Raw genomic sequence first — 139,509 nt, forward strand, 5'->3', positions numbered from 1 at the left:
AGGATCACTTGAGCCCAAGATGGGGCTATGATGACACCACAGCACTCTACGCAGGGCAACAGAGTGAGACTCTGTCTCAAAAACAAACAAACAAACAAACAAACAAACAAACAAACAAAAAAATACTGTCAGCCTAGAAGCATAATGAAGCATTGAAGGGTTGAAAAACACAGAATTTACTTTCAAATACCCTTAAAAGAAAAAAAGTGCATGTGGTAAAATGGGTAACATCGGGAATTGTTGATCATGGTTAAAGATGAAGGATGAGTCTAAGGGAGCTCACTATCTCTACTTTTTAATTTTCTCTAATGTTTTTGAGAGTGAGACTCTATTACCCTGGTTAGAGTGCAGTGGTGTTGTCATAGCTCACAGCAACCTCAAACTCCTGGGCTCAAGCTATCCTCCAGCATCAGCCCCCTGAGTAGCAGGACCACCACACCCAGCTAATTTTTCTATTTTTAGTAGAGACAGGGTCTTGTTCTTGCTCAGCCTGGTCTTGAACTCCTGAGCTCCAGCAATCCTCCCACCTTGGCCTCCTAGACTACTAGAACGAGGTGATCTATGGTGTAGCTTCAATATGGAAAAGTAATACAGGCTCGGCTCCCGTAGCACAGTGGTTATGGTGCCAGCCACATACACCGAACCCAGTTGGGGCCTGCTGGACAGCAAACTGCAACAAAAAATAGCCAGGTGTTGTGGTGGACGCCTGTAGTCCCAGCTGCTTGGGAGGCTGAAGCAAGAGAATCGCTTAAGTCCAAGAGTTTGAGATTGCTGTGAGCTGTGATGCCATTGTACTCTACTGAGGGTGACATGAGACTCTGTCTCAAAAAAAAAAAAAAAAAAGAAAAGAAAAGTAATACAGTAAGTGAAAAGAAAAAATCAGACCTCTGAGCCATGCGTAGTATAAACCTGACTGTATGTTTGGGTGAGTTTGTACATCTCAAGGGTCTCCAGAAGGACAGACCATGTGGCTGTCCTTTGGGGTAGTGGTTCTCAACCTTCCTAATGCTGCGACCCTTTAATACAGTTCCTGGGGGTTGCGACCCACAGGTTGAGAACCGCTGCTCTAGGGCCTAGGCAGAGGGCTGAGGGGAGGACGGGAAATGGAAGGATTTGCCTCCGTTCCTTGGCTTGCATATTTTATTTGTTCCTTTATTTTATTTCTTCATTTTGTTTTGTTATACAAAAGGCATGTGTTCCCTGTAGCATACAAATTTCTGGAACCCACACCTGTTTGCTGGTGGCTGTGATTTAGATCAGGTAAAATGAAGCCTGGCAGGCCAGAGGGGCAGACATCCTGTGTGCTCAGGGGCACATTCCTACAGGGCCAGGTGGGGAGAGGGAGGCTGGGGTGGGGACCAGCCAGTGGTAAGATCTAGCTCTGAGTTCCTCTTTAGTTCCTCACCCCTCCCCTTATGAACCACAATCATGGATGCCCTGCAGGCCCTCAGTCATTTCCGGGGGAAGGATCTGTTTCAGAATTAGTTATCTTGCTATGCAGAGGTGCCCCAGGCTCCAGGGGTAAATAGAAGAGATTCACTTGCTTCAGTCTCTTTCTGCTTTTTCTTTCCCAGTGGGGAGCCAAGGACTAGCCAGGGCACATTTCCAAAAATTCCTTTGATTATTTAGAAAAAGCCTTATATAATTTAACCAGAGGGACCCCAGGGATCAAATGTACAGTGGCCACAGGCTGTGCTAAACAGAAAGTTCAAATTTAGGGACTAAGGTTATTTTGATTAATTAACTGCCTCAATCTCCCAGTGAGGGGTCTCCACAGCTTTTATGTGAACTGAGTGTCTTGGGTGAGTCTGTGCTCTGGGACGTGGGCAGTGCCAACCCAGGGAACACAAGTGGACAGGTGACTAGGTCAGGGGTGGCTTCCAGGAACCATGGCCCACTAGCTGGCCAACTTGGGGACTTTCTGCTGCAGTCTCTGAGATTGGGCTGATTGAAGTGGCCCAAAGGCCCAGGGTGACCAAAGTTTCTTGCCATTCTCAATGAGTACTTTAAAAATACATTTTATTACTTGGGAACTCCTTAGAAATTATCCCAGTGTTATTGATTGCCGTGTGTGTGTGTGTGTGTGTGTGTGTGTGTGTGTGTGTGTACACGTGTTTTCTAAAAAAGGTAATAACTTACTCCCTAGTTTGTTTTCTTAGCAAGCTTGTACCCTGTAGCTTCTCAAGACCAAAGGGCCAGGAATGCAGAGTGCCTTCCTGTCTTGGGCAAACACATGGGGTGAGACTGGTTTCCAGGTAAGAAGCATCCCTTCTGGTTTCCTCACCTTCCTGCTACCAGCTGTCCTGGGTTTCCTGGTGTCCTGGTTTCCCTGGACACACACTGCAGAGGTTTCCCAGGGGGGTCTCTCAGGAAAGACACCAGGTGGTGAGGAGGACAGGACTGACCTCAATGTGGCTACAGCTCAGGTCAATCCTGCTGCAGGTCCAAAGTGAGACGAGCGGGCTGGGTCTTTGTACCCTATTTCTTTGTACTTTTTGAAAAAACGAGGATGGGCTTGGCGCCCATTGCTCAGTGGTTAGGGCGCTGGCCACATACACCAAGGAGCAGGTGGGTTCGAATCCGGCCTGGGCCTGCTAAACAACAATGGTAACTGCAACAAAAAAATAGTGGGGCATTGTGGCAGCCACCTGTAGTCCCAGTTACTTGGGAGGCTGAGGCAAGAGAATCGCTTAAGCCCCCAAATTTGAGGTTGCTGTGAGCTGTGCCACCACGGCACTCTACTGCAGGGGACTTAGTGAGACTCTGTCTCAAAAGAAAATAAATAAATAATAATAAAAAAAACAAGGATGCTTGCAAATTAAAATGACATACAGGGCTCAGTAGATTCCTGTACCCTGCTCATCCAAGGGCAGGAACATTCACCAGGGTGTCCAACCTTATCTCTTCTCTGCTGCAAGTTGGAAGAGTGAGTTGCCCTCAGCCACGCATTAAATACGCAGATGCTAAGAAAAGCTGATGAGCAAACAAAATGGTCCTGTGTGCTTTTTTTGTGATATCTGACACCACAGATAAGCAAAACAGTCCTCAAATAACCAGCATGCAGCCCACAGACAGCAGGTTGGACACCCCTGCATTCGTGCTGGTTCATCAGTCTTGGACACTCTTATTTCATCAATGAAAAATCATTCTTAGCTCCTTGTGGTAATTAACGAACCATCTGGTGGTGACTGGCGATAAAGAGAACTGAAGTGGGCTTTTGTCATGCCTCTCATCACCTCCAGAGTTTTGCATTCCTGATTTAGCAGAGATAACTACCTCTGGGAAGGAGATTAAAAGGAAGTCACACACGCATAGATCAGATCGTGCTAAAGGATTTTGAAGTAAATTACAGGAACTGTGATACCCTTTTCAAGCCCTTACTTAGTCCTTGAGAAGATCAGTGTGTTGTAGCTCACTGTAGCTTGGTCTGACAATAAAGTTCATTATTACATGCAGTGTCTTCTGTTTCAGTCGGAAACGGAATTCCAGTTTTAGAAAGCTTTTTGTCCAAAATGGTTAACCTATTTATAATGGGGGCTTAAACGGATCAGCTAATGTTTTCTAGAATATTCATTTGTGCCAAGCAGCCCTTTCTCTGCTGATGTCAAATCAAGGATATTTTACTGAGGGCACCAAATATACCTCCTCATTACCTTTTCCTTGTAAACACACACACACACACACACACACACACACACACACACACACACACACACACACACACACACACACAGAGGACAAATTAGTGACCTGGAAGATTGGAATGAAAACACATCAGGGAAATCATTGTTTTGAGAGTTCTTTTCAGCTTAATTAATTCACATTGGTTGTCCAAATTCATTTTAGGTCTGGAGGCAGTTTTCAAATAAAATGTTATGACAGAGATCATAACAAAGATTTGGGGCAAAGAGCTCTGTTTGCTGAGCTGTCACTCAAGTTAAACAAATGTCAACAGGGAATCCTTAGGCAAATTAACTTTCCACTGAATGGGTTCTTTTATCTCGTCCATCTGCATGCATTCCCATGGGTACTTTCAGACTAGGCTCACAAGTCAGATACCCAGAAAGAAGGAAACGGCTCAAAAAACAAAACAAAACAAAAAACCCCACTGTTCATTTGGGAAAATTTGGTCCTGGTCTAAATAAAATCCCTTTTTTTTTTTTTTTTTTAACCAATTTCAAGGAGTCTAAAAATATATCACCAGTTCCTCAAAAAGTTACATTCCTAGCCATATACCCCAAATAATTGAAAACAGATACTCAAACATGCACTTGTACACAGATGTTCATAGCAGCATTATTCTCTCTCTCTTTTTTTTTGTAGAGACAGAGTCTCACTTTATCACCCTCGGTAGAGTGCCGTAGCATCACAGCTCACAGCAACCTCTAACTCCTGGGCTTAAGCGATTCTCCTGCCTCAGCCTCCCGAGTAGCTGGGACTACAGGCACCTGCCAGAATGCCCAGCTATTTTTTTGTTGCAGTTTGGCCGGGGCTGGGTTCAAACCCACCACCCTCCACATATGGGGCCGGCGCCCTACCCACTGAGCCACAGGCGCCACCCTAGCAGCATTACTCTCAATAGACAAAAAGTGGAAATTATCCTAAAGTCCATCAACAGATGAATGGATAAACAAAATGTATAATGTACACATAATAGAATATTACCTCATCATAAAAACAGTTTACTGATATGTGATACAGCGTAGATGAGGCAACATTATGCTGAGTGAAGGAAGACAAAGGCCAGCGACGGTATGATTTCATTTATAGAAGATATCTGGAATAGGTAAACCACAGACAGCAGATTAGTGCTTACCTGGGGCTAGAGGAAGTGGGGGATCATGGGCCAGGGGTTTCCTTCTGGGGTGATGAAAATGTTTTGGAACTGGATAAAGATGGTGGCACAGTGTTTGAATGCCACTGACTTTTACTCTTTAAAAAGGTTAATGTTGGGCGGTGCCTGTGGCTCAGTCGGTAAGGCACCAGCCCCATATACCGAGGGTGGCGGGTTCAAACCCGGCCCCGGCCAAACTGCAACCAAAAAATAGCCGGCGTTGTGGCGGGCGCCTGTAGTCCCAGCTACTCTGGAGGCTGAGGCAAGAGAATTGCTTAAGCCCAGGAGTTGGAGGTTGCTGTGAGCTGAGTGAGGCCACGGCACTCTACCGAGGGCCATAAAGTGAGACTCTGTCTCTACAAAAAAAAAAAAAGGTTAATGTTATGTTAATTTCATCCCAATGAAATAAAAAATATGTCCTCCATAAATACTTATTTGATGGTCTGGGAACAGGATTCTGGGCATCTTCCCAGCCATCTGGTAGGTTTCCTGCAGCAGGAGACACCAAGCTCGTACCTCTTTCCTTGTGTCACCTTTATCTTTCCATCCCTCAGCCCTCTATAGATCAGCTGTTTCCAATCACATCCTGGATGCTGCACGGAACTGGAGGAAAAAAGAAAAACTGCTACGATGCTTGTTCTGGCCACTAGATGTCACGAGTGCACAATGATACTTCAGCTGGCTTCCGGGCCGTGGCAGTGGTTCTTGCTACTGCAGGGACCCAGGGGCAAGTAACAAGTTGATTTGTTTTCACAAACATGACATCCAGACACAAAATGCACAACATGCACACAGCTGAAGATAAGCAAAAATATAACACTAGCTGCTTCTTGTGTTTTCCAGAATATTTCAGTGGAGCAGCAGTTATGGGAAGAAAATAAAAATCTAAACTAAGGTGTCCTTGGGGGCACTTCTCAAGAATTCTGATTGAGAGCCAGGCACGGTACTTATAGTCCCTGAGACTGCACTCGAGGCTATAGTGTGCCATGATCACACCTGTGAATGGCCCCTGCACTCCAGCCTGGGCAACATAGTGAGATCCTGTCTTCCACAAAAAAGAATCCTGACCAAGAAAGGTGAGGAACCACATGTCCTATGGCCTCAGAGAGTTCAAGACTCTGCTCTTCTAATGACTGGTCTGTTAATTTTACTGGAGAATAATTTCCTTATAAATTGTCCTGGATAGAGTTGAGCCCTTTCCAGAATTGTATGATTATGGACTTTTTAACTTGACCTAGGTTGGTATTAGTACTTCCCCACTGGTTAAAAGTATCCTCAGCTTTCTCTCTAGGTACTTCAGAGAGGCCTGCGTGTGTAAAGCAGCACCTGCAATATTTCTTCTTGGATGCTGGGCGAGGTGGCTCACACCTGTAATCCCAGCACTCTGTGAGGCCAAGGCAGGTGGATTGCTTGAGCTCAGTAGTTGGAGACCAGCCTGAGCAAGAGTGAGACCCCATCTCTAAAAAATAGTCAGTGTTGTAGTGGGTACCTCTGAAGTCCTAGTTACTCAGGAGGCTGAGGCAAGAGGATCACTTTGAGCCCAAGAGTTTGAGGTTGCTGTGCACTGTGACATCACAGCACTCTACCCAGGGTGACAGAGTAAGACTCTGTCTCAAAAAAAAAAAAAAAAAAAGAAAAAGAAAAGAAAAGAAAACTATACTCCTATGTTATACATATTTATATTTTTATATATTTAACATCAGGAATGCTTTTTTTTTTGAGACGGAGTCTCACTTTGTTGCCCCCCAGTAGAGTGCAGTGGTATCATAGTTCACAGCAACCTCAACTCTCCAGCTCAAGCAATTCTCTTGCCTCAGCTTCCTGAGTAGCTGGGACTACAGGCACCTGCCACAACGTTCATCTATTTTTTAGAGATGGGGTCTAGCTCTTGCTTCGGCTGGTCTTGAACTCCTTTGCTCAAACAATACACCCACTTCAGCCTCCTAGAGTGCTAGAATTACAGGTGTGAACTGTGGCACCCAGCCCTTAATTTTTCTATTTTTAGTAGAGATGGGGTCTTGCTCTTGTTCAGGCTGCTCTTAAACTCCTGAGCTCAGGCAATCCACCTGCCTCAGTCTCCCAGAATGCTAGGATTACAGGTGTGAACCACTGTACTCAGCCCATTTTTTTTTTTAATGCCGCCCAATTTTTACATTTTTTGTAGACAGTGTCACACTATATTGGCCGGGCTAGTACAAAATATCTGGCCTCCAGCAATTCTCTCGCCTTAGTCTCCAAAAAGGCTGAGATTTCATGAGCCACTGCACCTTATTCATTTTAAATATTTTTTTCTCCAATTGGAATATAAATAACCACTGTATTAACTTTTTTTTTTAATTAGGCAAGGCCAAAGAATTAAGTAGGAAATAAATTGAGGCGTTTGATAGGTTAAACCTACCATTTCTAAAGATACCACAATCATTTATAGCCATGGGTGGGTCCATCTGTAAGTTTTAAGAACTTTAATGGTTCTTAAAAAGCTATTGATAGCTGGGCCCAGTGGCATGAGCCTGAGGTTCCAGTTACTTGGGAGGCTGAGAAGGGGGGATTTCTTGAGCCGAGGAGTTTGAGACCAGCCTGAGCAATATAGCAAGACTTTATCTCTTAAAAAAAAAATAAAGCTTACAAAAGTGACTCATGATTGAAATATTAAATGTTTGTGGATATATTACTTATGAATTAATTCAGGTGCACGTTAATAGAACACTTAACTACAAGTGACTAGTCAAAGAGAAGTGATTTTCCTTTGAAAACAAGATGTTTGGAGGCTGCTGCTGATGTTACTTCAGCTGCTCTATGAAGACTTTGGGGGCCCAATAGTTCCTCTTTCTGCTCTGCTGTCATTAACATGCTGGCTTTCTATCCTCAGGGTCATAAAAGAGATGCCACAGCTCCAGACATCAGACTTGATTTTAGGGCTAAAGAAAGGAAAAGAAGCAATGTCATCAAGTTCTCCGGTTCTTCTCTGGCATGCTTTCTTTCTTTCTTTTATTTTTATTTTTTGCAGTTTTTGTCCAGGGCCAGGTTTGAACCCACCACCTCTGGTATATGGGGCCGGTGCCCTACTCCTTGAGCCACAGGCACTGCCCCTTTCTTTCTTTCTTCCTCTCGTCTCCTCCCCTGCCATCTACTCTGCTCCTTTCTCTTCCTCTCCTCTCCTTTCCTCTCTCTGAGACAGGGTCTCACCCTGTTGCCCAGGCTAGAGTGCACTGGCTCACAGCAACCTCAAACTCCTGGGCTCAAGTGATCCTCTTCCCTTAGCTTCCCGAGTAGCTGGGACTACAGGCATGTGCCAACACGCCTGGCTAATTTCTCTATTTTTAGTAGAGACAGGGTCTCACTCTTACTCAGGCTGGTCTCAAACTTCTGAACTCAAGTGAGCCTCCCACCTTGGCCTCTCAGAGTGCTAGGATTATAGGCATGAACCACCATGCCTGGCCTCTTGCACTTACTTATTATTTTTTTTTTTTTGTAGAGACAGAGTCTCACTTTATGGCCCTCGGTAGAGTGCCGTGGCCTCACACAGCTCACAGCAACCTCCAACTCCTGGGCTTAAGCGATTCTCTTGCCTCAGACTCCTGAGTAGCTGGGACTATAGGCACCTGCCACAACACCCGGCTATTTTTTTTTTTGTTGTAGTTCAGCCGGGGCTGGGTTTGAACCCGCCACCCTCGGCATATGGGGCCAGTGCCTTACTGACTGAGCCACAGGTGCGGCTCAGTATTTTTTTTTTAATAAGAAAGCAAATCCTTTCCCCAAAGTTTCCCTTGTGGATTTCCCTGCTTGTCTCATTAGCTAAAAGTGAGTGACATTTCTTCTCTTAGCTGCAAGAAGGGCTGGGACACAGGCAAGGGGTAAGGGATGGATTACTGTGCCTTGGTGCCCAGGGTGGTTAAGTAAATGAATTGGAAGAGACTGATCAATAAAAAGATGACACTCATGTATGGGACCAAAGAAGCCCAGCAAAAATTGGCTGAAAACTAGAAGTCTTAAGAAGATCAGTCATTTATTTCTCTTTTGTTTAGTATTTTTTTTTTTTTTGAGACAGAGTCTCACTATGTCACCCTTGGTAGAGGGCTGTGGCATCACAGCTCACAGCAACCTCAAACTCTTGGGCTCAAGTGATTCTCTTGCCTCAGCCTCCCAAGTAGCTGGGACTACTCTGCCTGCCACAACACCCAGCTATTTTTCTTTTATTGCAGTTGTCGTTGTTGTTTAGCTGTCCCAGACTGGGTTCAAACACACCACCCTTGGTGTATGTCCCTGGCGCTGTAACCACTGTGCTATGGGCGCCCAGCCTTGTTTAGGGTTTTTATTCTAAGTTCATGAATGGCACTGGCTTATAATTTGTTTTCATTCTGTCCTTGTTAGATTTTTATTCAACATTTTAACTCGTTGAATTCTACTAGTATTTTTTAAGAGATATAATCTATGTATTACTTTTTGTGGGGACAGTTTTTTTTCTGTCCTTGTTAGATTTTTGATGCCAAAGATATATCAGCTACGAAAATGAGTTGGAAGAAGTTCTCCGCTTTGGGCATATTTCTGTAAATGCCTGGATGGTAAACATGTTGGGTGGTGCAGACCTTGCAGTCTCTGCTGTGATTATAAACGCCAGTACACTGTTGAGACTAGCCACAGACAAGACGTAAAAGCCAAACCGGGCCCACAGGCTGTGGTTTGCCTGTCCCTGTCTAGGCTATGTTTTTTGTTTTGTTTCATTTTGTTTTCTGAGGCAGAGTCTCACTTTCTTGCCCCCAGTAGAGTGTCTTGGCGTCATAGCTCACAGCTCAGGAGATCCCTTTGCTTCAGCCTCCTGAGTAGCTAGGACTACAGGCGCCCACCACAATGCCCGGCTATTTATTTATTTATTTATTTATTTATTTATTTTTTGTAGCGACAGAGTCTCACTTTATGGCCCTTGGTGGAGTGCCGTGGCATCACACAGCTCACAGCAACCTCCAACTCCTGGGCTTAAGTGATTCTCTTGCCTCAGCCTCCTGAATAGCTGGGACTACAGGTGCTTGCCATAATGCCTGGCTATTTTTTGTTGTTGTTGCGTTTGGCTGGGGCCAGGTTTGAACCTGCCACCCTCAGTATATGGGGCCAGCACCTTACTGACTGAGCCACAGACGCCACCCTATTTATTTATTTTTTAGAGACCGGATCTCGTACTTGCTCAAGCTGGTCTCAAACTCGTGAGCTCAAGTGATTCACCTGCCTCGGACTTCCAGAGTGCTGGGATTACATGCGTGAGCCATTGCTCCTGGCTCTAGGCTATTTTTTGTGTAAGTTTGGATTGTTTGTTTCTTATATGTTTAGGAAAACTTGCCTGCAATAATTATGGGCTTTTGATTCATGGGAATATTTGTCAACTGTTCAATTTCTTCAATAATTACAGGACTATTCTGGTTGTTTCTTCCTAAGCTTTGTTAAGTTATATTCTTACAGGAATGTGTCCATTTGATCTATGTTTTCAAATTAATGGACAAATAAATTTTCATCATTAACTTTTTTTTTTGTAGAGACAGAGTTTCACTTTATCGCCCTCGGTAGAGTGCCATGGCATCACACAGCTCACAGCAACCTCCAACTCCTGGGCTTAGGCGATTCTCCTGCCTCAGCCTCCCGAGTAGCTGGGACTACAGGTGCCTGCCACAACGCCTGGCTATTTTTTTGTTGCAGTTTGGCCGGGGCTGGGTTTGAACCCGCCACCCTCAGCATATGGGGCCGGCGCCCTGCTCACTGAGCCACAGGCGCCGCCCTCATCATTAACATTTTTATTGTGATAGAATATACACCACATGAAACTCAATCATTTGTAAGTGTACAGTTTAATAGTACTAAGTGTATTCACACTGTTGTGTAACCATCTTCAGAATGCTTCACTTTGCAAAACTGAACATTTAAACGATTTTTATTTACTTATTTTTGAAATAAGGTCTTGCTCTGTCAACCTAAAGTGCAGTGGCATCATCATAACTTACTGAAACCTCAAACTCCTGGCCTCATGACATCCTCCTGTCTCAGCCTCCCTAAGTAGCTAGGACCACAGGCACCTGCTGCAATGCCCTGCTAATTTTTAAATTTTTGTTTGAGACAGAATCTTATTTTGTTGCCCTGGGTAGAGTGCCATGGTGTTGTAGCTCATAGCAACCTCAAACTCTTGGGCTCAAGTGATTCTCTTGCCTCAGCCTCTAGGATTACAGGTGCCCACCACAATGCCCAGCTATTTTATTTATTTTTTTTTTTGAGACAGAGCCTCAAGCTGTCGCCCTGGGCATCACAGCTCACAGCAACCTCCAACTCCTGGGCTCAAGTGATTCTCCTGCCTCTGCCTTCCAAGTAGCTGGGACTACAGGCATCTGACACAACGCTCAGCTATTTTTTTGTTTTTGTTGCAGCCGTCATTGTTGTTTGGTGGGCCCAGGTTGGATTCGAATCCACCAGCTCAGGCATATGTGGCTGGTGCCTCAGCTGCTTGAGCCACAGGTGCCGAGCCATGCCCAGCTATTTTTATTAGAGACAGGGTCTCTATTTTGCTCAGGCTGGTCTCCAATTCCTGAGTTCAAGCCATCCACCAGCCTTGGCCTCCCAAAATGCTGGGTTTACAGGTGTGAGCCACCATGCCTGCCGCAATTTTTTTTTTTTAAACAGAATCTCACTTGGTCACCCTTGGTAGAGTACTGTGGCATCTTAGCTCACGGCAACCTCAAACTCTTAGGCTCAAGTGATTCTCTTGCTTCAGCCTCCCAAGTAGCTGGGACTACAGGCACTCACCACAATGCCTGGCTATTTTTTTAGAGTCAGGGTCTCACTCTTGCTCAGGCTGGTCTCCAACCTGTAAGCTTGGGCAATCCACCCGCCTCAGCCTCCCAAGTGCTGGGATTACAGGTGTGAGTTGCCATGCCTGGCACAATTTTTTAATTTTTTGTAAATATGGGGTCTTGCTCTTGCTCAGGCTGGTCTTGACTCTTGGCCCCAAGAAATCCTCCCACATTGGCCTTCCAGAATATTGGGATTAGAGGTGTGAGCCACTAAGCCCAGATTCCTCATGTAAGTGGAATTATATAATACCTTTCCTGTGTCTGACTTACTTCACTTAGCAAAATGTTTTGTGGGTTTATCTTTGTAGCATGCATCTATCAACATTTCACCCCTTTCTAAGGTTGAATAATATTCCATTGTATGGATATACCATATTTTGTTCATCCATTTATCTGTGGGTGGATTTTTGGATTGTGGGGAACACCTGAAGTTGCAGCTACTTGGGAGGCTGAGGCAAGAGAATCACTTGAGCCCAAGAGTATGAGGTTGCTGTGAGCTATGACAGTAAAGCATTCTACAGAGGTTGACAAAGTGCTACTCTGTCTCAAAAAAAAAAAGAAAAGAAATTTTTGCCTATTTTTTCATGTATTGAGGTCTTTAGTTTCTTTCTGTAATCTTTTATTAGAGTTATTCATTGGCATTTGATGTTTTCGGATGCCACTGTAAATGGAATAAGTTTTTTAAAAAAGACTCTTAATTTTAGAATAGTTTTAGGCTTATAGAAAAGTTACAATCAGTGCAAAGAGTTCCTGTAGGGGTATAATTTGTAAGATTAAAAAATGTTTAAATTTTCTGGCTCAGCATTCGTAGCACAGTGGTTTGGCGCCAGCCACGTATACCAAGGGTGGCGGGTTTGAAACTGGCCTGGGCCAGCTACATAACAATGACAGCTGCAACAAAAAATAGCTGGGCATTGTGGCGGGCGCCTGTAGTCCCAGCTACTTGGGAGGTTAAGGCAAGAGAATCACTTAAGCCCAAGAATCGGAGGTTGCTGTGAGCTATGACACCATGGCACTCTACTGAAACTCTGTCTCAAAGAAACTCTAAACAAATAAATAAAAATAAAATAAATAAAATAAAAATGTTTCAATTTCAGGCATGTGTGTTGACTTATCCCTGTAATTCCAACACTTTGGGTGGCCAAAGTGGGAGGATTGCTTGAGTTTGAGACCAGTGTGGGTGATAGTGAGACCCTGTCTTCACAAAAAACAAAAAAATTAGCCAGGTGTGATGGCAAATTTCTATAGTCCCAGAAACTCGGGAGGCTGAGACAGGAGGATCCCTTGAGCCTAGGAGTTCAAGTTTGAAGTAAGCTATGATGATACCACGGCACTCTCTAGCCTGGGCAACAGAGCAAGGCTGTCTCAAAAAAATAAACATTAAAAAAAATTCACTTTAAAGGAAAAAAGGGGATAGGAAAAAAATTTCACTTTCTAGTTGTTGCTGTTATAGAGAAATACAATTGGGATTTGGCACTGTGGTTATGGCATCGGCCATATGCACCGAGGCTAGCGGGTTCAAACTCAGTCCCAGCCAGCTAAATAACAATGACAACTGCAACAAAAAAATAACTGAGTGTTGTGGCGGGCGCTTGTAGTCCCACCTCAAAAAAAACAAAAAAACAAAAACAAAAAACCCAAAAACTCAAAGAAATACAATAGGATTTTGTATATTGACTTTGTAAGTATAAACTTTGTAGGATCATAATTTATCTATTTTATGTTCAATGTAACCAATTGTGTCATCTGTAAAGAAGACAGTTGTATTTCTTTCTAATCCCTAAAACTTTCCCCCTTTATTGCACTAGCCTGGATCTCCAGGAAAATTTTAAGATATAGGGTGATAGCAAGCATTCTACTTCCTTTCCCAGTTTTAGGGGGAAACTTTTTTTTTTTGTAGAGACAGAGTCTCACCTTATCGCCCTCGGTAGAGTGCCGTGGCGTCACACAGCTCACAGCAACCTCCAACTCCTGGGCTTAGGCGATTCTCTTGCCTCAGCCTCCTGAGCAGCTGGGACTACAGGCGCCCGCCACAACGCCCGGCTATTTTTTGGTTGCAGTTTGGCCAGGGCTGGGTTTGAACCCGACACACTCGGCATATGGGGCCCGCGCCCTACCGGGTGAGACACAGGCGCCGCCCATAGGGGGAAACTTTTAATATTTCACCGTTACATTTGATGCTTGGTATGGATTTTTTTTGGTAGCTATTCTTTATCAAATTGAGGAAATTCTCCTGTTTCCCCTTTTTCCTTTTATTTGTAATTTTTATTTTTTGAGACAGTGTCACTCTGTTGCCCATTTGAGAGTGCAGTGGCTAGATCATAGCTCATTGCAGCCTCAAACACCGGGGCTCAAACAGTCCTCCTGCCTCAGCCTCCAGAGTAGCTGGGACTACAGGCATGTCAACACGTCTGGCTTACCTCTAGCTTCCTAAGAGCTTTTGTGTATTTTATTTTATTTATTTTTTAGAGACAGAGTCTCACTTTATTGCCCTTGGTAGAGTGCTGTTGTGTCACAGCTCACAGCAACCTCCAACTCCTGAGCTTAGGTGATTCTCTTGCCTCAGCCTCCTGAGTAGCTGGGACTACAGGTGCCCGCCACAACAACCGGCTATTTTTTGTTGCAGTTTGGCCGGGGCCAGGTTCAAACCCGTCACCCTCAGTACATGGGGCTTGTACCCTACCCACTGAGCCACAGACGCTGCCCAAGCTTTTGTTTTTTAATCATAAATAGATTTTAATTTTCTCTTTTGGATGGTGAATTTTATCAATTGATTTTTCTGTTAAAATGCTTTTAGTATCTTTTTTTCCTTTATTTTTGTTACATTGCTTTTCATGTATTAAACCAACCTTGAATTTCTGGGACAAACCCAACTTCTAGTAATATATAGTATTATTATTATTATTATTATTTTTTGGAGACAGAGTCTCACTTTGTCACCCTGGGTAGAGTGCTGTGGCATCATAGCTCACAGAAACCTCAAACTCTTGGGCTCAAGGGCTTCTCTTGCCTCAGCCTCCAGAGTAGCTGAGACTATAGGTGCCCAGCTACTAGTATTATCTTTTTTGTATACTCCTACCTTGGTGATCTCAGATGCTTTTTAATAAATTAAAAAAAAATTTTGTTCACCATATGTAGATTCTCATTTTTCTAGTAAACCAGATTAAGGCTTCTGTATTTCTGAGGCAGAGGCTCCTCCCAATGCCAGGCTGTGACTCAGCTGCAAGTCAACTCTTGTCTTGAGAACTCAACTTGGTTCACTAGCTCCTGGCACATTGACCCCACAGGCCCTGGACCCCCTCTCCTCAGTCCATGCTGCTGACCCTTTCTCAGGTTACCAGAGATCTTTAGTCCCGCTGGCCAACACTGGCCACACCACTGTGGTCATTCAGAGAGCTGAGAATGCCTGGCAGTTGTACACTCATCGTGCAAGTCAGCCCTGGTTCATTATGTTCCGACACCTTCCCAGCTGTTTCATGCCATGACTGAGTTATAACTCTGTTCTCTGAAGTCTAAATCCAATTTCCAATAGCTCCTGGTGTGACTTAGCTTAGTGCTTCCCTGCATCCTTGTGGTGGGCTGAAGAATGGCTCTCCCCAGATGGTCATGTCCTAATCCCTCAGGGCCTGTAAATGTCATCTTATAGGGCACAGGAAACTTGCAGATGTGATTGAATTAAGGATCTGGCGATGACAAAATAATCCCGTATTATCTGGGTAACCTGAAGGTAATCATAAGGACCCTTGTAAGAGGGAGGCTGGGATCAAAGGAGGAAGATGCCAGGAGCCCAGGAGGGCGAGTGGCCACTAGGGCTGAAAAAGCATAATGGAGCAGACTGTCCCCTCAGAGCCTCTTGATTCGCTCAGCCCCATGAAACTCATTTCTAATGTGCAACCTTCAGCTCTGTGAGAGAGTGAATGTGCGTTAAACACGGAGGTTTTGGCAATTTGTTACGGTGATGACTGGAAACCCATATAGCCCTCTACTTGCATAACCAATCCCTTAGGTATAAGGGGAGAATTAGTCAGTACTCAGGATGGATTTAGAATTGTTTACTGAACAGTGAAAGGTGGAGCTGCCAGACAGATAAACCTGCCCTATAGAAGTAACCAAGGGTGGAGTGTATTAAAAGTTATTAGCAAGACTTTAGCCACAGCCAGTAGGAGACGCAACTGGACTGTCCAGTTCCAACAGCAGGACCTACGGTGAGTTTGCACAGAGAAGGGGCATCGAATATGCCTGACAGGCTGAGCCATAAATGGTGGTAGGTGTTTAGTTCCTATTTTGCTTCTACCTAGATTAGTAACAGAGAAAAGGATTTCCTCGGTGGCTTAGGGGCGGGTGTTTTCGGATGTGGGTATAGGGATCATGGTGAAACTCACCCCTTTCCCTTGGTTGGTTCACTGAAAGATCAACTCACAATTAAGGCAGATTAATAAGAGAAATGTATGTTTCCAAATACCATGCGCATGGAGGGGACCACCAAAGTGATTATTCAATGTCTTTTTCTTTTTTTTTTTTGAGACAGTCTCAAGCTCACAGCAACCTCCTACTCTTGGGCTCAAGTGATCCTCTTGCCTCAGTTTTTCTATTTTTAGTAGTGACAGGGTCTCACTCTTGCTCAGGCTGGTTTCCAACTCCTGAGTTCAAGCCATCCACCTGCCTCGGCCTCCCGGATTGCTAGGATTACAGGCGTGGGCCACTGTGCCCAGCTGATTACCCAATGTCCTATTGATGGTCAGATACCTTTATAGATGCCTTTGAAGGGAGGGAGGAATGAGGAATATGGGTGCAGCAAGTGGTTGCTAGGGAGGATGAATCAGTGGGGGAAACAGATTCACATGTAAATTAACCTGAGAGACAAGTATTGTATTTTGTTTTATTTTATTTTATTGATTGATTGAGACAGAGTCTCTTACTTTGTTGCCTCTGGTAGAGTACCATGGTGTCACAGCTCACAGCAATCTCAAACGCTTGGGCTCAAGTGATTCTCTTGTCTCAGTCTCCCAAGCAGCTGGAACTACAGGCGCCGGCCACAACGTCCGGGCTATTTTTAGAGACGAGGTCTCGCTCTGGCTCAGGCTGGTCTCAAATCTGTGAGCTCAAGCAATCCACCTGCCTAGGCCTCCCAGAGTACTGGGATTCCAGGTGTGAGCCACCGTGTCGGGCCCAGGATAATAATTGATATATCACTGGGACTCATGGAGGCAGAGGGAAGTCCAGCCGAATGTTATTTAATAACATCCAGTTTAATCTACTTTAAAAGGAGGCAAAGTGTGATAGTTTTTAAAAGTTTAACCTCCAATGGGGTAAATGTTTTGGGACTTGTGTGAGACCGAGCCTTCAACCACCGAGAAAACTCGCTTGTGCAGAATGACTCATTATTCAGGATTCCAGAGAGCTGCCTCTCCTGCGTGAACTGAACAATGGCCTGTGTGTGTCACTCACAGTGGGAAGATGCACATTCTCATGTAGTCAGGAGCATTCTTCTGTGCCAAGCCTGTGCAGGCCTGAGCACTGGCTCACGTGGGCTGACGGTGCCTCCCTGCTCATCTGGGGTCCTTGTCCCTCACACGTTCCCCTGGGCTGACCAGGCCTTGGCTGCTCACCTGCATTAAGGGTGGTTCACTGCTTGCGTGGCCTTACAGGACTTCCCAGCTCACCTGGGCTGACCATGCCTTGCTGTTCCCCTGGGCTGATGGTTCGTGTCTGTTTTTTATCTGGGCGGATGGTACGTCCCTGCTCGTCAGGGCTGACCGTCCCCCCCTGCCCTCTTCTTTTATTTTGCCTCGGTGGGCCTCTGGAGCAGCAGTAGCACCAGAGAGGAACAAAAGCTCCTTTCTTCCTGTTGACCTTCTGTTGTAATGAAAATGACACGCTCAGACAGTCCCTCTCACCATAAGCCCTAGGAAAACAGGCATTTAGAATTAAAAAACAGCCCTGATGGGCTGGGTGTGTGGATGGAGGAAGTTCAGAGTATAAAGTGCCACCCTGAGAAAACACCAGTGAGAAGAACAAACCAAAGCAAACACCGTGCCTGACAAAGGCAAGAAGACTCGTGTTCAAAGTCGATGGAAAATTTTAGGATTGAAGAAGACAGTGGGTCAGAAATTAGGCAACAGAAATGACCTCATCCGACCCTGAGTCCATCGTGTCACTGTTCCTGGGAGTGTGCAGCATAGAACAGGGAGGGGCCCTGTCCCTCTGGGGACACGGTGTCTTATGGTTCCTACAGAGCCTGGCTGATCTAGTCCCTTCACTACCTAATTACTCGCTTTTAGCCAAAGACACAGAGAACTCAGGGCACAGCCCGAGGCCTGCTGGGTGGATGTGTTGATGGTGGGGCTGCTGGGCCCTCTGCACATGACCTCTAAGGGGACTCGTGGGGCAACAGAAGTAGTAGAGCTCTCCTGGGGAATCCCCAAACAGCTCACCGCAGGGCAACACAACCCCACGGGAAATGGGCTGGGGAGCCGTTGGGAGTGGTAGCCACTCTTCATTTTGCTGTGCAGGCTCCCCGCCACCCAGCCCTCCCACCTCTGAAGGCTTCCCCAACTCCTGAGTCCCCGGAGCCCCTTTCTCCCTCCCGGTCTGTGCTCCCTTCCTCAGCCTCGTGGCCTGGGCTCATCTCCTTCCCTGGCTTCCACCGCGTCCTGAGCTTCCAGCCTTGGCAGACCAGCGACTCACTGATTCTGCCTGTGTTTCGCAACTCAGGTTCCAGTGCACCCCACTGCCCCCCAATTCAGAAGGCTCAGCTTGGTATTTCCTGCAGTTTGCTGTCAAGGGTCTTTGGCTTGTCTGAGGGTTTTCTCTCCCAAGCAGAGGTGGGGGCTCGTGATCTATACTGGAGGGCAGGGGGCTCAGCGTGGTGACAAACTTAGCAAGGACTGGAGAGCCAGTCTCTAAGGTGGCTAAAGCAGGAGAATTGCTTGAGATCCTGTCTCTTCAAAAAAAGAAAAATAATAATAATCAATTTCTGCCAATGTGAGAAGGAGTTCAATGAACTGGAGATAAAGAGTCATTTTTACCGCCAGTTCCCTTACTAACTGGGTGACAATGTTAAGTCACTTCTTTGTCCATAAAATGAGGGGCCTGACTAGATGACAGTGCCACCTGGGACACACCAGGTAGTGCTCCCACTATCGCATTTAAATTTATTGCTGAATCCCCAGGAGGGAGATACTGTCACGAACTCCTTTTAAAGACAGGAAAACTGAGGCAAAGAGCAGTTAAGGACTTGCTGAAGTCACATAGCTAGTAAGTGGCACCCCTGGTCAGGCTTCAGAATCCTGCCTCTGATACATGTGTGGCTTCCTGTAAGATTCCTCCAGCTCCTCAGCGTTAGGGATCTGCTTTCAGCAAGATCTCTGCAGCAGCAAATGTTCTGTAATTAACTGACAATGGGGGGCCCTTTGAAATGTCCAGGAGATTCCAGGCGGCACTGCCATTCCAGGGGCAGATGAGCAGAGGGGCTTGGAGATGCTCCGTGGAGCAGGACCCGCCTTTGTGTCTGGCCAGCGTGGTGAAAACCCTGCAGGCCTTGGCCTGCTCTTTGCCAATGCCCTCTCTGAAGGGACAGGGAGAAGCTGGCCTGTCAGCAGGTATAAACTCACAGGTTTCTCCCGCAGCTAAGTTCAAGGACTCTGTAGCCAAGTGGATCTATGAATCCCCCTCTGTTGACTATCCAAGGGCTCTACACCTGTCAGAACAAATCCACAGAGGACCATGGATGCCCCACCTAGCTCAGACACGACCCAGGAGCTGGGACACGGGAGGAGGAGAGGAGCGGCACCTCTGTGCCTCTAGTTAGGACCGTCCATCTCATGTGCACATGTGGTGGCCAGGCCATTCCCCCAGGTGCCTGGCCAAGGGCAGCCGCCAGCCTGTAGGAATGGCTCATGTCCAGTACTGGGACAGGAAGGAGGCACCATGTGGGGGCTGGCAGGGTTTGCAGGTGCCTGTGATGCCCTGGACATCCCCAGATCTCCAAGGTCGGGGAAAAGGGTACAGGAAGTGCCGCTTTCCGGGGAAGGCTGTCTCGGGCCTTTTCACCCTCCAGTGGCCACCTGTCCACAATGGCTGTACTGTGTGGCCCTTCAGGTGACTTTTCCGAAGGTCAGACATTAAACAACCAACCCCGGGGGCTAACTGGATATGGTAATGACTCGGGAGGGGACTGGCCAAGTGCTCAGGCCACAAGCACTTGGCCAGTCCCTCAAACGAAGTCAGAAGGGCCATTGTGGGAGGCTGTTATTGTTTGAGTGGGTGCAGCAAAGGGTGGATCAGCTGGCTGGACTTGCTAAATTGTTATTTACAGTTTTCGAGCCTTTAAGAGCAGAGCTTCCCCAGAATTGGTCTGATCACAGACTGGCAGCGCCATGAGGGCCCTGGTGCCTCTTCTGTCTCTGCTTGTCCTGGGCGTCCAGGCCCAGCATGGGTCCGAGTGGACCTACTCAGGTAAGCCCCCCACCCCTGTAACATGGAAGGGAGGACCTGCCCCGAACGAGAGGGGAGGCCCACACACCTTCTGTGGGTGTCTGCTCCTGGAGGGCTTGGTCTGGAACATACGGAGAACAAGCCAGATGTTATATAACTTTCTCCTTTCACAAACCTGATTCACCCGTAGACGTTTTGGTGTGAAACTTTTTGCACCCACTGTCTTGGTTTGAACTTAATCATTGCTTATTATTATTCTTATTATTTTTTGAGACAGGCTGCTGCCCAGACTAGAGTGCGGTGACCCAATCATAGCTCACTGTAGCCTCAAACTCCTGGGCTCAAGCAATCCTCCTGCCTCAGCCTCCTGAGTAGCTAAGAATATAGGCACAGCTAATTTTTAAATTTGTTATAGAGATGGAGGGGTCTCCCTATTGCCCAGGCTGGTCTCAAACTCTTGGTAACAAGGGATCCTCCTGCCTTGGCCTCCAAAAGGGCTGGGATTACAGGTGTGAGCGCACCGTCCCACCCACCTGCATAAATCGCTGATTCTGATTATAAAACAACTTGCTTTGTTGGTCTATGTAAGTGGAGAATAAGGTTCTTAGAAGGAACTCTTGGTAGCTTCACAGAAGGTGCTGTAGGCTTTGGGAAGGCTTCTTTCTAGGAACTTCCATGATATGTGGTCTATCTGGAACTTCGTTACCTTTGGATCATCTCCAACTTCCCCAAACCAGACTTTTAAAATGTGAAATTAAAAATCCTGGCATTTAAGCTAGGTTCTGGCCCACATGTGAGCCAAAGCTAGAAGACTGTGCCTGTGGGCTTTGGAACACTGAGCACCCCTTTCGTGTGCCCGTGCGGGAGCTCCTGCTTCTGAGCTGGACAGTGGTGTGGGGCCCCAGAGGAGGCTGGTGGCTATTGGCAGATGGTGGCAGGTGGGAGGCAGGAGGCAGGTGCAAACATGGTGCTGAGCCTGTTATCTGCAAAACCTGATCCTGTGTGCTGCACACAGAAAGTGCATGTTCCGGGAGGGCATGTCCTGCTAAGCCAAGGGCAATGGTATTAGGGGCACCCTGGGGAGGCTCAGTCCAGCTCAGAGCACCACTTCTAACCAGCTGCTCTGTTCTCAAGCAGAGGCGTCCCCACCTGCCTGGGGCTCTGAAGACTTTGGGGTTTTCTGCCCCTTCTAGCCAAGTGGTACCTGGTATCGTTCCGAAGTTACAGAATAGAGAGAGGACACAGGTGATGAAGGTCTTGTCCTCCCCTGGTCAGCTAGCCTGGGAGACTCTGGGCTTCCTGGAAAGCCACTGGAGGCCCCCAGGGAACTTGGGGGTGGCTTTTGCAAACGCCTCCCAGGAACAACTGAGAGATGCCCCAGGACTGGCAAGGCCTGGGCCAGAGCATTTTGTTCCCAGACGGCGCTGCAGTAGAGGCTGTTTGACTTGGTCCTGGCATACTGCCTATAGGAAAGAATTGCTTAAAAATGGTTTGAAGGCCAGGTGTGGTGGCTCACGCCTATAATCCTAGCATTCTGGGAGGCCCTCAAACTTTTTAAACAGGGGGCCAGTTCACTGTCCCTCAGACTATTGGAGGGCCAGACTATAGTTTAAAAAAAAAACTATGAACAAATTCCTATGCACACTGCACATATCTTATTTTGAAGTAAAAAAAAAACAAAAAACAAAAAACAAAACAGGAACAAATACAATCCCACCACCTCATGTGGCCTGCGGGTCATAGTTTGAGGACCCCTCAAGACCAGCCTGAGCAAAAGCAAGACCCCCCATCTCTAGTAAAAATAAAAACATTAGCCAGGCATGCTGGTGCATGTCTATAATTACAGCTACTTGGGAGGCTAAGGCAGGAGGATTGCTGAGCCCAGGAGTTGCTGTGAGCTATGATGCCACAGCGCTCTAGTCTGGGGTAACAGAGTAAAACTCTTGTCTCATTAAAACAAATTGGTTTGCATTATTAAATAGTGAAGAGCAGAGAAATAAAGAATTGACTTTTCCAATGATTGCAAACCATGAAGCTCTGAGCGACCCCAGTACAGCACCTTTTTTAAAACAAGCTACAGACTCACCACAGAGCTGCCCTGAGGGTGGAGAGAGGTCAGATCTTCAATTGCAAATGGCTGAAACCAAGACCCATAGCTGTTTCAGGACTAATTCACTTGTAATGACACCTGGAGCCTTCATGGCTCTGTCCCCTGTGATTATTAATCATCTTTGAAAAGATAAACTTCCTTCCTCCAATTCAGCGGTTCTCAACCTGTGGGTTGTGACCCACAGGAACTGTATTGAAGGGGCACTGCATTAGGAAGGTTGAGAACCACTGCTCTAATTATTTAAAAAGTTAATCATTCTAGTTCCCCTCTGAACGTGCTGCTTCCCTAGTTGCCCTGAAGCTACAGGTGTAGATGCCCAGGGGGTCCTCACCCTACTGGGGGCCCACGGAAGGGACTGGAGCTAGAAAATGGGGGGAGTCTTGTAGCACAGGGAGAGGAGGCCACTTAGAGGAAGCAGCCCAGTCACCCCAAGCCAAGGATCACACCGATGCATTTATCAGCTGGAAATAATTCAAAGGAGGGAAAAAAGTTACGTGTCAAATACTTTCATTGTGTTCAAAACACTAAGTCACAGGAAAGGTAGAAGTTGGCACTGAGGACTCCAGTTGTCAGAGTCCTGGGAGTTCACGTACATGCAGGCACACTACAGGGCCCCTGGGCCCTGGCCTCTAGCCTGGTCAGGTGCCTTCTCAGCTAGTGGCCCCTGGAACTTGCTGTCTCCTGTCTCGCTCTCTCCTGTCTCAGATGGGGCGCTGGATCAAGCACATTGGCCGAAGGAATACCCCGCCTGCGGGGGACAGAGACAGTCACCCATCAATCTGCAGACGAGGAAGGTGCATTACAACCCCTCCCTGCAGGCGCTCAACCTGACGGGCTACGACACCCAGGTGGGAGAGTTCTCCATGACCAACAATGGCCACACAGGTAAGGGCAAGAGGTGCCAATCCATGGAAAGTCCTGGCAGGTGACACGTGCACCTGCTGGGAGTGGCCCTCACAGAGCCTCAGAGTTCAGCCTCAGAACTGGAGGCCTCAGAGGAGAGAGTTGACAGGCACTGAGGCCCAGACACCGGAGGCGCTTCCAAAGTTGGGCAGCATCTGTCTTGAGACTCAGTTCCCCGCTGGCACCTTCCTGTCCCATTGTCCTCTCTCACCATGCTCACTCAGGCAACGTTGCCGGAGGCAGCTTCTCACCCACATCTTCTCTCCTTCCATGCCCTGGGCTGCTTTTCCATATGGTCCATATTGAGTCTGATTAACTCAAGCTCCTGAGAGGAAGGTCCAGTATTTCTCAGAGGCTTCAAACGAAAGCTCTAGTTTTGTTCCTTACTAGAAAGTGGGGAAGATCTGACAGAAAAAGCTGGATTGTGGGGACCCCCATTTGGGGAGCCCATTCTGGGCAACTGTAAAATCCACGCTTTGTTTGCAGAGCGTCTTACTGTGTCCCCAGTGGGCTTATTCCCTCCGAGCCTGATAGTACCCCAGAGAGGGGCATGTTTTAAGTGGGAAACCTGAAGTCTCAGGGGGCCAGGGACTCATTGAAGGTCACAGTCTCCAATGGCCACACTGTACTCAGACCCTAGATGCCTGATTCCATGGCTGTGTCCTTGGATACCTTGAGCTCTCGCTCCATCCCTCCCACCCGGGATGGGTGAGTTTACTGCCTGCCTTATAGGTGCAAGGAAGTCACCAGACTTGGTTTTCCTATTTGCACAATCAAGGACAAACCAATTGTCCTTTATGGAGGTGGTGAAGGTAGCAAGTAGAGAAATCATGTCTGTAACAGGACTCAGGTTATGTGACCAGGAGCCCAGCAATGCATTAATATTTATTTATTTTTAGAGACAGAGTCACTTTGTTGCCCAGGCTGGAATGCAGTAGGATCATCATAGTTCACAGCAACCTCAAACTCCTGGGCTCAAGCAATCTCCTGCCTCAGCCTCTGAGTAGCTGGGACTGCAGGTGCCCGCCACGACACCCAGCTAACTTTCTAACTTTTAGTAGAAATGGGTGTGTGTGTGTCTCACTTTTGCTCAGGCTGCTCTTGAACTCCTGAGCTCAAGCAATCCACCTGCCTTGGCCTTCCAGAGTGCTGGGATCATAGTCAGGAGCCACCACACCCAACTTCTGGTTGTTTCTTGAACACAGCCAAATGCTTGGCTGACATGGTTTTTCTGGTCTGATGAGACACTCGTGAAATTAGTTTCCTGTGAAGGGGAGCAGTCTCTTCTGGAAGTTGAGTCCATTTTCTGATCTGGAAGGTGGAAAGAGTTGACTTTTGTGGATATGCATTTTGGCGTCACCGTTTCAAAAGCACGGTGATGGCCGGGCGTGGTGGCTCATGCCTGTAGTCTCAGCACTGTGGGAGGCCGAGGCGGGTGGATTGCCTGAGCTCGGAGGTTCCAGATCAGTATGAGCAGGAGTGAGCCAGAGTGAAACCCTGTCTCTACTAACATCAAAAACAGCCGGACGTGGGAGGGGGCATCTGTAATCCCAGCTACTGGGGAGGCAAAGGGAAAGAGAATCAATCGCCAAAGTAAGAACAGTTAAAAAAAAAAAAAAGAAAAAAAAGAAAAGAAACAAACAACAACAACAAAAAAACTTCAAACGAAGAAGAATGAACAAGCAAGCTGAAATTAGAAAAAAACAAAAACAAAAACAAAAAACCCCCCAAAGCACGGTGACAAGCTTGGAATTGCTGCTCTTTTCTAATCCGGCCTGTGCAGGCCTGTCAGTACAACCAGAATTGACACAGCCTGCCTCTTGGGAGCTGTGTTTTGGGGAACTGCAATTGTCAGGGTCTCCCTAATTGCTCCTGTGGTGCTAACTATTCATTTAGGAAGCTCTGGCCTGACCTCTCAGGCTCCCGTCAGCTTTTGCCCAACTCTTTCTAAAGGCTCGTCCATCTTTTCCTTGCGAGCATTGATTTTTTTTTTTTTTGTGATTTTTGGCCGGGGCTGGGTTTGAACCCGCCACCTCCGGCATATGGGACCGGTGCCCTACTCCTTGAGCCACAGGCGCCGTCCATCGAGCATTGATTTTTGAGGCAGGACACATTTCGAGCTCTAAATCAAAGCACTTGTTCTGCCAGAGGGCCTGTTAAAATCTTTGAGGCCAGGCATTACGGCACATCACGTTATGAATTTAATCAGAGCTGCTTGCTCCTTTAGACAATGTGGAAATTACAGGACCAAATATCTAATATTTGATTTTTTTTTTGTAATATTTGATCTTTAAGAATACTTACTTTTTACAATTATTTTCAATCACCTTATTACTTCTTTTTCTTTTTATTTATTTTAAAAGACAGATTCTTGTTCTGTTGCCCAGGCTGGAGGGAAGTGGCGTGATCACAGCTCATTGTGGCTCCCAACTCCTGGTCTCACAGCCTTCTGAGCAACTGGGACTATAGTGTATGCCACTGGGTCTGGCTAATTATTTTTTTATTATTACACTATACTTTTTTGAAGACAGGTTTTCACTGTGTTGACCAGGCTGGTCTTGAACTCCTGGCCTCAAGTGATCCTCCTCCCTCAGTCTCTCAAAGTGCTGGGATTATAGACATGATCCACTGTGCCTGGCCCCCAGTGACTTTAAAATTTATTTTTATTTTATTTTAGTTTAGTTTATTTTACACAGAGTCTCACTTTGTTGCCCTCAGTAGAGTGCTGTGGTATCACAGCTCACAGCAACCTCAAACTATTGGACTCAAGTGATCCTCTTGCCTCAGCCTCCTGAGTAGCTGGGACTACTGGTGCCTGCTGCAATGCCCAGCTGTTTTGCTCAGGCTGGTCGCAAACTCCTGAGCTCATGCAATCCACCTGCTTCAGTCTCCCAGAGTGCTAGGATTACAGGCATCAGCCTCCATGTCCAGTCAAAAGTCTAATATTATCAACCATTGATAATCACAGTCAAATTAAATCCCAAGCTAAGAATTTGCTGTGGAAGTTGGTCTCTTGTCTTCTGAAGACATGCTGAGCTACATCACCATGACATCTGCTCAAGGAGGAGGACCTTTGAGCCAGTCTTCTCCCTTTCTGGGGTCAGTTTCCTTGAGATAAAATGCAAGTGTTGAAGCCCAGCAGGGATGTTGTCTTATATCCAGGTGGAGCCAGCTGTTAGCTGGGCTGGTTGGAGAAGGCCACACAGGATGTGGCTTTTAACCATTGTTGTACTCATGTGCCACCTGTAAGAAAAACTCGGACCCTACTTCAGGTATAAATCAGATGGTGATTTATTATACCTGTGCAGGTGGGCCACCGCCCCAAAGGGCAAATGGCCCTGAAATGAGGAGCAGGCTGATTTTTATACCATTTTTGAACACAACAGTGTTAGCTGGCAAGGTGGCGAGCACAGAAGCAGAACGTGGCCAGTTAGCTCAGGGACACGGTTACAGAGTTGGCTCAGGGGGGCTACAGCATGGCGGTTGGCACTGGGACAAACTTAGCTTGGAAAACTAAGCTTGAGTAAGCTTTCACCATTGTTTTACCTGTGGCTAGGAGTTTTGGGGAACTTCCTTGTTCTGAAAACTGTTTTCAGAATTAACCCAAAGTGGGGGATTTGAGACGTGCAGGGACTCAGGCTGAGACAGTTAGGGGCCTTTAGGGGTCCTTTTTCTGGGTATTACACCATGTTATGAAGAGGACAGCAGCCTCCACCTGGCCTTATAAACAACACTAATTTTGGGTAGTAAAGTTAATAAAAATAGTCCTAAGAGGCCCCACTTCCTATTTCTACTCCTTGGGTAAATTCCAAATTTTGCCAGAGGTGGAGAGTGGAATTCTGGTTTCCATACCCATTGGCTGTATTTTTTTTTTTTTTTTTTTGAGAGAGCGAGCCTCACTCTGTTGCCCTGGGTAGAGTGCTGTGGCATCATAGCTCACAGCAACCTCAAACTCTTGGGCTCAAGTGATCCTCTTGCCTCAGCCTTCAGAGTAGCTGAGACTATGGGCACCCACCACAATACCCAGCTAGTTTTTCTATTTTTAGTAGAGATTAGGTCTTGCTCAGGCTTGTCTTGAACTCCTGAGCTCAGGCAATCTACCCACTTTGGCCTCCCAGGGTGCTGGGATTATAGGTGTGAGCCACTGCACCTGACCTGGCTGTAATTTTTCAGAGCTTTCCTTTCCCTGGGGCTAAAGAAGCTGGATTTGCCACTGTGTGGTCCTGACCTTGACCTGCTGGCTCTAGGCAGGGAGGTGTGCGCCCTAGCTGGGGAGAGGTGCCTGACCTCACCCTGTGTCCTGCATGCTAGTCCCCCTTGCCTCTGATGACCCTCCTCGTGGCATTCTGTGCTAGTTCCTGGTACTGGCTTATCCTGGGTGCAGACAGGCAGGAGGTGACCTCGGGAAGAAGCTTCTTAACCTGTAGGGCTGACCTATCCATGCCCACCTGCCCTGCCCCAAGCCCTGTCTTGTCTCTCCCAGTTCAGATCAGCCTGCCTCCCACCATGCACCTGAGGGCCCCTGATGGCACCAAGTACATAGCCCAGCAGATGCATTTTCACTGGGGAGGCGGATCCTCGGAGATCAGTGGCTCTGAGCACACCGTCGACGGGGTCAGACATGTGATCGAGGTATGCGAGGACCCTACTGGGGCCTTCTTTTCTTCAAACTCCCTAGTCACCTTTCTTATTAAAACAGCCAAAAGACTGTATAATGGGGAGAGTGAAGTTATCTTGAGGCTGAATTTATTTTTTATTCTCTTGACAACTATTGACTGATCACTGCTTTGTTCTGGAAGCACAAGCAGGCCCCCTGCCTGCACAGAACTCACAGTATAAAAGGGTCTACAGCCCACGGGGCGTCAAGCCCTCCTTTGTTTTAGCTGGGTCTCCAAAGTGTTGGATTTTCTGGGCTCCGTCTTTTGCCAGCATCTGACCTTAGGGTGACTGCAGGTTTACAGTGGTTTTGGGGCAAGGGAGCTCATGCTTATTCTTCTCTGAGCCCCACATGCCTAGGGGAACATGGGGTACTCATATGCGCCCTCCAGACTGCCAGCTTGTCTGCCTGAAGGAGGTGGGGCCAAGGAAATTCCCTGGAACTGCCCCCTTCCAGAATCCCACTCCTGCTCTTTCCATTTGTGGAGACGTTTCTGGGCTTAATAGATGGAGCTCGTAGCAGAGATGGAGGGAGACAGGTCAGAGTCCTTTGGGACATTCTGAGGCCTCGAGGGCAGCCCTTCTTTTCCTCCTTCCCTGGACACCTGAAGCATTTGAAGTCTGTAGAACTGCCTCTGACTCACCCTATATTGTTTCCACAGATTCATGTTGTTCACTACAATTCTAAATACGCGAGCTACGATATCGCCCAAGATGCACCGGACGGTTTGGCTGTGCTGGCAGCCTTCATTGAGGTAGGCAGAAACTTGCACGTGTGCCTGTGTTTGAAGGTGTGGACTGATAATACAAACAAGGCGTTAAGGGTGAAGGGTCTCCTTATGTTGCCCTGGGTAGAGTGCTGTGGTGTTACAACTCACAGCAACCTCAAACTTTTGGGCTTAAGTGATTCTCTTGCCTCAGCCTCCCAAGTAGCTGGGACTACAGGTGCCTGCCACAATGCCTGGCTATTTTATTTATTTAGTTTTTTGTTGTTGTAGTTGTTGTTTGGCAGGCCCGAGCTGGGTTCGAACCTGCCGGCCCTGGTGTATGTGGCTGGCACAGGCACTGAGCCCAAGTTCACAGTTCTTGGCAATGTTGGCTCAATGAATGATCAACCCTTTTTTCAAGCCCCAGCTCACAGTCCCTGTGGCCCTTCTGTGTTACCATCTCAGGGACCTTGAATAACTTGGACAAGCTGACTTTTTTTTTTTTTTTTTTTTGAGACAGTCTCACTTAGTAGCCCTAGGGTTGAGTGCCATGACGTTATTGCTCACAGCAACCTCAAACTGGTTCAAGCAATCCTCTTGCCTCAGCCTTCCAAGTAGCTGGGATTATAGGTCCCTGGCTACTTTTAGAGATGGGATCTTGTTCTTGCTCAGGCTGGTCTTGAACCTGTGAGCTCAGGTAATCCACCTGCCTTGGCCTCCCAGAGTTCTAGGATTACAGGCATGAGCCACTGGTGACAAGCTGACTTAAAAAAGCAGAAGGGTTGACTAGACATAAACTAGTCTGAAGGTCAAGGGGAAGCCTGCAGTCCACCCAGACCACGGCAACATCTCTGTGTTTCTTTTTTTTTTTTTTTTTGGCCAGGGCTGGGTTTGAACCCACCACCTCCGGCATATGGGACTGGCGCCCCACCCCTCTGAGCCACAGGCACTGCCCACATCTCTGTGTTTCTAAGAAAGTCCAGAGAGTGGGACTTAGGGATGGGTGCCTAGAAGTAGTCAGGAGTCTAATTCCCACAAAACAAGCATTAAATTGAATAAAATTATTAAGTATATTTTTATTAAGTATAATTTTGTAAAATTATTAAATAATTTTGTAAAAATATTAAAATTTCTATTATGAAATATAAATCATTTCAGGGCGGTACCTGTGGCTCAGTGACTAGGGCACTGGCCCCATATACCGAGGGTGGCGGGTTTGAACCCGGCTCCAGCCAAACTGCAACAAAAAATAGCCTGGTGTTGTGGCAGGCGCCTGTAGTCCCAGCTGCTCGGGAGGGTGAGGCAGGAGAATCGCGTAAGCCCAAGAGCTGGAGGTTGCTGTGAGCTGTGCCGCCATGGCACTCTACCAAGGGTGACAAAATGAGACTTTGTCTCAAAACAAACAAACAAAAAAACCTCTATCATTTCAGTGGTCTAGAAATTGACCAATGGCAAACAATAAATGGCAGCATTTCCTAATGAAAAATGGTAGGAATTTTGAGTCAGAACAATGAGCATCTGTGGATGTCTTCCTGGGGCTGTCCCCACGCCTACCCTCTAACTTGGCCTACAGGGAGGTTTCATCAGGGCAGCGCTGGTCAGGAGAAGCAGCAGGTTCACTGCCTGGGCAGCAGGGCTGACTTAACTTGGGGTAGAAGTTGAAAACCTACACTCGGGAACACGGCCAGGAAAAGCAGCAAACTTGGCAGAAGAGATAGTAAGCAGACAGGAAGAGCCTGAAGCTCTGCAGTCCCAGTTAGCGTCAGTGGAGAAGGACAGAAATTTAATGAGGAAGATCCTAGAAGTGAGAGAGGCCCAGAAGGACCTCGTGGAAAGTAAAAGCTGAAGGCGATATGAGAACTGGCTGAACCTTGTGTGTGTTTCTCAGCCTGTACACAGATCCATCAGCGGAAGGTGCCAGGGGTTTGCGCACACGTCTGGCCAAAGCATGGACTGACCACAGAGCCGTGCTGACCCTAGGTGGCTCCTAGGGATTCAGGCTAACATAAAAATAAAGCTAAACACTGAGCAGAGCCATCAGCTGCTGCGTACTTCTGGGGAGACACACCCTGTAGATTACTACCAAGTGTCATGAGCTCACGAGATCAAGCCTCTCTCATCACAAAAACTCCAACTGTGGCTGACACCACACAACACAAGCACACCTGGGTTTTTTTCTAACTGTGACTTTTGGCCATGCCTGGGGTTATCACCCCTCACCGAGACACTCCTTTCCCTGAAGGCTGCTGGAATGCTTCAGATAATGTCTCCCTCCAAGACACGGAAGAGGCCAGGCAGTTGGTGGCAAAGAACAGCCAGACTGCATCCCTGATGTGACTGGGGGTGGGCTGTCTCCTCTTCACTCCCTCAGCCCTGCTCTATCAGCAGGACAGCCGGCAGATGGATGAGCAGAGATGGCTGGAGGCCTCTGCCACACTTCTGTTAACTACGGTGTCTCTCCTACAGGTGAAGGATCGTGCTGAAAACATTTACTATAATGACTTCATTTCTCATTTGGCCAACATCAAGTATGCAGGTAAGGGAAGCAGAATGCATATGAGGGCGGCGAGGGGTGGGCGGGAGGGGAGAGGAAGGGTGACGCTGGGGGCAGGGTGGCTGCTAGGCCCTGCCAAGGCGGCCTACCCGTCCCTGCGTGAGATTGCTTGTTCCAGTGATTGGTGCTGTTGTCACCTCTGAGAAACCCGGTGACAAATTCTACTTGTCCATTCACATGATTGGAACTTTCTGGATGGCTGGAGTTCCACTAAGAAGGGATATCCTTGCTTCAGTCACTTTCTACTCTGGGAGGGACTGTCCTGGTCACTAGAGAGAGGTCCACTCCAGCTTCAAGCTGAGATGAATGTCAAAAGTGAAGCCCTCCTCATCCCACCTGGACACATAGACTCTTGGGGTGGAGTTTGCTATGAGCTGGTTCAGGCAATCCTCTTGCCTCAGCCTTTCTAGTAGCTGAGACTACAGGTCCCTGGCTAGTTTTAGAGATGGGGTCTCTGCCTGCAGCAGGCACATGATGTGATGGCAGTTACACTCCAGGGCCTTCCCTCTGTACTAGGTGGACGCACCAGCCACTTTGTAAACACTGTTCCCTTTACCTTCCCGCCAATCAGGCTGGTCGTCCCTCCCGTTCCCCTCACTGCAATCATGTTGGTTGTCCCTTTCTTACAGACAGAAATAGTCTCAGAGTGAGCATCCAGTCACTATCCCCAAGGTCTCTCCTCTTAACCCTTGTTTCCCGGTGATCAGTTTCTATGTTCTCCTGCTTAATCAGGAGATTTGAATATGGCGAGGCCTGAGCCGTCTTCCCGAGGGCAGCAGCAGTCCCTTACACTCCTTCCCCTCCTGTCTTCTTGCTTAGGACAAAGCACAACCCTGACTGGCCTGGACCTTAAGGACATGCTGCCGGCCAACTGCCAGCACTACTACAGCTACGAGGGGTCGCTCACCACGCCTCCCTGTACCCAGAACGTCCACTGGTTTTTGCTGGCAGATTATGTCTTGCTCTCCAGGCAGCAGGTAATCCATGCAACATGCGCAGTTTTTTCCTTTGACAGCCTGGTTGACAAAGTGCTCCCCAGATCTCACTAATGTGAACTCTTGGGACTCCCATAGCATTTTCCATGTATAGGGTACTTACCCGTGCTGTGGTAGAGATTGGCAAACTGAGGCATCAGGGAACCTAAGGGCAGCAAATGCAGGGAAATGACTGAAGCCTGGTTCAAGTCCTAGGAGAAGAGTGGCATAGTGAAGGCAAAAATTTATTGAGTTCTGCTCTTTCCAGGCACGGTTCTAGGCCCGAGACATACTAAGTTCCTGTGCTCATGGAGCTTACATGCTAAGCTTCTTTTTATGCAAGAAGAATAGCTTCATAGTTAGCTTGATATCATTCTAAAAGGCCTGTAGCCTTTTGAGAAGAGAGAACATGTCAGTCATATTTTGTCCCCCAGCATAGCATAGGTGTACAGTAAAGGTTGGTTGAATTAAACAAATGTACAAATGTTACTGAGGGTGCAGGGCAAAGGGTGCAGTGGCATGTCCTTCTGAGTTGATGTCCTTCCTCAGGGACAAATTTTTCTTAAACTTTTCATTTCCTTATTTAAGGAAAAAGTGAAAAAGACCCTTACTCAAGGACATCCACACATAAAAATGTTGCCAGACAGGTCGGAAGTTCCCCCCAGATGCCTGAAAAAAGCAAATGTACCTTATCTCTCGAAAAATGTACCTTAAATCCAGATCTAGGAGAATTTTCATAAATTATCTGACATTAGCTCAATTAAACTCCCCCCCCCCCCCACAAAACACATAAGAAAGAAGACACTGTGAGTGAGTGTCTTCTGTCCAGCGGAATCAGACCGACAGATATTTCCGATAGTGGAAATATCAATTAATATAAGAATGTTTAATATGCGTAAAAATATGAGGTTTAAATATAAAGAAAGAACAGAAATGTATAAGAATGAACAACCAGATTTGGAAAAAGAAATAGCATTTCTAGAAATGGAAAGATAGTAACTGAAATGAACAACCCAATGAATAGGGTTAAAAACATGTTAGGTACAGTTCAAGAGAGAATTAGTAAATTGGAAGTGTGGGGATTGGGAGGTCAAAGACCGAAAATAAATGACCATTCCGAAACGTCAATGAAAGGAACGGAGTCCAGGGTCTGTGTGGGTAACACCAGCCTTTATTTCCACCTGGTGTAGGTGAGCTGAGCTCGAGAAGGAAGTCAGCACGTGGGTTTAAGTGGATGGGAGTTTTTTTTGTAGAGACAGAGTCTCACTGTACCGCCCTCGGTAGAGTGCCGTGGCATCACACAGCTCACAGCAACCTCTAACTCTTGGGCTTACGCGATTCTCTTGCCTCAGCCTCCCGAGCAGCTGGGACTACAGGCGCCCGCCACAACGCCCGGCTATTTTTTTGTTGCAGTTTGGCCGGGGCTGGGTTTGAACCCGCTACCCTCGGCATATGGGGCCGGCACCCTACTCACTGAGCCACAGGTGCCGCCCGTGGATGGGAAGGGTAGAGGTTGGCATTTTCCTTTTCCTGGGTGGGACATCTGTCAGAAGGGTGGGGGTGGCCCATTCACGGGGGTGGCCCATTCACCTTTCCTAGGTGGGACATCCCTTGAAGAGTCAATTTTTTTTTTGTAGAGACAGAGTTTCACTTTATGGCCCTCTGTAGAGTGCCATGGCATCACACAGCTCACAGCAACCTCCAACTCCTGGGCCTAAGCGATTCTCTTGCCTCAGCCTCCCGAGTAGCTGGGATTACAGGCGCCCACCACAACACCCGGCTATTTTTTTTTTGTTTGTTTTTGTTGCAGTTCAGCCAGGGCTGGGTTTGAACCCGCCACCCTCGGTATATGGGGCCGGCACCCTACCGACTGAGCCACAGGTGCCGCCCAGAAGGGTCAATTCTATTTGGTTGGGTCTCTACATTTGACTCTATCAGGGATGATGGCAAAACTCGCCCTTTTCCCTTAGTTGGTTGGCTAAAAGACCAATTCATAATGAGTGCTGATTAATAAGAGAAAGGTTTATTTCCAAATCCATACGCCTGGGGAGAACCATGAGAATTGATTACCCATGTCTCAAAGATGGTCAGGTACCTTCATAGATGCCTTTTGAAGAGGTGGGGGGAGAGAAGGTGGATTATGGGTGAGACAAGTGGTTGTTAGGGAGGATGAATAGGTGAGGGGAAACAGATTGCTAAATTAACTTGAGAGACAGATATTGTGTTTTAAAGATTTGGGCCAGGTCTTCTGGCTTTCAGGGAGAGGAAAAGAAATCAGTCATCCCCTTCATCCCCTGATCTGGTCAGTCCGGTTTTATGCAGATAGAAGGAAAGTCCTTTCCAAAGGATTTCTGATCATAAATGACCTTTAATTCAAAATATTCTTTATGTTATGTAGTCATATTTTGGGGTAAAATGTCCTTAGCTGCTTCAGAAGACAGAGGTGAGAAAATTATCTGGAATGCAGCACAAAGAGAAAAAGAGATAGAAATATGTAAAAGTAATAAAGAAACATAGAGAATATAGTGGCAATGTCTAAAAAATATCTAATTGAAAAGGAAGAGAGGCACAATGGGGGGAGGCATGATTTGAAAAAAATATATTGACAATTTTTAGGAAGATTTGAAAGATACCAAGTCATATATTCAAGAATCTCTCTCTCTTCCTCTTCCTCAATCTCTCTCTCTCTGTATAAACACGTAATGAATATATATTATATATGAAACTCTGCATTAAAAACCTCAGTGAAACCCCTTTTTAAAAGATTTAAAAATCTGTCAGAGGGCGGTGCCTATGGCTCAGTCGGTAAGGCGCCGGCCCCATATACTGAGGGTGGCGGGTTCAAACCCAGCCCCGGTCGAACTGCAACAAAAAAATAGCCGGGCATTGTGGCGGGCACCTGTAGTCCCAGCTACTCGGGAGGCTGAGGCAAGAGAATCGCTTGAGCCCAGGAGTTGGAGGTTGCTGTGAGCTGTGTGAGGCCACAGCACTCTACCGAGGGCCATAAAGTGAGACTCTGTCTCTACAAAAAAAAAAAAAAAATCTGTCAGAGAGAAAAGATAGAGTAACACGAAAAGAGTACAATTAGACCAAGTGTTTATTTAACACCACAACAGTGAAAGTTAGAAGGCGGTGGAATCATGTTTTCAAAGCGTTGAGGGAAATAAATAATCAACATAGAATTGTACACGCAGAAACATGCCTTTCAGGGATGTAGACAAATTACAGACATTTTCAGAACAATGAAAATTGAGCTTGTCAATTGATATATTTCCCTTTACTTCTTTCTTTCCTTTCTACTATTGACCAAACGCTCATAGAAAAGATGAAAGGAGATGTGTTGGAAATGTTGCAGGAAGACGAGGCCCAGTGGAGAGAACAAACACCCGAACCCAGTGTTGAAAAGAGGAAGGGCTTTGTTTTAGCTGGTTGGGTGACTGCACAGAATTCAGAATGGCCACACTCCCCAACTGGCTCAGTCTTCCTTTTATCCCCAGTCAAAAAGGTCCAGCCTACACGTACCTTTCTCGTTGGTCATTTTTTTATTTTATTTTTATTTATTTATTTATTTTTTTTTGTAGAGACAGAGCCTCACTTTATGGCCCTTGGTAGAGTGCCGTGGCCTCACACGGCTCACAGCAACCTCCAACTCCTGGGCTTAAGCGATTCTCTTGCCTCAGCCTCCCGAGTTGCAGTTTGGCCGGGGCTGGGTTTGAACCTGCCACCCTCGGCATATGGGGTCGGCGCCCTACTCACTGAGCCACAGGCGCCGCCCCTGTTGGTCATTTTGTATCAAGCTGGAGAAGCTGGCTCCAGCTTTTACAGAACTGTGGGCTTTTACATAAGTGGAAGCAAGCGTTAGTTTCCAGGTCCCAAGAAGTTAAGTTTCTACAGATTCCTAAGAGCTAAGTCATCATGGGGAGAACCTTGCAGGTGTATCCTTGAGAAGACCTCTGTACTCTTAGACCTTACTTTTTTTTTTTGGCCAGGGCTGGGTTTGAACCCACCACCTCCAGCATATGGGGCCGGAGTCCTACCCCTTTGAGCCACAGGCGCCGCCGCTAGACCTTACTTTTTCCAGGTATCCTATCTCAGAAGTAGAAGAGTTCTGGAATAATACCTGGCACATCGTAGTACCCAGAACCACCTCTGGACTTGAGATCTTCTTACTTTATTAGGGTTTTATAAATCCAAGACACAGTCCATTCGTTAACTCAATGCTTTTAATTTACCCAGTGCCTCTTCACCTCTGTAACTCATATTATCCACAGGTTTTGAAGCTAGAAAATTCCTTATTGGATCACCATAACAAGACCATCCGCAACGATTATCGCAGGACCCAGCCCCTAAACAACAGAGTAGTGGAAGCCAACTTCCTGCACCTCCCTAATCAGGGTGAGTGAGATCAATGCTAGTTTGTATTTTGCGGTTTCCCAGCTCCTGTTTTACTCCCTTGCCTGGGTGGACCCATCTCTTCTGGTGATAGTAAGCGAAGGAGAGTCATCTAAATAGCAAGAGGCCCAGATAGGCCTGGACAGATGGGGCTTGGGCAGAGGGCAAAGACTCATCTTCCTAGTCCAGGCAGTGAGGCCAGTGAGCAAGGCCGAGGAGACAAGGATGGACCACTACGTGGCTTATGACCTCCCCTGGTCTTGGCTACAGACAGAAGGAGAATCGGGATGGCAACATCCAGGTGCTCTTGCAAGCATGCAGGTTGAAGTTACCCTTACAAAACCCAACTCTAATTACTTCCTGTGCACTTTATCTTGGTCTGTGTTTCAAACCCATCTCCAGATCCTCCTGTGCGTCCTCTCGAGGTTCACTAGGCCACACGTTGCTTACAACATCTGCCTGAGGATCGAGCCCCAGACACAAGGGTCCTGGAAGTAGCATGGGTGGTCCAACCTTCACGGGACCCTCTAATTCATTAGGTCAGCTCCCAACTCTGTTCTTGGCTCGCCTCATTTCTGGGTTTGAAAAAATGTAAATATTCTGCAACCTTCCCATCTTTATTTTATCGGCTCCTTTGTGAAGTTGTGGTGCGCTACGTATGTATAGTCCCTAAATCCCTTGTCTTTGCAAAATTACTTCTATTAAACTTTCCTGGTGCCATCCCCTGATACAATGGAATTGTTCTCCAGTCAGTATTGCCCACTCCATAGCACTCTATCTTAATGTGTGTCTTTCATACAGCAAAATACCTTGCAAGGATGTAGACAAATTTCCATGCCCCCTTCCCCAAGAAAGGCTTATTGTGATTTTCTCCCCATTTTTCCTTCCTGTTCACTTATTGCTTTCTCTTTTATCAGTTAATCAATGTCAGCTATAATCATAATTTCCCCATATTCTACTATATATGATATTAGCAGCAGCGATTCCTTTTCCCAAAGGTGATGTCTTCTTGCACAGGTCCAATGCTCGCAGGACCAAAGGGAGCTCACACCCACGGATTTGTCTCCTCACTCTAAATTTGTCATGTTCCTTAATAAAATTCTACACTGTTCTTGCAACAGGCACCAACGGACTGGGTGTTTCCCCACATTCCTCATCTTAAATGCCCTTCCACTGGGGGTCACCTCCACTTTGTCCTGGTGAGGGAGCTCTGAACTTCTAGACGCATGCTCTAGACCCCTGCATTGCAATCTGCCTGTGAGCCACTGTGGCTCTCCCTTCTGAAACTCGCTGTTGAGGGTCCTTACTTCCACTCAAAGTAGATAGTAAGAGGGCTTCTTCCTCTGCCCCTGGCCAAGGGATCTGAATTGTGGCCTCCCTTTGCTGATAATAGAACTGAGAAGTGGGCATTCTCTTGCCTCACCTTCTTGCAGGCCCAGATTTCTGTGTAGCAGTGATTGCATCTACCCCAGCTATATGGTAGGTGGGTAAGTAGAACTCCACCCCCACTGGGGGAATAGCATTAACCCATCAATGAAAGATGACCTGAGGAACCAAGGTCAGTTACAAAACAAGGCAATAGCCAAATGCAGACCTCTTGCATTTTACTCATTAGGAAACACCTCCAGACCCTCAGAGGGCTCCTGTTTTCCCTGCTCCTGTTTTACTCTCTTGCTTGGGTGGACTCATCTCTTCTGGTGATAGTAAGCGAAGGAGAGTCATCTAACCATCAAGAGGCCCAGATGGGCCTACCCTGAACAGACGGGGCTTGGGCAGAGGGCAAAGACTCATCTTCCTAGTCCAGGCAGTGAGGCCAGTGAGCAAGGGCTACCAAGCATCCCATGAGAGACCCAGGTCCAAGGGTACAACCCTCTTCAATGCACCACCCCTTGGAGTCTGGAAGCTACAAGCCCAAGTTCAGAAGATGCCTGAAGCCAATGGAATGGAAACAGGGAGGGTGTTTTGAGGAATTAAAAATTCTTACCATAAATACAAAGTGGGGAAATGGTGTCTAGCTGCGGCATCTCCTTTGTTTTCATGAGGACCCTCCAACGTTTGACCTTTTCCAAATGAACCTTCTTTTTACAGAGTGTGCTCAGCTGGAGTCTTACCTAAGCAAGATCAGCAAAGACCTCCAGTACTTAAGAAGATGTACTAAAAAGAGGAAAGTTAGGCGAACACACCCTTATTACTATTATTAACCAGCAGGAGCTAGTGGCAGAGGAAGACGCCCACAGCAGCCACACCTTGCCCTGCCTAAGGAACGTATTTTCCCTCGCATCACTCCCCTCGCGGCAGCTGTTGAATTTCTGGTTAAAATAGGAGAAACCATCATCCCTGAAGTGAGATGGTTTAAGTGTGTGAGAAGGGATTTGAGTTTGACGTCACCAATTGACAGGAATAGAAATTGAAGGGAAATGGAGCCCAGTTTATCTCCCTGCGAAATCATTCATTTTGATCTGTGTAAATGACAAACCAGTCCTAACCTCCCTTTAGCATTGAGATATAATAAAAGAATCTTAGGTATTTGCCATTTAAAATTTTCTCTTTCTGTTTTTTTGTATCACTTCAAATATCCCTTCCTTGCCTTACCCTGGGACACACACAGGTGAGGGCACCAAGATCAAGGTGGGAGGGGTTTCCAGGACCAAGATCAACACAAAGGGAGGAGACTGTTACGTTGAGAACTTGCCAGTGGGGAAATCTGGAACCCTGGCCATGGCCTGGGAGTCCAAAAAGACAAGAGACGAGAAAGCAGCCTCCAGGGAGAGATGGAGGGAGGAAACAGGACCTCACCACAAACCTCCTTGTGAGTCCAGTGGTGCCTGGACCAGACCCAGGTTCAAGTGCTAGTTCTGCCATTTTTAGTAATGTGGGATCATCAGTTAAGCTGTCTTATAAGACTGAGGCTTGATTAAAAAATAAGATGCTGGGGCGGCACTTGTGGCTCAGTGAGTAGGGGCACCGGCCCTATATACCCAGGGTGGCGGGTTCAAACCCGGCCCCGGCCAATACAACAACAACAAAAAAAGCTGGGCATTGTGGCGGGCACCTGTGGTCCCAGCTACTTGGGAGGCTGAGGCAAGAGAATCACCTAAGCCTAAGAGCTGGAGGTTGCTATGAGCTGTGACGCCATGGCACTCTACCGAGGGTGACAAAGTGAGACTCTGTCTAAAAAAAAAATAAAAAATAAGATGCTGGCTTGGCATCCATAGCTCAGTAGTTATGGCGCCAGCCACATACACCAGGGCTGGCAGGTTTGAGCCTGGCCGGGGCTGCTAAACAACAATGACAACTACAATAAGAAAAAAAAAAATAGGCAGGCATTGTGGTGGGCGCCTGTAGTCCCAGCTACTCTGAGGCAAGAGAATTGGTTAAGCCCAAGAATTTGAGGTTGCTGTGAGCTGTGACGCCACAGCACTCTACCAAGAGTGACATAGTGAGACTCTGTCTCAAAACAACAAAAAAAGATGCTGCTGAGAAGCGCCCAGCAAGTGCCCATTCCATAGTCAGTTATGTGCGCCCTCACCGTCCCCTTGTTGCTCCTGAACATGCCCTCGTTTCTGGGTGCGCTTGTCTGTGCTTCTGCCTTCCTTTATCTGCTGTTACCACCTTTGTTCTACAAGGTCATTTAGACCCAAAGCACTTCCACATCTGACTTTATTCAGCCCCAAAGGCCACCTTCATGGAAATTGCATTATCCCAGTTTATGGAAAAAGAAATCCACAAGCAGATTTGCCCGCAGGCTTCCCACACAGAAGGCAGAGTCAGGATCTGAGTCTGAGGCTTTTGTGTTCACATTCTTTTGACTCCCAAAGACTTTCTTCTCATTGACTCCTCAAGCTTTGTCCAGCCCCTGCCACATGCAGGCTGTGGCGCTAAGCACTGGGGGTGAGGGACGGGTGAGGACAGACTGGATGGTTCCTACATGCCTGGAGCTCAAGTCCAGCGAGCAGGACAAACATTTAAATAACCAACCACCCTATGATAGAGAAAACACCTGTGTTCCTAAGCGCCATAGGAGGACTGGTCCTCCTGGGTTTTGAGTTTTTGTGTTTTTTTTTTTGTGGTTTTTGGCCAGGGCTGGGTTTGAACCCGCCACCTCCAGCATATGGGGCTGGCGCCCTACCCCTTTGAGCCACAGGCGCCACCCAAGTCCTCCTGGGTTTTGAAGGCTGAGAAGGGCTTGCCCTGTGGACCCAGGAGGGAAGGGGCAGGGTACTGTTGGCCAAGAGAATAGGAGGTAGGCACAGCTGGGGTGGTCAGAGCAGCAGCTTGGATGCTGGCAGAAGAGGGGGGTGTGCCCAGGGGGAGGTCAGGCCGTCACTAGTACCTTCTGAGCCACTAAAGGGGTTTGGATTTTACCCTGTGGCCATGGCAGCCATTGCAGGGCTTTAGCTGAGGGACAACATCGTGAAGTTCATTCCTTCAACCAGAAATGAGCATCTGTGATGAACTGAAGATGCAGCAGTGGACCACATAGCCAAGGAGCTTACATCCCTTTTGGGAGAGAGATGCTATAAACAAATAAGTGAAATGTAAACAGACAGGCTTACTCTTGCCTGCATGCCAGGACCCAGTCCTCTCACCCCAAAACTCTATCCCCAAAGGCATTTATGATAGCCCTCTCTACAGCAAAATATTAGAAACAACACAAGTATCTTAAGGTTGGGATTGTTTGCTAAATCAAAGTAATTCCCATTATGGAGAACTACACAGGGAATAACCTCTGGCTGCTACATATATTTCTCAATTTTTAAAAAATGTTTAGAGATGTGGTCTTACTGTGTGGTCCAGGCTGGCCTCAAGCAACTCCCGTCCTTAAGCAATCCTCCTGATTTAGCTTCCTGAGTTGCTAGGATTACGGGCATGAGCCACTGTGCCAGGCTATAGGCTGCATTTGTAAGGGGGAAAGAGCAAGGTATAGGCCCATGGGCATGTACACATGCAACTTTGCAGGTGGCATGAGAAGAGTGGGCAATCTGAATATATTTAAGTATTTATTTATGTTTTCAGGCACAAACCAGGGAAAAAAGAACAAAAAAGTTAATTAAAATAGTTACCTATGCTCGACATGGTGGCTCATGCCTGTAATCCTAGCATTCTGGGAGGCCAACATGGGAGCACTGCCTGAGCTCAGGAGGTTAACACCAGCCTGGGCAAGAGTGAGACCCCGTCTCTACTAAAAACAGAAAAACTAGCCGGGCGTTGTGGTGGGCATCTGTAGTCCCAGCTACTCGGGAGGCTGAGGTAAGAGGGTCTCTCAAGCCCAAGAATTTGAAGTTGCTAGAAGCTATAATGACACCATGGCACTCTAGGTTGGGTAATAGAGTAAGGCTCTTTCTCAAAAAAAAAAAAAAAAAAAAAGAAAAAGAAAGAAAAGAAAAAAAAGTTACCTAAAAGGAGTTATCAGGGGAAAGAATGGGGAGGATGCAGTTGAAAGATGAGGTTTTCCGTATGCACCATATTTGGTAGTTTTGTCTTTGGAACCGTGGGCTTTACATAATTATAAAACAAAATTAAATAAAGAAGGAAAGAATACCTAAAACTCAAGGTAACTTGAAACATCAAAAATATAATAAAACAATTAAATAGTTGTACATTGATCTGATGGCCCAGAGAAAGAGTTTTCCATGTTATTTTAAACATAGTATTTTTATTATACCTCCTGGTGAGGTATATCCTAAGGATGTAATGTACTAAGAAATCTTAAACAGTACTCAGGAATTTTTTTTTTGTTTGTTTTTTGAGACAGAGTTTCACCTTGTCACCTTGGTAGAGTGGTGTCACAGCTCACAACAACCTCCAACTCTTGGGCTCAAGTGATTGATTCTCTTGCCTCGGCCTCCCGAGTAGCAGGGACTACAGGCGCTCGCCACAATGCCCGGCTATTTTTAGAGATGGGGTCTCTCTCTCTTGCTCAGGCTGGTCTGGAACCTGTAAGCTCAGGGCAATCCACCTGCCTCAGCCTCCTAGAGTGCTAGGATTCCAGGCGTGAGCCACCACTCCAGGCCAGTAATCAGGAATCTTGTTTGTAGTTATATTGGTATTGTTATTTTGAAACTCTGTGTGTGTGCAATTACTATCCTTTACCACCGTGTAGGCATATGTAATTATGTTAATGTTCTTAGTAATGAAATTTTCAGCATTTAAAAACAGAGATCCAAATAAAAATTTGTTTATTTATTTATTTGAGACAGAGTCTTACTCTGTTGCCCTGGGTACAGTGCTGTGGTGTCATAGCTCACCCTAAATTCAAACTCTTGGGTTCAAGTAATCCTCTTCCCTCAGCCTCCCAAGTAGCTGGGACTACAGTTGCCTACTATGACACTTGGCTAGTTTTTCTATTTTTAGTAGAGATGAGGTCTCGTTCTTGTTGCGGCTGGTCTTGAACTCCTGAGCTCAGGTGATCTACTTGCTTCAGCCTCTCATAGTTCAAGGATTACAGGCATGAGCCAAATAAAAATTTCAAAGCTACATATATTTGAGCTTGGCACCCTTAGCTCAGTGGTTAGGATGCTGACCACATGCACCAGGGCTGCTGGGTTCAAGCCCGACCACGGCCTGTTAAACAATGACAACAATAACAAAAAATAGTGAGGTGTTGTGGTGGGTGCCTGTAATTCCAGCTACTTGGGAGGTTGAGGCAAGAGAATCACTTAAGCCCAAGAGTTGGAGGTTGCTGTGAGCTGTGATGCTACAGCACCCTACCCAGGGCAACAGCTTGAGACTCTGTTTCAAAAATAAATAAATAAATAAACAAAATAAAAGCTACATACATTTGAACTGGAAATATCAGTATGAATTTATAAATTCCTTTTCTCTGTCTAAAAAGCATGAATTTCCTAAATCTGTCAATGAGAAGTCCCAGCAACAACAATAACCCAGCAGCAACAAACACCCTTGTAACCAGACTGTGGTCTCTAAACACCACTTTCTGCTACAAGGAATCAGGGTTCCTTGGAGAAATGGCTGACTCCAGATCTGGGGCAAGAATATTTATGAGGAACCTGGGATATCTTCTTAAGCCAGAAAACAAGAAATCTAAGACTCCTGTGTCCTGTCAAAGAAACACCGGCACCATCATTAGGGGGCTCCTGGGACAACTTAAGCATCAGAAGAACAATATCACAAAAAGAGTAACTGCAATGGGTCAAATTGTGTGTACTGTTCACACACGTACAGTGTGTGCAGACGTGTGCGGGCCCACAATGGTCCTAAAGAAATGAAAGAAAACTCACCAGTTCTCTGGAGGTTGTGAGGGCAACCCTTTATTTTTCTGTAAATTGGCAAATACAGAGGGGGAAAAAATCAAGCATTTGTCCTATTTTTCCTGTGCACGATGTATTCCAGAGTAACTTCATGGACGCCTTGGTTTCTCATGGCTGTCGTGAGAAATGACCACCACCTTCATGGCTTACAAGAATGAAAATTTATTTTCACAGGGTTCTGGACACCAGCAAGCTGAAATCATGGTGTGGGCAGGGCCAAGTCCCCTTCAGAGACTCCCAGGGAGGATCCCGGGAGTTGTGGCTGCTGCTTGTTCTAGGCGTCCCTCCGCCTGTGGCTGCACAGGTCCCATCTCTGCCTCTGCCTTCGCGGCCTTCTCTGCGTCTGTGTCGTTTTGCTTTTCTCTTACCTGCACATCTGCCATTGGGTTTGGGGTCTTTTAGATAATCCAGGATAATCTCATCTCAAAGCCTTTACTTAATTACACCTGCAAAGACCCCTTTTTCAGATAAGCTCCCCTTCACAGGCTCTGAGTGGACATCCTTTTGGCGAGGGAAGTTCTTGGAGGAATCCCAACCAGTAAAATCAGAAGGAATTGTTTTGCAACCTCCGTGGAATAAGGAATCCAGGTGACAGTCATGATTGGTTCCTAACTCCATTAGATAGGCAAGGGAGGGATCAAGCTGATGGCCTCGGGAATGAGCAGCGCTGACATCCTTCAACACAAAACAAGCTGGGTTCTGTGCTTCAGGGAAATCAGGATGTGGAATTCGCCTTAAAGAAGGAGGCTCCACAAGGACAAGATTTTTGTCTTGTCTTTTCTTACAATAAACTCCAAGTCCCTAAGAAGAGTATCTGTCCCACGCTTGGTGGCTCAGGCCTGTAATCTCTGTACTTTGGGAGGCCGAGGCAGGAGGATCACTTGAGGCTGGGAGTACAAGACCAGCCTGGGCAACAGATAGAGACCCCACTTCTATAAATAAATAAAAAAGTAGCCAGGCGTGGTGGTGCACACCTGTCATCCCAGCCACTTGGGAGACATCGCTTGAGCACAGGAGTTCAAGGCTGCAGTGAGCTGTGATTGCGCCACTACACTCCAGCCTGGGTGGCAGAGAAAGATCTCATCTTTAAAAAAAGGAGGAGGGGGAGGTGGAAGAAGAAGAAGAATTTCTGGCCTGGAATCAAAATGTGCTTAATGAATAAATTAGCATCCATACAAAGAAATATTAAAAATGAATGAGAACTACCAACTCAAGAGAAAAAGCATCAAAAGGGATGAACCAAGAATTTACAGGAGGAGAAACAGCAATGACCAATAGATTAATTCATGCAGAGACTCGCAGTCAAGGGTAATTAGTGCAATGACATAATCACAATGAGATACCATTTCACAACTCAGACTGGCAAAAACTTTAAAGGCAGGTGATACCAAGTGCTCTGAGGATGTGGAGCAATCTGCACCCAGTGGTGGGAGGAGTGTCATCAGGGACAACTACTCCAAAAACAGTTTGGTAAGAGTCTCGTAAAGACGAACAGGTGGATCTCCTGTGACCCAGAAATTCCTCTCCCAGGTATTCAGAATCGAGCATGTACATAACAGACAAAAACGTTCGGAGGAGTTTTACTTATCATTGGAAAATGTACGAAACAAGATAAAAGTCTGTCAACGGGTGAATGTAAAACAATGATATTTTACAAGATCACATTATGTAGTAATGAAGAAAGAGTGAACGAGAATTAGAAACATCAGCGTGATAGAGATTTGTGACCATATTGTTGAGCAACAGAAAACAAGCAGCCGGAAAAGCAGAGAGCTCGTGCGGCGCCTCCTGCCTATAATCCCAGCACTTGGGGAAATCCAGGCGGGAGTTTGAAACCAGCCTGGGCAACAAGCAAGACCCTCCCTCTACAAAAAGTAATAAAGTTAAAACAAATTAGCCAGGTGTGGTGGCAGGTGCCTTTAATCCCAGCTGCTAAGGAGGCTGAGGTGAGAGGATCATTCGAGCCTGGGAGTCTGAGGTTACAGTCAAGCAGCCCGGGTGACACAGCAAGACCCTGTCTCAAAGAAACCCCAAATAATAGTATCATATACAGACCAAATGTACAATGGTGGTCCCATTAGATTATAACACTGTATTTCTACGGCACCTTTTCTATGTTTAGACATCTTTAGATACACAAATGCTTACCTCTGTGTTATACTGGCCTGCCGTACTCAGTGACCAGCCCCACAGGCGTGTCGCCCAGGAGCAGCAGACCACACCTTCGAGCCCAGGTATGCAGTGGGCCGTGCCCCGAGTGTTGTGTAAGTGCACCCTACCAGATGTTTGCACAGCGTGAAACCTCCTAAGGAGGTATTTCTTAGAACATTATCTCCATCGTTGACATAATTTTAAGGTGGCTTACTACATAAAAAGGTAATTAACACCAAATTCAGAATATTGGTCACATCCATTATAGGAGGGAAAGAAACACAGACTCTTTCACTGTAATCTTTGTAATGATGGAATGCTTAAAGTGGGTGATGGATATGTGGGTATTTGTTACTATTTATTATTACTTATTCCTTTTAAAACAAGAATGTAATTATATCATTTTCTTACTTAAACCCTTCCAGTGTTTTCCCATTATACTTGTAATAAATTCCAAAGTCCTAATTTTGGTGACATCATTTGGCCCCTGGCTACCTTCTGGATATCATCTGTTACCATTCTCCCTTTTGTCCCTTGAGCTCTAGCCATGGTGTACCTCAGACAAACCAAATATGTTCCAACCACAGGGCCTTTGCACGTGCTGTTCCTGGCACTGAACATAGGGCGCAGACCTCTACTCTCTCTAGCTGTGCTTCTCCAACCTCATCACTACAAAGGCCACCAGACCATCTTCTATTCCCAGAGATTGACAATAATGAACTTGAGGTGACCCTGGCTCTCTCAGTTAACACCATGGTGGCAGCACGTCACCATTTTGCTCTGAACTGTGATCTCAGACCTGAGCCTGCTGCTTGTATGATTCTGTCTGGGGCAGGCTCATCTATGGATCAGAGGATGGGGCTTCAGAATGGCTCTGGAAGGAATGTGTCGTGTAGGAGGGAAGGACTGTCATCAGGTAGAAGCATGGCGGCCCCCAGAAGCCCCCTCCATGGGATCCCTGGCCCAGATTAGCTGTGTGTTTATTGCAGCCACTAGGGCCACGGGAGATTCTGCACTGGTCCCCAGCAGGAGCACAGTTCCAAGTGCAGAAAGTGGCTGTAGGGGGTCCCAAATGACCCAGACAAGAATCAAGCTGAGCACTGACCCAGCTCTTGGGGACATTTTATTCATAAAGGTCACCCACGTTTATATTGTGCTTCAAAAGTTCCCGAAAATTTATGGATCTCAGCTCATCTTGATCCTCATAGCAACAGCATGAGTTGGGGACTTGGAGTCCTGTTAGAAGTGGGGAAACTGAGGCCCAGAGTTGATCAGCAATAGAAGCAGTGTGGGGACGCAGTCACCTTCCCATTGTGCTGTGTTTCCCTTGTGGCAGGTGGAGGGCGGGAGGACCCAGGTGATGCTCCCATCAACATGGCTAAAGCATCCAGAAAAATCATTACTTTCAGCACTTAAGAAAAAACTGGTAGGACAAAAGGCTTTTTGTTTTTTTTTGAGACAGAATCTCATTGGGTCACCCTGGGTAAAGTGCCGTGGCATCATAACTCACGGCAACCTCAGACTTTTGGGCTCAAGCGATCCTCTTGCCTCAGCCTCCCAGGTGGCTGGGACTACAGGTGCCCTCCACAACCCCTGACTAGTTTTCCTATTTTTAGTAAGGATGGGGTCTCACTCTTGCTTAGGCTGCTCTCAAACTCCTGAGCTCAAGCCATCCTGCCTCAGTCTCCCAAAGTGTGAGCCATGGAGCAGCCTGGATTTTGGAAGCATCCTGCAGCCCCGAGCAAGCTGTCACTTCCCCTGAGTTTCCTGTGAGCACATGTGTTCCAACAGTGATGGCTCATTGGCATTAGTGTGGCTCTCACGCAGGGTGGCAGGCCTGGGCACTCTGTTTTCGGGAAAGGAGGCTGCAGGTCTTGCTCAATAATATGCTGAGAGTTTCCCGAGGCCCTGCTGTGGCAGGCACCCCCTTCTGGAGGTCAAGGTGGTGGGGGAGGTAGGTAGGTGGCCCCCATTCCCGCTATAGGAGTGCCCCAAGTGGGCGTTCTGGAGGCAGGTCCTGGCTGGCAGGGTCGACAGAGAGGGCGAGTCAGGAGAAGAAGGTGCCTACCAGGCTCAGTGGCTGGAGGGCAGGCGCAGGGGAGGTGGCACAGCCAGGGCGGGTGGGGCGGCAGGAAGCAAGGGAAGGGCCTGAGTCAGAGACTCTCGTCTGTTCAGGGAGCTGGCCTGAAACCACCTAGGCCTGTCCACTGCTGCCAGCCCAGCTGGGAGGTCAGCCCTCCGGCACAACCCTGGGCCTTCCAGGAGCCCTGGTGCAGCAGGGCAGGGGCCTGCTCCTGACCTCCTCTTAGAGACCTCCTTAGGGACAGCAGAAATGAAAGGAAGAGAGTCCCCAGTCTGGGAGAGAAGAGGAAGGTGGGCACCCAGGAAGGCATCTGAGGAATTCATTGTCCATCCTACATACAACACTTGTGGTTAAAGAAATCTCTAATTTTTAAGTTTTAAAACCTTTTAGTAAATGTTAGACAATTATGCTTGCTCAGTTTTGAAGTAGCAAAAGGTTGGCCATTCCTTAAATGTCTAAATCTGTTTGGAGACGGGAACAGGCATGAACTGTGTGTGTGTATGTGTGCACGCAGAGAGATCTGGCAGGTTCCACAGCAAGGATTTAAATCATAAGTTCTCCTGGCTGGGTTAGATTACATACATATTTTTATTATGGAATGTCACTGAACAAGCATTGTTTTTGAAATAATAAAATATATAAAGCAGATGATAAAATGAAAGCAGCAAACTTATCAAGAATTTTTTCACCTGTATCCATTCTAAGAGGCACCGTAGGTGTGGCTCCACCCATTACCCTCCCTCCAACCCAAGTTTCACCCCAGGTGAAACTTACTAAATGCAGAATATAAATGTCTACATACAATAACTAAGAAAATGCCATGAAGGCTATGTTGAACAGTTTGATAAGAATATTTCAGATTGTATATGAAACCAGCACATTGTACCCCTTGATTGCACTAATGTACACAGCTATGATTTAAAAATAATTTAAAAAATTAAAAAAAAGAAACACTGGAGTGTTAAAATAAGATGATAACTATGTTTTAAAAAAAGAATTTTTTCTGCATTTAAGATTTTTAATTTTTTAATAGTCAGTATATTAGCTCTGTTTGTTTTACTTTTATTGAAGGTTGAAAATGAAAGTTTCCAATCATCCATTGACATTTTTGTAACTTGAATGGAAACTGCGAATATTATGGTTTTGCTGTGTTACAACTTTTTTTTTAATTTTTTATTTTTTTGCAGTTTTTGGCCAGGGCTGGGTTTGAACCCACCATCTCCAGCATATGGAGCCCGTGCCCTACTCCTTTGAGCCACAGATGCTGCCCGACTTATTGTTAATTTAGGGTTCCACTTTTAATTATTACAAATAAAGTAGGAATCTGGCAGAATTTGGTTTATAAACCAAAACTAAAACAAAAAGGCTTCAAGGGTTATTACTTTGGGGGTAACATTCACCTTTTAAACTAAATTGCCGAGGTCAACTTTGCGTTCTGAAAACTTTCTCCCTGCCACTGCAGGGCACCTGCCGCCCCCAGCCACGCGGGGCGTCCTACCCGGGAGAGCGGAGAGAATCTGTTCTTTGAACAGCCACGGGCATCTGCACATTGTCAACCGGGAGAAAGTCACCTGACCGGTTGCTGAGGCTGCGAGGAGAGGCGGCGAGACCCCCTTAGTAGGACCTGGAGTTTCAATGTTCAGATATTGGCTTCCCTAAGCTCCTAATACTCAGAGAAAATTCTGAGAAACAAAACATCTCTTGGACACAGCTGGTCAGCTGCTCCGTGCCACTTTCAGTGGATGTTCCTCCGGCCAGAGCCAAGAATCTTCTGAAATGCCTTCTGAGTTGGTGCCGTTTTGTAAAAAATGAATGCAAGCGAGGAAGGTTCTGCAGGAGACAGATTCCTGCGCCAAGAGGACGGGGCGGCCCTTACAGGGAAGGTGCTGCCCTCCCGTGGCCACTGTGGGTACGGCAGGGCCGGTGCCCAGGGACCAAAGCCATGGGCTAGCAGCACCCAGCCCATTTTCCGTATTAGTAAACTAAGGCGCAGTATCCTGTAATGTCTTGTGGCAAGTTACAGGTGTATCAAGGACAAAGAGGAGAGTCATGCCCTAGACCATCCCAGCGAGATGTGGAGTCGCTCTGGGCGTTGGTCCCTGCTTCCTCCATGTGCTACTTTTCAGATTTCTTTTTTTTTTTTTTTTTGTTTGAGACAGAGCCTCAAGCTGTCGCCCTGGGTAGAGTTCCATGGCATCACAGCTCACAGCAACCTCCAACTCCTGGGCTCAAGCGATTCTCCTGTCTCCGCCTCCCAAGTAGCTAGGACTACAGGCACCTGCCACTAATGCCCGGCTAGTTTTAGGTTGCAGCCATCATTATTGTTTGGTGGGCCCAGGCTGGATTTGAACCCGCCAGCTCAGGTGTATGTGGCTGGCGCCTTAGCCACTTGAGCCACAAGCACCGAGCCTGCTTTTCAGATTTCTAAGCACCTTTGCCTCTGGATAGTGGATTGCCCCCAGCAAAGATATGATGGACAGAGGGAAAGTGGTCACTCAGATGTTCCCTCTCAGGCCTGAATAAGTGACATCTGAGTGCTAAGGCTGGGCAAGCCACTATTGGCTCCTGGAAATCTCAAGCCTTACACAAGTACAAGTCAGGGGCCAGAGAGCAGAAGAGGACCACCTGGCCTTGGTGAGGGAGGCCAGTGTGGAAGGGTGGCAGGTGGTGACCTGCTGGTGACTGCTGGGCCAGGTTGTACAGAAATTCCTCCCTGGCCTTAGCCACATTTCTGAGCTTCACAAACCCACGGTTCCCAGCTAAGACCCAGTGGACCCTGGGTCAGGTGGACCCTGTTCAGGTGGACCCTCAGGACTAAGCAGGGAGGCTGGAGGGTGAGGGTCTGTTATCTCATCACCCACGGCAGGCAGGACCAGAGGATCTGCCCTGACACAGTCTCCCAGGGGGGGTGATGGAGCTCAGCTCAGAGTCCTGGCCCTGCCACTTCCTCATTAACCCCTTGGAACACATCTATGGAACAAAGATGTTGGGGTGGGGTCCATTTTTTGGAGTGCAGCTAGGCAGCCTCTGCTCCACAAAGGCAAGTCCTTGGGCTGGTTTTAGGGTGTTGGGACCCTAGTATTTTCTAAAAGTGGATCAAATGCCCTGCTGGTCTCTGTGCCAGAGTGCCCACCCTGACCTGTGGGTGGAGCCAAGAGAGGCCTTCACTGCACCTGGAGTGGTGCTCAGGCATCAGCAACCAGGAAAGCCTAGTCATGCTTGTCTTTCTCAGATGCAAAGATCCAGGTGGGCAAACAGCCATTGGTAGGCCCTGGTCCGGAATACTAGATGGGCCTGCTGGCCTTGTGAAAAACCAAAGGGCCCAGGGCGGTACCTGTGGCTCAAGGAGTAGGGCACTGGCCCCAAATATTGAGGGTGGTGTTTCTTTCTTTTTTTTTTTTTTTGCAGTTTTTGGCTGGGGTGGGATTTGAACCCACCACCTCCGGCATATGGGGCCAGCCCTCCACTCCTTTGAGCCACAGGTACTGCCTGAGGGTGGTGTTTCAAGCCTGGCCCCAGCCAAAAAAAATAAGGGCCCTGAAGATCTCCCCTTCATCTCTCAGGGTGCAGTATTCCCACACATGAAGTCACCAGGGCATCCATATGATGCTCGTTTAAGAACAAGGTGCAAAGGCCTAAGTTTCTTGGTCCAGGTGCCTTGGGTACCAAATGGCAGAGCAAGATTGAGAATCTGGTCTCCTCTGTCTTAGGCAACCATTGGAGGGACACTCCTACGATTTTTGGTTGATGTTCTCCATCAGAGATTCAAATTCCTTCATGGCCAAGAGGCTTCTCTTTGAAATAAAACTACCACATTAGGGAATGTAGGAAACACAGCAATGTCAACAGAGAACGTAATTCTTAGTGTGAATTAAAAAGCGTACAGCAGGTAGTTTAACTGCAGTGCCTTTCTCTGGGGTTTAAAATGATGGATGTGATGAGGAGGAATGGGAATATCAGAGGCGACTGACTGGGGGATGGCCTGAAGTGGTTGGCTCAGTTTTGTCCTAGGTGTGGCATGGCCTCTGTGTATGGGGTTTACAGACTGAGCCTGGTAGGCCATGTGGCCACCCTACTGAGCTTCATCTCCTTTTTGGGCTCTGGAATCAAATCTCAGCTGTCCTTGGAAGGATTATGAGGGAAGGGAAGGTAGGCAGTAGACCATCCTGTGATGTAGGTGAGGTGAAATAGTTCAGGACTGTGTTCTCTGGGGAAAGGTAGAGCTATGTCTGAGAAGGCCTGGCCTGGGACCTCTGAGAGCCTGAGTGCAATGAATCAACCTGAGAACTCCATCTTTCTACCACAGGAAGAAGAAGCCTCACGTGGAACTTTGGCAAGGGCTCTGTGGACACTAGTAGTAAAATAAAAATAGAATAGAAAATGCCCAAACTGTGAATATAAAAACTAAGCAAAGTTAATCAATATAGCAGAAGACTAGAAAATAAAAAATAATGGCAAGAACATATAAGAAACAAAGATTAAAATAAGATGTAGATGAACAATGATTGTAACAAATATGAATGGATTAAACTTTGCTATTCAAGGGCAAAGACTCTCAGATTGTGCCTCTCTCAAATAGGACACAGAAAGATTAAAAGTACAGCGATGAACAGATAAATACATCCCAGGCAAATGCAAGCAAAAATAAAGAGTCGGTGGTAATGTGAATATTAATACAGAATCCAAGGCTAAAGGTATCAAAGATAAGTTGAAAGAGTAGGCGGAGCATATATCTGGGATGTTCAGGTGAGATCAGTATGGCATTTCAGTAGTATTGGGGGAGGGTGCAAGTCCTTACCTAGAACACGTCTTCCTTAGGGATCTCTGGGTGGGGCGGCTAGTGCTCTTTGCCCTCCCAACTCACATGGAGTTGAGACGGGTGGAGACCGGTCAGCATGTTCCATCCTGTTGACCACAAGGATTGTTTTCAGGGATAGATGTGATTCAAGTGGCCCAATCAAATTGAACCCCCAGAATTTGGGGGGGACTTAATCACAACATGTGCAAAACTAAACTCACGTTTTTTCTAGAAGTACTTTTCCTGTGACCCCCAATTCAGTAAATGGTATCAATGAAGGATGTAAAAAACAGCAAACATTTTTAACATCTCCCTCCCCTCCCCACCATCCAATCCCCTTGAATCTCACCTAAACACGGCTCAGCTCCCTGTAGCCACCTCTGACTTTCACTGACCTCTCTCTTGTTCAGTGTTTTTCAACCTTTTCTATCTCACGGCACACTTGAACTTATAGTTAAACTTCTGTGGCATGCCTAAATTACGTTGATCAAAAAAAGAGTAAAAAAAGTATATATATATATATATACTTACTGTGCTTTGAATTTCTTTTGAAAATAATTAAAAATTTAATTAAAGTTTTTAAAAATGTTTGCAGCGCACCTAAGAGCCTCTCACGGCACACCAATGTGCCACAACACATGGGTTGAAAATCACAGGTCTAGTTCAAGTTGAAACAGCCTTCTAATTTGTCTCCTTATATTTCCTTGTGCTTCTCTCCACACTTGTTCTATTCCAGCCCATCCCCCAGGCTGGAGTGGAAGAAATCTTTTTGAAGTGGGATTCTGGTCATAGCATAAGGTTTGAGTGTGGTCTGTGGGTCAGGCCTGCAGAGTAAGCCTCTGGTTCCAAAATGTTGATGTAAAGGAGGGCCCTGAAACTAGACAGCCCTGCAGGCCGGCTTGTTAAAACCAATTCTTTGGCTTCACCACAGAGCTTGTGATTCAGCAGGTGCGGGGGCAGGTGGGGGGATTGTGTTTCTAACACCTTCCTGCCACACTGATGTGCTTGAGAACCACTGGTGGGCTTATTTTAGTTTATTGGAGGTCTGCACTGGGGTACGGTCTAAATCCCCAGCAGGCAACGAAATGTTGCTCTGACTTACTTTGTTCTTGAATGAACAATTTCATTCAAGATTCTCTGTTTTCAGAGGCAGAAAGCCCAGATCAAACAGGTGTTAGCAACTCTGGGAATCCACTGTTTCATTTGGCAGAAAACTCTACGTGACACTGGCTTCAAGCGCAGCTGGGTCCTAGTGCTCAGACCACAGTGCTCAGACAGAGGTGAAGCCACCCTTCTCAGCTCACTCTGGGCTGGCCCTGTCCTCAGGTGACCATTGCCCTGTGTGGCTCTCAGCATGTGCAGGATCCTGGCCTCTCAGCTCAGCAGCTGAGGAGGAGAATTGGCATGGAGACCCCCGGTCTAAAGTGAGGCCCTGAAGAGAAAACCTTGAACAAAGGGAGAACAGGGAAGACGGTCGCCCAGAGAAGGGGACGGCAAGGGAACGTCGAAGCCTGGGCCACAGATCTGGGTGTGTGGGGAGGGAAAGAAGGCCTTGAGCATTCAAAACACCTGCTACCCCCTACCTCCACCCCTGCTTTAAGGTTCACATACACATGATCACAACGTGAAAGTACACAAAACTAAAACTACAGAAAAGGCCCCCCCCACGAAAACCTAAGCCCAACCTCCACTCCTGGTGCTTGACAGGAGTGATCACAAATGCACCTCAGGAGCAATCACAGGGGTTTGAAAATAGTCAGAATATTAGATATGATGAAGGAAATGTTTTATTTTCTGTCAGACTTATGACTGCTAAAGAATTATTGAAAAATTTGGTATGTGAAATAAAGGTATTACAGAAAAACAAATTTAATTTTTTCAAGATCCATAATGAGATGAAGTGTCATGGGGTAGATCGCCGAAAATATTTCAGCCAAGGAGATATGGCAGGATGCTCATAAGGTTTTTTTTTTTTCATGACTTAAATCTCAAACACATTAACCTTTATGCATATCCACTGTCATAAATGTATCATTATGGGCCATTCAAAGGCAATTATTTCAGTACTCCTCAGGCTCCTGGCATTTTAAGTGATCCAATCAACTCTTGGGAAGATCAAATTTTCAAAATCCTCACCAAAATCCTCTGGTAGGCTCAAGATCCCATGTGTAAACAAAAGCATTAACTGTTACTTATGCAGCCCCTACACCAAAGGTATCAAATTTAAGGGCAGGAAAAGGCTGCAAAGCGTTTAATTTATGCCTTTTTTGACACCACATCCATTAGTTTCCAAAGTGAATGGGCAACACAAAGGCTACAATGTTTTTGTTTTTTAAGGAATCATTGCTGAGAGCAGGTTTCTGTTAAAGGAATGTGTCTAAGAGTTTGAGGAGACAAGGGCCTCAAACTTCTTTTGGCCTGAAGACTGAGTTGCTGTGGTTTCTGGAGGCCTTTCCGCTCACTCCTGCAAACTGCCTAACTTGGCACAAGTCCAGAGTCACTGTGAATTGGTGAATTGCGAGTGAGTGGGGGCTGACCTATGCCAGGCCACCGCACCCCCCACCCCCACCCCGCCCCGAGGCCTTGGCTCACACTCTTCCTTCCTGGGGACCTTGACCTGTTCATCTTTCCTTATCTGGGGAGTCACGTCTTGGCAGCACCTGGGCTTAGGCGGAGAGATTAGTGCATCTGTGGAAGGCAGGCAAAGTACAAAGACCTACCTAGTCTTCGTCTCCAAAGTAGAGACGAGATGGTGGCCAGTACCCCAAACCCCAGCAACAAAAAGCCTGATGGGTTGGTGCAGGGAGGGGCTGCAGCTGCTGGGAGCCACGGTCACCTGTCCCCAATGGAGGTCAGTCAGCAAGCACTTATCAGACACCTGCTAGAAGCACTTGCAGGCGCTGAGCTAAGTAGGAACTTTGAGATCAAGGCCACCTGGCCTCTGTGGCGAGTGATAGGAGAGAATGTAATTCCCATCCCCTGGCCCCGCTCCCACGTGGGCTGGAGTCAGTGACTAGCTTCTAGTGAATAGAAAGTGGATTTCAAAGCTCAGGCTGTGTGTGTGTGAGAGAGAGATTCTGTCTGCCTCCCTGTCTCTCCCTGTCCTCACTCCTCACCCCCCAAAGAATCCACCTCCCACAATGTGGGGAGGCCTGAGTCTGTGTTAGTTTCCGCTGAGATCCAGCAACAACCATCAGAAACTGAATGAGCCTTTGGGTGATTCTGGTCCTGGCCTTGGAGCCTCCCAGCTGAAGCCCCAGATGTCAAGGAGCAGAGACGTGCCATTCCCACTGGGGGTGAGTCCTGTCTAAACGCTGACCCACAGGAACCAGGAGACATGACTGTTATTATTTTAGCCACTACATTGGGGGTAATTTGTTACAAGGCAATAGGCAGACTAATAATATATAGAGTGACAGGTCCTCTGATAGGAAAAGATACACAGTGGTTCCAGATATGAGGGGATTCCCCCCCAGGGTAGGACAGGAGAGGTTCTAAAGGCACATTCAAGCTGAGTTTTGAGGGCTGGGTGGCGTTTTGATCGTTCGGCCGAGCGGTACATGAAAGTACCCAGAAAGGAAGACACAAATGTTTGAAAGTGCACAGGGTGGTGGCAGGAAACCGTGCTATGCCAAGGGCTCGGCTTGCTCTGTAGGCAACAGCCAGCCAAGTGTGCCCTGCAGCAGGGAATGAGTGCAGGGCCTTGCGTGGGAAGATGACAAGTAACTGCCCTGGCCTAGGGAGGGTGCTGACTTGGAGCTGCTTTTCTTTTTTTTAAGTTTGTTTGTTTATTTATTTATTTTGCAGTTTTTTGCCAGGGCTGGGTTTGAACCCGCCACCTCTGGCATATGGGGCCAGCACCCTACTCCGGTGAGCCACAGACACCGCCCTTGGAGCTGCTTTTCTAAAACTGAGAACAGCTCTAACTCTCTTGCCCAGTTGCCCTGGGATCCGCAGCAGAGTGGTGAGCACCAGCCAGGATCAGCTGCGCAATCCACAGTCACAGCGTGCAGAGAGGAAGCCAGTGGGCTCCTTAGCCTTTGATTCTCTAACCAACACTCTGGTCTCCATAACAATTGCTGAACTTGCAAAGTTTTACTTTTAAAAAGACACTCCATGGGCGGCGCCTGTGGCTCAAGGAGTAGGGCGCCGGTCCCATATGCCAGAGGTGGCAGGTTCAAACCCAGCCCTGGCCAAAAAAAAAAAAAAAAACACACACACACACAAAAGACACTCCATAAACCATTCAAGTTTGGGCACCAATGTAGAATCAGAGAATTGGGTCTCACTGATCAATACTCATGTACCTGCCTGTCCTGTCATCCTCCCAGTGACCAGCTTGGAAATGAGCCCAACTGCTTCTCAACTAAATCAGGGACAAAACTTGTCTTCCAGTAGCCACTGGGGACACTAAAGTCTCAGAGCCTGGGGCAGGGAGTCGCCTTTGTCATGGAGAGAAGCCCAATATGAGCACGTGGCCGCCATGCAGAGCCACTAAAAGGAAGTGTTCTTGGTAGCCGTGGAGGGCATATGAGGCCCAGCGTTGGTGGTTTTTTCCTTCCTCTCCTCTGGAATCTCCACCCCGTTTCTCTTGGCAAAAATGCGGTTTATCTCCACAAACGTTCGGCCCTTGGTCTCAGGAATAACCAGGTAGATGTACAAAGCAGTGAGCAGGCAGATTCCAGCAAAGATGATGAAGCTGTAGGCCCCGATGGCCACCTAGACCAAGGCAGCAGGAGCGGGGAGAGAAAAACACGCAGGGCAGCTCTGGCTGAGGCCTTTGTGAGTCATAAAGGAGTTTCTGGGCAGCCTGGAGGAGTAAATAGCTAGAAAATCGATCCCCCCCCCCCAATATCAAAAAGGAATCCTTAGCCCTGTGACAACAGGGGTGGAAGGCCTCTAGGTTCTGAAGGTGCTGAGTCCACAGAGCTCAAGGTCATATCACATCTTAGAAACAGGAAGCAAGTGGAGAGATTTGCTCCCTCTCTGGCTTTAGCTCAGTGTTTTTAACTTTTTTTTTTTTATCTTACGGCACACTTGAACCTAAACTTCCATCACACGCTTAAATTATGTTGATTAAAAAAAGTTAAAAAGAAAAAATATACTTACTGTGCTTTGAACTATGTTTGAAAATAATTTAATTAATGATCTTTAAAAGTTTTCGCAGCACACCTAAGATCCTCCAGCTGCAGCTCACGGGTTGAAAATACCTGCTCTAAAGGCCGGATGCGGTGGCTCACCGCTGCAATCTCAGCATGTGGGAGGCTGAAGAGGGTAGATTGCCTGCGCTTACAGGTTCAAGACCAGCCTGAGCAAGAGTGAGACTTTGGGCGTTGTGGTGGGCACCTGTAGTCCCAGTTACTTGGGAGGCTGAGGCAAGAGGATCACTTGAGCCCAAGAGTTTGAGGTTGATGTGGGCTGTGATGCCACAGCACACTTCCAAGGTGACAAAGTGAGACTCTGTCTCCAAAAAGAAAGAAAAAACAGAAAGAAAATCCCAGCTCTAGCTTGTGGCCTGTTGCCTTTGACCTTGGCAGGTCAGAGCCCCGGAGGAGCCAGCCCCTCACCAGGCGCTCCCTTCAGCAAGTAGGAAACCCGTATTTAAAGTTTGGTGGCAGCAGCCTCATGTGCCCAGCCACCTTCAGCGTCTGAGAATTGCCCCTCCCTTGTTGACTTCTCAGAGGTATTGGCAGAAGGGGGGCTACTGCTGACCCCTGAAACTCCTACCCCAGGGCTGGGGCGAGGTGGGGAAAGGGGCCCTGGCCCACCTGGACCGATGGGAACACGAAGCCCACGATGAAGTTGGTGAACCAGTGCACCGCCCCGTCCACCACGAATGCGGCGGGCCGGGAGGACTGCAGGAAGATCTCGGTCCTCACCACGGCGGGGACGGGACCTGCAGGGCGGAGAAGGGTGGAGGGTCCCCAGGGCTGGCGGGACACGGTCTGTCCTGGCTTCAGACCTAGACCCCCAGAGCGCCGGTACGGGCCTGACCCGGCTGCCCCTGCCGCGGCTGGCGACCGGAAAGGAAGCCCACCCCAACCCACGACACTAGGGCACGCTTAGGGCCGAAGCTGAAAAGGCCCAGTGGAATTTGAGCCTGGAATTTAATTTCCATTGCTAAGTTTCTTCAAGGCCCAGGAAGGTTTGTGTTATAGAAGTGGAGTGAATGGAAAACTTTTTGGGAGCAGCAGGCAGCGAGCGCCAGGAACGAATGTGCCTTTGCCCCACAGGCGGGGGTTTTCTGAAAGCCGTTCCTCTGTGGCCGGTCACTGTCAAGTTCCAGGCCGTAGACCGGCAGCGGGCTCGGGTGTGCTTGGGGTGCTGCCCTCCGGTGGCGGGTCTGGGAACGGCAGCGCCTGCCGGCCACACCTGTCTTTGGGGGTAAGTCTCCTCCTCAGCCGGTTTCCATTATAGCCCCCTTAGGGCGCATTCTCTAAAACGTCCAAAGCCATTCTCCCCTCTCCCCCAGTCGCCATCCTGTGAAAATTTACTGCCACGGATATACTGTACAGATCTGGTTTTATGCACAGAGAGTTAAGATTCAGCTCCTGCCCCTGGCCAGTTTCCTGCCTTCGGGGTGACAGGGGCACGCGGAAAATGCACGTGGAGGGGAATCAGAGCCCCGGGAGGAAGCTGCCCTTGGGCAGCTGAGAGAGGAGGGCTCCCTTCCTCCGGCCTCTGCTCTCCGGCGTGGGCGCCGCCCGCTTCTTCACCAGGACCACTGCAACTAAGCCCTCCCGCAGGGTCCGAATGGAACGTGGGAGGTCAGTCCACGTCTGACCTCGCATCTGTGTGCACCTCCGGTTACCGCGAGGCTGGCAGACGCACAGAGACCCGTCCCGGGCAACACAGGTGGAGCGGCCTGGAACCCTGGGCAGGTGCGCGCACGCTCTCTCTCTCTCTCACATACACTCTTTCCCATGAGGTCCTCCTGCTACCATGTTTGAAATACACTGGGAAGGCTTCCTGCCAAAACCCCCACTTCTGAAATATCCTTAAATACAAGTGTGTTAGTCTCTTGTGTGTGCCTGACACAGCACAGCCTAGGCAGCCATCAGCGTGTGGTCAATGGGTAAATTCCTTTACTTCGGTTTATGGACAAAACGAAGATACTGCAGGGAATGTTATTAGGGTCTTTGCTGTCAGAGGGAGTTTTTCCCCAACTGGGAGAACGAGATTTGGCTCTTAGAACACACCAGGGGCAGGTGGTGGGACAAGGAGGGAGGAGTCTGGAGTCTCAGGGGCTGCCGGAGAGGTAGGCCCAGGTGAAGGTCCGAAGACACTGGCACATGGACGTGGGGACAATACAAAAGGATTGTAGCAGTTGGTGGCACCAAAGACGGGGGACTAAGAGGTTCCCCGGGGGGTCTGGCTGGTGCAAACTCTTTCTCTGCAAAGGTTCATCTCCTTGTTGGGCGTCAGACCCAAGTCTGGGCACCTTTGAGAGCCACCAAGATTAGCGGGGCACCACCTGGCTGTAACACTGGTTGGTACCTAGTAAATGTCCCTTGAGTGAACGAACATTAACTGGAATGTCGTCAGTAAAGGCAAAGTGAACTGCACCTTTCAGAATGGGCGGGAATCTGTGCAGAAGTGGAGGATTGAGGCCCTCCATTCATTCCACAGGTGCTCATCCAGCACCAGCATGGGGGTGGCGGGGGGGGAGCTGTGCGGTACTCACTGGGCCCAATGGAATGTCCTGAGATGTAGGCAAAGACACAGATGACACCAAGGTAAGACAGCGCAGGGACTGTGTTCTGTGGGGAGAAGTAGGACTGTCTGGAGTGAGAGGGCCTGGCCGGGAGCCCCATGTGCAGAGGGGTCCACCTGCAGGCCCACTTTTCTGCTCCAGGAAGGAGCAACACCTGGATTTCTGACACCTACATGGGCCTCCAGGGCTCTGTAGGCAGGAGAGGAAGACGAAAACAAAAATCGCTTTTTTTTTTTGAGACAGTCTCACTTTGTCACCCTCAGTAGAGTGCTCACAGCAACCTCAAACTCTTGGGCTCAAGCAATCCTGTTGCCTCAGCCTCCCACCCGGCTATTTTTAGAGGCAGGGTGTCACTCTTACTCAGGCTAGTCTTGAACCTGTGAACTCAGGAGATCCACCTGCCTTGGCCTCCCAGAGTTCTAGGATTACAGCCATGAGCCACTGCACCTGGCCTGACCTGATAGGTTTTAACCTCACTGTTATACTATTCTCAATTTCTTTTTACTCTTTTCCCAGTTTGTCTTAATCTGGTCTCTAGGATATTTTTTTTTTTTTTTTTTTTTTTTTGTAGAGACAGAGTCTCACTGTACTGCCCTCGGGTAGAGTGCCGTGGCGTCACACGGCTCACAGCAACCTCTAACTCTTGGGCTTACACGATTCTCTTGCCTCAGCCTCCCGAGCAGCTGGGACTACAGGCGCCCGCCACAACGCCCGGCTATTTTTTTTTTTGTCTCTAGGATATTTTTAATATTACAGACTGACATACACCTTGACACAGGGGAGCATTTCATGATGAGAGCTCTGCCCCAGTTTATTACCTGGGGGATTATTTCAAGGACAAGCTCACTTGCTAGAATATCGCACTTCTTCCTCCAGCCTGACCCTCGCATTTGTCTGGTGTGCTGCTCTTGTTCAGTGGAGGCTGTTTTTCTATCACATGCAAAGCCGCTGGTCCACAGTCCCTACTTCCTCTTGCTAGTTTCTTCTTTAGTCCACACTGAACCCTGTGCTTGTGTCCTTCTTCTTGAACGGGGTGCCCTTGCCACCCTTAAATCAACACCTGCTCATTGTCAGAGGGTGTTTTCTAGCACAGTTGTGCCCCCGTATTTACATACTGAAACATTTTTTTGAGACAGAGTCTCATTATGTCACCCTCTGTAGAGAGCTGTGGTGTCACAGTTCACAGCAACCTCAAACTCTTGGGCTTAAACGATTCTCTTGCTTCAGCCTCCCAAGTAGCTGGGACCACAGGTGCCCACCACAACACCCGGCTATTTTTTGTTGCAGTTGTCATTGTTGTTTAGCTGGCCCAGCTGGGTTCAAACTCTCCAGCCTTGGTGTATGTGGCTGGTGTCGTAACCACTGTGCTATGGGCGCCGAGCCTGAAACATATATTTTAGTGCAAACTGTTCCATTTCTCCTTTACATGGCAGCTGGGCCAGTGTGTTTATTTCTCTGTTTGCAGGTGTGGGTGAGCCAAACCCTCCTTGACCCTCATGAGCTCTAGGATGACAGCATTGCAGAGTACTTGTCCACACTTGTCCCCTCCCACCCTCTGCCAGGGTTGCCCACCCTGGGGACAGGATGTGAGTTCAGACCTGGAAGAGGAGCGCCAGGGTGAGCACCAGGCAGGCGGAGCCGCAGATGCCGTAACCGACCAGCAGGAGGTGCCGCCGCCCCAGTCGCTCCACCAGGAAAGCCTGGGGGGAAGAGTGTGGGCTGTGAAGAGACTGGAGGGTGCCTGGAGTTCTTGGGCTGAGCCTCCACTCCCTCTCACGGGCCCCCTCGGGTAACCCCTTCTCACCCCTGTGCCTGTGTATGGGGTGTAGGCTGCTTACTTTGACACGTGTTTGAGGTTTATGCCCCACACTGGGACCATTCCTTGTTCTAGTCATTTACAGACTCAGGGATCCAGGGTCCCTGCACCCCCTTTCTCCCAACTGGAATAACCACATTCTCTAGTTTCTGAGATGCTTTGACATCTTGGGACCTTGCTGGCCCTGGGGGGACTGCCCCTCCCACAGCTGGCCAACTCCTAGAGACAGCAAACAGGAGCTCCCGGATAGCACCTCTCCTTTGGGAGCTGACCAGTGCAGGCCTGCACCTCCCAACACCTGGAGAGGGCTTGCACACTCTGTGTACCTGCCCTGTAATCACCCAGGGCCAGGTGCTTCAGCGCCTGCTATTTACGCCAGCTAATTCTAAACCTGCCTACCCTGCCTCGCCCATTCCTTTCCACAGAAACCACAATGAAGGCTCTTGCTCATATTTCCCCCCATGGTTCCTCCACTCCTGACCAGCCCAGCACTTCCTATGTGGCCCTGTGGTCCTGTTTGGCATGGTAGGCCCCTCCTTATGGGAACTGTGAGTAACAAACTAGTAATGTCCTTTCGGCAACAATTGTCTCCTGACCTGTTGGTCTTACCACACCTGAATAATAATAAAGCCTACATTTAAAAATAGACCTCTCCAGCTGGGCTCATGCCTGTAATCCCAGAGCTCTGGGAGGCCAAGGCAGGAGGATGGCTTGCGTCCAGGAATTTGAGGTTGCCGTGCTGATGCATGGCATTCTACCTGGGAGGACAAAGTGAGACTCTGTCTCAAAAACAAAAAAAATGGATCTCTCCCATTCTCTGGGACTCCAATGGACTCCATCTGAAACCTGGCCTCACATCAGAAGGGTCCTCCTCACCCCCACCCCCTTTCCACTTTATGGCCGGGCACCTCCACTCAGCCAGCTCCTTCCTTTCTTCCGCTTCTGTTGTTACTTCTGCTTCAACCCCATCCCTGCTGTCCCACTCAGGGCTAGGCCCTGCACCGTCTCTTGACGCACGGTACCGCCAATCCTCAGACAGGGCTTATCACTGCCATTCAGGAGGGCCAGACAGCAGCAAAACGGGAATCCCAGTATTGTATTTCAAATATGTCAGAGAGACGAGGTCAATGGCTGCCTGGTGCCCAGACACCGCTCCTCCAGCGAGAGAGAGTCTATCTTTCTGGCTGGGGCTTCTCCAGGTAGGCTGATGGGGAAGGAGGTCCTTTTGTGATCATTCTTCTAGAGGAGGAGGATACAGGCTGGATCCTGCCCCAGAGGAGCAAAGGGAGGAGACCAGGATCCCGTAGGAGGAAGAAGGGGCTAAGAGTTGGGCTGGGGCCTCTCACCACTTCTTTAATTCTCCTGTCATCCTCCCCTGCTGTTTTCCTTTACTTCCCCTACCTGATCCTCTAAACCAGGCGTCCCCAAACTTTTTAAACAGGGCGCCAATTCACTGTCCCTCAGACCGTTGGAGGGCCGGACTATAGTTTAAAAAAAAAAACAACTATGAACAAATTCCTAGGCACGCTGCACATATCTTGTTTTGAAGTAAAAAAACAAAACGGGAACAAATACAATCACATCGCCTCATGTGGCCCGTGGGCCGCAGTTTGAGGACCCCTGCCTAAGAGCTTAGGACTTAAACTAGCTCCAGGGAAAATACAAATAAGTAATAAATAATTTCCTAAAAACCATTTACTCTCACTGGTAACTGAATAAACAGGAATCAAAAATAATAATAAAACTGGGGCAGCGCCTGTGGCTCAAAGGAGTAAAGCGCCGGCCCCATATACTGGAGGTGGCGGGTTCAAACCTGGCCCTGGCCAAAAACTGCAAAAATAAAAATAATAATAATAATAAAACTGGGAGAAGGTAACTTGAAATTGTCCCAGTGAAAGGAATATCGTGATCATCCACCTTTATTGAGTTAGTGCACCTTTGTGGATTCACCCTTTTTAATGTGACATATGTAGCGAAGATTAAGTGGCCCAGATTTTAAATATTAAACTCTGGAAAAATATTATTGCATCAATGAAAAATAACGCCTACATCAGAATATAAGGTATTTGCAATCACGATTCTGTGCAGGAAGAAACCAGGAAGTATTCTGAGTTGCCTGGTCAAGGTCACACAGGTGGTCATCCAAAAGTCCATGTCCTTCAAGTGACCCCAGGGCCACAAAACTCAGCTGACTCTGTGGGGTTCCTGTCTGCCTGGGGACACCTGCTCAGGGCCCTCCCAGCAGGCAGGATGCCTCCTGGTCACTCACCGAGATGACTGTCATCACTATGTTGACCACACCAACACCCACAGTTATGTACTGGGAGTGAGCAGCTTGCACGCCAGCGGACACGTAGATGATGTCTGCGTAGTAGTTGATCTAAACAAAAACACAGGGCTGTGCAGAGAGGCCTGAGGACCTGGGCCACTGGCCAGCAAACAGGCCTGAAGCCTGCGGGGAGAGGGGGATCTCAGACAGGAAGGAGGGCTGCAGCAGGTGATGGGGTCAGGACAACAGGGACAGAGCCTGGCTCTGCCCCTCTCTGGGTCTAGGGTTCTGTGTCTTTGGAATGGGAACCAGACCACACAGTATTTAAGAAGACTTTTCCTTCCGTCACTTTGCTGTTCTATGAGCTCAGGCCCCACAGAATGATTTCTCATCTCTTACTCTGGGCCAGATCAACCCCACATTCAGCCAAGCACCAAGGATGCTGGCACAAGCAGCACTTCCAAAAACTATGTTATGCTGTCCCCATTTGGTGGCCCGCCCTAGCCCCCAGGCTGTCCAGCCCTTCAAAGACTGCTTGTTAAACAGCCATGAGCCCTACTGGCCGGAGGCCACCTCTTCCTGGCACTTCCTAGGGCGCCAATGGGTCACACACCCAACCTCTGATGTTTCTGGAAGGTACCCTCCGTTTTCCTCCTATCTCCACCCTCCCCTCCACACTCAGCACAGATTTATTCACAGTTAAATTTGTGTTCACAGAAAGTGATGCCACTAACAGCAGGACTGGTGGAAGCTCCTGACCCCTACTGTGGGGACCCTGAGATGGGTTCCAGGAGATCTCTGCTCTTCTCAGTCTCGGGGTCTCTTGCATAGAGGGGAAAGAACTGTTAGCTCCAGGCATTTTCTCTTGGGGACTGGGAAGCAAAGAAAAATCTCTGAAGTCAGAGAAAAGTACAGCCGGTGGCGCGTGGGGAGAGGATGCAGCTGCCATGTCCCCAAGTCAGGTCTAGGCTCTGCTCAGGCTGTTCCTCCCCTCGCCACCCCTCCCGGCCAGGTCCCCGCGAACCGCGTTGATGCCCGACAGCTGCTGGCCGGCCATGAGCACCACGACGGAGAGCAGCTGCCAGCGCAGCGCCCGGAAGGCGCAGAGGTTGAGCACCGACAGGCGGCCCTCGGCGCGCTCCGCCCGGGCCTCAGTGCGCATGTCCTCCAGCTCGGCCTCCACGTCTGCGCAGCCTCGCAGCCTCCGCAGAGCTGCAGGAAGCACAGAGCCACCTGTCTCCCTGTGGGCTGGACCCCCCTTCCCCGGGTGACGCGGCCCACTCTGACTGCAGGCTCACCTCCCCGTTCCCTCTACTGTCCGTGGCCGTGACCCAGTCTCCACCCCACCTCCTGCTTACCCCACTTAAGCTCCCAGCCCTCAGCCCTGACCCTGCCCTCCCACGGTGGGGTGGAGGGGCCTGTGCGTTCAGACCTTGCCGTGCTGTGGCTTCTTCTCCTTTCTGAATCAGGGTATAGCGGGGGCTCTCAGGGAAGAAGGGCAGGGAGAGCAGCTGAATCAGGGCGGGCACCCCCGTGAGGGCCAGGAGCACCGGCCAGCCTGCAAGGAGCCAGCGCCAAGGACTCAGGGATCGGAGGGGCTCTGGCCACCCCCTTGCTGGCTCCCACCACTGGCCCATGGCACCCTTGCCCTTGGGTAGAACCAAGTACCCACCCACTCACAAAGGAGTTCCATATACAAAATAGCAAAAATAATTACAATCAAACTAATATATATTTTAAATTATTTTGCAGGAAAAGCACTGCTTTTCTTCAGAATAGGATATGATTTAAAAGCTTGAGCCTTGGCTAGGTGCCTGCAGCACAGTGGTTACAGCACCAGCCGCATACCCTGGGACTGGCAGGTTGGATCCTGACCGGGGCCTGCTAAACAACAATGACAACTGCAACAAAAAAAAAATAGCCAGGGTTGTGGCGGGCACCTGTAGTGCTAGCTACTAGGGAGGCTGAGGCAAGAGAATCTCTTGAGCCCAAGAGTTTGAGGTTGCTGTGATGCCACAGCGCTCTACCCAGGGCAACAAAGTGAGACTCTTGTCTCAAAAAAAAAAAGCTTGAGCCCTAGAGAAAATGAAGCTATGTCTTGTTCCTGATTGTGTGGCTGGAATGGGCATGACCTCTGCGTGACCGAGGGCTGCATGTGCTGTGCCAACTCCTTCCCAGGGACTGAGGGGCAGCCCTGAGACCCTTGGGAGAGAACAGACCTTGCTGCCTCCCACCCCTGACAGTTGTTCAGACTCTCTGAGCCTCAGTTTTCTCATGAATAAAATGAAGACAATAATACTAATATAAAGTATCCGGTAAGGAAAGGGGATCATGTTGAGGGTGAAGGAGGCTCCACGTGCTAAGCATTGGTGCCAGGTGGCTGATGCCTGTCTCATTAGTGTGCTTGATGTTCAGCTGCACTGGGCCAGCTGGGGACATCATTACTAATGAGTTCTCATTGAGCACCCGCCAGCTTCTGTGTCCCTGAGTCTCTTCAGGGTACTGTGGGGGAATTCAAAGACATAGACCCACAGGGTCATTTGAAAATGTGTATGAAAACCTCCCATCGTGTTCAGGGGCCTTGCATGCTGGCCTGTGTCCTTCCTCTTACTCAGCCCTACGTAATGACCATCTCAGTCTCTCCTCTCTCCTAAACCTCTACCATGTCCCTAACCCTCACTCTCAGGCAACCACCTTGCCACTGAGAAAACAGAAGCCACCAGAAGAAAATGGCTGCAGGTGACGGTGACGGTGGCCGCACCCCTGCTCACCCCTGCATTGATTTCCCTCCCTGTGGATCATTCCTACAGCAGCCAAATATGCTGATATCTTTCCCAGCTTCTCGGACCCCACGTCCCCTTCTAGCTACCACCCACCTCCTCTATGGTGAAAACTCCTAAGAGTCATCTACACTGCTTGTCTCTAAGTCTTTGCCTCCCATTCGTCCCCAAGCACAATGTGTCCCCATCACTCACCAGAATAGCCCTCCTCAAGGTCACCCATGTTCACCCTGCTGCAGTGGCCCAGCCTAAAGGTCACCTATCAGACCCTATCTGACCTGATCTATCAGTAAGGTCAGGCCCAGCTGAGCCAATGCCCAGCCCCAGGGTGTCATGGCCCTGGCTTCCCCTGGGACCTCCGTGTGCTGCTGGTTACCTGTAGGATTGCCCAGGACTGCCTGGAGGCTGAAGATCTGTGCTAGGAAAACTCCAAGGATGACAAAAACCTCGGTCATTGTTCCAACTGTGCCCCGTAGATTCTTGGGAGCCAGTTCTCCCAGGTACATGGGAAGAGCGCTGTAGGAGATGCCTGGTCCAGGCAAAGCAGAGATCAGGGGAGGTGAAAAGTGGACATGGGGGCCTGGGGTTTCATTAAATCCTGTTTCATAACCTTTGAGTTTCTCCACACTGACTACCCCTCTGTGGAGATGGGAACAGGCCAATCTTGATGTTTAGTAACAAAATCCCTCCAGAATCCTCAGCCTCCACCCAGGGGAGGATCACCGGGGTGAGATGAGGACAGCTTTTCTTTCTAGCTGCTGGGTTGGGCCACTTGTATGAGGGGCAGGTGGGGGTGGGGGAGACTAAGCCTGTAGGCTACCCCTGGGTAGTGGGACATGAAGGTCACTTTACTGCTTCAGTTTATTTTCTGAGTTTTCTAAAGCACAGATTACTCATGTAACTTTTTTTAAATAGAAGAAACTGCTATTGCCAGGTGTAGTGACTGTGATCCTAGCATTTTGGGAGGCTGAGGTGTGTGGATTACTTGAGCTCAGGAGTTTGAGACCAGCCTAAGCAAGAGCAAGACCCCATCTCTACTAAAAACAGAAAAATTAGCTGAGCGTTGTGGCCAGCACTTGTAGTCCCAACTACTCAGGAGGCTGAGGCAAGAGGATTGCTTGAGCCCAAGAGTTTGAGGTTGCTGTGAGCTATGACATCTACTCAGGTTGACTAAGACTCTGTCTCAAAAAAAAAAAAAAAAAAGGGCTGGGCAAGGGGGCTCACACTTGTTATCATAGCACTTTGGGAGGCCGAAGCAGGTGGAGTGCCTGAGCTCATAGGTTTGAGACCAGCCTGAGCCAGAGCGAGACCTTGTCTCTAAAAATAGCTGGGCATTGTGGTGGGCGCCTGTAGTCCCAGCTACTTTGGAGGTTAAGGCAAGAGAATTGCTTGAGCCCAAGAGTTTGAGGTTGCTGTGAGCTATGACCCATGGCACACTACCAAGGGTGACAAAGTGACACTCTGTCTCAAAAAAAGAAAAGAAAAGATTGTGATAGTTAAGAAAGCTCCCTCAGCTGCTGCCTGAGACCCCAATTATATTTTCCTTTGACTCACAGCTCCCTCTCCTCAGTTGAAACTCTAGGTCTTCTTTGAAAGATATCTTATGAAACCTTATAAGTTATTTGCTGCAGGGTAAAAGTGTGTTTTTAAAGATCCTTCCTTGGTTGAAGATTTTGCTGAGTAAAGGGAAGGACTAGAAAGCAGAAGGCTCATGAGGGCCTGGGAAGGGAGACAGGAGGATGCCTGGAAAGGGCAAAGAGGTAGGCAGTGCCAGCCAGACTCTGGCCAGAGAGCCCCTTCCCCCGAGGTGAGCCTGGGTCGGCTACCTGCACAGACTCCCAGCAGCACTCGGGAAAAGATGATCAGCTCAAAAGCCTTGGCCGCTTTGCTGGCTCCCATCAGGATGGCAGGGATGATGGCGAAGATGTTGTTGATCAGCAGGGCACCTTTTCTGCAAAGACAGCAGCCCAGAGGTCAGGGAGTGACACTGAGGTCCTCTGAACATATTCCAGGCTGGTCATTACAAAGGGGCCGGGAATGTGACCAAGGAAGTGCTGCTGGATGGGCTGTGGGCTGGACTGTGCTTGCTGGATTCATATGTTGAAGCCCTTAACCCTAGGGCGGTGGCATCAGGAGGTGGGGCACCTGGGAGGTGATTGATTAGGTCATGAGGCGGGGGGTGCCCTCCTGGTGGAATTAGTGCCCTGATAAGAAGAGATATGCACGAAATCTCTCTCCCTTTCTCCCCTGTGAGGACACAGCAGGCAGAAGGCCGTCTATAAGCCAGAAAGTGGACCCTCCCCAGGAACTAAATTTGTTGGCACCTTGATCTTGAATTTCTGGCCTCCCGACTGGGAGAAATAAAGGTCTGTAGTTTAAACCACCTGTTTGGTGCTTCCTTATCACAGCCTGAGCTAAGACAGATGGGAAGAACAAACAGGGGAGCAAGAAAAAAATAGGCGCTCAGGAAGGAAGATTTGGGGTCAGTGGGAGTGCGGTTGGTAGTGTGGGATCCTCCTAACAATTGTAGCTGCCTGAGAAATGGCAGGGAAGGAAAAAGGAATGGGCTGTCTCAGAGGTGGAGATCTCCCCATCACTGGGGGTATTTGAGCCAGACACGATGATGGGCAGGAATGTTAAACTGGATTCCCACAGCAGGTGGGATGCAGAGCTGGACTAGCTGATTTCCAAGGTCCTGTCCAAGGCTGAAAAACCACTGGCTTCTGAGAGGAAGGGAGGGAATGTCCGAAAAACAGCACTACATTTGGTGCATCTGGTGCCCTTGAGACCCATCCTGTCTCCTGACTCTGCTCCGTGCTGGAGATAAGGCTCCCCTGCCCCTGCTGCCTCCTTGCCTTGGGCTTGGGAATAGATGGGGAGGCAGAGAGCTCCCCAGCTGTGGGGTTGCTGTTGGCCTGGTCTTGTTTTCCTCTCTCTCTCCCCCTCCCTCTTCTCTCTCTCCCTCTTCCCCCTCCCTCTCTCCTTCTCTCTCCCCCCTCATTCAGGTCAGGAGGTGCTGAAGCTGTCAGCAGCCCCAGGCTCTCTACCTTTGTGGCTCCCCCATACCTAGAGGAACCCCAGTGAGCAGGGCTCTGAAGCCAAGCAGAGGGAGTGATGGGATCTTCAGGAAAGCATCCCTGGCTCAGCAGCACTGAGGACTCACCAGGGAATCCACAGATGTGCACATGGGTTTTCTCAGACCACTTTTGTCTCCTGGGGCTGCCACAGCCCAGAGAGCAGCGGCCAGAGCCAGAACATGCAGAGCTGGGGTCAGCTGCCAGGAGAATAAACAGCCCCTACATGTTCCCACCCTCCTCCAGACCCCCAGCCACTCCCATGACCAGGAAGACTGTCAGCCTCAGGGGGGCTGGGACCCTCCACCACATTCCTGGCTCAGTCTTCTTATCTGCAAAATGGGGGTGGTGATGAGATTAGCCCCAAGGTTCCTCCACCACCAAGGTTCTGTGACTGTGGGGCTCAGGAAAGGAAGTGGAGGCCAACTCTGGGTTTCTAGAATAATCCAATCACTCTCTGTCTAGCTGAGAACACCAGAGTAGATGACAGAAAACACCTGATTTATGGCACAATTACAATACATTGAATATTTCCTTCAAATGCACAAAGTATGGCAAGTTGTTAATCAAGTCCTCACAGGAAGAGGCCCTGTGAAGCCTGCCTTAGTAACCACATGATTAACATTCAAATCTGCACTATTTTCCCTTTTGCCTGAAGACTGAGTTGCTGTGGTTTCTTGAGTCAGTTTTCCTCAGAGGCCTTTCCGCTCACTCTTGCAAACTGCCTAACTTGGCACAAGTCCAGAGTCACTGTGAATTGTGAGTGAGTGGGGGCTGACCTATGCCAGGCCACCGCACCCCCCCACCCCCACTCCGCCCCGAGGCCTTGGCTCACACTCTTCCTTCCTGGGGACCTTGACCTGTTCATCTTTCCTTATCTGGGGAGTCACGTCTTGGCAGCACCTGGGCTTAGGCGGAGAGATTAGTGCATCTGTGGAAGGCAGGCAAAGTACAAAGACCTACCTAGTCTTCGTCTCCAAAGTAGATATGAGATGGTGGCCAGTACCCCAAACCCCAGCAACAAAAAGCCTGATGGGTTGGTGCAGGGAGGGGCTACAGCTGCTGGCCCTGGGAGCCACAGTCACCTGACCCCAATGGAGGTCAGTCAGCAAGCATTTATCAGACACCTGCTAGAAGCACTTGCAGGCTCTGAGGTAAGTAGGAACTTTGAGATGAAGGCCACCTGGCCTCTGTGGTGGGTGATGGGAGGGAATGGTTCTGCCATGAAATTGCCTGGGAAAGAAACCCCAGAGAAAGCCAGGAACTGGCTTTAAGGTCATGATGTCTGTGACAAAGTGAAGGCTAGATTTCAGACCTGATTTTTAGGGTCACATCATCTCCCCTCCAGGGGCTCAGTGACTGAGAGATAGTGAGGCTTACTACTGTGAATTCCATGTGGGAGCAGCGCACCTTCCGTTTACCTGCCACACCTGTCAACCAGCAGGCTGACCGTCAGGGACCCCAGCAAGCCTCCCAGGGGAAACATGGATACGGTGCAAGACCACAGGAGCAGCATGAGCCTCTCGTCCAAGAAGGTGGCGTGTCGCTCGAAGTAGGTTTCATTGTAGAATGACTTCAAGACCTGGAAAACATTGTCTCATCCACACCCAAGAATCTTGTGCAACTCATAGGAAATGATGGCTGACTGCTCTCTGGGGCCACTTGGCATAGTACGAGACTATTTCTGCCAATACCTCTGGGACATGATTGCATTTGCTAATTTCCTGCTGTTACCTGAGAATAAACAAATCTACTGTATGGCAGGTTGAGATGAGGAACCACACTGCACAAAACAAATTGTTAATAATTCGCTGTTAGGCTGGGCACGGTGACTCACGCCTGTTATCCTGGCACTCTGGGAGGCCAAGGCAGGAGGATTGCTTGAGTTCAGGAGTTCGAGACCAGCCAGAGCAAGAGAGAGACCCCGTTGCTACTAAAATAGAAAAAAACTAGCTGGTGTTTTGGCAGGAGCCTGTAGTCCCAGCTACTTGGGAAGGAGGATCTTCTTGAGCCCAAGAGTTTGAGGTTTTTGTGAGCTATAATGCCGCAGCCCTCTACCCAGGGTGACAAAGTGAGACTCTGTCTCAAAATGAATAAATTAAATTAAAAAATTAAAAAAAATCACTTTTTAGCGTTTTTGTCAAAGGCAATATGGAAACTATTCTTACTCATTGTATGGCTTAAGGCAAGTTATATGGCCTCTAATGCCTTAATTTCCTCATCAGTTAAAGAAATATATCTGATAGAGAATTTGTGAGCATTAAATGTGATAAAGTGATAGCACATTTCTTGTCTCAGAAAAGATATTCCGTCAATAGTAACAATTATGAATATAATGATTTATGTACAGTGTAATACATACACATATCTGAATATATGTTATTGTACATGTATGTTAGCACGTGCCATCTGCAATAGTGCATACCTCCTCTAATGTAGTAGCTATAAGGTAATGACACTGATTTTTGAACAGAATTAGCAGAACTCACATACATGAATGACCACTCGGCCTACCCCTGCCCCCAGGCTTGATCCTGTCCCCATCTGTCCTGTATCCCTGGTCTTTCCCCTCTGCTGCTCCTTCCCATGAGTGCAAAACCCAGCTCCTACCCTAGGAATTCTACCCGAGGAAGACCTAATGTGCCTCCCTCATTTCCCTCCACTAAGCATTGTTTTTGTTTTTGAGACACAACACTTTGTTATTGTCCAGGCTGGTCTCAAAGTCTTGGCCTCAACTGATCCTCCTGCCTTGGCCTCCTGTGTTGCCTGGGCTGGTTTACAGTGGCATCATCATAGCTCACAGCAACCTCAAACACTTGGGCTTAAGCAATCTTCCGCCCCTCACTCCAGGTGCCTGCCCACATGCCTGGTTATTTTTTTTTTTTGAGACAGAGTCTCACTTTGTCACCCTTGGTAGAGTACAGTGGTGTCACAGCTCACAGCAACCTCAAACTCTTGGGCTCAAGCAATTCTCTTGCCTCAGCCTCCCTAGTAGCTGGAACTACAGGCGCCCACCACAATGCCTGGCTATATTTAGAGATGAGGTCTCGCTCTGGCTCAGGCTGGTCTCAAACCTGTGAGCTGAGGCAATCCACCTGCCTCAGTCTCCTAGAGTGCTAGATTACAGGCGTGAGCCAATGCTCCCGGCTTTAAATATTTTTTGTAGAGATGATGGAACTTCGTTATTGTCCAGGCTGGTCTCAAAGTCTTGGCCTCAGCTGATCCTCCTGCCTTGGCCTCCCGTGCTGACCTAAACATTGTCCTGTGTCTCTCCCAGGTAGGGGAGCTCCACAGAAAGGCGGTCTGTTCATCTCTGCTCCTCTGCCTGTTCTCTCTTGAACCATTCCGGTGGAGCTTCTGTCCCCAGCTCTCCTCTCAGCTGATCTTATCAGGGTCACTCACACCCTCCCCAAGGTCAAAGCCATGATTGGTCCTCAGTCCTTTCCTGGACTCATCAGCACAGCTGGTCCCCCCATGTCCCTCCTTTGACCATCCTTTACTGGGCTGTGGGACAGCCTGCCCTCCCGTCCTCCCCCACCTGACCAAAACATCTCTTTTTTCCTCTTTACTTTCCCATCTCCAATTCAATCCCAAGTGTTCACAGTGTTCAACCTTTGACCCCATTCTCTTTGATAACTATGAGGGGCCTTCCCAGGGTCAGAGCAGTGGGGCTGAGGATCAAAGGTACTGGGCAGGGAGTCCAGCTCCTCTGGGAAGTCCCAAGGATTCCTGGGAGCAGCACCTCTAGTCATGTCCTTGTCCCAGAGAAGGGCACCTGGGAGGCCAGGGGAAGATGGAGGCCTCCTCAGGGGAAGATGGCAGCTGCCTCCCACCCCAAGGGCCCTGCCCAGCTGCCCAGCAGCCTGCCTTGTGCCCACCTTGTGTGGCGTGTTGACCACTGCGATGTTGTAGCCATACTGGAAGGCCGAGCCGAAGGCAGCGCTCAGGGTCGCCAGCACCAGTGTGGGCTGGAGCCGCTGTGGGCGGTGAAGGCCCAGGTTGGCACACTGTGGGGCCACCTCGGCCTGGAAGGGGGTGGGGAGCCCTGTTGTGCCCAGAGGAGGAGGGGGAAGTGGCTGGGTGGGGAAGGTGGCCTGAGGCTGGGGTGCCAGGGCTCTGAGGCACCTGGGGCTGGAGGGTATCCTCTCTTGTGTCTCCTGGAAGACCATCTGAGCACTGCCTGTGTGCCTGGCCCTGCACTGGATTTGGGGTGTGGGGTACGGGGGTGCATTAGGGGAAAGGCCCAGCAAGGTGCTGCCCTTATGAAGGTGAGGGCAGGTCAGAGAAAAAGACAAACGTGATGATTCCAAATAGTAAGAATGCAGTGGGGACGAGATAGGGTGATGGGGAGGGCCAAGGCTGGGCAGGGAGGCCTCTCTGAGAAGGGGCCCTTGGGGCTGAGCCCTGAGTGGTGGGGGAGCACCCATGAGTGCACTGGAGGAGCATTCTAGACAAGAGGTCACCAAGCAGAGCCCTGGAGGACCCACTGCTTGCCTCTGGCTCTAGAACAGCCCTTAGGAAAACCAAGGCTAAGCTCATGGACAGGAGCTGCCATGGGTACCACAACACCCTGGGCAGCTCTGGGGGAACTGGCCCCAGAGCCAGAGAGTAAGGAGGGGGCTGGGTGGGGGCTCTGTGGCTGCCTCTCAGTCTCCGTAGCATCAGCTCCCTGACTGCCCACAGCCCCACATCCAGCACACCCTGTTATAGCCCGAGAAGGATTTGGGTATCGTCATTCATAGGTTGACTCTCCTGGGCCCTTTAAGACGGGAGAACTTGGAGGGGCAGAGGGAGGTGTGTCTCCAGCGCTATCCAGCCTCCCTGTTTACTAAGCCATGGGGTTAGTATCTGAGCCATGGAGTTTGGGGATAGCCGCTTCCCTGCACTGCTCTCCCAGGGCACCCTTCTCCCTCCTTGCTAGGAGCATCTTGGAGTCTTCACCTCCCTCCACAGGCCTCCACCCCTGGAGGAAAAGGGACAGGGACAGTGACAGTTTCCTAGACTTGGCACTTACCCCCTCCCTGGGTGGGACAGGCAGAGGTGCTCCGGCCTCTCTGTTCTCCATCTTTCTTCGGGTGGGAGAACAGGTGCGAGCTACCTCCCAAGTGATACCTTAGTCCTGCTGTGCGCTGGCCACCTGCAGGACCCACTGTTTCTCCCCTGAGCCCTCCTGGCTTTATAACCCTTCTGCTCTCTGGACCCTGCCAGAGTCTCCCAGGAGTAAATCTTGGACACGTTGATAAGAAACAGGTTGGTATGTTGCCAGTGCATAAGTCACTCTGCCAAGTCCCACTCTAGAAGCTATCCTGTTGCACCAAGGAGGAAAAAAAAATCATCATCTGACATTGGTTCCTGGAAATCAGGAGTTTTGGAAATCAAGTTGTGTCGTGACCCAGATCTAGGAGGCTTCTGCTGGGTTATTTCTTAAGCATTGGGAGGGATTGTCTATATGGGGGAAAGAGCTAGATGCTTTTAAAGAAACCCAATTTTATTATCTCTAATTATACTTAATATGAATAGTATAAAATAAGTCAATAAAATATTGGAAAAAGATGCTCATGTCAGAATCATTTCTACAAGCATTTAAAAAAGGGAATGAGGGGCGGCGCCTGTGGCTCAAAGGAGTAGGGCGCCAGCCCCATATACCAGAGGTGGTGGATTCAAACCCAGCCCCGCCAAAAACTGCAAAAAAAAAAAAGGGAATGAGGAGGAATGATGAGAAGGTAACCAACGGGGACTCCAGGCTGCCAGGCCAAAGGATGATTCTGGAAATTATGTGGAACATGGAAACAGTATGTGTTGTTCATTAACATACACTTTATGTGATGTGTCCAAAGCAGAGTCCCCTTGGCCTACTCTGGATGGTGGCTGGAGGGCGGCACAGGACGCAGAGGACGGGAGCTGCTTCTTATTTCTCCCGAGCGCCCCTGACCACTGGGTGTTCTCTGACGGGATCTGTGTTTTCCCCGCAGTGGCCTCCCAGCCACCTCCCAGTGGTCTACCAGCAAGGTCATTAACATTCCCGTTTCTACCAACCTGGGCTGTTCAGGGCAATCTAGGCTTTTTACAGCAGGCTTCTTTTTTTTTTTTGTAGAGACAGAGTCTCAACTTTATGGCCCTCGGTAGAGTGCCGTGGCCTCACACAGCTCACAGCAACCTCCAACTCCTGGGCTTAAGCGATTCTCTTGCCTCAGCCTCCTGAGTAGCTGGGACCACAGGCGCCTGCCACAACACCTGGCTATTTTTTTGTTGCAGTTTGACCGGGGCCGGGTTTGAACCCGCCACCCTCGGTATATGGGGCCGGCGCCTTACCGACTGAGCCACAGGCGCCGCCCTACAGCAGGCTTCTTAAAGTTCTTCCCAGCTCTTCCCATTGCCCAGTGCTAAAGCCACTTCCATATTTTGAGGTTTTAGTTAGGTGTCTCAGCAGCACCCACCCCAGGTCCCAGCCGCAAAATCGATCAGTTATCTATTTCTGCTGTAACAAATTGCCATAAATTTAGTGGCTTAAAACGACACAAATTTATTCTCTGAGGGTATTGCAGGTCATAAGTCTGACATGGGTCTCGCTGAGATAAAATCAAGGTGTCAGCAGGGCTGCACTCCTTTCTGGAGGCTCTGGGGGTGGCGTGAAGAATCTGACTCTAGGGGCCGCCTGAGTATCTTGGCTCATGGCCTGGAGCTCTGTCTTTAACACAGCAGCATCAGACAGAGCCTTTCCCGTGATGCTCTTCCTCAGCTTCTCTCTCTTCCCTGTGACAATACTGCCCCCACCCCAATAATCTAGGACGAGCTTCATCTTCATCCCAGCATGCATCTGACATCTGCATGCTTAATTCTCCTTTGCTGTGTAACTCAGCATATTCACAGGTTCTGGGAGAAAGGATAAAGACACGGCTGGGAGGTCAAGGTGCTACTGACTGCAATTTGTGTCTGAAGACGCTGAATGCCAGTCCACCAGACCTCTCAGCTTTGTCAGCCAACTCGATTCTCTTGGCAAGCTTTCTGTGCAGTGTGGCTAAGCTCATGGCAAAACCAAGCGTCTTCTGCTGTACTTTTTGCTTAGAACACTCTTTCCCAGGTGGACCTGCCTAGGACTGCTCTTTCTAAAGCAACCCTCACCTCTGGCCTGGCACCCTCTAACACTTTTCCCGACTGTTACCTGAAATGATCGTAAGCATTGGTTTACTTGTCTTTCTGACCAGTAGATCCATTGCCTGGCACATAGTAGGTGCTCAATAAATATCTGTTGACTAGCTACATGCCCTTAATTCATGATGCTCCCTCCTCTGCCACCCTCCAGAACACCTTCCCTCCATTGCTGCACAAGTCTCACCCATTCTTGAAGGCTTAGCTCACAGGGGACTTTCTCCTTGAAGACCATTCCAATTCATTCAACATTTATTAAGTGCAGACAAGGGCCAGGCTCCCTGCCGGGCATTGGAGATGCTCAGATGATTAATATATTCACAGCAGACCCAAAACCAGATATTCACAGCAGACCCAAAACCAGACACAACAGTCGGTCAATTCTTATTGGCCTGTGGGGGTCCGTTTTGAAAGCACAAAGAGATGTCATTGGGTAGATCTCTCGAATATCCATTCAATGAACATCGGTGCAACTTGATAGAGTCTCTTCCTTCTTGTACTGACCAAAACACTGGCAGTGCCTACTGAGGCCGTATTTCCAGACCAGAACATGCCAGATTTGAGCAAAACTGGTGCTATGGTTTGAATGTGTCTCCCAAAGCTCATGAGCTGGAAAGTCTCTACTGCAGCAGTGTTGAGAAGCTGGGCCTTTAACAGGTGATTAGGTCACAAGGGATCTACCCTCTTGAGTGCACTAACATTGTTATCTCAGGAGCAGGTCCACTGTCTGGAGAGTGGGGTCCTTACATTATAAAAGATGAGTTTGGCTCCCTCTCTCCCTGTCTCGCCCATGTGATGCCTTCTCCCTTATTAGGATGCAGCTGGAGGGCCCACACCAGATAGGGCCTCTCAGCCTTGGACTTCCCTGCCTGCAGAGCTATGAGACAGATAAACGTCTATTGCATATCAATTACCCACTCTGTGGTATTCTGTCATAGCAGCAGAAAACAGAATAAGACACCTGGCGACAGCAGGAACCCTGGGCAGATTTTCACCCCTGGCTCTGGTGACCCACTCTACTTCCAGGGAGCAAAGGAGGCAAAAGGCATGCGTGGTGTTTCCCTCTTCCTGGTTACGCTGTGAATTCCTGAAGATAGAAGATGCCATGGTGTGTCACGCCCATGCAGAGTGGAAGGTGACAAGAGCAGCCCTTGGACAAGCACTCAACCCACTGGCTGAGGAATGGCAGGAGGGGACACAGAGAAAGGGTCAGAGGTAAGAGAACCAAATCTCACCAGTTTTGACTGTGAAAGTTGCGTCAATGAGGGTGTTAGGACACCAGCTTCGTGCTTCCTGATTCTTCCTCCAGGAACTGAGGGACACCCCAGGAGAAAGCAGACTGAAGGTGACAGGACTCTGTCTCACTAGCATTCCAGAGGAACATCAGGTCTCCTTCCATGAGCCTTCCATACCGAAAACAACCCAGGAGCTTGCCATGCCGCCCCCATCCTCACTCCTGACGTCTCTGTGCTGGTGTGTAAGCAACCCCAGGACCCGGGGCAATGGAGTGAGGTTTTCACAAAGAAAAATCTACTCGGTTTAAAGGACTGAAATGTATTCTGGGATGACATCCTTCCTAGATAGTAAAATGCCCTTTCTTTTTCAATGTCTTTTTCTCATTAGATTGTTGATGGGAGTCAATTTGTTATTCGTGTTTTCATTTGCAAAATAAAAAGTAGGCATCCCTATAGCAGTCTACCACATTTTGATCTGTGAAATCCAAAAGTGTAGAAACCGCCAGTCAAACCCACCTTCTGACAGCCTGATTTGGGCTGTGAGCATGTCCCCCCAGGCCTGCTCTTTCTTGCTCTGCTGTGACCATTTAAAATCCTCCCTGCTGAGACTCTTCCTGCAAAAACCATTACATGAACCGGTCCTACATGTTGGCTGTCACTGTTCCAGTCGCCCAGGACACCACGGTGAGCAATGGGTCTGTCGTCCTGGTCAGTTCCATTTCTCTCCCCTTCTAACTGCCCTGACCTTGAGTCTGATGGACGCGAGGGACTTCCCTTCTCCTGGTGTCAGCTGATTCTCTCAAAGTGTCATTTCTCCTCGGCCATCACTTATCTTTGCAGCCTGCTTGGCCCCCGATGGGCTCCAAAATTTTTAAGTCATGCCTCTGCATCAGTAAGATTTTGACCACAAATATCCCGTACTGGTATGCTTACTTCTGCACGTTATATATGTGGACATGTGTCAGTGACAAGACACCCCTGCAAACAGGAATAGTAAAGGGAGAAGGAAGGGGTAACCGTTGGCACTCCCAAGTATTCTTTTCTGCCTCAGCTGCAGTCCTTAACCTGGCCATCTGCCTTCTGCTCTCATTCCCCACAAACTGCTTTCCCCGGGGTCACTCCGAAGGGTCCCAGCAAATGGCAAGACTGGCAGCTGAGTCCTCTCTGCTGTGTCGCTTGTTGGATGGCGCTCCCTCCCACCTTCTGTCCTCTGTCTGTCTGTGAACATGGAGCTTTAACCTTGACTCAGATTGTCTGGAAAGGATCTGATTTTCTTGCTCCCGCCTGGTTCCCCCAGACTCTTCTCCAGGGAAGTTGGAATGATTATTTTTTTTAAGTTTTTAATTTTTATTTTTTTGAGACAGAGTCTGGTTTTGTCACCCTGAGTAGAGTGCCATGGCATCATAGCTCACAGCAACCTCAAATTCTTGGGCTCCAGTGATCCTCTTGCCTCAGCCTTCTGAGTAGCTGGGACTATAGGCACTTGCCACAATGCCTGGCTGTTTTTTAGAGACAGGGTCTCGCTCTTGCTCAGGCTGGTCTTGAACTCTGTGGCTCAGGAAATCCACCTGCCTTGACCTCCTGGAGTGTTAGGATTACAGGCATGAGCCATCACGCCTGGGCTTGTAATGATCTTTAAGTTGCAGATCAGATCAAGACCCTCTGGCTCAAATCAGCCAGTGACTTCCCATCACACTCAGGACAGAGTCTCTGACCTGGATTCACCTGGTGTGCCACCTCTCTCCCTCCCCTCCCTCTCTTTGCTCCAGTCATCCCCTGAGCTGTGGTCAACCCTCCTCACCCCCAGGACATTCCGTCTGCTGTCCCTTGGCGCCTATGGGGTGGCCCCCTCCTTCCAGCAGGGTATTTGTAAGTGCTTGGATTCCCTGCACCGATCCTGAAGATAGGTGAGATGTAGTGTGAAGCCGTCGGGCTTGTGCATTTTACCAGCCTGCCACCCCAGGCTGATCAGTTTCTGTATTGCATCTCTCACTCGGACACCGTTTGCTTCCCTGCTGCAGCCTGCAGCAGTGCCCAGCACGTAGGAAGTGCTACCAGATTTGTAGTTTCCCTCCAAACCTATGTCCCTGCTCTTCTGAGCTCCCAAGTCACATGCCAGCTTCCTTCTGGGCATCTCCCACAAGCTTTTCCATCTGAACATGTCCAAAAGTTATATGAACTTCTCCCGAAAGCTACCATCCAGCTCCCCAAACCACTCCATGGGCCCACCTTAGAAACCCGGCAGGGTCCCCAGACTCCTTATGTCCGAGGGCTGAGTGGCCCCTGAATGCTACTGAGTTGCTCTTCCACTGCCCCTCACCTGTGGTTCCAGACACTCCGGCTTTGCTGGGACCTCATTGTTTCCCATCAACTGGTCTCCCAGCCCGGCACACCCCGAAGGCCAGGGCCATCTTGATGACCAAGTCCAACTCAGCTTGGCTCATGAGGACCCTCAGGATCTAACCCCCAGGACCAACCTCCTTGGAGCACCCTTGAAGGCCCCCCCATCTCTCTGTCCTCTCTCTCATCCAGAATGTTCATTCTTCACCTGCCTGGGGCACCTTTTCCAACCATAAAAATCTTGTCTCTCTGAATCCTATACTCCCACATCTCTCTCCTCTTGCTGTATTTTACCAGCCCACATATAGACCCTTATCTATAAATATTTCTATATGTGGCCCTCTGAGTCCATGTTAAGCTGCTCAGGTGTTTATACCAAAGTCTCCAAGTCCAATGTTTCCACATGGGTCATCCTAGACTCTCTCTCCTTACTTATCTGTGATCTCCTTCTGTAACAGTGAGGTGGCTCCCACTACCTGCCATCTGTCTACTGGGTAGCTCAATCCCAGGACACATGCACGATGGCTCCATACTACATCTCTCCTGTCTTCAGGGTTCATGCTCATTCCCAAGCACTTATAAATACCTAAGAGTACTTAATACATGCTCCTGATCTAAGCACTACACACATAGTCACTTATATCTCACAGTAGCCATAAAAGACATTTATTATTAGTTCCACTTAATAGAAGAGAAAACGGAGGCAAAGAAAATCTAAGTAACTTGCCTGAGTTGCACAAGTAATAAGTGGTAGAACCAAGGTTTGAACCCAGGCGGTAGATATCCGGAATCATGAACAGCATGGCCTCCCCCATAGCAGAGGGGCTGCAGTCCCTGGACTTCTGATATCCTGAACTGTTTCTCTATCTGGCTGTTTCTACATCCCTTCCACATTGAAGACTCCTGCCATGCAGGGTCAAGGATGGTTCAACCGCAGTGTTATACCATTTACTTCCTCTGGGCCCGTACTACTCCTGTGAGTGATTTAACTTGCTACTGGTGGAATCCCCATCCCACGTCCACAAAAGGTACTCCCAAGTCAGCACTGCTGTCCTGCCCAGCACCCAGATCCTGCCTCCCAACTCTGGGAGATGTTGCTTCCCGTCATAGGCAGGCGGTTTGCCACTTTCAAGGTTTTCTCCATGTTTTTGTACACATTTTACACACACACACACACACACACACACACACACACACACACACACATCTTACATCTCCAGGAAAAGCCTCCAGCTCTGCTGTATGGGGGAGCACCTATTCCTTCTCCCATCCCCCCTCCAAGACTCACCTCCAGGATCCTCAATATTCCCTGTACACCTGAGCACATGCAGAGGCTTCACCAATCTTAAACTTAAAAACTCACTTCTTTGCTACCACCTCGCCTCTCGTTTTGCCCCTTCTTGCAGCAGACACTGTCTGAGAGTCCATGCAGGCCAGACCCCTTGCTTGGTGCTGGGTTTCAGGAATGAACACAATGGGCCAAGCCCCTGTCCTCCAGAAGCTGACACCCCATGCAGCCGAGCCCCTGAAGGAGCAGGGAACCCCCCCTTGCCTCCCACCTGCTCACAGAAAAGTAGCCCGTTTTAGGGAAAAGTGATCAGATTCATTTTATTAACTATACAGAAGCAATTCCAATCCCCACTAACAACATAATTTAGGATTAATAATTCTGACTCAGTATCCCCGCAAGGATCCATTCCCCTAGATGTCCCCTAGATCTAGTTTGTTAGATGTCATTATTTCTGACTTTACGCTGTCCAGCAAAGATGTATCCGGGGAAGGTTCTGATAAGAGGATGACGCTGGCTCTCAACAAACGCCTGTGGTCCCAGCCAGCGGGGGATGGGTGGGAGAGGGGGGTACGGAGAAGAGTTAGGTTCCCTGGCAAATTTAATCTCTTTTTGTTAGGAAAGTTGTGTTATCAGGAACCACGCAATGGCGAGCCCAGCAAGGCAGAGGATGAGCTGTGTGCCTGACTCAGGGTGGGTGACCGGCCCATCTGGAGGGAGACAGCCCAGCTTTCAGAATGGCGCAGAGGCCTGTGGGCAGTCCCTGCTAGGGTGAGGAGGCCGGAGAGGAGGCCGAGTTCCGCCCAGACCTGCCTTCCTTCCGCATGTTCATGAAGTCAAGAAAAAAGGCCCAAGAGGGAAGCTCCACGAAGACTCACTGAACAGGCCTCTTTTCCCCTGAGTTACTGTTCCGAACTGACGGGGGGAAGATTCTTCAGTTCCTCCTTTTCAGGGTGGACCTCTGACACCTTATTCATCTTGGTGAAAATCTGGTTGATCTCTATGAAGGTCTTGCCCTTAGTCTCAGGGACCACCAGGAAGGTGTAGATGGTGGTGAGAAGACAGATCACGGCAAACACGATGAAACTGTAGGAGCCCAGCCCCTCCTGCAGGAAGAGGTGGCAGGTGGGGGGCGCTTGCCCACAGGTTCTCGCTCTCCTGAGTGGGGGCTGAGAATTTGGGGCCCTGAGTCCTGCTTACCTGGATGAATGGGAAGATCAAGCCCACCACGAAGTTGGACAACCAGTGGACGCTGCCCCCCACCATGAAGGCGGCCGGACGGGAGGACTGCAGGAAGATCTCAGTGATGAGCAGGGCGGGGATGGGGCCTGGGGAGAACGGCATGGGTGGGGGAGGCAGTTAGCAGGTACAAGGATGGCCAGCCGTTCCTCTCACATCACTGAAAGTGCCAGTGTCCCGTGGGAGGTCCACTCTGCCGGGGCACAGGCCAGCATGTTCCCTTTGCTCTTTTCCCCTAATTATGCCACTCCTGACCCCCTGCGGCCCCTAGGGGAGGGGATATAAGCCAATCCTGATGCCTCAGGATTCCTGAAGTCTCTCTAAGGAGCTACAGCCAGCAGCTGCTGGGACTGATGGTACAGGGAGGGGGCTTCAGGACATACTGGGTCCGATGGCGTGTCCTACGACGTAGGCAATGACACAGACAATGCTGACATAAGGCATCCAGGATATTGTGTCCTATGGGGAGAAAGCAGTTGGTTCATACCTGGCCCAGCACAGGTGAGCTGGGGTGGGGACCTCGGGATCTTTGGCCTGCCCAGCCCAGCAGAGGATGGGCCCTACCTCCTCCTCAGCTGTGTCACCCCCACCAGCCCTTTCACTGAAAGTGGCCCTGGGGTACTGGTGGGGTGTCATGTGGTCCTGAGCTATCTGACTGGTTGTATTTACTAAAATAAACCCGTTTTGATCTCTCTTTCTTTAAAAGGGTGGGCGTAGGCTGGTGGCCCTGCCAGCAGGGCTCCCTCACCTGCAGTGACAGGGCCACCGTGAGCACGCAGCAGGCACTGAAGCACACGGCGAAGCCCAGGAGCAGCAGCAGCCTCCGGCCCAGCAGCTCCACCACGAACACCTGTGGGGGTGGGGGTCTCAGGGGAATCCACACACACCAGCCAGAATGGGCCCCTGGTGGCCTGCAGGGCATCAGGCTATGTCTCTTGGTCCAACTGCACACACCAGAGTCTACCCCTAAGGCCTCCTAATTCCCCCAACCTTAAATCTTAGGACCCTCCCAGCTGCTGGAAGCCACATGTCGGATGCATTTAGGAGTTCTGTCCACCAGGGGTCTGGCTCCGTCTCGGGTGGCCAAGCCTGCCCCAGGTCTGCCCAGGCTCTGTGCCCAGTGTAGGGACCTCTGACATTCCTGCCACACCGTGGACCCCAGCATGGGCCCTGCACAGCTGCAGTAGAGTCATCTTGCTGGGCAGGAAGGTCTGGAGCAGGGGCCACAAGAGGCCACAGACAGTGTGGCACGGGATGGAGCTCAGAAGCTGGGGAACGGTAGCCTGAGGGAGGGCTGCCACCTTGGGCTACTTCCTTGGTCAGCCCCCACTCCACTGTTGAGTTGTCCCTGGGGGCCAGTGGGGCCTCAGCTCCCCGGGACACTCACAGCACAGATGGTCATCACCACGTTGACGGCCCCTGTGCCAGCCGTCACGTACTGGACTTGGGTCTCGTTCACGCCGGCGCTCAGGTAGATCTGGTCTGCATAGTAGTAGATCTGGAAGAGCACAGCAGGGGCTTGGGGTGGAGGCCGTGGAAAGGTGCTGTCGCCCCATGGGGACACCGCCTTCTGCCCCGAGGCCCGAGGCCCTCAGCTGCCCCGTACCGCGTTCACCCCGGACAGCTGCTGGCCGCCCATGAGCGCGATGATGGATAGCAGCTGCCAACGCAGGGACCGCATCCGGAACAGCTTCAGCACTGAGATGAAGCCCGCGGCCTTCTCCGCCTCATCCTCCTGCCGGATCTCCTCCACCTCCATGTCCACGGTGTCCCAGCCACGCAGCATCTTTAGGGCTGAAGGTGGCAAAATCGCATCAGACCAGAGCCTCCCAAGCCTACCCGCCCTGGGCCAACGTCACCCACCGTCTTTGGCAGCCTCTTCATCTCTTTTCTGGATCAGCAGGTACCTGGGGCTCTCGGGAAAGAAGGGCAGCAGGAGCAGCTGCAGCGCCGCAGGCACCCCGGTCAGCCCCAAGAGGATGGGCCAGCCTAGGAGGAAGGCAGCCGCTGGCAGAGGCTCCTGGCCACCCAGCCACATGTGCCACCCCCTCGGCCTCGGCCTCTGCCCTGAGCCGGCCACTCTTTGCTCCACGACCCCAAGTCAGGACATAGCCTCCTTGGGGACAGAGATGACGTGTTTCTTGCCCTAGCACCTAGCACAGGTACTGGACTTGGGTACGTGTCCAGCACCTAGCACAGGCCTCTCTCGAGTAACAGACACCCAGGAATTGCAGAATGGCTACGCAACGAATAACCGCCACCCACCCAGGGTGGATGGAATGCGACAATTTGGGTGAGAACGTGGGCAAAGGGGAGGTCGCTGTGCAGACACGTGCTGTCCTTTAGAGGACAGTCTGGCAGGGGCTGAGGAGCTAGACACACTTCCTGCTATGCCCAAGATGCTTGTGCCTGGACCACTAGGACACCTGAACTGGGACGGTCACAGGAGCACTGATTATAGAAATGAAAACCAGGCACCATGTGGACATCCACACGTTCCACGCCGGGCCGTGGCACCTAGTACGGTGGGATTTGCTACTGCGAGGAGGTGAAGCTGTGACACGGACACACCCCGCCCGTGTGATGTGGCGTGTGATAACCTACAGTGTGATTCCAGCACACAAAGTTCAGATGTGGTGAAAGTTGACCCCATTGCTACCGAAGGTGAAACCGGAGGCAAAGGGGAGAAAATGAACCGCAGCTTCGCACGCTTGGCATGCTTTGCTCCCTCGCAGCCCAGCGCTGCACGTCTGCAGGGCTCTGCGTCCTGCTGTGGGGAGCTCCCGGCGACAGGAATCTACAGCTTCCTCACTCTGGTCCCTGCGTCTAATGAGTGTGTAGCCCCTCCATGCACGTGTCCTGAATGCATGTAGGGGTGACGGAAAGGGTGGGCGGTGAGGTGCTTAAACGCGAGCTGTGTCCTAAGGAGACCTTGGACAAGTTCTCGGAACCCTCTGTACCTCAGGGTCTGAATCTGTGAAGTGGGTGCAGTGACAGGGCAGGCTCTGTGGGTCTGTTTAGAGGAGTACACAAATGGATATGAAAGACCTGGTTCCTGGCCCGCGTGAGTACTTCCTTGGCTGGTGCGATGGCTAATAATAATTTTCCTTTTATAGGTTTGAGACCCAAGACAAAGAAAGCTGCGGTCACAAAAAAACAATGCCAGGTGTGAGTTCCTGTGAGCCTACTCCGTGCCAGGCCGTGGGTTCTCCTGGGAAGGTGCAGGCCGAGTCTGGGACTACTCACCACCTCGCCCATAGGGGTAGGTCACCCTGACCCTTGGCGTTCCCCTTTCTGGTCTGTGAGGTGGGATAATTACCTGGCCCCAGGCAGCAGTGTTGCTGGGAGGTTCCTGTGAACTGGAGCCAGGGAAGCTCTGAGCTCAGAGCCTGGCACACTGGTGACTGTCATTACTATACCATGGACTTCTGGATGGACAGCCACTGAGCAGGCCAAGAGAAGCTGAGTCATTTAAAGCCACCTCATCCTTCTGCTAAGAGGGACTAGAAAACACCCCTAAGCTGTCACTGCACACATGTAAATGACACATAACACTGCAGGCTCAGGGCAGTGGGGGGCCCCAGAGACAGCCAGCCTGTTAGGAAAGACCAGCCTGCAGGGGCGGCCTGCCCTGTGGTGATGGCTTAGGAGCAAGTCGATGGGCTGAGGGACGTCCCCAGATGTCCTGAACTCACCTTCTTCGTTTGCAAGGAGGTTCCGAAGGCCAAAGATCTGGGCTATGAGGATGCCAACGGTGATGAAGAGCTGCGGCACCACTCCAAGGGCCCCCCTCAGGTTTTTAGGGGCCAGCTCTCCTAAGTACATAGGGACGACATTGGAGGACAGGCCTGCAGAGGATCGAAGGAAAGTCACCATCAGGAAGAGCTAGTCTGGCAGGAATGAGCTGTGTCTTCAAATATATATATTCTTTCTTAGTGAGGCCAGAACTCCCCCAAACTGCAAACACCTCTTTTAATTCTTAGTCCATTATATTTTAAGGCAAGAAAAAACAGACCAAAGAAGCTCGGGAACCCTTGCTTCAGACCGGTGTCACCTGGGACACAGGCCAGCCAGGCCTCGGGTCTTCCCTCCTACCTGGCCTGAGTCTGACAGAGGAAGAGTTCAACTGTGGTTTGGACACTTTCTTCCTTCTTGATCCTTAGGGGAGAATCTGTTACTAAAAGGCCAGGGACCCCTGCCCACAAGCTTTACCTTTCAGGAATGGTATATTGTATGATAAAGTAATGCAGAGATGCCTTCACACACATTTAAGGACAAGCTATATTTATCAATAAACATTACAAATTTCAATATATATTGTGGACCATCTGCATGTCTGGTGTTTATGTAATACCTGGACTACTTGTGAATTTTCCCATCATACTGGAAGCTGACCCCCTTAAGAAAAGTTGGAACCTTATTTTATAGACTATATATTTCTCAAATATATGTGAGAATGTATTTTTACATATATTTCCTACGTAATTGTCCAAAAAGCACAGAGGCCGGGGATCTCAGAAGAAGCTCAGGGTGGCTGTTGCCAGCCCAATATGGTATACTTAGTCCTGGGTTAAGCCTGAGAGGGTTAAGCTCCAGACACATGGGTGACCGCAGGGAACACGGTGGGCTGAGTGGGGCTCAGGGCTGTGGAGGGAAGGGGATTTAGTAACAGGAGACAGGAGGGACCAAAGGTCAGGTTGTCCTGCTCGGAGATTCTGCCTAAGGACGTCTCTGCTCAGTATTGCGGGACAGACATCACAGTTTCTCAATGCCAACTTCCTCCCCATCTTCAGAGCAAAGAGGGGCAGTCTTTAAAGCAATCCTTAGTATGTCTGGGGGTGGGGTGGGAGGCCCAGGGCTCAAAGGGCTGCAGAGGAAGGGAAATACCTTTTAGAAGCTGAGACCCTGGCGGGGCCAACTTAGTCCTGGGCATGTAACGTAGCCTCTTCATAGTATGTGCATGAAGGACATGAAAAGCCAAACCTCAGGTGGTTTGTGAAGAGATGGGATCCCCTCTGTGTCGGTGGAGAGCAGTCTCTATTTCGTCTTAAAAATGACTCCACCCGGCTCTCCCAGCCAGCCTGTTCTCACACTAGGAGCAAAATGGCTTTTAAAGTTTAAATTCCTTCGAGCCAGCGCATAGCCTGTTTGCTTGTTAAGAAGTTGGCTAATCACAAATCAGGCACCTGTGAGCACCTGGAATTCCTAACCCAGTCCTTCTCGCACCCCTTCCTCACAGCAGCTGTTTTCCTCAGTTGGAGGTTTGACTTCGTGGTTCATATTAACGTGGAGGTTTAACAAGTGTTTGTGGTGCGTGGGGCTTGGTGACACGTTGTACTGACTTGGAGGAGGGAAAAACTGCAAGTGGGTTTTGCACCCACAGGCTAGTGTTCCCAAAGCACAATCTGGGGTTCCTGAGATCTTTTAGGGGTGTCTGTGAACTCAAAGCTATTTTCAAAAATACCGGAGGTGGTTTCTTGCCCTTCTCATTTGTGCTGTCTTATATAAGCATACGGTTTTCCAGAAGCTACCTGCCACGTGATAAAACAACCGACTGAATGCAGAAGTTGGTCTGAGAGTCCAGTGGCCTTCTATTAAGTCAGACGTTAAAGAGGTTTGCAAAAAATGTAGGGGACTTATTTTTCAAAATGAACTAATACAACTCTTGGTTGCCATTTCTAATAAGATATGTACCTTGGTCGATGTAACCCACATGAGGAAAAGCTCTTTGGAGCCCTCATAATTTTAAGTGTGGAGAATAATGAGAAACACGCCATGTTTACTTAAGAGAATAGGTCAGGATTTCAACTGTGATTTATTATCTCTGGGAGCCTGACATCTCTCTGTGGGGGCCAATTCTGCACTGTTCACCATCAATAGAAAAATGACCAGACCTGCTCACTGCTGATAACTTTGAGGAATCATCTATTTTTCAAAAACCTGAGATCCTTGCAGGGAAAATCGGAGGGCAGAGTGCCCTTGAGAGCTCTCTGGGAAAGCCCAGTGCTAGGTGAGGTTTGGGGGCCCATCCTGCTTCCTGGGAATAACTTGCCCTCTATTCAGGAAACACTTTCTTTTCCTCACGTCTCCCTTAGTGCCGATTAACTCCAGCCCAGGGGTTAGCTGACTCCCACTAGATCACCCGCTTGTCCTGCGTTCAGAAGGAGCTAATGAGAGCAAAGCATTGCTGAGCAGTGGAGGGAGGCGGGTCAGGTGCCCCTGGTGCAAATTTCCGCAGGTGCTCACTGAGGACCTGAGAGTTTGCACCCTTCATGCTTCTTTGTGTCTGATCCTGGGAAATACTGCCAGCTAAGGACACCAACTTGGAAGGGAAAGCCACCAGCATGGCTCTAACCTTGTTTCTCTTCAGTTTGAAGCGATTGTAGGACAGTTTCCTAAAACCGGGGCAGTGCAGCCTGGGCAGCTGGGTTTGCAAGCCAGGTTCATAGTTCACTGGGCGACAGACCCCAGGCAAGTCACTACCCTCCCCAGCAGGTGAGTGTTCTTTGGAAAGCCATTTGCAAACTTAATTGTCCTATAAAAGTTGATCGGTGGCCATTGTTAACACCTGTCTGGTAGCGGGCTGCCTATTTTAGATTGTTTCTCAAGTTTTTTTGGACTACGACCCACAGTAAAAAATACAGAAATACATTTTACCTTGTAACCTGGAAGTCCCACACATACACAGATAAATAACTGAAATGAAAGTTTCAAAAGACATACTTATCCCTACCACGTATGGCACAGTTTACTCTATTTTTATAAAGAAATTGCTATTTGCTAAACAGATGTCACCACCCAAACTAACAGGTCTCCACCTGCAGTATGAAGTCTTTTCTTTTTTTTTTTGAGACAAAGTCTCATTATGTCACCCTCAGTAGAGTGCCACGGCTCACAGCAAACTCAAACTCCTCGGCTTAAACAATTCTCTTGCCTCAGCCTCCCAAGTAGCTGAGACTACAGGCACCTGCCATAACACCTGGCTATTTTTAGAGATGGGGTCTCACTCTGACTCAGGCTGGTTTGGAACCTGTGAGTTCAGGTGATCCACTCACTTTGGCCTCCCAAGTGCTGGGATTACAGGCCTTGCAGTATGAAGTCTTAACAGTTTAGAAACTATTGAGAGAGAGGACTGGATTGGAAGGACCCTTCCAGATACAGCTGTCTTTTCAGGAAACACCCCTCCCCCCCCACAAAGATCTGCCTGCTGTTGCCGTGGGGCGGGAATGTCTGTGTCACAGCCGAGGCACAGGGACAGCTGGACTGTCTGTGCTCCAGAGATCCAGCCAGGTTCTACCTGGGGAGCCCTCCTCCTCCCAAGTGATCTCCCTGAAGGGCAGTGCCAGGTAACACTGTTTACCTGCACAAATTCCCACCAAAAGTCGGGAAATAATTATCATCTCAAATGACTTGGCGATTTTGCTGCATCCCATTAAGATCGCAGGCACGATAGAAAATACGTTGTTGAACAGCAAGGCTCCTTTTCTGCAAAGGACAAAATAATCAGTTAGTCTGGCTTAAGGACTCCCTGGTTCAATCGACACAGGTTCACGGGGTGTCTGGTCCCTGCAGGCTCCACCGGTTGCAGCACTGGGCTTTCCCGGGCTCTCTGGGACCTAAGACTGACACAGGTCAAGCGGACGTGGGAGCATTTTCTGTGAGGGAGCAAGTAAAAACGACCACGGAAGGTGTAAACGGTGGTGCCCAGAAAGGAGAACGGGGAGGAGGTGCTCGGGCCAAGTTTATTGGAAGGGGAAGATGACCTGTCTGCCCTCCACCCCAGGGAAGTTAAAGACCACTTATATATGGGGCTGTGGGGTGGGACTAGGCAGATCCTTGTGTCTTTGTCTTGGAAGGAGAGGAGGAGAAGGAGGGAAAAAGGGTTTGTGTGTGGCTGCGTTAGGGCCCCCAGCAAACCACAGCCCAGAGAGCATCAGCGGTGAGAATGGAGGGGAGGCATCCATATTAAAATACAGCAAACGGTGGGCGGTGCCTGTGGCTCAGCGGGTAGGGTGCCGGTCCCATATGCCAGAGGTGGCGGGTTCAAACCCAGCCCCGGCCAAAAAAAACAAACAAAACAAACAAACAAACAAACAAAAAAAAATATAGCAAACGGTTTTTATACTTGACCTTAGCCAAAATTTTTGTGGTTTTGGGCCGGGGCTGGGTTTGAACCCACCACCTCCGGCATATGGGACCGGCGCCCTACTCCTTGAGCCACAGGCGCCGCCCAGTAAAAGGTTTTTTAAATCATAAGCTAATTCATACATTTTATTTTTTCTTTTGAGAAAGTCTCACTCTATTGCCCTGGGTAGAGTGCTGTGGCGTCATAGCTGACAGCAACCTCAAACTCCTGGGGTCAAGTGATCCTCTTGCCTCAGCCTCCCAAGTAGCTGGGACTACAGGTGCCTGCCCAATGCCTGGCTATTTTTTGGTTGTAGTTGTCATTGTTGTTTGGCAGGCCTGGGCTGGATTCGAACCTGCCACCTCCGGTGTATGTGGCTGGCACCTTAGCCGCTTGAGCTACAGGTGCCGAGCCTTAATTAATAAATCTAATGTAGGGCGGTGCCTGTGGCTCAGTGGGTAAGGCGCCAGCCCCATATACCGAGGGTGGCGGGTTCAAACCTGGCCCTGGTCAAACTGCAACCAAAAAATAGCCGGGCGTTGCGGCGGGCACCTGTAGTCCCAGCTACTCGGGAGGCTGAGGCTACTCGGGAGGCTGAGGCAAGAGAATCGCTTAAGCCCAGAAGTTGGCGGTTGCTGTGAGCTGTGTGACGCCACAGCACTCTACCGAGGGCCATAAAGTGAGACTGTCTCTACAAAAAAAAAAAATAATAAATAAATCTAATGTAATCTTGAAACCCAAACCCAAAATTGTCTTGGGTAAGGACCTTAGAAGAAAAGAAAAAGTATGGGCAAATCTCATTTATGGCAACATAGCTGTAAAAATCCTAAATGAAATATTAGTAGGTTGAATTCAATAGCACGTACAAAAGTCTTTCAATATACTTCAACATATTAAAGATTGTACTGGGGAAAGATACAGGATTATCTCAGTGGAAGTAGCAAAAGAAGTCAATAAAACTTAATATTATTATTTCTTTTTTTAAAAACAGCCTTAAAAAACTACAGTTATTAATAAAGGAACTTCTTTAAGATGATAAAGAGTTAGTCTATTGAAAATATTGAAAACCTATAACAGGGTGACACCTCGAGCTCAATGACCACATACACCGGGGCTGGAGGGTTCGAACCCAGTCCGGGCCAGCTAAAATAACAATGACAACTGCAACAACAACAAAAATAGCCACAGGCAGCGCCTGTGGCTCAGTCGGTAAGGCGCCGGGCCCCATATACCGAGGGTGGCGGGTTCAAACCCGGCCCCGGCCAAACTGCAACCAAAAAATAGCCGGGCGTTGTGGCAGGCGCCTGTAGTCCCAGCTACTCCGGAGGCTGAGGCAAGAGAATCACTTAAGCCCAGGAGTTGGAGGTTGCTGTGAGCTGTGTGAGGCCACGGCACTCTACCGAGGGCCATAAAGTGAGACTCTGTCTCTACAAAAAAAAAAAAATAGCTGGGTGTTGTAATGGGCACCTGTAGTCCCAGCTACTTGGGAGGCTGAGGCAAGAGAATCACTTGAGCCCACAGTTGCTGTGAGCCGTGACACCACAGCACTCTACCCAGGGCAAAAGCATGAGACTCTGTCTCAAAAAAAAAAAACAAAAAACCTATAACAAACATCACACTTAATAAAACTCATAAAGCATTCCCACTTAAGTCAGAAGCATGCTTTGGAGATCACAACAGAAGCAAAGGCAAACTTCTTTAGAGACCCTGCACCATGGCGCCCCTCACGACAGTGCCCCACCATTTCCAAAATGCACAAAACCCCCTACCATCTGCAAGAGGCCACGTACACACACAGCACATCCTCTGAGAACAGAATTAGAGACCGTAAAATGTTTAAAATGATTAGTGCCATAAAATAAGGAGTTAGAACAGTACTATATTGGAGAACTGACACTTACTCTAAAGTTACCGTAATCAGGAGAGTGTGGTACTGGTGGGGAATGAACAAACAGGGAAGTGATGTGAGACAGAGAGGCCAGGAATAGAAATACAGTTAACTGATCTGTGACACAGGACCAAAGGAAATACAACGGAGAAAAGATAAACTTCTCAACAAATGGTGCTAGAAAAACGGTATGTCCACATGCCAAAAAATGATGTAGACACAGACCTTACATCCTTCACAGGTAATAACTCCAAATGGATCACAGACCTGAACGGAAAATGCGAAGCAATTAACCTCCTAAAAGAACAGCACAGGGAAAACCCTGGACAAAGTTCCTAAAACACAGCACAGGGAAAAAACCCTGGACAAAGTTCCTAAAACACAGCACAGGGAAAACCCTGGACAGCTGTGGGTTTGGTGATGATTTTTTAAGGGCGACACCAAAGGCATAATCCATAAAAGAAAGAATTGATACTGGGGAAAAAAAGGGTACAGAATATTTGAAAATATATAAAATAAGGCTGGGCGTGGTGGCTCACACCTGTAGTCTCAGCTACTCTGGAGGATTAACCCAGGAGTTTAAGGCTACCGTGAGCTGTGATCACCCCACTACACTCCAGCCTGGTGACGGAGAGCAGGAAGTTGGGTAACAGTCTTAATAACTGACAAAATATAATTTAAGACAAAAATATAACACAACACAAAGAGATGTAATATCCATTATAAAGAGGTAAGAGCAATAATGACGAAGGTACACCAACATAAACATAGCCTGATAGCATTAAAACAAATGGATTAAAAGTCAACTCTATTTCCAGTGCAAAAGAGAAAGAAGTGATAAGCTCGGCCATCGTTCAAATTAAAAATTTCTGCTCTGTGGAAGACACTGTCAAGAGAATGAAAAGACAAGCCACAGATTGAAAGAAAATATTTGCAAAAGGGCGGCGCCTGTGGCTCAGTCGGTAAGGCACCGGCCCCATATACCAAGGGTGGCGGGTTCAAACCCGGCCCGGCCTAACTGCAACAAAAAAATAGCCGGGCGTTGTGGCGGGCGCCTGTAGTCCCAGCTACTCGGGAGGCTGAGGCAAGAGAATCGCTTAAGCCCAGGAGTTGGAGGTTGCTGTGAGCTGTGTGATGCCATGGCATTCCACCGAGGGCCATAAAGTGAAACTCTGTCTCTACAAAAAAAAAAAAAAAAGAAAATATTTGCAAAAGATATATTTTACCTAAAATATACAAAGCTAGGCACAGTGGCTCACACCTATAGGCACTTTGGGAGGCTGATGGGGGGAGGATGGTTTGAGGCCCAGGAGTAAGCAGAGATCAGCTAAGCAAAATAATGAGAACTTGTCTCTGCAAAAAGTAAAAAAGTTAGCTGGGTGTGTGCTCCTATAGTCCCAGCTATTTATGAGGATGAGGTGGGAGGATCACTTGAGCTGAGCCCAGGAGTTGGAGATTACAGTGAGCTATGATTGAGCCCCTCATTGTCCTCCAGCATGGGCAACAGAGTTAGACCCTGGCTCTGAATAAAATAAAATAAAATAAAATAAACCTCTCAAAACTCAATAAGAAAACAACTGATTGACAACCTCACCAGGATATACGGATGGGAACTAGGCATGTGAAAAGACGAACCAAGCTCTCACTTTCTTCATTCAGTATATAGAAAACAAAATTCCAGATCTATCTGGGAAAAACAAAATTGTAAAGTTAATTTTAAAAGTACAGAAGCATACCCTTAAGACTTCAGGTAAAGAAGGTTGTCTTCAACACAAAAAGCAAAACCCACAAGTTTGAAATACTAAACACTTTGCAAAAAAAGATACTATATGTATGATTAAAAAAAATAAAACAATATAAACAATGTATTGTGAAGATAGTTGCCCCAAATAACAGAAGTACAATTCTGCTTATAACCAGGTTGATCTCTAATGTCCGTGAATTTACACTGGGGATGGTCATGCCTTAAGAAAAATTTTATGGAATACAGAATTTCTAATAGTTCTAAAAACAGGGGCAAAGATAAAGCTCTGACCCTGGTGTTCTTTGCCATCCTAGGACGATGCTGTCTCACGCCAAAGTGCCTGACTAATGTGTCAGACATTTCAGAGATTTACAGGAATTTAACTTGTCTAAGCATTGTATATTACCTGGTCCCAAGGTAAAAGAGAGCAGGAAAGAAGATTGTTAACGTTAGTTTATGTTGAGAGTTCGAGAACGTTAGGTCAAGATCTGTGCTGCGACCCATGCCTTAGCTAAGCCATTTCAGCATCTGACAGTTTGCAAAGACAGAAATGTTGGGGAGAGAACTCGCTTCTGGTTTTGGAGAGGAAAATACCTTCCATGTGAAAGAGCAGTGAGCACCAAGTGCGTCTCAGTACACCTGGCTTTGTCCAAGTCTGCCTGAGCGCCTGGGAACCACAGCCACCCTGCTTCTAACTCCTGTGACTTTGCCCTGGTCCCCAAATACTTTGTCAATGTCTGGTCTTTTTGTGACCCTTTTAGACAACAAACATGACCACGGTGGTTAGTTATTACCCTGGTGTCACGATGAAGGTTTCAGTTTTTGACCTATATTTAAAAGGACGATGGTTAACCTGCTTGATGAAAATATTTCAAATTGTATATAAAACCAGCACATTGTACCCCACGATGGCATTAATGTACACAGCTATGATTTAATTAAAAAAAAAAAAAGAGGGGAAAAAAAAGAAGGATGATGGGATCTATGAGTTTCAGGGAATTCATAATTTGCTTTCCCTCACCTGCCGAATTTATTCACCAGGGGGCCGACCAGGAGGGATCCAATGAAGCCTCCAAAGGGAAACATGGACACAGTTAGAGACCACAGCAACGTCAAGGGGAAGGCGTCCATGAATTCACTGGTTCTGTCATAGTAGGTCTGATTGTAAAATTGTTGCATGAACTAGGGAACAAAGCAAAACAGAACACCATGAAAATGTCCTTTGGGTTTCAGAAAGAGCCATGTAAGCTGTCAAGCCTTCAAACGGGCAAACCCAGGCACATAAAGATCAACATTGCTAAGGAGGGGAAAAGGAGATAGCCCAAGCTCCAAGACCAGCAGGTTAGCCGCAGCCCCCACGGGGAGGGCCGAGAGGCCTCACATTGGCGAGCCGCCAGGGCAGTTCTCAACCAGGAAGGAATGACTCTAATCTTCCCATCAGCTGGGTGGGCCCTGCTCCCTCCAGACTCCTCTAAAAATTGCAAGATCAGAAGATCAGAGCCCTCTGCTGGAGTCCAGCCCACCCTATGTCCAGCCGGACTGTGTCCTGGGTGCCCTTCATGAGGAGCTGAAGTCTGGAGACCTGGTTCATCCTCAGGGCCCTGTGCCTGCAAGTTCCCTTGGGTCCACGCTGTGGGTCCTGTGTCTGTCTCCCTCTCTCTTCACACAAAACCCCACTGTGCACTGTGTACACAGCCCCACGCTGGCCGGCCACACCGTGGCACAAGCTGACCCGGACCTCCCTCCCTGTTTGTTCAGGAGCTGAATCTCACTCACCATAGTGACCATAGCGACCTACCTCTGCTGGGGAGTTGACAACAGCTACGTTGTACCCATACTGGAAGGATGACCCAAAGGCAGCTATCAGGGTTGCCAGGGCAAGCACAAGTGTCAGCCTCTGCAGAGAGATTGTGGCTTAGGTCAGGAGTAGCCCTGGGTGCCAGGGACCTCCTGCTTTACGTCAAAGGTTTGTAGAAAGCTGCAATAGAGTCTTTTTTTTTATTAGAGTAATTCACAAGTTTATTGATTCTTATAAGCTGTTTTCCAAAGACCAATTTCAGAGCATGATTTTTCTCTTTTTTTTCCAGATTGATATAAGGGTATAAATGATTAGGTTACACCGCGTCTGTTTGTTAGGTAAAGTCTAAGTCCTAGTTGAGTCCTTCACCCAGGAGATGTGCTGTGCCTGTTAGGTCATAACACACCAAACGCTCCCCCGCCGCCTCCCTCCCTCTCTCCCCCTCCTTCCTCCTCTCTCCTCCCCACCTGAATGTGGTTGTGTTTCTCTCTTGTGTGGGTGTGTGCATTTGTTCGTCTACTGGTTTCATATTAGTATTGAGTACATTGGATGCTTGTGTTTCAATCCTTGGGAAGATGTTCTTCAATCCATCCAGGTAAATACAAATGATGTAAAGCCTCCATCTTGGGCCGGGCATAGTGGATGCCTGTAATCCCAGCACTCGGGAGGCCGAGGTGGGTGGATGGCCTGAGCTCACAGGTTTGAGATCAGCCTGAGCCAGAGCGAGACCCCCATCTCTGAAAATAGCCAGGTGTGTGGCGGGCACCTGTAGTCCTAGCTACGCAGGAGGCTGAGGCAAGAGGATCACTTGAGTCCAGGAGTTTGAGGTTGCTGTGAGCTAAGACGCCACGGTATTCTTCCAAGGGTGACAAGGTGAGACTCTGTCTCAAAATAAATAAATAAATATGTCGAATAGTATACCATGGTATACATACACCATCATTTATCTGACCATTCGTGAGTTGATGGGCACTTAGGCTGTTTCCACATCTTGGCCATGGCGAATTGAGCTGTGATAAACATTCTAGTGCAAATGACCTTACGGTAAAATGATTTTTTTTTCTTCCAGGAGTAGAATCTTTCAATGACTACCTGTCTTTGGCTTCTCAGCCATGGCATGTTTGACATTTGGGACCTGGTAATTCTTTGTTGTGGGTGGCTGTCCTGTGCCCTGAAGGATGTTCACAGAACCCCCGACCTCTACTCCCTGGAGGCCAGTAGCCTCCCTCTCCCCACTCGCAGCAACCCGAATGTCTCCAGACATTGCTGAATGTCCCCTGGTAGGGAAGTGCCCCCAGCTGAGAAGCATTGGGGTTAAACGGAGATCTGCTACTCCAGAGTTCTGGGACAGTCGGGCTGCACGGCCGCATTTGCTAACCATGGCAGATGTGCTCAAGCCCTGTCTTGAACACACACTTCCAAAAAAATCAGCAGCAGGGAGAAAAATCTCAAAATTTATAATTATTTGAAGTCACTGATCACTTTAGCCCCCCCCATCCCCAGCCCCTGGACTTTTGCTATAATAGGCAGAAGACGCACTAAATAAAATGTCTAAATATCACTCTCTGGGGACTGTTAACTCACACAATCTGTGACAATGTCCTTCTTGGACAACAGGGAATTCGTTAGTAAAGTAATGAAAAGGGGCAAACAGACATGGAAAGGGCTTTGCCCTTAGAATCTACGCATCTCATTGTGAACTTGCTCACTGCCACTGTCTAAGTTTCATTTCCATGTTCTCTGTTTTCCTCATCTCTAAAGTGGACAGTAACACTTGTTGCAGGGCTATTGCAAGGACACCTTCAGCCACAGAGCTGAATCTGCTGCTGTGGAGATGCACTTTGGATGCCCCAAGTATTAAGTCTTCCATCAAAGCGTCTTCCTCACCTACTCTGACCAAGACCCCCTGTCCCGTGGTGCAAGTAGTCATGTTTGACCCTTCCAGGCCCCTCCAGTGGCAAACTGGGGTCTTCATGTCTTCCTCTGGGCACTGCCCCACCCAGTCTAAGAGGCCCTCTTGAGAGAGGACAATGAGGAGGGAGGACAGGGAGAGACATGGTCCTTACTGCCTCATGGAGCTTGGGAGGATGAAGGTGACCTCTGGAGGGTGGCACCTGCATGGAGCCCTGGGGAAAAGCAACCCTCTGGCCTCCCCCCACATAGCGGTGATGGCTCTGCTAACCGGCTTGACTGTGACTATCATTTCTCTCTTTTTTTTTTTTGTGGTTTTTTGGCCGGGGCTGGGTTTGAACCCGCCACCTCCGGCATACAGGACCGGCGCCCTACTCCTTCAGCCACAGGCGCCGCCCACATCATTTCTCAATGTACACACGTATCTAAACAGCAAGTTGTATACTTTTTTAATACAGGTGTCCATAAAGTTCATGTGCGAGTTCATGGACACCTTGTATATACAATTTTCTTTATTTTTTTGAGACAGAGTCTCACTATGTCGCCCTTGGTAGAGTGCCATAGTGTCACAGCTCACAGCAACCTCCAGTTCCTGGGCTTAGGCGATTCTCTTGCCTTCAGCCTCCCAAGTAGCTGGGATTACAGGTGCCTGCTACAACGCCTGGCCATTTTTTTTGTTGCAATTGTCATTGTTGTTCAGCTGGCCTGGGCTAGGTTCGAACCTGCCACCTTGGTGCATGTGGCTGGTGCTGGGCTACGGGCGCCGAGCCCGTATATATGATTTTTATATATGTCAATGATATCCCCACAAAGCTGCTAAAAAAGGAGCAAAAACACACGGGAAGCTTAACCCTTCTCCTTTGACTGTGACATTCTTCTCTTCCTTCCATCAGATGAATCAACGAATGGTTAATCCATTAATAAATTTGTTAATGAACTAACAGGTGGCTGATCCAGCAGGACATTTCTGGAGCAATAACAGAGAAAGTGGCTCACGAGGGGCAGCGCACTCTGGCTTCAGGCTGGCTCAGCCCCACCCGTCAGGGCCCCAGGGGGCAGGTGATGGAGCACAGGGGGAAGGCAGGTGCCAGGGAAGCCCCACGCCCAGCCCATGCAGGACACAGCAGACTGGGCTCTTCTCCCACACGATTTGCTCTGGGTATTCATTCATTCATTCATTCGTTCACTACCTCATTCAACATTTTGAGCAACGAGGGTGTGTCAGGCATTGTTCTAAGTGCTGGGGACATAGAGGTGAACGAAACAGACCAGGACGTTTTATAGCTTGGTTTTGGTAGAAAGAAAGAATGAACAAACAGAAGTAAGAAAGACAAGAGAGAGGGAGAAAATTTGGATTAAAACCTTCTCTTCTAATTCTCTCGAGTAAGATATAAATGTAACAGGTTTTGTTCACACAGCCAAGTGCACCTCTTGGCCACTCTTTCAGTTTTGTTTTGTTTTAACTTTCCAGGATGGGGAAATAAAGGATACGGCGCTGGGCTGGATCAGTGCATGAGGGGAGCAGGGGGCTGAAGCGGATGCTGGGGTCTCTGGCCAGGTGCTGAACTGAGAAGCTCCAGCACCTCCCCAGACGTGGGCAGGAGGGGCTCCCCTCAGGGGCTACGGGGAGGGGCCTGCCCCTGAGCTACGTCCCTTTTGCTCTCAATAAACCGGCTTGAGAATATTTTGAGACTTTAGCAAATCAACCACCTCGAGAAAGAAAAGAAGCCTTTTATCCGAGGAATGCAAATCCCTTTAAATGATCAAGCCTGGAGAAGCACTGAAATGACGGCAGTCACATGTCACTGCTTAGAAACCCGTCTGCTCTGTGGGCTCTAGACTGTGTTGTCACCAAGTAGCCGTGCCAGTGCCACGCTGGACACTGTAACTCACACCCTATAGTTCAACAATGTATAGCCAATCACTGATCAACATTATTTCCATAAACCAATGAGAATTCCTGACAAACTACCTGATGCTCGCCCCCTGATTTATCCTTTTTTCTTTACAAACTTGAGCCTCTCGTTCCCAGCATTTTCCAGGCTTCAATCCCCAACCTTGGCCCCGATAAACTCTCTATGGATTTGGCCTCAGTTTCTTTCTTTAGGTTGCAACCCTCAGGGCTGACCTCCTGGCAGGTGGAATGCGAGGAGCAGGGACATGGCCTTCCCACCTGTACCATCTCCCTCAGGAATCTGTCTCTCTTTCTGTCCTCAGAGAGACATTCTCTTAGTTTCCGACGTGTCCCTGTCAGGGGTCTCGGGTCAGAATGCAGATGTCCCTGGAAGGATGAGCTTTTATGCATTATGACACTTAAAATCACTTTGTCACACTACTGAACTCAGAGTTTCACAAACGGGCAGTGAGAGAAGAGAGAAACACCCTAACATTGTAGAGCTAGAGGTATCTTAGAGGTCAGCAGCCCTGAGTGAGCCCTTGTCACCATGGTCATTACAGCACTGTTTCTGGGGCCAACAGCGTGGGTCTGAAAGTCTGGCTCTGCAGGGCAGGGTGGCTTTGTGCAAGTGCACTGGGTCTCAGTTCCTGCACTTTTAAAATGGGGGTAAAGGGCCAGGCCTGGTGGCTCATGCCTGTAATCCTAACACTCTGGGAAGCTGAGATGGGAGGATTCCTTGAGGTCAGGAGTTCAAGACCAGCCTGAGCAAGAATGAAATCCTGTCTTTGCAAAAAATAGAAAAATGAGCTGAGGCAGGAGGATCCCCTGAGCCCAGGAGCTGGAGGTTACAGTGAGCTACGATGATGCCACTGCACTCTAGCTGGGGTGACAGCAAGACCGTGTCTCAAAAAAAAAAAAAAAGGGCGGTGCCTGTGGCTCAGTCGGTGGGGCGCCGGCCCCATATACCGAGGGTGACGGGTTCAAACCCGGCCCCGGCCAAACTGCAACCAAAAAATAGCCGGGCGTTGTGGCGGGCGCCTATAGTCCCAGCTACTCGGGAGGCTGAGGCAAGAGAATCGCTTGAACCCAGGAGTTAGAAGTTGCTGTGAGCTGTGTGAGGCCACGGCACTCTACCGAGGGCCATAAAGTGAGACTCTGTCTCTACAAAAAAAAAAAAATAATAATAATAAAATAAATAAATAAATAAAACAAAATAAGAGATAATGATGCTAGGACTGATGTGAAGAATAAATGAATTCATACATATAGAACACTTGAAGCCACATTAGGTCTGTAGTAAATGTTACACACAGGCTAACTAATTAGTCCATTAATATGAATAACTATCAGCAAGGACCCAGAAAGTACAGAGGGGAAGTCACTTGCTCCAGGTCACTAAGCTAGTTGGTGATGGAAATACCAACACAGAAACATGTATTTTCATTTTCTAAAGCACGTTGCTGTCTTTTATTTTGGAGGGGAGGCTTTATTCAACCATTCTTATCTAGTTGTAAATCTTGTTATTTTTCCCTAACCCTTTTTTTCTTTCAAAAGTCTCTTTTCTTGTTAGAAAGTCCTTGATGCCCATCTGATGGATACAGTTTTTTTTCTTCTCTACATATGAGAAAAGCAAAGGCCAGGGAGGGCACGGTCAGACAGCCACCAAGGGACAGGGGACAGAGGGCTGGGGCCTCCCTACTGCCTGGCATCCTCCTCACCAGCCCAGGCAGCCTTTGTTGCCCTTGCCCTCCCGGCTTTTTCCTGGGTTCCTAAATCCCCCTGTCAGCTCCACTTAATGATTGCCCAGATTCTTACAAACCATTGGAATAGTTTTGTTTTGAAGTCTCCTGGGAAGTCCATCACGTGCGTGCCCTGAGTTTCTTCCCAAGGGGCAGGGTACCCTTAGTAAGGGGAAGGTCATCTCTGGATGAATCCCACCTGGCCAGGAGAAGACTTCCTTCCCTGGAGAAAGGAGGGTGCAGACAGCTGGGATCAGCCTTATCTTTTAGAGATGGCCATTTGAATCATTTCCTCTCACGATGCCTTGCCCGCTTTCAAGGCCACCCCATTTCCTTTCCTTTCTGCAACCGCCCTGGGGGTGTGGCAGGCAGCCCCTTTCTCTCTGGCACAAACCAGACCAACACCTCCTTGACCCCCACACATCTGAGTCCTCATCATTTCAGGTTCTTTTCTATAAAATAGAGATGATGACACTTAATCGGCCTAACACTTTCTAGTTGGGATTCAAACAAGATAATTTAAGTGAAGGTGCTCAGCAAACTCTGAGGCGGTGGATTCTGCCCTCCAGGGGACATGTGGTTGTCACACCAGAGGGAAGGTGTTACTGGCATCTAGTGAGTAGTGGCCAGGGTTGCTGCTACACATCTACAGTGTGCAAGACAACCCTTCTAACAGAGAACCATCCAGTGCTAAATGTAAAGTGTTGAGGCAGAGAAACGCAGCTTTCAAGGAAGATCGTAAAGTAGTAAGATTTATGGGGGAATTCACTGTGTGCCAGGTACTTTACAAACATCATTTCATTTAATTGTGCCAGCCCTTTGTGAAGTGGTATGCTTATTCCCGTTCTACAAATGAGAAAACTGAGGCACAGAGAGTTAAAGAACATGCCCAAATTCTGTAACTAGAATAGGATGGAGCAGGAATGAACCCCAGAGGTTTCCACCTTGCAGATGCACTCTTAATCTGCCCACTCCAGGGCAAGCTTCCAGTCTGCCCATGGTAAGGGTCTCACATCCATGCCTCAATAAAGAATATTTTGCACAGAAGTGCACTACTCTTCCCCCACTCCAAATAAGAGCAGATGCTATTGTGATTAATAAAATGCAAATTCTTTTAAAGTGTTAATAAATTCATGTTACTTTTCTGTCATTACGCATTTTCCTAAATCAAGGGTGTCTAACAAGTAAACTCACTTATGTGGTGGGGGTGGTGGGGTCACAAAAATCTTTTGTCTCTAACAACAAAGGGAGCCTCCTCATCTAAAAAGTAAGGAGCCTCTGCAACAGATCTGAAGTAAAAATCTAGCAACACTTTTTCTGAGTTTATCTTGTTTTCACACAGCTCAGCTATGGTACTTACTGAAAAGGTTAATTACTCTGAAGCCACAATCAAAACAAAGCAAAACAGATCTCCCCAGTTGGGTAAGGATTCTGTAACCAAACCTATTGGGTTGAAGTGTGGGACAAATTAACCCTTTGAGTCTCTTCAATTCAGTTACAGGTACCAGTTGTAAAGGATGTTCCAGTAGAATGGTTCCCAAAGAGCACTTGTCTCTAAATCTTTCCCCTGCTCTCTGTGCCAGTCTGTCTGCTGGGTGGACTCTAGAGGGGCAGGTGCTCCCCAGTGAGCCCCACAGCACAGAGCTCTCTCTGTAACACCACGAGCCCCGGGACTCTCCAGGAAGGTTGCAATGGCCTTGGCAGTTGGGGCTGGTCTTGGCTCCTTCCCTGGGCAACACACTCACCCCTTCCTTCTTGAACTGATCCTGCCGCTCCATCTTTGCCCTGAAGAGCAGAGTGCTGCTTGCCTCCTTTTAGCCAAAGTAACCAACTCACTGGATGGAGACAGAAGACATTCTGGGTGCACTTTGGCCACGCAGAATAACAGCCAATAGCATTTTTATAGCCAGTCCAAGTCAGAATAACCCTTTCAGGAACCGTGTCTTCCTTTCACTTCTGCTTTCAAATTAAATGTCTGGGGTTTGGCCAAGCAAGCCAGTGCCCTCTGGGGGCTGCAGGCACAGCATTGTCCTGATTGGAACAGTCTGTGGCATTTCCTCATAGCTAAAGTCTCCACCCACCGGGCTCGTGGCAAGTGAGTGGAAGGGTTATTTCTGTCAGCAACACGTGGAAAGCAGCAGCTGTCACTGCCACGCTAGGTGATACCAGGACAACAGACGGGGTCATCAAAGGCTTGGTGGAAGCCGGCCCTGCCAGGAAGGCTGCAGTCAAATCTCTAGTGGGGACTGGGCTTTTGCCCAAGTAACCATGCAACTGGAAGAGTTTCTCATTTTCCTTTTTAAGGAACTCAGAATGGCCTGGAGATGCTATTTTCTGTGTACTCATCATTATTGGGAAGGCAGTAAAGGCCTTGAACCCCTTTGAGAAAGTGAGTCATAGATGCCTGTCTGGGCTGGGCTATCTCTGGGCCAGGCCGCTGCCAGTTGCATGCGCTGGGCACATGCTCAGCTTCCGTGGGGCACACCGGGTCAAGTGTCCAAAATCCAGAGCACCGTCTCACAGGTGCCACAGGCTTTCATCTTCACAGGACACGCTCCGTTTAATTTGCTATGGCACAAGTCCAGCTAAGTTAGTGATTCATTCCTCTCATTCATCTTTCCACATTGACTGGGAGTTCATTATGCTTGGGCACTATTCCTGGCATCAGCAGCAACGCCAGGCTTCCTCCGTGTGGGAGATGGTGAGGAGGATGACAGTGCACCAGTGTGTGTATGAGTGCATGTGAGTATGCGTGAGAATGTATGTGTGTGTGAGTGTATGCGTGTGTATGAGAATATGTGACTGTGTGAGAATGTATGAGATTGCCTAAGAAGGGAGTGTGTGTGAATGTATAAGCATGCGTGAGAATGTGAATGCGTGTGAGTGTGAGCATGTGTGAGCATGTGAGTGTGTGAGAATGTGTGTGTGACGTAAGTGCATGTGAGAGTGTGTGAGCGTGTGAAAGTGTGAGAGCATGTAAGTGCATGTGAGTGTGAGCATGTGTGAGAACGTGTGTGAGCATGTGAATATGTGAGCATGTTTGTGTGTGCGTGTGTGTGAGTGTGCGTGTCTGAGTGTGCGCGTGTGAGTGTGAGAGCATGTGAGTGCGTGTGAGCGTGTTTGTGTGAGTGTGAGCATGTGTGAGTGTGAGTGCGTGTGTTTGTGTGCGCGGATGAGGCTGCCCCTATCCACAGGGAGAAGTGAGCGTCTCCTCCCACCGACTTCACTTACTGTCTGCGGCTCTGCTTGCGCCCCGGCCCTAACCCTAACACAAGGACTTCCAACTAAGGCAGAGCAAGACCAGAGCTTTCCATTTATTTCAGACTTTCACTAATTCTCCAAAGAAAATGCCCTTTAATTGGGGTGGGGGTGTCCACTCTTAGGGGCGAAAAGAAGGATCTATATAGGCTGTGCAATCAAACAAAAAGAAATGTCAAAAGTCTGCGATCTCACTCACGCCAATGTAGAGAAATCCAGAGAGCCGCCTCTTGGCCCAGACCTTTCCCTTCTCCCTGCCTTTTGGGGGGAGCAGGGCCCTGAAAATGGGAGTGGGGGGACCTTCCCTTCTCAGCCCCTACCTGGCCGTTCCGGAGTGGGGGCGGGCGGTGGTTCATGTCCACAGGCCCGGAGGGGATCGTCGCGGTTTGGGGGCAGCCGTACTTGGCTCCTGCCGTTTGTGGGGCGTCACAGGCACAGCCATGGCGTCACCACGCTCCCGCGGCAGCTTTTGGGCCCCGGCCCTGGAGGCAGCGGACAGCGCTGCCAGACAGGAAGAGGCCGCCCTGGTGCCCGGGCTGGGTTGGCGGCTGTGGGGGCTGCTGCCCCTGCGGGGTCCTCCTGGCCCGGGACAGCGACCTTCGCGGCGGCGGCGGCGGGTGGAGCAGCCTCCAGGCCCTTTCCCCCAGGCCGCCGTGAGGCCGAGGCCGGAGGGATCCCAGAGCACCTGTACGTCCTGGCAGGCCTTGAACAACCCGACCGGGGGCCTCTGTGTCCCCTCCTCTCAGGCTGCCATCAGGCTTGTCCAGGTACTTTGGATTTGGGGGGGCCAGGGAGCAGTGGGACCTGGGGGGTCAGGGGGTGATGGGGAGTGATCCATTTGGACCTGGGAAGATCAGGGGTATCCTGGGGAGCAACCTACTCAGATATGGGGAGTCAGGGGGCTCCCAGTAGGGAGCAGCCCACCTGGACCTGGGGGATGGGGGTGGGGGTGGGCAGTTGGAAGGGGACACTGTCCCTGCCAGAGTCCTTCCTTGCTTAGATCCCTGGAGCCTGCGATTCCTCCCCTCAGGCTCCTTGAGGCCTGTAACCTGGGCTTGCCCATGGCAGGTGGACTTTCTTTGGGTTTTCACAACTTGCATGTTTATTTGTCACCCACCAGAGCTGACTGCTGGGGCCAACAGCCATGGCAGATTCCTCTGCTGAGCCTCGCCCAACCAGCGCCCTGTCTCTGCAGCATCTGGACTAGGAAGGGAACCTGCTAACTGAGGCCTGTTTTCCTGTGGGGTTTTACTTGACAGTAATAAACTAGACTGATTAACCCAAGGACTTTTTGGCTAATTACAGATAGCAGGCTTAGGTGTGTCTTAGGAACAGTACACATATTTCCAAGAAACCTGACATGTTTTGAAACCACCCCCATGAGAACCAAAACACAACTTTAAAAGGAAAAGCAGTCACAGGGCCATACCTGAGTGCTGACGGGCCCCCCCCCAACTTTCTCCTCCCTGCTTTTCATATAATCAGGGGAAATTATTGTAGGACTTTATCATTAAGGGGGAAAAGGACCCACAGCAAGCCAATTTTCCCCTTTCTCCAAGGGCCATGGCTTTGGTCCTAACCTTTCACATGAGGTTGGGTTTAAATGGGGAAAGTGTGGGCGGCGCCTGTGGCTCAACGGGTAGGGCGCCGGTCCCATATGCTGGAGGTAGCGGGTTCAAGCCCAGCCCCGGCCAAAAATAAAAAAAAAAAAAAAAAAAAAAAAATGGGGGGCGGCTCCTGTGGCTCAGCGGGTAGGGCGCCGGTCCCATATGCCGGAGGTGGCGGGTTCAAACCCAGCCCCGGCCAAAAAAAAAAAAAAAAAAATGGGGAAAGTGCTTGGGCGAAAATTCTGGCATGAGGATTTGGGACCCAGATCTCCGTTCTACGATCATTATTACTAACACAAAATGTAAATGTTAATGCTAGCACACAATTTTAGAAAACGTATCCGACTCTGGAAGCAGTGGTTATTCTGAAATGTTGGATTATGGATAATTTTAATTTTTGCCTATTTATGTATTTGTATTTTCATTTACTGAGCCTCCTACTGTACTAGAGGGAAGATGCAACAGGGTGCAAAAATAGTTTTGCCCTCCTAAGACTTAGACTGTAGTTAGGGAAACAGAACTTAGTCAAATAGGCACAGTGATACATTTTTAACTATAAAAGGTTAAATTTTTTTAACCAGGTGTGGTGGGGAGGGGGAGAGGGTGGAGGCTGGTCCGGGAAGCCTTCCCTGAAAGGGTGAGCTTGAGCTTCATGAGGCACAGAAGGGTGGGGATGGGTGGTAGAGAGAGCTTCCAGACAGGGCAGTACGTGCCAAGGCCCCGTGGTGGGAGAGAGGGTAGCCAAAAGCAGAGTGGAGGAGGCTGGGAAGGTGGGCAGGCCAGGCTATATATACTTAGCACTTGTAAACCATGTTGAGTTTGCTTTTTGTTCTAGGATCATAGGGAAAGCTTTGGGATTTGGGAGAATGATTTGGTCTGTGTCTTTCAAGTTCACTCTGGCTGCCCAGAGAAGTGACAAGGGGATAAGAGATCATTGGATTTGACAACGGGAAGGGGAAAGCAGTAGAAGCCCTTTGCTGTAGCTCAGATGAGCAATCAGGTGCGAGACCTGGTGATGTGGTGGTGGTAGGGATGAGAGAAGTAGGGACATTTGAGACCAAGGATATACAAGTGATAAAACTTCAGGGGTTGGGGAGGGGAAATACCATTTCTGTTACTGGTGTAATAAGAGCAAGAAATACTATCTTTCTAAAAATAAAGCTTTTCAGAATTAAAAACAAATGTTTTATACAAGAAAAATTCAACTAGGTCATCAGTGTTGGATTGGCACCACCCCATGGAGCAGGCTGACCAATCTCTGGGATGTTTTGAGAGCAGACAATAATGGCCAGGACTTCAGTCACTGCTGGTCTCCCCTCTGCTAAGAATGTTCTGGAATGTTAAAGTTTTGCCATAAGCCTCTGTTGTATAGACTGCTAGTGTCTCCCCTACCTCCTCCACAAATCCGCTTGACCAGTCCCCTTGCTTTAGCAATAGAATTGTAGGCAAGATCTGTATCGACCCCAAAGAAAAGACGTTTCCCCCGTCACCCTTGTATTTGGTATGACATATAGCGGCGCCTGTGGCTCAGTCGGTAAGGCGCAGGCCCCACATACCGAGGGTGGCAGGTTCAAACCCGGCCCCGGCTGAACTGCAACCAAAAAATAGCCGGGCGTTGTGGCGGGCGCCTGTAGTCCCAGCTACTGGGGAGGCTGAGGCAAGAGAATCGCTTAAGCCCAGGAGTTAGAGGTTGCTGTGAACTGTGTGAGGCCACGGCACTCTACCGAGGGCCATAAAGTGAGACTCTGTCTCTACAAAAAAAAAAAAAAAAAGAAAAGAAAATGCCCAGGAATGGTATGACATATGACCAAGTTCTGTCTAACGCAACGTATACAAAAGAACCATACTGCGGCTTCCAGAAACTTTGCTTTCTTCTTTGTCTCTTTCTCCATCCTGCTGCCTGGAATGTGGATGCTATGGGTTTAGGCCATGAGATTGAGGCTTCACAGGACAGAGCACAAGATAGAAGGAGTGAGGGTCCCTTATCCTATGGAATGCCTCTCCGCTCCAGATTTCCGCCTGGACATAGGAAAGAAAAATACGCTTCCATTTTGCTTTGTGTCACTTGTAGCTGAACCTGATTCTCACTGATAAAACTATTAAACACATGCCCAAAAGTCTAGACAGAAGATGGACAAAAGATACTCCATTCAAAGTCTCTGGTTATGCAAATGGAAGAATCTGTTTTGTGCTTCTGTGCCCTGAATTAGCTCATTTGCAGTTGAACAGAGGCACATTGCCAAAATAATGCAGAAATTGTTGTTGGTCAGGGGTAAGCATTTTCTCAACAAAAGAGCAAATACTAGCAGCATATGAAGGCGTTAATAAGAAAATTCTATACGTACATTCAGAAAGACTCTAGGGCTTTCTAGGAGGTTTTTAGAGGTTTCTAGAAGCATTTTCCAAGCTTTCCAAAATCTTAAAGTACCTGGTGGAGTTAAGATGATAGTCGAAGGTCTTCTCACACATATAGTTTAATTGATTATAGCCTGAATCAAATTTTAAATTTTGATGTCTTCAAAGAGAAAGCATGAACCCCTCTGGGCCGCGGGGTACAAATCCTGGTGAGATTAACGCCTGCTGCCCTTTTTATCAGGACTGCATGTGGTTTTGTTTGCATTCAGATTAAAGAATTGCATAGCATGCAAATGGTCTGCCAAGCCTTTCCCCCTTAAGCCGACTGTCCACATGGCCGACTGTCTGGTACCTAGGAAGGTGTGCAGCACATTATAGCAGAAATGCCTGCCTGTGCCTCAAGGGGGCGTGGAGAGATGGCATTACCAAGGTGAGCTATCTGATTGAAGGGGGCCAGGAAGAGAGGAAACAGCTCTCCACCACCCCCATTTGTCAACCTAAAGGAAAAAAACTGAGGCAAAGTTAATATAAGTAGACAGTTCGTTTAGGCCAAGTTTGAGGACTACTACCCAGGAGGACAGATTCAAGTTGCCTTGAATATATGCTCTGATCAGCTGTGGTTACAAGTGGGCTTTAAAAGGGAAAAGGAGGCCCCAGTTTCTAAGTTATTTACCATAAATTTGCATTAAAATAACGCAAGTCGTTGATCAGCCTACGTTGTTCTTTGTATCACAAATCCCAGGAACGTGAGGGGTGAGGCAGCCAGGTAAGACCAACATGCCTTTAAACAATTGCCTGGGTGGGGGCTCATGACCTAAGTCCAATACTCCCATCTCCCTGCGCCTAATAAACTTTGCATGCCTCACATAGCTCAGACTGCTCTGAGTTGTTTTTCTTTCCTCACATTCCAGGTTTAGATAAGGAAGGAATAATTAACAGGTTCCAGAGTAAATCCAACCATCCAGCTGTGCCCTGGCTTCACACAGGCAGCGCTCCTTGTCTGGGGAAGGGAAGAGGGGTGTCCCAATGGTTGACACAAGACCTCCCAATACCCAGTACCCACACATACTATATCCCTCTTCCATGCCTTCTGTTTAAAGCCACACCCCACCCAGGCATGCCATCTGACCAACGTAACCCAGGTCTGCAATGTTGAGTAGGAGAGAGGACTTGTGTCCCTTCCAAGTTAATCTTCTGGCTCCCTCCAGGAGCCAATCCCAGCCTCCATCCTCATTCGAGCTCCCATCCAACCTTCTATCAGATGTCCCCAAGGCAGGGAGGCTGCTGGTCACGTTCTGACACGCCTGATGTGTAAACCTCAGAGACACGACAAGGTTCCTGTGTTTTTTCTTACCAAGAACAGAATTTGACCTCATCTATCAGAGAGTACATGTTCACAGAAGGGTGTGTTCCCGGGAAGCACGGACAGAAAGCGTGAAAGCGAGGGCATCACGTAGCTTCTCAGGACCCAAGTGGTTTCTGTTGGTTACACATTACCCTGGGTAGATACCCATCTTTTAAAAAACTTCGTTCTTTTTTTTTTAATTGTGGTTGGGGGAAAAAAAAAACCCACACATAACATAAAACTTAGCATCTTAGGGCCAGGTATGGTGGCTCATGCCTGTGATCCCAGCACTCTGGGAGGCTGAGGCAGGTGGATTATTTGAGCTCAGGAGTTCCAGACCAGCCGGAGCACGAGTGAGACCCCTGTCTCTACTAAAAATGAAAAACTGAGGCAAGAGGATGGCTTGAACCCAAGAATTTGAGGTTACTGTGAATTATGATGCCACAGCACTCTACCAGGGACAGTAAAGTGAGACTCTGTCTCAAAACAACAACAACAGGAACTTAGCATGGTAACCATTTTAAAATGTCAGGCGCAATGGTATTCACATTGTTATGAAATAGATTTCCATAACTTTTCATCTTGCAGAACTGAAACTCTTGTCTCCATGACACAGCTCTGCGTTTCTCCTCTCTGCAGATCCCAGCACCCACCATCCTACTTTATTTTTTTGAGATAGAGTCTCACTTTGACACTATCAGCTGTGGCATCACAGCTCATAGCAACCTCCAACTCTTGGGCTTAAGCGATTCTCTTGCCTCACCTCCCAAGTAGCTGGGCTATGGCTTGTTTGGCCAGGCTATGTTTGGGTTGTAGTTGTCATTGTTGTTTGGCAGGCCCAGGCTGGGTCTGAACCTGCCAGCTCCGGTGTATGTGGCTGGTGCCCTAGTCGTTGAGCCACAGGCCCCGAGCCAACACCATCCTACTTCAGCTTTGTCATGACAAGATCTCTTGCCTTTCAAAGCTGAATGGTGCTCCATTGTGTGTACACACATTTTGTTTATCCATTCATCTGTCGGTGGACACTTGTTTTGCTTGTTACCTTTGCCTATTATGAATAACGCTGCTATGAACATGGGCGTACAAGTATCTCATTAAGACCTTGCTTTCAGTTCCTTCAGCTATCATCCACCCAGAAGTAGGGTTGCTGGATCATATGGTAATTTTTTTTTTTGTAGAGACAGAGTCTCACTTTATGGCCCTCGGTAGAGTGCCGTAGCCTCACACAGCTCACAGCAACCTCCAACTCCTGGGCTTAAGCGATTCTCTTGCCTCAGCCTCCCGAGCAGCCGGGACTACAGGCGCCCGCCACAATGCCCGGCTATTTTTTGGTTGCAGTTCAGCTGGGGCCGGGTTTGAACCCGCCACCCTCGGTATATGGGGCCGGCGCCTTATCGACTGAGCCACAGGCGCCGCCCCATATGGTAATTTCTATTTTTAATTTTTTTTTTAGGGAAAAAAATTCCTAAATTCTGTAGCAGCTACACCACTTGACATTCTGATCAACAGTGCACAAGGGCTCCAATTTGCCACATCCTCCACCAACACTCGTGATTTTCCATTTTTTTTTCTTTTGATAGTAGCCAGCCTAACGGATGTGAGATGGTATTTCACTGTGGTTTTGATTTGCATTTCCCTAATGATTAGTGATGTTGAGCATTCTTTTCATATTCTTGTTGGCCATTTGTGTATCTTTGAAGAAATGTTTATTCAAGTCCTTTCCCTGTTAGACAGATCTCTTTGATCACAGAAAATGAGACTAGGCAGGCCAAAAACAATATCCAGGGGTGTGCAGGAACCAGCTGGTACATAATGTGAAAATATGTAATTCAAAATCAAAACTATTGGTGCTTTAAATTATTTTGAGCCTTAAAGGAATGTGATGATGGGAGCTGAGTCACTGAAGGGGCAGCTGTGTAACCTTTGGGTTTCTGATTATAGATTAGCCTTTTTCTTACCTACATTGTTTTGTAAAGTGTTGTAAAAGACTAAAGGGCACCAGAGAAGACCCCTTCCTTCTTTCTTGTTGATCTCCATTGTAGATTAACTTTTCTTTCTTCTTTTACACAAAGACCTCCTGACTGTAACATTGTCTAAGATGGAATGTTAGATATACGCTTTTAAACTGGAAAAAGAAAACAAACTAACTACAACTAATCATATTTCTGTAACTCACAAACCAACCTTGTATGGGAAATGTAATTCCGCTAATTTTTTTTTGTTTTTGTTTTCTGCCTATATGAGACTTTCACTTTTCTGCTTTAGAGCATTAGCCCTATTTCTTTGGAGTCTGTGTTTTCTGGATGGCTGTTTCTGGATGGCTCTCTTCAGCTCTGCACTGGAAGAGACTTTTTTTTTTTTTTTTGGAGACAGAGTCTCACTCTGTTGCCCTGGGTAGAGTGCCTTGGCATCATTGTAGCTCATAGCAACCTCAAATTCTTAGGCTCAAGCAATCTTTTTGCTTCAGCCTCCCGAGTAGCTGGAATTACACGTGCCTGCCACCACGCCTGGCTAGTTTTTCCATTTTTCATACAAATGGATTTTTGCTTTTACTAGGCTGGTCTCGAACTCCTGAGCTCAGGCAATGCACCCACCTTGGGCTCCCAGACTGCTAGGATTACAGGCATGAGCCACCTTACCTGGCCTAGAATAAACATTTTTTTTTTTTTTTTTCAGTTTTTGGCTGGGGCTGGGTTTGAACCCGCCACCTCTGGCATATAGAGCCAGCACCCTACTCCTTTGAGCCACAGGCGCCACCCCTAGAATAAACTCTTTTAAACTGGATTCTGATCCTTTCGATTATTTCAGGTTGGCAGTCAAGTCATCAAAATGAAAAACTTTTGTGCATCCAAAGATAATATCAAGAAAGTAAAAAGACAAGCTAGGCAAGGTGGAATGAGCCTGTAGTACCAGCTACTCAGGAGGCTGAGGCAGGAGGATTGCTTGAGGCCAGGAGTTTGAATCTAGCCTGGGCAACACAGCAACACTGTCTCTTAAAAAAACAATAAATGAAAATACAAGGGAATAGAAGAAAACATTTTGCAAATCATATATCTGATAAGGGTCTAGTATCCAGAATATATAAAGAACTCTTCTTATACCTCAACAAGAAAATGAGAACCCAATTCAAAATGTGCAAATCACTTGAACAGATATTTTCTCCAAGTTAGATATACAAATGGCTAAAAAGCACTTAAAAGATGCTCAGACTCATCACTCACTGGGGAAATGGAAATCAAACCCACAATGAAGTATCACTTTGCACACTAGGATGGCTATAATAACTGAAAAACAAATAATCACCACCCAAAACAGGAAGAAATAACAAGTACTGTCAAGGACGTGGAGAAATCAGAACGCTTACACATTGCTGGTGGAAATGTAAAATAGTTCAGCTACTCCACAAAATAGCTCGATGGTTCCTCACGCCTGGAATCCTAGCACTCTGGGAAGCCAAGACAGGTGCATCGCTTGAGCTCAGGAATTCGAGACCAGCCTGAGTAAGAGTGAGACCCCTGTCTCCAACAAAAAAAGAGAAAAAACTAGCCAGGCATGGTGGTGTGTGCCTGTGGTCCCAGCTACTCCGGAGGCTGAGGTAGGAAGATTGCTTGAGCCCAGGAATTTGAAGTTGCAGTGAGCTAGGCCGATGCCACGGCACTCTACCCAGGGTGACAGAGTGAGATTCAGTCTCAAAATAATAATAATAATAATAATGATAATAAGTTAAACATAGAATTACTGTATGATCCAGCAATTATATTCCTAGAAATATATATATATACCCCTCAAAGAACTAAAAACATGTACTCAAGCAAATACACGTACATATATATTCACAGCAGCCCAAATGTCCATTCAGAACAAGAATGGATAAGCCACTTGTGTACAAACGCAATAAGAAGAAATGAGCTGGGCATAGTAGCAGGTGCCTGTAATCCCAGCTACACGGGAGTGCTGAGGCAGGAGGATTGTTTGAGCCCAAGTGTTCGAGTCTAGCCTGGGCAACATAGCAAGACCCCTGTCTCTTGAAAAAAAAAAAAAAGAAGAAATGAGGCTTTGATAGGTGCGACATGAGCCTTCAAGACATAATGTTAACTTTATTTTATTTTTTTTTTGGCCAGGGCTGGGTTTGAACCTGCCACCTCTGGCATATGGGACTGGCACCCTACTCCTTGAGCCACAGGCGCCGCCCGGGGCTTCAAGACATAATGTTAAGTGAGAGAAGCCAGACAGGAAAGGATTACATGTTGTATGATTCCATCTACATGAAAAATCCAGAGTAGGTAAATCTATAAAGAATTCAGAATGGAGGTTGGCAGGGGCCGGCTAGGAGGGACTGAGGAGTGACTGCTCCTGGTTACAGAGTTTTCCTTTAGGGGGGATGAACTCGAGTTGTTGGCTAATTGTGCAACTCTGTGAATACAATCGTGTGCAAGTCTTTCCAACTCTGCCCTGGGTGACCTCATGTGAGTAGTGCTAAAGGGTAGTTTTCCAAAAAAGGTAAAAATCACGACTCTTGTGCAAATTAAAAATAAACACATGTTGGGCGGCACCTGTGGCTCAAAGGGGAAGGGCACCAGCCCCATATGCTGGAGGGGGTGGGTTCAAACCCATCCCCGGCCAAAAACTGCAAAAAATAAATAAATAAATAAATAAAAATAAACACGTGTTAACGATTTAACTGAATTCATTATTAATGTCAGGACCCAGGCAGATGTAACTGATTCAAAAGAGAATCCAAAGTACGACACATACACAGATCAGAAATATTGAAATGAGTTTGTAAATAGATGCCAAGTGGCTTCTTAGGGGGAAGGGAAGACCGCTGAACCTCCCCAGACAGAATTTATTTACATGTTTAGAGACAAGAATTATTTTGCTGGGACATATCATTTATCTACTTATAGAACTATAAGCTCAAAGGCAGTGTAAGGTGGGCAGAGCCCAGTCCAGAAGAGAATGCATTCAGCAATGCGGGTTTTCCACCGAAGCACATGTTTTTCTCCTCAGCAGTTTGAAATTGGCCACCGTGGAAACATTACAAAATCAGCGCACACTGTAAATCAACACCCCCGCCCACACCTGCATCCCAGCTTGTTGTTGAACATTTACCAGCACAGAGTCCACCAGGACCAGATAATGCGTCTTTCATTTCCAGCCTGGGGTCTTGAGGAACACGGGATAGAAGCTAGCAGCAATCCTAGTGACTGGGATTGCCCAGTCACACAATGTCCCCTCACAGCCAAGCCAGGTAGGCGTCCAGGCTCTCACTAGTCTGCAGATCACCTGGGAGCTGACTGGACATGTAGGATCCCACCTGAGACCTGCTGCATCACAACCTGCGTTTTAAACCAGCTCCCCATTAAAGCCCCAGAAGCGCCGCTCTGCACCCCCCCACCCCCCGTCCCCCAGCGCAGCCCATCCACAATTCCCTAGCAGCCCTGAGGCCTCCTGGATCTGTGCCCGATGGGGCAGACTTACCCCCCAGATGTGCAAGGTGTCCCCAGGGCTCTCCTCAGTGCTCATTTGGGCGCTGGACGACTCACTTCAGCCAGCGCTCTGTGCCCGCCTGGCTGCCCTTCCTCCAGGGCTGGTGGCCGATGGAGCCACGGAGAGGCAGGAAGAGGCAAGTTTGCTCCCCTCCAGGCCTAGACAGATGCTGGCTGCAGAGAGGTTTTCCCTGATGCAATGGGCTCAGGCAAGTCTAGGGCTCTGCCCTTCTCTGCCAGGGAGAAGAGAAGCTACAGAAAGGGTCAGAGGGAGGGAGGTGCTGATTCCATCTCTGGCATCATGGTCATAAGAAACTGCTGGAAATGCTTTTGTCGTGAACAAGGTGACCCAACAAGATTCAGTCCTTCCTTCCAGGGCCACCATTGACTGCTGAGGCTGGGCCTGGGGCACTGGGAGCAAAGCTGTGGGGGGTGGGACAGGGAGCAGAATCTTCCAGATCACTTAGATAATGCAGGCAAGGCGAGCTGTGACGGTAGCTGCTGGGCTTCACAGAGCTCTAGTCATGGCCCGAAGCGCCCCGTCTCCTTTCAGTCTTTTATCCCATTTTAGATGATCCCGAGGCTAAGCGGGGCCAAGATTACTGGCTCAGAGCGATGCAATTGAGAATAGTTGAGCTGCACCTGGAATCCAGACTCTCTCTCTCTCCAGAGCCTCTTGGCCTCAAGTCTGGTTGCTGGGAGTCACCAGCTTCTCCTCTTCTTGGAGAATGGAAGCCATGCCCTCTGCTTGCCTCCCAGCAGATGACTGGATGAAGACATGGCTGTATCCCCATCACCCTACTCCCAGGAAGAGAAATGCTACAAATTACTTTGTGGTTCACTCCAGGAACTTACTCCAAAGATTCATCAGCTGTTTAGTAGAAGTCATCCGATGACAGCTTCTACCCCAAACTCATTCACCTCTTCACCTCCAAATCCTCACCATGGTGTGCCCACAAAGCTGGAAAGATTGTATCATGAACCTTGTCCAATCGCATGTATCCTGAAAATCTCATCTTAAACCACACTTCGAAATTAAAAAATATTAATAAGCATCCCAATGTTGCTCTCTCCTACTCTGAGGCCCTACCCAGGAACTATGGTAGGAACATTCTTCCTTCCCCTGACAAGCTATCCATCTTTGTTGTCAACAAACAGGGCTGGCTCCATGCCTGCAGCTCAGGTGGCTAGGGCACCAGCCACATACACAGGAGCTGGCAGGTTCGAATCCAGCCTGCATCCGCCAAGCAACAATGACAACTATAACCAAAAAATAGCAGGATGTTGTGTTGGGCGCCTGTAGTTCCAACTACTTGGGAGGTTGAGGCAAGAGAATCACTTAAGCCCAAGATTTGGAGGTTGCTGTGAACTATGACAGCACAGCACTCTACCCAGGGCGACAACTTGAGATTCTGTCTCAAAACAAATAAACAAAAACAAATAGGGCTGGCTTCATGGGCCCGTGACCTGTGCAGGTACCCAGGGCCCTGAGCACAGAAGGGCTGCCTCACCACCCTGGCCCAGAGGAAGAGCTCAGTAAACATCAGTTACCAGTAATGTCCTGGCCCCACCACATCAGGAGAACCTTTCTCCTAGGGAGCAAGGATTCTGGACTCTCCTGCAGCAGGAGGTTCTGTATAATTGTTTTTGGACTCATGTGCTTCATTCAGAAAGTGGGCTGTCTTTCTGGCCTCTCGTAGCTTTCCCGGTGTGCAAGGCTCAGTCTGGGATGTGTGATGGGGCTGACCCTACTAGAGAGATTGACTCTGTGCTAGGAACTGGGCAAGTTCTGTAGCATGATCCCTGGAGCTTATAGTCTCTAGGGAGACCACGGTATCCCAGAGATCTGTTCAGAAGGCATCCTGAGCAGAAGGAGGTGACCCTGCAGGGAGTCAGGTGCAGAAGGGCAGAAGCAGGAGGCCAGAAGAGAGGGAACAGTGTGGAACAGCTGGGAACAGCATGCTGCATTCATGAGGAGGATGGTGAGAACCTCAGAGAAGAGGATGGACACCAGGTCAGGGAGGAGGTGGTGAAGGGCCACCTAGGGAGGCGGATGGATAGGAGGGGTGCGTGGCAGACAGGTGGGAGGGGCTTCTTTCATTTTCTCCCAGATAAGCACAAATCACCAAGTTTAGAGGTACAAAGACAAATGAAGGAAAGAAGACGTAGAAAACGCAAAGCGGTCACTTCACAGCATCAGGACAGGGCACTGCTACTTTGGTTGCTACTTCAAGCTGCACCTTAGTAACAACATTAGTACAAAGAAGAGGCCACTTCTAGAGATTAAGTCATGTAGTTTTAAAAACCAGCTAGAGTGGCCGGGCGTGGTGGCTCACGCCTGTAGTCCCAGCGCTGTGGGAGGCCGAGGCGGGTGGATTGCCTGAGCTCAGAGGTTCAAAACCCATATGAGCAGCAGTCAGCCAGAGTAAGACCCCGTCTCTACCAACAACATCAAAAACAGCCAGCACCGCAGGAGAAAGAAAATCAACAAAAAAGGAGTACTTCAAACAAACATGAACAAGCACACTGAAATTAAAAATAAAAAAAAAAAAAAATTTTTTTTAAAACCAGCTAGAGTGTCATGGAGCCAGCCTAGCTCATGACAACCTCAAACTCCTGGGCTTAAGTGATCCTCCTGTCTCAGCCTCCCCAACAGCTGGGACTGCAGGTGCCCACCACCACACCCAGCTACTTTTTTCTATAGTTAGTAAAGATGGGTTCTTGCTCATACTCAGGCTGGTTTTGAACTCCTGGCCTCAAGCAATCCTCCACCTCAGCTGTCCAGAATGCTAGGATTACAGGTATGAGTCACTGCACCTGAGCTAGTTATGCAGTTTTTATTTTTTAATTTTTATTATTTTTAAAATTTTAATTTAATATAATTTTGTTTTGAGGCAGTCTCATTGTCACCCTCAGTTGAGTGCTGTGGCGTCACAGCTCATAACAACCTCAAACTTTTGGGCTCCAGCGATCCTCCTTCCTCAGCCTTCCCAGTAGCTGGGACTACAGGTGTCCATCACAACCCCTAGCTAATGTTTTTTTTGAGACAGAGCCTCAAGCTGTTGCCCTGGGTAGAGTGCTATGGCATCACAGCTCACAGCAACCTCCGACTGGCTTCGCTGGGCTCAAGCAAGTCTTCTGTCTCCGCCTCCCAAGTAGCTGGGATCACAGGCACCCGCCACAACGCCCAGCTATTTTTTTTTGGTTGCAGCCGTCATTATTGTTTGGCGGGCCTGGGCTGGATTTGAACCTGCCAGCTCAGGTGTATGTGGCTGGCACCTCAGCTGCTTGAGCCACAGGCGCTGAGCCCTGGCTAGTTTTTAATATTTTTAGTAGGGATGGGGTCTCGCTCTTCCTCAGGCTGGTTTTGAACTCCTGAGCTCAAGTGATCCTCTTGCCTTGGCCTCCCAGAGGACTAGGATTACAGACGTGAGCCACTGTGCCCAGCCAGTTATGTAGGTTTTAATTGCACAAAATCTATAATAGGAAGTGGAACAAAGAAACATTTGGGAGCTGCTGGGAGCAAAGTTCCCAAGACAGAGCTGTTTAAAGAAAAATATGACCCGAAGGTGGGGCTGTGCAGGAAAGTCACAAAGCAAGATGGCCAGATCCAATGGATGGATCTGGAAGGCTGCTCCCTGCAGAGAAAAGCCTCAGTGTCCCACCAGGCCCTGGCCACCCAGAAGCCTGCAGGTGCAGGTGCAGAAGGTCACCATGCGCCATGATAAAACTATGAACATGGGCACAGGGTTGGCAGCCGGCCTGGAGCACGTCCCTTCTTGGAACTTGGACAGGAATATGCATTCTAAGGCACTGTCCCCATCCTTCACCTCATGACCTTCCGCGGGCTTATGCCAATGGGACAGCCACCTCCTTGGGTACCTTTGCTAGCACAGAGGGGCAGTGCCATCTTCTCTTGGTCTCAGCTGTGTGGAAGGCTCTGGAGCCACCGCCACAACATGGGCCAACGTGAGCCACCCACCCACCCCTCTACCCTTCCCCACGTCAGCAGGCAATCAGTTTACCAAACACGCAGAAGAAAAATAATTAATTTATTTAATTTAAAATAGCAAGGTTTCAGGCTTCCATTCACAGAGTCAGGGTTTTCATTACAATTTGGCATGTGCATAAACTCACATCATCCTTACACCACAACAGGACATATATATATATATATTTTGTCATAGACATATGTTTATAGCATCAGCCTGCACCAACTAATAATCTTTGTTAAAAATCAAAACTGAACCAACCAGCCAAAATAATAATAAAAACAAAACACAGCAACCTCTGAAGCACAAACAGGCAGAAAGTGATTTAAGGACCAAGGTAAACATGATTTAAAGACCAAGGTGCAGAAGTACATAAGGACAGAGGGACAGCAAGCTGAGAACACTGTTACAGCTGCAGCACCAGTCACGGTTGAGGTCACACTTGGGTTACTGAGGGATGCAGGCCGGTAAACATTAACAACGCCCACAGGACAGAAAGAAACCCATGGGGCTGAGCAAAGTGTAACAGCATCATGGCCTCCATCGGGCTCGGATCAGAAGGAACAGCCCCTCTTGGACTTTGAGAGTGTGCTTTCCTTCCTTCAGATCTGGGCTCTACCCACTCGGCGAGACTGACCCTGGGGCTAGAGGCTAAGGCACTCAGACAAGCCCCTCCCCTGGCCACAGTCACCACCATTCACAGCAACCATTCATGTGCGGTGCCAGAGTGGGCAACAGAGGAGGCTGATGTGGATCAGCCCAGGTGCGAGTTTCTGGAGGTTTTACAAAAGCAGATAGTGCAGCCAATGGCATCGACCAACTGGAATGAGAACCTGAGCTACCCGGAGCAGGTGTTTTCTGAGCCTCTGCCTCCCTCTACAGGGCTTTCTGCAGGCAGCAGGTCCCGGGAGCCCTGCTGGGCAGGGAGCAGGGAGCAGGGTTTATTCCGACATACTCCTCTGGGCCTAGGACTCCGTTTACAGCATTTCTCCCTTGCAGCAAGCAAATTCCTGAATTATTGCTCCGCTCTAGAAGCTAAAGTAAGTGAGGGTCTTTTTCAGCTTTGTGCCCAGAGGTCTTGCTGTGATGTTCTTAGGGTTTCTGTAAGGATGTTAAGTCCTGAGATGTTCACCTCTTGTTGATTTTTATCAAGAAATCTGTTTTCAAATGCAACCAAGGGGTGGCGCCTGCGGCTCAAGGAGTAGGGCGCCAGTCCCATATGCTGGAGGTGGCGGGTTCAAACCCAGCCCTGGCCAAAAACCAAAAAAAAAAAAAAAAAAAAAAGAAAAACAAATGCAACCAAGGTGATCATTTTGGACTGATTCCTTAACATGACTGGTATATTGTTTTTCAGAGTAAAATAGGAACCAATAGCACAGCATGACTTCGACTTTTTTTTTTTTTTTCCGAGACAGAGTCTCAAGCTATTGCCCTAGGTAGAGTGCTGTGGTGTCCTAGCTCACAGCAACCTCCAATTCTTGGGCTCAAGCGATCCTCTTGCCTCAGTTTTTCTATTTTAGTAGAGATGGGGGTCTCACTTTTTGTTCAGGCTGTCTTGAACTTGTGAGCTCAGGCAATCCACCCACCTCGGCCTCCCAGAGTGCTAGGATTCCAGGCGTGAGCCACCACGCCTGGCCAGCATGATGGCTTTAATCCAGATCCCTTTTATGAGGCTCAGAAAATCGTTCCTGTCTTGAACAGTTCTGATGGAAGCCAAGGGCAGTCACCTTGGCACTGTCTCGGGTGAAGCCCCCCCACCCCCGTAACACACTTCCTGTTTTCAGCTGATGGCTTCTGTGAACTAATGGAAAAATTGCTTTCTGAAAAGAAGAGGAAACTTTTGGTGGAAGACCATAGGATATAAATAGAGATGCAGTTGCTTATTTTAACTCCTTTTCCTTTTAAATGTCCATAATCCATGTTGCCACTTGCCTTGACCCAGCACCCAGACAATAGAATCTTACAACCTTCACCTTCAGGGAAGAATCAGTATTTGGATCATTCACTAACTTTCTGGTCACCTTTCCCACAAAAAACTGAACTAGGAAGTGAATAACACAGGTCCCCTCCCATGTCACCCCCATTTTAGTCTCCCTATGAACAGGATGATATGGGGAAGGGCCTGGAGAGGAGTGGGGTGTCCTCAGGGGTTCCCTGAGATGCCTCTTGCTCCAGCCCTTGCATCGGAAGGAGGGAACTATGTTTTAAGTGATTGACAGGTGGAGGTGACGGTCTGGATTACGGCCTGAGCTTGAAACTCAAACACAACCTGCATCAAGGGTTGGCAACCCACAGAGAGGGAATCCAGGACACCCCGAGGAGACCAGCTGTCCCTGAGCAGTTGTGCTGGGTTGTGCTCCTGTGTGCTGGTCACCACGCAACCTCAAGGGAATCTTCAACCTGGGTAAAAGTAACAGACTTCTGTTAGCCAGCGAAGCTATCCAAGCAGGGCCGGGCTCTCCAGGGAATCTCAATGCCCGGCAAACCAGGAATCTGGTCCTCGATGTGTAGGAGGTGGGGACACATCTTGGACTTTGTTTTTAATCATACTCAGATGGGTGCACGGGTGTGGATCCTTCAAATTGTAAACAGTGCTGTGAGGTCCTCAGGACACTGAGGGCCACTGGACTAGAGGCTCCCTGGCAGCGATCAGGGACCACTGGTTTCCCTGACTCTCACTGTCACCCTCATGCAGGTGAATAGCCCCCAGTGTGCCAGGATACGTGTGTGGCTGGAATGTGCCACCTGAGGGTCCAGGAGGTAAAAGAAGTGGAGCTGGTGGTTGCTCCCCCCACAGGGGTGGAGGGTGTCACTAGTGGGGTCTCCAGTGCAACAGACGCCCACTCCTTGCACAAGGGACTTACAGAGCCACCTGTTCCCAGGAGGGTGACACCTATGCAGAAAACTTTGAAGGGCAAAAGTTCAAGTGCTTGGAAGTTCCTGTGGGAGCTGTCTGGGTGCCTAAGGCCCTTCTGTCTTGGAGGGTGCTGGAGCCTCGGAAGGGCTGGCTGGGGCCTCGGCTGGAGGCTGACCAGAGCAGCAGCAGCAACAGAGGGAGAAGAGCCGGGTTCGGACGGCGCGGGTGCAGAGGACAAACATGATGCAGTTGGCACCTCCCTGAAACGTGTTCCCAATACCCTGTCAGGGAGAGAGAGGAGGCCTGAGTGCACACACAGGTGAGGGGCTGGGAAGTGCTGTATAACACAGAACCTTTCCCACCTACCCTCCCTCCAGGCTGGTCGGGGACACTCATGGCCCTGTGGGGTTTTGGCAGAGCTCCAGGCCACTGTGAACTGGCACAGACCTGTCTCCAGGTCTTCTGGGGTGGGAAGAACCCAGGATCAGTCAGCTCTTTCTTGGAGAGAGTGTCTTGCCACCCACCACCACATGGGTCTCTCCACCTTCTCCTTCCAAGGCCTCATCTGAGCAGGGAGGAAGGCAGGGAGGCCAAGCTCCCTCTGCTGGGGGCAGGGGCAGCCAGGGCCGGGGAGGGCAGACCTACGTGCAGAACGACCAGCACTGGTGTCTGCACTGCTGGGGAGCCACAGAGGGTCAGCACGAACCGCACGGTGCTCCAGACCCGGAGGCAGATGAAGATGAGCGGGATGAGAACCAGCTTCTTATCGGCCATGGAGGAGTGGCAGGGCAGGCGGTGCGCCTCCGAGAGGATGGGCCGGTACTCTGAGAGCGCTGCGTGCTATGTGGGGACAGCCAGGGCAGCCCTGAGTGGATGGGCACCCTCCTGCCATGACCGCCCAGGCTGCCCACGTCTTCCCAGGGATCGACACTAGTTGAGGAAGGTAGGGGGAGACGTGCAGTGCTCTTGCATCTGTGTGCTAAAGCGCCCCAGTTTGTACTGAGCCTAGATCCTTCTTCTGACCTGGCTCCCAGGCTCTCCACCAACTCCCCATCCCTACATGGACGTCTACAGCCTGCCTCAGATGACTCATACGACCTTCAGCCCTGAGCCCCTCTAGGAGGGCATGGTCTGTGCTATACATATCCCACAGAGCTCCTGGGCTGGTATGGGCTCTAAAAATCCACTAAATGAGCAGCCGAGTGGCCCAATGCACATGTTAATCTGAGGCCTTTTGGCAGTGGTTTGCTGTGGCCAGGATGGACCCTACTTTCCACGCACAGAGCTGTTCATCAGGAACAAGGAATAACATGGCCAAAGTATAGAGGAAAATCATTCTCTCCGAGATTTTCTGGCCAGCCCATCCTATTACGAATTCCTTAAAAGCTAACCATTTATGAAACAATTCTAACCCCCAAGACTAATCAAGTGAGTTATCAGTATTATTGATTATGGAATTCTGTCTCCTCCTTTCTCAGAAGCGTCCCAGTCTTTCTCAGATACATCCTCACCTTTTAGCCAAACTGCTCAAGTTTAAGTGACCACCGCAGCCTGTCCGCCAGGGGTCAGGAGAGAGCTGTGGCCGAGCTGTAGCAGACCCAGCTCCTGACCCTTGTCTGTCCTGCTGTGTGCGGCCCAGTGCTTGGCATGCACGTAGCAAGTGCTGGGTCCCTCTGGCCTGTCATTGGATCTGTCCCCACACGTGTAGCCTGTCCACTACGGCAGCCCATCTCAGCACCAGGGCATGGGGCTAGGTGGGCCTTGCACATGGGCACAGTGGCGATGTGGAGGGCATGGAGCTTGAGGGCAGCACGGCAGGGGGACCTACCGCCCTGTTGATGTGCTTCCTGACCAGGAGGTACAGCAGGGGCAGCATGACGTAAGCCAGCATCTCCCACAGCTTCCCCGTCAGCAGCATCCACAGGACACGGTCCTCAGCCTCCAGGTCAATCCAGCACCAGCCCACAGACACATCCGAGGCATCGTAGCCGATCTTCTTTAGGGCGACAGCCGCTGCGGTGATGGCCAGTGGAACCCCCCAGCTGAGAAATGACAAGAGGGAGGCAGGTCTCAGGCCACAGCTCCCAGCAATGTCAGCATGGGCAAAAATCAGAAAAAAGAGGGATGGTGTCCCTGGGAAAACTGACAGGCCGGTGTCACCCAGGCTCCCAGAAGACTGGGCTAGAAGCTCCAGCACCTATTCACACACAGAGGGGTCTCGGGCTCCAATATGGAACGCCGCATGTACGCGCTCACACACGTGCCATGAGCAGTTGAGGGCACAGCCAACCCTTGGGCCACGGAGTGGCCTAGGGCTGCCTGGACAGGGAATTCCAGGGCCCCAGGTGCCCCTATTGAGATCTAAGAGGGGGGTACATGGGTGTTGAGCAGGCACAGCCCCTGGGCCCTGAGGATTCCTTGCTCAATTGGGGGGTTCACAGCCTGGCAAGGTTTAAAGGGGCCCCCCACAGCACAAAGCTGAGGCAGGGCCTCCTTGAAGGGAAGAGCTGGGCTCAGATTTCCAGAGGCTTTCCCCACAGTACATAGCCAAGATTAGGCCTGAGCCCCAAGACCCCTTCTCCAAATTCCCTGGCACTAGTCTGTTCCTTACAAAGCAGCTTAAATCAGCCAGGGGGATTCACGAAAGCTACCAGTCCCCTGAGAGAGATGGCACAGTAGGGTGGGTAAGAGATTGGATCTGATATAACGGGCTGTCCATGTCCTGGCTCCGCCCCAGCTCTGGCAAGTTATTAGCCTCAACATGCCAGTGTTCTCAGCAAAGTGGTAATGACGGCAGTGGCTACTGGGTGTCATTCTAGGGGCGTCAGGGGAATAAACAAAAGCACATGTGTATGGCGCACAGGACCAGGCAGGCAGGCTGTAGAGCTGCTACTGAGTCACATCTGGCCGTCCCAGGGCTCGGGACTGTGGTGCAGATGGCTGTACTGCATGAGGCCCATGTGGTTTCTGTCCCCAGGAACAGGATACAGGTTCCTTTGTCCAGGTCAGTCACGTGGGGAGGAGAAGAGCAGTGTGTAGACAGGAATGAGACTGTCAGTGTCACCAGAAAATGTTCAGTTTGGGAACTGGCTATACTTTCAGAGCTCTGTGTCATGGATATGGGCGCTGTATGAAATTGCTTTCAGATGGAGGGATTGAAGTTCCACATGCTTCTGACACCAAGATGAGGCTAGGAGAAGCACCATGCTCCGAGAAGGTTCCCCCAAATGCTGCCGGCAGAGGACATGGGTGGGGTGGGAACAGGAGGGAGAAAGACAGCTCCCTGGGACTGGGCAGGCCTTGGCACAGGACCTTTTCAAAAAAGGCGTCCTGGGGCGGTGCCTGTGGCTCAAGGAGTAGGGCGCCGGTCCCATATGCCGGAGGTGGCGGGTTCAAACCCATTCCCGGCCAAAAAAAAAAAAAATCAAAAATGGCATCCTGGCCAATCGTCCCCTCATGGCCCTCATTGCCTCTGTGGGGGTGGACAGGAGCATGGAGGACAGTGTCACCATCACTCTCAGAGACCTCAGTGGCAGGAAAGCAGCATGTCCTCTTTGAAGTCCCAATGCTACAGAAGGGTCAAAAAGACCATAAAAGTTAAAGGGTTATGAGAAAGATACCACGTTACATGGGGAGTCTGTCTACTCTGCCATCTGGGCTAGAGTGCAGTGGTGTCATCATAGCTCACAGCAACCTCAAACTCTTGAGCCCAATCCTCCTGCCTCAGCCTCTGGAGTAGCTGGGGTTACAGGCTCTGACCACCACGCCTGGCTAATATTTCTATTTTTTATAGAGATGGGGCCTTGCTCTTGCTCAGGCTGGTCTGGAATTCCCGACCTCAAGTGATCCTGCAGCCTCTGCCTTCCAGAGTGTTGGGATTATAGGTGTGAGCCACTGCACCCGAGTTTGTCCATTTTAAATGCTTGTTCTATGCAAAACTATTTATCTGGTAAGTTAATACAATATATTAACATTTCAAACAGTTTCATTATGAGAAAGGGCTGTCGTTTTAAAACATGTAACATCCCAGGATTTCAAGACAATGTAAGTCCAGCTCTGAGCTGCATGATATCCAGCACCTGGAACAGTGCCTGGCATGGGGCAGGGGTAGAAGAAGGGCTTGCTGAATGAATGAATGAACAAATGAAGGAATGAAACGCCACTCCTGAGGTTACAATGTGCTTGCTTTCCAAATAGTCACCCTGCGGGAGGCTGGACTTGAGCTAAGTCTTCCCCAAGCAGAGGACGCCCCTTCAGGAAGGGCGGGTACTAGAGGAAGGAGGCTGGTTCAGACCAGCCTGGCCCTCTGTTGGGCTCCCCCACATCCTGACAGGCCTCACAGGAAGTCAGGGGACCACAGGGTGACAGACCCGCACTCTGTAACTTTAAGCTTATAGTACCAAGGCTGCAAAGGAGCAGCCTTACTGGGAGTTCCGGAGCCGAGTTAAGCTGAGAAATAGCCAAAGAGCAGGATAAACAGGCAGGGAGGATTTTGAATGTGGGCTGGATCCGCAAGGAGCGGCTGTTTGAATTTAAGCACAGAGAAGAGCTATGTTGGGCAGAGAGGAGGCATTTCAGTGGCAGGTGGGAAGAGGCGATAAGATCAGGGAGCCGGTGGGAATGGAGCTGGAGGGATGGGCTAATAATCCTGCAAAACAGGTTGGACCAGACTCGGTAATTCCTGGTTACAGGACAGTGGTGTGCTGGTAACACCAGACAAACGCAGACGGGGGTTTGTGGGTCTGTTCATGTGTACAACCATGTAAATGCACTGCCCATTTCACTGATACAGATGAGGTGAAGCACGTACCTCGCAAATAACAGTAAAATACACAGTGCTCCTTATTGCCAATTATCTTGTAGCCAATTAATTCTCACAGGGGCTTTTGTTAATTTTTGCCATGCACTGGATTTTGCCAACGTCTGGATGCAATCAGCAAAGGAGAGCAGGTCTGTGACCGTGAAGTTGGTTGATGTTTTCATTTCCCTGATAGTAAGATGAAAGTGAAATAAGGAAGGCAAGACTTATGTCAGAATGTCACTGGCTGGTGACATGAGCAACTTCTTTGCTGCATCAGTTAAGAGTTCTCCCGCCCAGGGAGCGTGTTTCCTCATTTTTGTCTGCTTCATACCACCTTTTCTCCTCTGCCCACCCCTTAAATACTGGGTTTTCTGCCTGACACAGCATAGCTGCCGTCTCTGCTTAAACTCAAAGATAAATTACAGTTTTAAGTTTAATCTGTACTATTAATATTTTCTCCATCACTTTTTTTTTTTTGAGACAGTCTCCCTATGTCACCTTTGGTGAAGGGCTGTGACGTTCACAGCTCACAGCAACCTCCAACTCTTGGGCTTAAGCGATTCTCTTGCCTCAGCCTCCCAAGTAGCTGGGACTACAGGCGCCCGCCACAACACCCGGCTATTTTTTGGTTGCAGTTGTCATTGTTGTTTAGCTGGCCTGGGCTGGATTCACACCCGCCAGCTCCAGTGTATGTGGCTGGCGCCCTAGCCTAACCTCAAGTCATTTAAAATAATAAGGGTATCATAAGCTTTGAGTATTTAGTACTTTTCTTTTTAATACAGTTTAACTTTCAATAATGATCATATCTAATAATAAGCTCACAAACTTGCCTAATATGTAACAATCAAATCTCTCAAGCTAGCTCCAGGATACCACTGGACAAAGGATGGGAAGGTAAGGAGCAGAAGGTGCCCCAGGTTCTGAAACTAGAGAGTGAGGAGGAAGTCAGTGCCTTCGGAAACCTCAGAAAGAGAGGCTGGGCCATTCTCTCGCCCGGGGGCCACCTGAGCTGCGGGCAGTCTGACTCTAACACCTACTCCACAAAGACACATGACTGTGATACTACCTTATAGAAATCCGTACTTCCAATTCTGACATGTACCACCTCATAGTTTTCCCCCTTCGAAGAAAAAAATTAAAAAGCCACCAACCAAAAAAATAAAGTCAGAACAAGTAAGGCATGGCTTAATAATAGCACATTGGGTTGATCACAACCCAGGAACTCATCTGGTCCGAGAGGCTGCCCTGATGCCAGGTATGCTGGTTCAGAGCAGCCGGGGCACAGGCCTGTCAGCTTCTGTGTGGACACTTGCGACCCACATTCTAAATCTGAGCCTGGCAATCTGGCACCAGAGCCGGGTCATCTGGGGAGCATGCGAAGAGATGCTGGGCCTTCAACTATCCTCAAATGTTTAAAAAAAATCTTCAAGAGAACCTGCTAGTGGAGAAAAGGCTAGATGGCCAGAGGACAGGGAGGGGAGCCCAGCTCCATCCTAAAACTGGGGGCTGAACAAGCAGTTTCCACCAACGCAGGGGGAGAGACCACATCTGGGGGACGTCATCAAAGGTGTGTAATAGGGTGGGTGGGAGGACATGTGGCTTAAAGCAGGTGACTAGTAAGGCCCTCCCCTCTCCAAACCTGTGGCTTTGAGGTTGGGAGGAGGCCAGGCTGGGTCTGCCTGGAAGGAGGAAGTCCCTACACGGGGTGGGGGGCACCCAAGAGCCTCTCTCAGAGGTACCAGGGCTCCAGTTCCAACTTGTGTTTGCCTAAAAGCACAAATCAGTTTCCTTTCCCCCTTGGATGCTGTTAGGAGCTGAACTGGGCCCCTCCCAGATCCATCTGTTGAAGTCCTAACCTCTGGGATATGACTGTATTTGGAGACAGGGTCTTTCAAGAGGTGATTAAGTTAAAATGGGGCCATTAGCATGACCCCAGTCCAGCACGACCGGTGGCCCTGGAAAGTGTAGCTGAGGACACAGACTCACAAGGGAGAAGGCAGCCGCCTACAGGTGAGGGAGGGCCTCAGAAGGAACCGACTCTCCTGATCTTGGACTATAAATCCCCAGAACCATGAAAGAAAAAAGTTCTGTTGTGTAAACCCCCAGTCTCTGGGACTTTGTCACAGCAACCTGGACAGACTAAGGAGGCTTGCTACAAATGATGTCAGAAAGAGACATGTGCTCTGGGCAGGGGATGCTATGCCAGCTCCTGGGGGCTCTGACCCCAGAAGTGAAGGGGCTACCTAGAAGTCCCCCACCTTCACCAAGCCCACTGGCAGAGCTGAGCAGGGGACCCTCAGCTAGCTCAGGGAGGGAAAACTGGCAAAAAGCCATTTGTCAGACTTGTCAGGAGCTTAGCCCTTCTTGGAACTCAGTATGCCAAAAGCTTTTTAAATCTCCAGAGAACTGGAACTAGGAGTACACACAGGATTAGGCAAGTGGAGAGTGAACCGTCTCTGATATCCCAATTCCCCAGCATTTGTCAGATGACCACAAGCAGGTGGCCTGTCCCCAGAACAGTGATACACTGGTTTTCCGACACCTCCCCACCAGAGCTGAGCCCCTCAGAGTTCCCAGCTCTGCTCACTTGGGGATCTCCTCCCACGTGGTCCCTGGAACCTGTCCCCACCAGTTACAGTGGTGGACGCCCGCAGTGAGGAAGACACATCTCCACCGTGTACACCAAAAGGGACAATTCCATGGGTTTTCAAAGATGCTTGAAAGGGGTTAGACTTGGGGGGCTCAGGCAGGATCTCCTCAGTCATGTGCTCCCACCCTCGGACTCCTGTGCCGTTTCCTAACCCCAAACCTCACTGGGCCTACAGATCTCTGGGGGTTGGCACCTGTGAGCCCAACACTGGGCCTGGTTTAGGTGCCCTGTGGCCTATGGAAAGCTGTGAGTGTTTTTTTTTTTTTTTTTTTTGGATTTTTGGCCAGGGCTAGGTTTGAACCTGCCACCTCTGGCATATGGGACCGGCGCCCTACTCCTTGAGCCACAGGCGCCACCCCAGAAAGCTGTGAGTGTTAACACAAGCTGAAAAGTGCTTTGAGAAAAACACTCTCAGGCAACAATGTGCCAATTCAGAAAACTCCTGGGAGCAGGGCTGGGGAGAGCTGGCTGTGGGAGGCCTGGTGAGAGGCTGCCTGGAGGTTCCTTCCCAAGAACAATGGACACTTACTGTCCAGCTCATGGCGCAGAGGGTGGGACATGGGAGAAGTTCAGAGAATTAGCCACTGGGCCAGGCCACCACGAGGTCACTCTGCAGCTTTGGCAGAAGAGGGAGGGATGTCCTTTATTGTTTTGTTTTGTTTTTTATTGGGGATTCATTGAGGGTATAAGATGTGTCACACACTGAGACCCCACCCCCCCTTCCCTCTCTCTGCTCTTCCAGGGATGTCCTTTAAATGCACCTCACACCTGGTGCCACTGTCCACAGCCCTCTAGTCAGAGACGCTTCTCTGAACACCTGGGCAGCTGCCTTGGCTGAGGAACCAAGGGGTGGCTTCTGCTGCTATGACTCCCGAGTGCTGGTGTCCAGCCCACTACCCTGGGCTTTCTGTTACACATGGGAGCTCAGTGCTATGACCTTCCTGCTCAGCAGGGACCTCTGACCAGCATGTGGTCCTATTGACAGCTGCTGCCTCCATCCCTCATTCAGACACCGCTTGGCTGGGAAGCTCGTCTAAGACAGCCTGACTCTGCCTGTGGCCTCATCCCTTCAGCCCCAAAGTGAGCTCAATTCAAATTAGCGAACTCTCGGGGCCCATGTTTCCCCTTTTTGCTGCATTGGGACTTCCCATGTCTCCCAGAGTGGGGTTTTTATGATAAACCTGGGGTGTCATAGACTCTTTCTTCCTCCATAACCCCAAGCAAACTCCAGAAGATGGGTAGGCACATGAGTGAGGGGCACGGGCCCCTCCCTACCAGAGTCCCGACGGATCCACTTCCATCTTAGTGAAGCCACAAATAGGATTGCTGGATCAAGTGATACGAGATCCTGTGTCAGGCAGGCCTGATGGCAGGACCCTTGCTCTGACCCCTAGATGGGCTGCCCCCCAGCCCTGAGGCTCTCCCACACCCAAGGGCCACATGGGCTGATTCCTGGCACCTGAAGTCCTGTTCTGGAATCACTCAGGAGCCACCACCTCATGGGGAGGAGGGGCTGGTGGCAGTCTTGGAAAGACAGGTTACCTTCTGTGGGAGGGTGAGGCTGGGAAATGACCACATTCCAGGCCGCTCTGGCCCCTCCCTTAGGTGGGCACTGAACACAGATGGCCACTGATGTCAACCCACATGTAAGAAAACTACGGGGATGAGCGGCGCCTGTGGCTCAAAGGAGTAGGGTGCCGGCCCCATATGCCAGAGGTGGCAGGTTCAAACCCAGCCCCGGCCAAAAACTGCAAAAAAAAAAAAAAAAAAAAAAAAAAGAAGAAAACTATGGGGCATCTGTCGCTACCTCAGCAGCTAAGACAGAGCAGAACTGGACGTCTCAAATACAAGAATATCCCTTGAACATTGAATATTCTCACAACCCAAAAACTCACTTCAAAAACTGGCGTCAGACCTTGGGTGGGAGCTTGAGAAGCGACATGCTGTTTACAGAACAACTTGACAAATGTCTCTCAAGATATTTATTAATTACAAAAGGAAAAACAGTAACTGTGCAGTGGAGCAACCTTAGCCAAGTGACCAGCGTTAACACACCCCTGGTAAGGGAACAAATCAAAGTTGCCGGCCACCTGGTAGGAAGCAACAGGAAGAACAAGTTTCTGGGTCACCCTGCCCGAGACACAGAACCTGAAACCACCCACGGGAAGCACAGGACAAACCCGAGTTGAGGGACATTCTACAAAACAACAGGCCTGCTCTCTGCAAAAATGTCAAGAAACACCAAGAGGGTGCCTGTAGCTTGATGGTTAGGTTGCTGGCCACATGCTCCTGGGCTGATGGGTTTGAACTTGGCCTAGGCCTGATAAACAAAAAAAAAAAGAAAGAAAAATAAAAGCTGGGTGCTGTGGCGGGTGCCTGTAATTCCAGCTACTAGGGAGGCTGAGGCAAGAGAATCACTTGAGCCCAAGAGTTTGATGTTGCTGTGAGCTATGATGCCACGGCACTCTACCAAGGGTGACAAAGTAAGACTCTGTCTCAATTGAAAAAAAATAAGATTGAAGTACTGTTTCAGATTGCTGGAGAATAAAGAGACATGAAAACTAAGTCAATGTAAGGGCCAGGATTTTCCTCTGCTCTCAGGGACGTTGTTAGATGATGAATAAGAGCTCAATGAAGTCCACTAATCAGGTCATGGACTGTTCAATGTTAACTTCCTGCTTTTGGTAGGTGCAAGAGACTATGCTTATCTTCCAGAAATACACCCTGAAGTATTTGGAGGTTAGTGGGCACCCTGTTACTCTTCTACTTCTTTTTTTTTTTTTTTTTTTGAGACAGAGTCTTGTTCTGTTCCCCAGGCTGGAGTACAGTGGCATCATCATAGCTCACAGCAACCTCAAACTCCTGGGCTTAAGCTACCCTCTGCCTCAGCTTCCCAAGTAGCTGGGACTACAGGCAAGCAACCGCCACCATGTCTGGCTAATTTTTCTATATTTTGTAGAGCTGGTGTCTTGCTCTTGCTCAGGCTGATCTAGAACTTCTGGCCTCAAGGAGTCCTCCTGCCTCAGCTACACAGGGTGCTAGGGTACAGGGCGTGAGCCACTGTAATGATTCCAGAAAAAAATAATTGGAGAGGGTAAAGCTAATATGGTAAAATGTTAATATTTGGGAAATCTGGAAAGCTAAAAATAAATTATTGTTAACAGTATAATCTCAATTTTAAAAAAAGTCAAGGCTAAGAGAGAAGGTAAAATCATAAAAGGGCTCTGACCTTGGAGAGGGTCAGAACGAGGTTCTAATCCTGAGCCTCCCACTTACTAGCTACACGCCTTAGGCCATCTCATCACTATGACTAAAGGGTGATTGCCCTGCGTGGTCCATTGGGTTACTAGCGATAGCACTTTGCAGAATCCCAGAAGCCAGATGCAGTGCACAATGACATAAATTTCCCTGCGAATGGAGTCTAAACTATCCTCCACCAGAGAGAAGAACAAAAGTCTCCATAAACGAGATCATGTTAGGTATTAGGATGGGACCCCAAGGGGCCATGCAGGTGCTTTCCCGGAAACTTGGGCATGTGGCTGTCATCAGTTTTAGAGATGGCTTCTTTCTTTCTTTCTTTTTTTTTTTTTTTGTAGTTTTTGGCCAGGGCTGGGTTTGAACCCGCCACCTCTGGCATATGGGCCCGGTGCCCTACCCCTTTAAGCCACAGGCGCCGCCCCCTAGAGATGGCTTTTTTCACTTCACATTGTATCATATCATTTAAAAAATATAAATTACAGGCCTGGCGAGGTGGCTCACGCCTATAATCCCAGCACTTTGGGCCAAGGTGGGTGGATCGCCTGAGCTCACCAGTCTTAGACCAGCCTGAGCCAGAGCAAGATCCCCATCTCTAGAAATAGCTGGGTGCTGTGGCAGGTGCCTGTAGTCCCAGCCACTTGGGAGGCTGAGGCAAGAGAATGGCTTGAGCCCAAGAGTTAGAGGTTGCTGTGAGCTATGATGCCGGAGCACTCTACTGGGGGCGACAAAGTGAAACTCTGTCTAAAAAAAAAAAAAATACATGAATTACAGGGTTCACAATTATAATTATTATTTGAGGGTCTTGCTCTGTTGCCTGGGCTATAGTGCAGAGGCATCATCATAGCTCAGTTACTTCAAACTCCTGGGCTCAAGAGATCCTCCTGCCATAGCCTCCTGAGTAACTGGGATCACAAGCACATGACATCACACCAGGCTAATTTTTTTTTTTCGGTACAGATGGGAGTCTCACTATTGTTCAGGTTGGTCTCAAATTCCTGGCCTCAAGCGAACCTCTTGTAGAGCTAGAATTACACGCATGAGCACCGTTCCTGACCACACGACCAGTATTTAGTAGCTACATAACATTTCAGGAGGGGAGGACAGTCTAACTTACCATTCCCCTCATGTTGGACATTGAGGTTGCTTCCAAATTCTATGATAGCAATGCCTCACAAATTCCTTTGTACTTACAGCTTTGTATGTATTTTAGATTATCCCGTTAGTCCAGGTCTCAGTAAATAGGATTACTGGATCAAGGGGTATGAACCAAATACTTTCTACAAGGATTATTTCAATTTACACTGTCCATAAAAATGCAGCAAATACCCGTTTCGCTGATATATAAAAGGTTAGTATTCTGCCTTCCTATATTTTTTCTTCTAATGAGGAAATGGTACTTCATTGTTACAATTGTCTTGTTTTGCGTACTCATTAACGGGCTTATATTTTTTCCATAGATATTTATAAACTGCTTTTGCCATTTTGTCTGAAAGCGTCTTTTGTTCATTTTTCAGGATATTTGCAGCAGGGGAAGTTTATTTCAAAATATTAAGGTGGTACACACGTTTTATTACGTGGATAGTTTCTGTAATGCTTAAGACAGGGTCAGTGTGCCTATTACCTGAATAGTGTTCATCCTTCCTCCCTATCCCTCCTCCTTGATTTCCAGCGACTTTTACTTTTCTCTATGTCCACTTGTGTGTATCTATTATTTTCAAATTATTAGAGAGTACAAGTGGTGTTTGTTTTTCCATTCCTGGGATACTTCACTTAGGATAATAGTCTCCAGTTCCATCCAAATTGCTATAAAATATTAATTCATTCCTTTTTGTGGCTGATTAGTACAAGTTTTTAAAAACCTCAATTCTTAAAAATTCTTCATAGAATAGAGATATTGGCTGGGCACAGCGCCTCATGCTTATTGTCCTAGTCCTTTGGGAGGCCAAGGCAGGAGGACTGCTTGGAGCTAGGAGGTTAAGGCTGCAATGAGGTATAATGGCATCACTGTACTCTGGCCTAAGTGACAGAGCAAGACCCTGTCTCAAAAAATAAAGTGAACAGAGATTTCAACCTTTCATGTTGTTATATTTTAAAATCCTTTTTATGACTGTCTGGTTTAAAGAAGAGGACTGGTTTTTCAGTAGTCTGAAATGGTTAAAAAGTGGATGATCTTGTAGTCTATGCCTGAAGATAGTATTTCTCCCATCAACAGATCCTGTAACAAAAAATTAATACTCCAAAGAAACACGTTGCTATTCCTTAGCAAGGCCATTAGCATCTGGGTCAATAAATGAACCTAATAGACAGGTTTTACCAATTTTCTTAGATTGGCAAAGTCTGAGGGCTAACTTCTGAAAGAGAACTCCAGGGGCTAAATTATCAAGCTCCCTTTCTAGCTTAGATACAGGTAATTTTCTTTTCTTTTAAGAAGCAGGTAGATTACATTCAACTGACAAGATGAATAATTTGCTTCTTTTTCATGCCAGAACGGGACACATAAGATTCCCCCAGAGGGAATCCTTTCCTAAGCATCAGGGTCCCTGATGAGAAGAACCCCTATCTCAGGCTTGCCAGGTGATCCATCTTTTCTATAGAAGCTGCACCAGATTCTGTTTATCATTTTAAAAACAGACTATAGTCAATATATATATATTTTAAAGCAGTGTAGAGAGAGAAGTACTTGGGGAAAAAGGCCCAGTCCTGGGCTCCTCTGCAAGTACCCATGAATTTCTGTGTACACAATGCCCACACCCATCCAGCCATGGAGGACTGCTGGGTCTCTGATGGGGCCCAATTCGATGGCGCTGCAGGGAGAAAAAACACCCCTGCCTTCTATGGGTCTCTGCAGCATCTGACCCACAGTTTAAATGATGCATTTCAAAGATGCTTATTTCAACAGCTGAGAAGCAGGACACTTAGCTTCTCAGGGACCAGATGGCCCTTGTCCAGCAGCTACAAGACTGGGAGGTCAAGTGACTTGTACCACCTTATAGCTTCACTGTGTGACACTCAGGTGACTTGTCTCTACCAAAGTGCTGACTGTCCTCTCAGTCCTTGGAAAGCACTTAAGTTTTTAATAGAAAGGACCTATAATTAGGGTAGCATTTGGTGCTCTCAAGTGGGAGAAGGATAAGAGGAAAACAGCCTGGGGATTCTTGCCTGTAGTTCAGCACAGGACACCATGAGACTTTCAAATCCTGAGATTACCCAGGGAACGGCTGACCTTCCCGAGGGCTTACTTGAGAGATGCTTGAACCTCAGGGCAGGGCAAACTGTTGGTTTTCCTGACTCTCAGAGACCCCAGGTGGACTCCCAGACGTTCAGACCAGCCCTCTGCCACTGACCTCGACTTTAGATCAGCTCAACTCTAGAGAGAAAGTTAAGATCGCCTAGAGCAGAAATACAAGAAGGGGACCAGAAGGCTAGAAACGACCAAAGACAAAATGAAAAAAAAAAGACAGTCCTCTGAGAATTTTACCCCAGAGGCACTGCAGCTGGGAGGGGCAGAGTGCACCACGCCCACTGTGGCACCGGGCGGGGGCAGGAGCGGGGGACTGGCAGCCACCTAACTCCTCTCTCAGCCTGTCCACCCATGGGCAGCAGAGGTGGCCTGAACACAAAGGGCACACAGGTTTCCCCAGCTCCTTCCAAGTGACCAGGGCCCAGCTCTCGAGGGCGAGCTCCTCTTACCCAAGAGGCTGCCCCGAGGCTCAGTCCGGGGCAGGCACAGAGGGGCGCCCTCAAGCCTGGCATCCCCCCGCTGGCCCAGGGCTGGGGTCCCCCGAAGGACCATAGGGGCAGGTTCCCATTTGGGTCGGCCTGGGTCGGGGCTAGAGAGAAAGCGCGGTTGCCACCCACCTAACGACGTGGAAGACCCACAGCAGGCGGTCAGTGCGGGGTCCGCGCGCGGCGCGGACGATGCTGAGGTACAGGTAGAGGGCGATGGCCACGGTCCAGAAGAAGGAGCTGGTGTTGGCGAAGGTGGAAAGCGCGCCCTGCAGCACGCAGTCCCACGAGGGGCCCGCGAAGTCCTGCAGCACCCCGTAGAAGTAGGAGGCGGCCGAGAGCAGGTCTGCCAGCGACAGGAAGAGCAGCAGCCGCCGCGCCCGGCTGCGCAGGTCGGGCCACAGGGCGTGGGTGGCCACCAGCAGGCCGGAGCCCAGCGCCGAGAGCGCGCACGACAGCAGCACCACGGCGCGCTCCGACGGCACCAGCACGGTGGGCGGCGGGGGCGACGGCATAGCCCGCCGGGGCCCAGTGGGCCGGGGCGCGGGGTCGCCGCGAGGACAGAGGCCAGGCCGAGGGAGCGGCCGCCGCCGCCGTCTGGGTACCGAGGCGCCGGTGGCTTGTGTCCCGGCCCACCCGGGCCAGCTGCCCCGAGCCCCACCGCCCCGCCCACTAGCCCCGCCCCGCGCCTACGCCCCGCCCCTGCGCCCTCCACGCCCCGCCCTTGTTCCCAGGCCTCAGGGTCCTGCCACGCCCTCCCGCCACGCCCCTGCGCCCAGTCCGGTGAACCTCCTGTCCTACCCGGTGTCCCCAGCATGCTCCCCGCTACCGCTGCTCTCGCCAGATGCCTGGGACATCCCGTCCCGGCGGGGCTGGCATTTTTAGAGCTAATGTTACTTTCCTTCTTTTCAGCCTGCTGATATGTGTAGGGGGGTGGAGGCGTTCTTTCCACTGGTAACAAAACAACTCTGTGTGATTCTCATTCCTTAAGCCTTAAGCTGTGATTCCGAAGTGTTCACAGGTTGGTGGTGGTGGTGACTTGGGGCAAGCGGGTGTTTTCAACTTTTCTTCTAATGTGCACACAATTTTTCCAAAAAAAATTTAGCTAATTAGATGTGATTTTTAAAAAATGGAATATAATTCCGAATTTACAGGGTTTTTTCCCTTGTTTGAAAATTTCAGACTTTTAAATTGAGAATCGTAAATCACGTACAGTAAAATTAGCCTTTTAACTGTACGGTTCAATGGTTTTTAGTATATTCACAAGTTTGTGCATCCATCACCTCATTCTGCAACGTTTGCATCACCCCCAGAGAAACTCTAATCCCTTAGCTATTAGCATTCTCCCCCACCCCCCCACTCCCTCCACCCCCACGGCAGCCACCTTCTGTGTGCAGGGATTTGCCCATTCTGAACGTTGCTACACACGGAATCATAAAATACATGGCCTTTAGTGTTGACGTCTCTCA

General features: G+C 48.9%; 5 protein-coding genes and 1 non-coding gene across 25 annotated transcripts; 2 read left to right on the plus strand and 4 right to left on the minus strand.

Annotated features, from left to right (window-relative positions):
* The first annotated feature begins 15,796 nt into the window (after positions 1–15,796).
* Positions 15,797–38,866, plus strand: CA6 (carbonic anhydrase 6). 5 transcript variants are annotated; one of them, XM_053576797.1, is made up of 9 exons: positions 15,797–15,866; positions 19,979–20,118; positions 22,913–23,092; positions 27,594–27,742; positions 28,429–28,521; positions 30,940–31,009; positions 31,847–32,004; positions 36,273–36,396; positions 38,482–38,866. In XM_053576797.1, exons 2-9 carry the CDS (start codon positions 20,040–20,042, stop codon positions 38,592–38,594), a joined length of 966 nt encoding a protein of 321 aa, XP_053432772.1. In that variant the 5' UTR covers positions 15,797–15,866; positions 19,979–20,039; the 3' UTR covers positions 38,595–38,866. The 5 variants fall into 5 exon arrangements, with proteins under 5 accessions (XP_053432772.1, XP_053432774.1, XP_053432773.1 ...); XM_053576799.1 differs by lacking the exon at positions 38,482–38,866 and adding an exon at positions 36,796–36,870; XM_053576798.1 differs by having other exon boundaries at positions 15,807–15,925.
* A 5,069-nt stretch (positions 38,867–43,935) lies between these two features.
* SLC2A7 (solute carrier family 2 member 7) lies at positions 43,936–75,726 on the minus strand. 7 transcript variants are annotated; one of them, XR_008376963.1, is made up of 13 exons: positions 75,364–75,724; positions 74,228–74,374; positions 71,771–71,931; positions 69,102–69,226; positions 67,652–67,804; positions 65,928–66,053; positions 65,520–65,707; positions 64,496–64,606; positions 62,009–62,110; positions 60,381–60,456; positions 58,465–58,592; positions 52,697–52,803; positions 43,936–44,040 (listed from the first exon to the last, which is right to left on the minus strand). XR_008376963.1 is itself a non-coding variant. In XM_053576787.1 (12 exons), exons 1-12 carry the CDS (start codon positions 75,412–75,414, stop codon positions 57,191–57,193), a joined length of 1,593 nt encoding a protein of 530 aa, XP_053432762.1. In that variant the 5' UTR covers positions 75,415–75,720; the 3' UTR covers positions 56,461–57,190. The 7 variants fall into 7 exon arrangements, 6 of the variants coding, with proteins under 6 accessions (XP_053432762.1, XP_053432763.1, XP_053432766.1 ...); XM_053576787.1 differs by lacking the exons at positions 43,936–44,040; positions 52,697–52,803 and adding an exon at positions 56,461–57,415 and having other exon boundaries at positions 75,364–75,720; XM_053576788.1 differs by lacking the exons at positions 43,936–44,040; positions 52,697–52,803 and adding an exon at positions 56,461–57,415 and having other exon boundaries at positions 74,228–74,326; positions 75,364–75,718.
* Positions 54,880–55,012, minus strand: LOC128575703 (small nucleolar RNA SNORA13). The gene has a single exon (XR_008377114.1). It is a non-coding gene; the product is annotated as a small nucleolar RNA SNORA13 (small nucleolar RNA).
* Positions 75,727–82,654: 6,928 nt separating the features above from the next.
* SLC2A5 (solute carrier family 2 member 5) lies at positions 82,655–116,808 on the minus strand. Of its 3 annotated transcripts, none has more exons than XM_053576272.1 (12): positions 116,749–116,808; positions 97,156–97,254; positions 96,379–96,539; positions 90,961–91,085; positions 87,296–87,448; positions 85,464–85,589; positions 85,207–85,394; positions 84,988–85,098; positions 84,349–84,450; positions 83,984–84,059; positions 83,562–83,689; positions 82,655–83,467 (listed from the first exon to the last, which is right to left on the minus strand). In XM_053576272.1, exons 1-12 carry the CDS (start codon positions 116,791–116,793, stop codon positions 83,264–83,266), a joined length of 1,518 nt encoding a protein of 505 aa, XP_053432247.1. In that variant the 5' UTR covers positions 116,794–116,808; the 3' UTR covers positions 82,655–83,263. The 3 variants fall into 3 exon arrangements, with proteins under 3 accessions (XP_053432247.1, XP_053432248.1, XP_053432246.1); XM_053576273.1 differs by lacking the exon at positions 116,749–116,808 and adding an exon at positions 104,448–104,772; XM_053576271.1 differs by lacking the exon at positions 116,749–116,808 and adding an exon at positions 102,783–102,920.
* LOC128575034 (collagen alpha-2(I) chain-like) lies at positions 105,968–117,832 on the plus strand. 2 transcript variants are annotated; one of them, XM_053576281.1, is made up of 2 exons: positions 105,968–106,727; positions 117,328–117,832. In XM_053576281.1, exons 1-2 carry the CDS (start codon positions 106,245–106,247, stop codon positions 117,379–117,381), a joined length of 537 nt encoding a protein of 178 aa, XP_053432256.1. In that variant the 5' UTR covers positions 105,968–106,244; the 3' UTR covers positions 117,382–117,832. The 2 variants fall into 2 exon arrangements, with proteins under 2 accessions (XP_053432256.1, XP_053432257.1); XM_053576282.1 differs by having other exon boundaries at positions 105,968–106,647.
* Positions 117,833–121,491: 3,659 nt separating this feature from the next.
* Positions 121,492–138,789, minus strand: GPR157 (G protein-coupled receptor 157). 7 transcript variants are annotated; one of them, XM_053576275.1, is made up of 5 exons: positions 138,173–138,766; positions 125,434–125,647; positions 124,251–124,445; positions 123,613–124,067; positions 121,492–123,148 (listed from the first exon to the last, which is right to left on the minus strand). In XM_053576275.1, exons 1-4 carry the CDS (start codon positions 138,553–138,555, stop codon positions 123,642–123,644), a joined length of 1,218 nt encoding a protein of 405 aa, XP_053432250.1. In that variant the 5' UTR covers positions 138,556–138,766; the 3' UTR covers positions 121,492–123,148; positions 123,613–123,641. The 7 variants fall into 7 exon arrangements, with proteins under 7 accessions (XP_053432250.1, XP_053432253.1, XP_053432251.1 ...); XM_053576278.1 differs by having other exon boundaries at positions 123,613–123,886; positions 124,312–124,445; positions 138,173–138,744; XM_053576277.1 differs by lacking the exon at positions 121,492–123,148 and having other exon boundaries at positions 123,580–123,886; positions 123,972–124,067; positions 138,173–138,744.
* Positions 138,790–139,509: the final 720 nt, after the last annotated feature.

The sequence above is a fragment of the Nycticebus coucang genome, chromosome 22 (assembly GCF_027406575.1).
Source record: "Nycticebus coucang isolate mNycCou1 chromosome 22, mNycCou1.pri, whole genome shotgun sequence".
NCBI lineage: Eukaryota > Metazoa > Chordata > Mammalia > Primates > Lorisidae > Nycticebus > Nycticebus coucang.

What these genes read in the sequence shown, in the direction of transcription:
- SLC2A7 (XM_053576787.1), bottom strand. Translation starts at nt 75,414, where the DNA reads ATGGAGAACAGAGAGGCCGGAGCACCTCTGCCTGTCCCACCCAGGGAG. An exon ending in CTGTCCCACCCAGGGAGGGG is followed by an intron (nt 74,375 to 75,363) that starts GTAAGTGCCAAG and finishes ACCCCCTTCCAG; the next exon opens with GCCGAGGTGGCCCCACAGTG. An exon ending in CTGGTTGACAGGTGTGGCAG is followed by an intron (nt 69,227 to 71,770) that starts GTAAACGGAAGG and finishes CTGTCTTTGCAG; the next exon opens with AAAAGGTGCCCTGCTGATCA.
- CA6 (XM_053576797.1), top strand. Translation starts at nt 20,040, where the DNA reads ATGAGGGCCCTGGTGCCTCTTCTGTCTCTGCTTGTCCTGGGCGTCCAG. An exon ending in GGGTCAGACATGTGATCGAG is followed by an intron (nt 27,743 to 28,428) that starts GTATGCGAGGAC and finishes TTGTTTCCACAG; the next exon opens with ATTCATGTTGTTCACTACAA. An exon ending in TGCTGGCAGCCTTCATTGAG is followed by an intron (nt 28,522 to 30,939) that starts GTAGGCAGAAAC and finishes TCTCTCCTACAG; the next exon opens with GTGAAGGATCGTGCTGAAAA.
- GPR157 (XM_053576275.1), bottom strand. Translation starts at nt 138,555, where the DNA reads ATGCCGTCGCCCCCGCCGCCCACCGTGCTGGTGCCGTCGGAGCGCGCC. An exon ending in TGGGTCTTCCACGTCGTTAG is followed by an intron (nt 125,648 to 138,172) that starts GTGGGTGGCAAC and finishes GTCATTTCTCAG; the next exon opens with CTGGGGGGTTCCACTGGCCA. An exon ending in GGAAGCACATCAACAGGGCG is followed by an intron (nt 124,446 to 125,433) that starts GTAGGTCCCCCT and finishes GTCCCCACATAG; the next exon opens with CACGCAGCGCTCTCAGAGTA.
- LOC128575034 (XM_053576281.1), top strand. Translation starts at nt 106,245, where the DNA reads ATGGGAGTGGGGGGACCTTCCCTTCTCAGCCCCTACCTGGCCGTTCCG. An exon ending in CTGCCATCAGGCTTGTCCAG is followed by an intron (nt 106,728 to 117,327) that starts GTACTTTGGATT and finishes ATCCCATTTTAG; the next exon opens with ATGATCCCGAGGCTAAGCGG.
- SLC2A5 (XM_053576271.1), bottom strand. Translation starts at nt 102,884, where the DNA reads ATGACCTTCCCCTTACTAAGGGTACCCTGCCCCTTGGGAAGAAACTCA. An exon ending in TTTGGTGGGAATTTGTGCAG is followed by an intron (nt 87,449 to 90,960) that starts GTAAACAGTGTT and finishes GATCCTCTGCAG; the next exon opens with GCCTGTCCTCCAATGTCGTC. An exon ending in CCTCCTTGCAAACGAAGAAG is followed by an intron (nt 85,590 to 87,295) that starts GTGAGTTCAGGA and finishes CCTTCCTCCTAG; the next exon opens with GCTGGCCCATCCTCTTGGGG.